This window comes from Excalfactoria chinensis, chromosome 3 (genome assembly GCF_039878825.1).
Source record: "Excalfactoria chinensis isolate bCotChi1 chromosome 3, bCotChi1.hap2, whole genome shotgun sequence".
NCBI classification, from domain to species: domain Eukaryota; kingdom Metazoa; phylum Chordata; class Aves; order Galliformes; family Phasianidae; genus Excalfactoria; species Excalfactoria chinensis.
Genome location: NC_092827.1, coordinates 98450293 through 98594471, shown reverse-complemented (window position 1 = coordinate 98594471; position 144179 = coordinate 98450293). Strand labels below are relative to the sequence as shown.

The window sequence follows — 144179 nt, the reverse complement described above, 5'->3', positions numbered from 1 at the left end:
TGCATCCTTCGCTGTGTGTTCGCTAATTGAACTTGGAGCCTGTAAGTAATCTCACCTTAGGCCTACTCCGAAAGGGTATATAAGTCACAAAGTGTTGTAGGGTTGGATATGGAGAAGCATTTCAAGGTTTGTTTTGGACGTGCTGGTGCAAAGGCTATTTCAGTACGGTGGTGAAGCACAGCTAACTGTATCATTCGGCTTTTGCATAATTCATGGCTTCTCTTCAGAAACTGACTGTCCATGAAGGCCAGCTTTTCAAGGCTAGTGGCTTAAGAAGGATCTTTCTTATGAGCATTGTCTGAAGTTCTCTGCCACTCAGGGCAATGGGAGTATTTTCCTAAACCTCAAGAAAATTAAAAACCATGGGATTATACGGGGCGGGGGGAGGAATTTCTGTCTTCACAGTCTTGGATTTTCAGTTTGGTTTTGGATTTTATAACGTTTTTCTAGGTTAGGTAGATGAGGCAAAAGCATGTTCATGTCACAAGGAATGACAATTCAGATGTTCCAGTGAGAAATGTATAAGTAAAGCCTGTCACAGAAAGGATGCAGTGGGAATGGCGTGCTGCACGGATGTGGTGTAGAAACACCACATCTTTCTTTATTTAAAAGAAAACCAAACCTAACAAATAAAACACAGGAAATGTGGGCTTCATCCGTAGCATCTTTACACTCAGCCTGGAGGTTGCCCTGCCTGAGTTAAGCTGGCTGGGTTGGATCCTGCTGGTCATAAGCAGGCAAAAGCAGTAAGAGGCACAGCATCAGAGCAAGGTGGGCATTTGCATGGTAGGTCTGCTCTGCTCCTTTAGGGATTAGCTAGTGTGTAGGTGTCCACACCATGGGAACTGCCTGGCCCATGGCAGGGGAAGGAGCTCTGTGGAATCAACCAAAATAGTTGCAATTGGTTTTCAGCTGTAGAGCTAAAGGAGCTCGGTAGCAGCAGCACAGTTTGCTGCAGTGCAGGGTAGTTGGGTACTGTGAGAATTTGGGTGTCTAATGAGACGGCGCAATGGATCCTACAGTGCTTCCATAGCTTAGCGTGTTTCTTATCCACATGTCAAGAGTTTGTTCAAACTCCTTCCTTTGCCTGTGTCTGAATTTCTGTTGCATTCATGGAAAGAAACTGCAAATCGATCAGTCTGTATTGCTAGAGACCTCTGCCTCTTTTATTATTGAAAAAAATAACTTAAAAACAAAGAAGTCAAGTTTTACAGTGTTTCATGCATGTCTTGAAACTCTACCAATAATACAGGCTTGAGATACCTTTTAACTGCTTGCACTGTCAAGTCTGCTAAATGTTGGAGGGGCGATCAAGTTCCTTTTCTTTGTTCAAAGCTTTGGGGCAGGAATTCCAGTTAATATAAATGTTCCTTATGAGCAAGGTTGGGTTGGCGACCCTGCACATAGCAGGGGGTTGAAACCAGAGGAGCATTGAGGTTATTTTCAACCCGGACCATTCTGTGATTATGTGATTATTTTCACCTTAATGAAGATTTTGATATTGACAAATGAAATATTCTTATGTTAGTACAAGTAAGGTAGGAATTAGACTTGTGAAGCTTTACTTTGGAAAATTAAAAACTATTGTTTAGATGGGCGATTTTTTTCCCCCAAAGCTACATGTTGTGATGTAAATCTGTCTATATTTCATATGCTAGTTTAGTCCAGAACGTATACAATGCCAATGCAGCAATACAGTGCCGGCTTCTGTCACTTGCTGAAGGCTTCTCACCCTACTTGAGATGTGCCCCTGTTGGTGTCAAGGATAAAGCTTTATCAGTTGAACGCATTTTGGCCATTCCTTTAGTGGCTAAATCAAGAATCCCAAACTGTCAGGAATACAGTAAGTCACACCAAGTGATGCCTTGTTGAAAATGAAATTCAGACTACGAGTGCCTCTTGATTTGAGTGCTGAGATGGGACTGACTGAAACGAACCATTCAGTGACTAGTTCATCCCAGCAGAGCGAGGCCAAGGTTTAGGATGTGTCAACATTCCCCTTAAAATCTGGTTCATTCATTCCTGACTTTGTTTTATAGTGGTACAAACCTACTTATTTTTTTCCAGTTGCTGGTGTATCAAACTCCATATAACTGGGAGAAGACTGTGTCTTTCCTTGTGGATCATCTATGCACCAGTGCCTGTGTGGATGTGCCTTTTCTGTTTTGGCATTACCAAATTAAGTGTCAGTTTGTGAAATATTTACTCTATCTGCAGAGCAGATGGAGTGGAAATGCTCATGTGAGTAAATATTTGCCATATATGGACTGTACAATCTGGCTGCATCCTTGCTTATACTCTGTAATTTATGCTTTTTAAACAGCAACGAAGAAACCTCAAAAGATTCAGAGGTTCTTTTGGATTCTTGTAAACACCAAAAGCTTGGATGTTTTCCTCCACCTCTTGAGGCTTTGCAGTCTCAGTGAGAAATCTGGTAGAAGCCCTTTCAGTTACAATGCATTTAATACTATATGTTCTACATCCATCTAAGTGCAGAATATGCAGACAGCTGCATGATAACAAGGGACGTTCACTGCACATTTATAGGCTCTGATACGTAGCTCCATTTAGATTTGGGTTAAGTGTGACGCTAGCCAGACAGTCTCATTTTTACCTAAAGATTTCTGTTCTGTTTGAAAAACACATAATTCTGTTTCAGGTCCTACATTAAGAGAAGTCACATTTGGCCACCACCATTGAATGTGATCTATAAACTCATTTACTGTTTTTTCTCCTCAAAACAAATTCACCGAGTGAACTTGTGGAGCAATAGGAAAGTTTATTTTTAATTATACTTGTAAATTGTTTCATTCTGAAGATTTATCAAAAGGAGAAGAAAACCCCCTAAAGTTCTGAAGGAATATTAACATAACATGCCTGTAACTCAAGCTGTGTTTAATGAGAGGTACTGTTTTTTTTCTGCCATGAGGGCTACAGTCCAATGAGTGATAGCTATGAAAGAGGTCACATACATATTCATCAAATTCGACATGCACATGTAAACTGGTTTTAATAGGCCATGACAGCAGAAGTTGTGTCAGGCAAATAGCTGCACATGTGCTCGTTCCCTCGACTGGCATATTTAGCCATTATCACTCTGGTATCCATGGATGAAATATTAGCTTGTTAACTTAAGACCATCAGTTGTTGCTGATGCTTAGTGGCAACCAAAAAAGCACAGATTCCCTCTGCAACTTTATTATGTTGCAGAGGTAGAATTGAATTATTACAATTTCGCTGTAATATTTCCATTTCCTTCCCTTATTTATTACAGAGCATATTTGCAAGTGATAAATTGGAATGCAGCTACAATATAAATAAAGGATCTATTGATTCAAAAATACTCCAAGGATTGGATCCTGTTATTTCCATGAAAGTCTTGCACTGTGCTTCTGATTGTACATTCAGAAGGGACAACGTTGCTACAGCAGTAATTTTTCCATGAGCGCAGAGCAGCATGTATATTGACACAAAAAAAATAAACCAAGGGAAAATACGGCCCCTCGGAATCCTCAGCGCAGCGAGGGGTAAACGACCAGCCCTCTGCCACGTGTAAATCAGCATACCTACTGGATCATGCTGGTTTGTTTTGCCTAAGGTGTGACAGTTTGGTTAATAGTTAACCTCTTTTTTTATTATTATTTCTTTTTCTTTTCTCCCTCAGCCAGGGAAAGGGAATACTGGACCTTACTTGTTACGTCTTCCAGGGGAATAACGTCTTTTTGCACTAGGAAAAAAGAGGAGAAGGGCAACTTGCGTACAGGAAAACGGGGCTACTTGAACAATAGCTTTGCATTTTCAGAAGGAAGATGTAGTGCACTGCAGTCTCTTCCCCAGAGAGGTTTTTAAAGACTACACATTTTGACTGATGTGTGGGATAGGCCTGTGATGGTCTGTTTGAGGAGGCGATCTGGATTGCCACAGCAGCAAACGTACCTTTGTGTGATCCAAGGTTGATATGCAGGTTTGCAGCTCTGACTTGTTGCTGTATATATGTTAACAAACAGAGAAACCTAAGAAGAAGCTAAAGCCTTCTAGCATTCTAATTATGAATGCCCAGATCTGAGTGCCTTGCTTTTCCAAATTGGTTCTCTTGCATTTGTTGAAGAGCTTTTGCAGACATTGAGAGCTAGTGAAGCAGATGTCAAGGTTGGCCAAATTATGGTGTTCTTGATTATAATGCAGAAGTAGAAGAACAAATCAGCACAGATACAACTCATCTCAGCAAAGAATGAAATAGTTTCCTCTGTAAAGAAGTTCCTCCCTTTCCATATCAGACTGGGAAACCTACCTGCCCACATCACAAAAATCCTTAGGGGCACAAAGAAGGCTTAGAAGGTAGGTTTTGAACTGTATCCTCTCTTGTCCCATTAGATCTTCATGTGGAGGAAAGATTTCAGGAAGCTAGAATTAGTTTTCTTCTACACGATGACAATAACTGTCTCCTGGGGAGCAGCAGTTGCAAACTCCTGATGCAGACTCTTCTTTTGGTCTCGGTCCCTCCTGTTTTTGTCCCTAAAAGGCTCTTTATACCAGGTCCGGCATGAAGTTGGCTGCAGCAGCTTTATCCCATCTGCATTGCTTCCCTGACTGGAGGGAATATTCACATAGCGAACCGCAGCTGCTGCGAATAACACCAAAGAGCCTTCTTAGGAGTTGAGGTTGATGTTTATTTTAACAAAGCACACCTCATCTTTGTAATTTTGGACTCCCACACAGTTGGGAATGCTGCAAGCAGTTGAGAAATCTGTAAAATTAGACTCCCGAGGCAGATGAATTAATCAGTTACCGCTCTCTCCTTTGCACGTACTGCTTGTATTTTGTGTAAGAACGAGCATGGGGAATGGTGGTCTTTTAATCCTGCCAACTGCGAGGAGTGTGCTGTCTCCAAAGAGAAACACTTAAGGATAAGTACTCCGTAGCAGTACTGAGGGACTACATTGAAAGTGATCAGTATTTGCAAAAGGTATTGAGTTTTGAGCAGGTCTTCTCTATCTCCAGACATCGTGCCAATTTGAGTGTATTTGACTTCTGTGTTTGGCACAAAAAAGGACTGATTAGAGAAGCTGAACAGGGAAGAACTTCCACTGTTTGTAGGTTAGTCTTTCTAATCATTTAGACGTGAGGATGGCATTAAAGCCTGAAATAGCAGATGTTATGTCCTGACCAACGTGTTTCCTTGGCCTTGTGTGCTGCTGCTTCAGGTAGTTTTGATATCCAGAGAAGCAGCGATTCTTGCCAGTCTCCTTCATCTCCAGGCTGGAAGACACTCTTTGGATTTTGGTTTGCAGGTCACTGGAAGATCAGTTTGAGTCTGAAGTCTTCCAGAGAGCATCTTCCCATGCAACCTATGGGAAGAGTCTAGTGCATGGTTGTCCCACCTTTTGGCTTGTCTGGGCCACAGTTTGAGAGGAAGAGTTGTTTTGGGCATATATGCATAGATTGCTCTGAAAGAAATGCCTCTTATTTATTTCCATGGAAACAAAAACTGATGCAAAGAGCACAATAACTCTGTTTGATAGAGAAAGTTCTTAGCTGCGAAACACTTTTTTCAGTGTAGTTCACAAGTCTGTGTTTAGCCAATGTATTGCAATGCACTGAACTATTTTACATGACTTGGGTTAGCACTGCACTACACCCTCCTGGTTTCAGTCTAGACAGTGTTAACAGCACCCTGATGTGTGGTTGCTGGGAGTGATGGGGACATGCCTGGGGCACGGCTGGACCTCTCTCAGCTGGGCAGAGCTACCACCATGATGGCATGGGGCAGGGGATGGCTGCAGGCTGGGCCATGGGTTGGATGCATCTGGAACTCTAGTACTCTTGTGAGGAAGGCTCTTAGGTGCTGCTGTGCTATAAATGAGGATAATTTAAGAGCAGAAGTACTAAAATCTGACATGAGTTAAATCTTTTCCTCTATTTCATATTTTTTGATGCAGTAAGGCTGGTTTCAGATGTTTTGAAAACAAAAAGACCTGAGGTTGCCCTGGTACTCACTGTGCAAGGAGAAGTCTGTCCTATGAAAAGGCTTTATCTTTTTGTTTAAAAATGCACTAAGTCGTGGGAAAATATTCAAAATGAGGAATGATCTGATAAAAAAACATTAGAGGCTTGGCATTGGCTCGTATGAACTTCCCTGAAGGAGAAGGGACATGTTTGTATATTTCTTATCAAACAACCCCAGATTTATTTATATCAATCATTCCAGTAACATGACGTGTGAAATTAGCGTCGCTACTTAATTTTGCATTACAGTGACAAGCAACGTCGTTATTTGATCTTGTCTAGATGGAGGAGATGGTTTCCAAAAGCGCTTTGCAAGAAATGGGAAAGCTGGCTGCTCCTTAGTGATGTAGAGCAAAACCTTCAATTCTTTGTGGTTTAAAAGCCAAATCTGTTATAGAATCCAAGAGATTCTATATTCTAGGCCTTGTAGTCATACTAACAAACCTGTCCACTAAGCAGCTCTGTAATATACTACAGTCTCTGTCATGAAGAAGTTACTGAAATTTTTCTTCACTTTTGTGACCTCAGATCAACTTTCTGTCTTCAATATAAGATAAATGCTTCCACCACGTCCATTCCAAAAGACAAGCACATCTGAGCTCACAGTCGAGTCTATTTATTTGACTTCTGTTTTTTGTTGTTGTTTATTTTCTGACAGGCTATTTAACCTCTTTGATTTATTCTCGTGCTGAGTTAATTCGTTGTTTGTATTTGTAGGGGAGCTAGGGATGTGCTGGGGTGGATTTTTCAGCCATTGGGTGACCCCAATATTTGCTCTAATTAGGAGAGGAGGAAGGAGGAGCTGCTTGTATGGACATTTTTATGTGTGTTGTAGTAGAAATAAAAGGATACAACAAGTCAAAGATTGGCATTTAGAAATGTGCATGTAGTTAATCTTAATGTAACTGTTAAACTCTTCCATAAGCTTTTGAGTCCATAATCTGGTGCTCTTTTGTTGATGTCCATGGGGCGCTGCTGACTTCGTTAGTAAGATAAAGGATCAGAAATGAAACAAACACAGAGGGACAGAGCCTGAACTTTAAGTGTTAAATACTACAAGGAGTCAGAATCTGTCAGTTTTGAATGAAGTTCTCTGTTGGCCTTTGTAGAAAGGTTTTTGTGTGGTAGCAGGTGTCAAAAAGAGAGAAATCTCACATTCTATCTCCTTTCCTCTGGATCTCTTCTCCTTTATTTAATCCTAAAGTTGTAGAAAAGTTCTGTTATGTGAGGCTGCCTGTCCACCACCATCTGTGGGATTGTTGGCCACTAAACAGCAGCAAAACTATCCCAGATAAATGCCACTGCATTCCCTAATGAATACGCACAAATGGGGAATTGGAGCCTCAGCTTGCTTGCTTGCTTGTTGTTCTGCCCAGCAGGAAAAGCCTTATATGCCACTTGTGATCACTTTCCTGAGTCAGTAAAATGCTGCTTGGCACATGGGTCCCTAAAGTTTATGGGGAGGATTTTCTGATGACATGAGATGTGAAAGATGGTGTCTTATGCGTGTTTTTCCTTTCTCCCTTTCCCTGCTGACTGCTGGGTCACTGTTGTCTGGTTGAACATACACAGTGTGTGCACTATGTGAATTCACACTTCCTTGGCAAAGGCACTTCATACAGAAAGCTCACTCCATAAATAACTCGGGCCGTGCGTTTATTCTGCTCTGAAATGCTGTAAAAAATAAAAGGCTACCTATCAAAGTTGTTTGTCTAATAGTGGAGGAAGGGGACGATATTGTAAACACTGTCCAAATGAATTGTAGTAACCAGAATAAATGGTGGTTGCTGTTATGGAGCTCTGAGACTGAGGCCTTTCCAAATACATCACATGTGACTTTAATCCATTCCAGAACCCACGTCTATTCCAGGCTTGGAAATTTGATGCTCTGAGGTGCTAAGCCCCCTCTATTGCTATAGGAATCAATAGGGCAGCAGCCTGCTCAGCACCCTGCGAAGGCGATCAATCTGCAGCAGGCCCGGTCCTCCAAGCCTGATCCTGTGCAGCCATCCTGTCCACACTTAATTTTAGATGGGGATATACCACCTTTGGAGAAGGACCACTCAGTTTCTCTGAGTTAGCCTATCTATAGGGTCTGTGGCTTCAGGGTCTGATGCTATGTTTGTATTTTGTTCTGATGTTGAAGCTTGCCAGCTTGCCTGCCCCATAGCAGTCTGCTTTAGTAAGGCCACAGTTCTCTTCTTAATGTAACAAGGATGTGTCTGCTTCTGGTGGACAAGAGTTCATGGTACTGAAGTCATTGATAATAAGCTCTAATAGGACTTAAAGGAATGTATTTACAGTGTGTGAAAGAGATTGTATAGGATGAAGTTAAATTATGTCCAGCAAAACCCGATTTTATGTGAAAATTTAATCCAGCGGGTACTGATGCTCCTGCAGACCCCCCAGCATGCGTAACGTTAATTCCTGAGAGAAACAGCAGGGTGGGGAAGGGGAGGAGGAAACAAGGATAAAAAATGTCCTTAGCCATCAGTATTTGCTGCCTGAGAGGGCATAAACCCTGCTTCAGCAGCCCTTCTGACGCCACTGCCGGGAACTTTGAGGTGACATCCAAGCCCCTAATAAAGGGCAGTCGGTTTTGACAATAATAGTAGGTGAGCTGCTTGCTCACCTATCCACATCAGCCTGGCTGGAGCAGTAACAGAATCCCATTTGGCTTAGGGATGGGGGCCGGGGCCTGCAGGGCTCCCCATCCCATCTGTAATTATACGTCCGGCAGAGGAGTGCCTCAGGTTGCACATTAGGCCCTTGCTGAGATCGGTAATTATAATATCAGTTTTCTCCGAATAAGTCTGACAGAACGGCGTTGGTAGCAGAGGTGACTCAAAGTTTAGCAAGTCTTAGGGAAAGTTTACTGTCTCCTGCTGCTTTCTGTCCCACAAATTTGGCCTGGCTAATAACCAGCGCTGGCCACAAGCAGTAGGAATCCTTTTCAATCACTATTAGCAACACTTCATTTCTGTCATATTTGACCCCTGGCAAGCTGCAGCCCAGCAAAGAGCATTCCCTGCAGAAAGTAACCAGACATCTAGGATTTACTCTGTGACAAATGACATTTTTTAAGGGCCCTTAAAAAAAAAAAAACAAAAAAAACAACATGAAAAACTGAAGCAAATTCACAGCAGGACTCTGGAAAGGCCTTCAGCAACCTCCGAAGGAGATAAGTCAGGGATAGCCCTTACACGGTAGCACTCCATCTTTATATTTGGTGTGACTTCATGCTTGCTGGAACCTGCAGTAGGAAACTCCTTCTCCCTTCAGTTTTTTAAGAGCCTGGCAGTGTTGAAATCGTCAGGAAACTGTTTCTGTTAAAATTCCTTTATGCCCAAACAAGAATGCACAGTGAGGCTCTTTTGCATGTTCAGTTTCTCATAAAGACAACTGTGCATTTGAGTTAACGTTGCAAGCACCAATATCCAGCTAATGCACTGTTGTAAGGGTCTAAAATGAAGGCAGCATGAACCTGGGGAAGCAGAGCTGTTGGGAGATAGAAGCAAAATAAATAGGAGATGCATAGATTCCTCTTCCACAGACATTTCCAGCTCAGCTGTTCTGAGGTAGATCCTTGTTACTCCATGGGAGCTGTGGTCTGTAAAGTGTAATGAATATACTAAAAAGCCAGGAGAAGATGTAGCAAGAGCAAAAAGCATAGGCTTTTGAAACCACAGCTTTTTACATACTCTTACCAGCTGTTTTTTCTCAATTTGTTTCCTCACTTTGTGATTTACAGGGGGTAAAAAAAGGCAAGAAAAAGCCATCTTGGCTGACAGTTTATGGCCATTCAGAAACAGCGGTCATTGAGGTGACCCTGAGTACTCGTACATTTACAATAGCACATAGCGTGTTCTCCTTCCCACCTCCTGTGACCGTGCAGGGAGCAGCCAGCACTGCCCCGACCGGGAGAACTGCATTGTTTGCCCTTTCATGATGTTTTTCTGCAGCGCTCCCAGTTGACATTTGAACATATTTTGGAGGGTGTGTTGCAGCCCCACCTAAGCTTGTGCCTCAGGCCTGTTGCCTCTCTGACCTCTGAGCCTCCTTGGGAGCCAGGCTGAGGGCTGCCCTCTCTATACGTGTCCAGTATGTCCTTATTTTAGGGATTTGCATGGTGTCCGGATTCCCAAGAGCTAGTTGGGGAATGTGTTGGCCACTGAAGGCAGAAGGGAGGGCTGTGAACCCACTTAAAATGTAAATTTCTTTTAGTTCCAGAGCAAAACAATCTGCTTCGAGCAGTCCTGCATGAATTCCATGCACAGTGCCTGCACGTTCATATTTTAGCATGCAAAATGAGAGCTTCTTCGTAGCTTCTAGACTTATGTCTTCTGCTCAGCTTATGTCTTCTTTGGCAAAGCAGCTGTTGACACATACAGCTTTCCAGAGGGCAGCTTCCACAGGTAAAGGAAGAAGGTTGAGTATACTCAGGATTAGCGCTAGCTGCTGTCCTAGCCTGGGTAGTGTTGTCTGCTAGAGAATGGATTTAGGTGAATGAATATCTGTGGGATGCAGGAGTTGTATTTTATGGCCGTCATCGGTATGTATAATGATAAGTGTATATTAAAGGGTATCACAAAATTATTACCATTGTATTTGGGTATTTGCAATAAATAACCAGAAGAGAGAGGGTAGGAAGTAAAAGTGCTATAATGAATTAGTGTACATTTTGCACATTTTGGGTCCTGAAAGTAAACATTCTCCTCAGTCTTTGATCCACAGCTTGATATGTGCTGAAGAAGGTTAAGCTAGTTTGGCCAAAGAAGAACAATGTGGAGGGCATCTAATTTCTCCATGCATTGTGCCATATGCCCACATTGTCTTCTAGGTCTTGATATGCACATGATATACTGAAAATAGCCTGAGAAGTGCTAGCTTTGTTGCTGAGATTGTATATATTGAATTGAAAGTAATTTGTGACTGTCAAAAGCTCCTTTAAGAGTACATTTGTTTCATCTTTTCCATTATGCCCTCTTTCAAGACATATAGAGTGAGAGAACACAACCCAAAGAAGTGAAATCCTAGTAGATGCTAATGGAGTCTGTAGTTCATGCTGGGGTGGATTGATCAAGAGGACTTCAATTAAACAAAGCGTGTTTGTCTTGCTGTTCAACTCAGATTGAAATCAGGCACCTGGGACAAAAGATCTAAGCTGCTACTGCCCTTTATCTTACATTCAGCTCTTCCCATCCCAGATGCTGTAGGGTAATAGACTTATTTGCATTCCAGAAGTCATACTGTTGGTCTGCCATCTTGGCCTAGGCCTCCATCATCCCAGCTCAAGTAATTCATTATTGTGTTTTTCCTGGTTGGTTTTCAGCTGGCTCAGGTTCCTGGGCTATTGTAGCTGTACAGATTTGCTGTCTGGAGCAGAGGAGGGGAGACCCATGTGTGAACAGGTGTGAACCCACCTCTTGGAGGACACTCATACCTCTAGGTGGAACCACAAGGGGACCCCAGATGCACTCAGTATGATCACCAAGGCTAAGCCCAGGAGAATCCTGCTCTTTCAGGGCAAATGAAGTCCCCTTTTAGGAAAGACAGGTTTTACTTAATACCTTCTGATTTTTGCCTTCTATGTGACTTAATTGATTTCCTTTCCCTGTGTCTAGAGGCCTGGATTACCAAGTTTCCTTGAAGTCTGAAAATACAGGGTACATCTGAATTCTTGAGGCAATGTAATTAATCAAATGTGTGGAGAGATGGAATCAAGTTAAACCATCAGCCACTACCGGCAATCTGCAGTGAAACCATGCTGATCCTGCAATATTTGAGGCAGAATTCCCCGAATGAGCCATTAAAAGAAGTCAGAACCTGCTGAGGAGTAGAGATAGATCTTGTGCTTGATGCACTGAACAGGGATCCAGGAGGCAGAAGCCGAATTCCTGCTTCCCTGCCTCGGTCTGGCTGCCTGCCCTTAGGGCTGCCACTTACTATCTGTGCCTTAATTGCAAAGTTTCTGCCTGTTTGTGTTGCTGTACGAAGCTGATTTTTCTTAGTCAAGATGTCTGACACCACAGAGCCGTCCTCCTGCATTCAATGTGAAGTATCGGAGTCAAAATGAGTAGTTGGATATTTGCAGGAGTAAAGGCTTTGTTTCTTGAGCTAACCCCCAGTGCAGAAGTGTTTTTGGCCTTATTGACTCGCTGTTGTGCTAATGCTCATTCCCACGGTTCATTTCTTTTTTGTGTCGCTCAGTTTGTGTGAAAATCTGTCATTACATTTCCAGTGAAAGTCAGGTTCGGGCTGCGTTAACATAAAGCTCAGTGGAGAAACAAGAGGACAGACTAGTGTTAAAAGGGAGGGAAGGAGAGGTGACTCAAAGTTTAGAGAGCCTTAGAGAAGTTTACTGTCTCCTGTTGCTCTCTATTCGACAGAGTTGGCCCATCTAAAACCAACACTGGCCAGCAGCAATGGGAATCCTTTTCAATCACCATTAGCAACACTTTTATTTCCATCATACTTGACCACAGCAGGCTGCATCTCAGCGAAGAGCATTCCTTTCAGAAAGCCAGCAGACATTCAAGTGCAGCGGATTTACTGTGTGAAAACGACATTTTTAGGGGCTTCTGAAAATGTTGAAATGAATGCTCTTTTTTAGCTGTTTCTCACAGCTTGGTTCTCAGCATAGAAAGCCCTTCTCGCTTAGCAATTTCAGTCTCCTACAAGAATTTGAAAGTTAATGTTTGAAATATAAAGGTCCAGTTGCTACTGTAAAATTACACATTTCTTAAGGCTTGTATGTTGGTGAAAGTAATGTTTGCAGCTACTTTGTTCAGGGTGGATGAAGTGGGGTTACTGACGCGTATTCTGGAGTTAAGAAAAGAATCCTGCACAGTCTATAAGTTTTTATGTAGCTCTGCAATAATGCTTTCCTGCTCAGACTAGCATTACAGCGTTCCATAATACATCCCTGTTCAAGATGATCAGAGCCAAGAAGAGAAATTTCCCCCACTTTGGCTTTATTCCTAACACTTTCCCTATCTCCTTAATCAGCAGACAGATTTCAGGTCAGAGAGGGGGAAACGGTGAGTGGACTCAGAATGAAAGTTTATTTGTTGGAGAGAACAAATAGAAATAAAGCCAGTGTCCGTTGCAAATCATAGTTAAAGCACAATTACAAGGAGCTGGTTAAATCCAAGTCACATCGTAATGGAGTGGTAGGACTTTCTTTCGCTCCCTAGACCAGATTAAAGTGCCCTTGGGTTTGGTTCTCTCCCTGTCCTGAAACACCTGGGCATTTGATTCTGACTGGAATCAAAGGGAATCTCTTTTCTGTGGTGTATTATGTGACGAGCAATTACATGTTAATAACCATAAGAGTATGGGTTTTGTCAAGTTTCCTTTAAGCCCCTGTTTATATTAACAAACTTTTACTGTCTTCTTCCCTGAGGCTGGAGATTTCAGGAGCAGCTTGTGAACTCTGTTCCCCTTGTTTTATATATGGTCCCTGTTGTGGGGTTATCACTGACCCAATGGTGGCACTCGCAAGGGAATTTCCACATGTTGATTCTACATGCCTCTCTTAATACAACCTATAATTGCACCCGGGGTTGATCCCACCTCTCTACATTAACAGTCAATAAAGACAGTCTCTTACAGTTTACAGAGAGAAAAAAACACACACATTTAGGCAGTGTTTGGGTTATCCATGGGTTAAATCATCTGCTGAAGAGCTTGTAGCCCACTGTTAATTCTGGAGTGTTGATGCTTGAACCCATAAGTGAGATACCTCTGGTAAGAGCCACAGGTGAGATCAGATGGCTCCAGGCCTGCAGTGCTCCTTCTTGAAGCCCCGAGCATGAAAAACGGTGAGCACAAATTAGTTTGGGATCCGTGTGAAAACATAATGCAAAATGCAATGCAAAAGCCGTGTGCAGGAAGACAGTTTGACATATGCCTGTTGTTTTCAGAAAATTAGTGCAGCATGACTTTGGGAGTCGAGCACATAGTTTAAATGTTGGGCCTTCTAATTGATCCCAGCCCTGACAAAAACAAGTCTTGACGTTACATACTATGTGATCCTGGCACAGCAGGAGCAATTAGAGGGGATTGAGTGGTGTGATCATGAGAGGAAATCAAAGTTAAAGTGTTGCCTTCTAGAAATTATGCTGCCCTACACATGTGGTCTGTTCTTTTTTATGCCATGAATACAGGGAATATTTGATGATCTGGATCTTAAGTGAGTTTCCCCACTGCAACTATGTGGTCTCCATTAAATGCAACTCTGTATTTTTGATGGGCAAGCAAATTGGTTTCTTTTTTTGTTTTGTTTAGTTTGTTTTGCTGACATTCGCCAGGAGCTTACATTTTCAATTTCCTACAGCAAATTGTGCTTGTCCAGTTTTGAAGAGTACAGAAGAAAGGTGTATAAATGTTTGTGCCAAGGGTGGCAGCGTAGAAGATGGAGTTCAATAGTGCAGTTCCTGTTGGTTTCCGTCTGGGTTGGAGTGAATATTTACCTGTCAGAAACTTGATTTCCAGAAATCACTGACCTACTAACAATTCTCCTACCCGTGTGCACTCTTTAATTATGCTAATATTTGGAATAATTGTATACGGATTGCAACACTGCACTGAAATGGCTGACTCATTTGGGTGCTTTTCAGGCCCTAAGTTGGAGTTTCATCACGTGTTGACCAGACTTAAAGGGGGATGATGTCTATGAACATAGGCTTTTGTCAAGTGGAAACCATTCTTGTTTTGAAGGTATTAAACAGAGTAATCTATGTGGTTAGAATTAAGACGGAAAAGTGCTACTGTGACTGTTTGTGTCAACTATTTTGGCTACAAAACCACTAGTCGCTGGGTGCTGAGATGATTTGAAAGTGCAGCCAAAGCGATGTTCGCAGTGATCAAACTGGTGCTGCTGTGTCAGCTGCCAAAGATATGTAGTTAGAGTCTTCATTCGGGGCGAATGAGGAAAATTCATAGTCCCATGACATTAAATAAGGGGAACATCCAAACCCCTTATTATTTTCCTTTTTCCATTTCTTTGTATATGATATTCTATTCCTTTACGTCTCTCTGTGTCAGGTTCTTGTTTAAAAGATTTTGTCAGCGTTGGGAACAAAAGCAACTGATCCATCCAGCCAGCCATTCCTGCCATATACAGCTGTTCTTTCCTTTCCAACCCTCCAAAACCACTCTGAGCTAAATGTTTCACTTAAAAAAATACGAGTCATCAATCACAGCTCTTCTAGTAAGGAGGAGGTGGATACTCCAAAACAGATACAAAATCTCCTTGTATTCCTTTTGACACAGTGTGTCTGTTGCTCTTCCTGTAATAACTTCTCTCTCTGCACCTACCAGTTCTCTTTTCTGCTTCTTCCTTCTTCTCCATCCTCTCCCAAAACACGCTGGCTGCTCTGTCTTCCCAGCATTACGTTCCCTGACTTTTGGCCTTTCCATCTTGTTTTCACGGGCCTAGTCTGGTACCACTGAAATTAATGGATATTTTGGCAGTTTCTCTGTCTACGGCAAAGCCAGATGCTCTCTAAATGCTGCTTCACTTGGACCAGTAGTAAACGTATCAGATTCCTTAAGAAACTCAATCACGCTGGTGGCTCTACAGGAAAACCAGCAGTGTTTTTGTCAGGCTAACCAGGAAGCACATCATTTCTAAAGAAGTAATCGTGCTGTATAGGAGAATAAATCCAACTCTAAGATCCCAAGATGAACTGGAGGTTGGCTTCCTCCCAGTTCTGTTCCTCAGGCTGAGATCTTTAGCAGACATATGCTGGAGGAGGGATGAGGGAGGAGGGAAAAGATGGAGAAAAGGAGATTTTAAATGCCCTGAGGCAAGAGCTTAGCTGTCCTGTTCAGCAGTTTCAAGCTCTGAAAACCATATTGCTGGGAGTGGATGAATGCTCGCTGTTTCAATTTCAGCATTATTTTTTTCCTTCTGTACATAAAAACATAAATGCCAGTCTGTACTAATGGTGCAATCTGACCTTTGGAACAGACAAGGGTTACAAAGTTGTTGGGGAGACTTTACAATAATGTATTAAGAGTGTGTGTCAAGTGCCGTCTCTCCACAGTTGAAACAGCAAGAGAAAGCAACTTGGGTCTTGCAGAAGGCAAGAGAGGTTGAGAAAGAATCAGAAATCAGTCATTAGAAAGATGTCTATGCTTTGTCCTGTAAGCACGTTAGTGACGCATTACAAAGCTGGTAACTGTAAGCTTCCTCTTGTGGGTGGGAACCAGGAGGTATCTCCAAAACGTGATGCTGCTCAGCTCAAACCTGAGGCAGTCTGTCAGCATACTGTCTTTCTTTATAGATACTAAGGGGAAAAAAATATAGCAACTTTCTATTTTTGGTATCTCAAGCAATTTGAAAAGGATGAAATTGGTCTTTTATGCATTTAGAAGGGATACATTGTATACAAATCTGCAGGGATACTGGAGAGAAAAAGGGACATTCTATAACTAGGGATACAAAGCAAGGACCGGAGTATGAAAGAGTTTGTGCATGTGGGGAAAGAGAAAAGTAAGTAATGGTAATAGTAAGTAAGTAATAGGAGTAGATGGCAACAAATGATGGGTGCCTGGCCTGTCAGTGGTGACAGAGATGGAGGAAATGTGGTTCCAGTGTTTGTGGCCATGGTTGATACATGGTAGTGACAAGACAGTCATGAGATGTTGGAATCTGAGAGATGCAGCTGTGTAGAAGGAAGCATCTCTACCTGTACTTGAGACTGGTGCATAGATTACACGGCAGAACAGTGTTTCTGCTAAGATAATTCATCATTTTATGCCTACAGGGCCTTGTTGACTGCCATTAACAATTTGCAGCAAAAGCAGACAAAGATTAAAGTCAGCTTTTGATGTTACAGAAGCCACCCCAAACAATGATGTAATGCTTCTCAGTTGTGAGTCAGGCCAACAGAGTCACAGCAATCCTTTAAACGTTAGAGGATTTGCTTGCAAAGAGACCATTGCTCTCCCACTTGTTGGTTTTTTTTTTGCTTCATTTGACACCTTATGCACATTCCATGTTGCTGTGAGTTGTCTGTAAATGTTGCACCTTGTACCAAACCAAGGAGACCATCTGTTGTAGAAAGCCTACATAAGGGGATTTCTTGGAACACATCATTGGATGAAACTGCACCTATGCAGTCGTTTTTTAGCCCTGCTTTCCCTTCAGAGAAGGGGGCAGGATTGTTTTTCTATTGAGCAACACACAGCCCCAGTGAATCTGTAATTTCCAAATCCCCTTTGATTGGATTTATGTATTAATGGTTATAAGGATCTCCTCCTTAAGCTATAAATCACGTTTTATGGTATTAATTCATAGGAAATGATTAAAGCATCCTAAATAGGTAAAGATTTACAGGTTTAATATTAGCTGCTTGACTGGCATCTCCCCCGATGTTGTAGTGTAAGAAAACTGATTGGAGTGACTTCATTTTTATGGAGTTATTCTTCATTAATAACTTGCTTCTGACTCCATCAAACACGTGCAAGGAACGTGGAGACAGTTATTTGTTCTGAATATGAGGGACTGCAGGTTAAACCTCATTTCAGATTAGGTACGGTTCTGTGTTCTCTGCCTTAAGCAGCAACTCAGTGTTAAGAGATGTACAAAATAGGAAAGCAAACTAGTTATGTTCTTCACAGCAGTATCTGAAAGTTCAAGGAGGTCCGTTGTAAAAGGGCTACAAGCTTAGAGCCCTGGTAGATCTATTCAGAAAATGTTTTTTCTAGAAGCAAATAAATGAGAAGTAGGTTGCTAGTATCTGTGCATCAGAATAGGTAGAGAACAATGCAGAGAGAATCAGAAACGTAGTAATTGGGTGTGGGAGGATCTTGAGTGTTCAGGAGAGTATGGTTGACTTCTGAAGGTACAACATGGGAAGGTCTTTGTTGAATGACAGATTGAATTTCAATCTCTTGGTGCCTGCATGTGCATGATCTTTGTACCACTAATGTGCCACATTTCTATAGCAAACAAGTAATTATCACAGCTTAGCCTTCTAAAATGAACACAACTTCAATGTAGTAGTATCTCTATGTTTAATGAAACTGAAAGTACTATCCTCATGTTTAATCAGTGTGAAAGATGCCATACTTTTTTATCTCCTTAAAACGAAACACTCTTTTGATTTAGAAATCATGTGCATCATGCTGCAGTACACACTAAGATCATGGTACTACTTAGCTTTCCCACCATCTAAACCTAGGACATTAGGCAGCTTTGGGATGAGATTGTTAGCCATCAGGATGGAAGATGGATTAAATCAATAGCTTGCAAATTTTGATCCACAGACCTAAAAGCCTGCAGAGATTTAGCTGACCTTGAGAATTCTGCATGCTTTAATTCAGCTATTAAATCCCGTTCTGAGAGTTACACCGATCAAAAACATGCCGTCAGCTAATGACATGGATGGCAAAATTTGACAGGAGTATTCAATGCAGTTGTGTAGCTCTCTTTGCCTCAAGAACTGTTTCCATGGCCAAAACGTTTCACAATTTCTTCCTGTGAAAGCCCACAGCAGTGTTTGTTCCACTGCAACGTTATGTAGTTACCAATGGGAAGGAAAACAGTCTTCATGATTGCCTTTACTTACCACTTGTATTATGGTATAAAAAGTTTGGCTGAAATATAAGGTATAAAAATGCTTTTGGCTTTTACTTCCAGAAAGTTGGAAGGAAAGAATTATTACAACAGAAAAGCAGAAATGTAATAGTGTATGTTTGTATTTTGGAGGTGGATCATGCACAGTGCCCGAAGGATCTTGTGATGAGATGTCACATCAAATAATGTCCAATACTCAAATGCTGTTGTCATAAAAAGAAGGTTTTGCTTTGATTCTATTCTATTACTCTGACTCTGATCTAAAAAGCCAAACCAAACCAAAAGAAAAACAGTGTTATTTTGCCTTGTACACCATTCACATGCAGAAAATGAAAACGAAACCAAACCAACCAACCAAACAAGCAAAAAACAAACAAAAAAACTCCATGCTCTATTTAGAAAAATTAGCTCCAATAACATTTTAATGCTACTTCCTTTTATTTTTGATTTCACGTACCAGAAATGTTGCTTGCTAATAATCACAAGCATCATTGACCTCTCCTTTGCCATGCATATTGAAAACCAGCATCTCAGAATCAATGGAAAAAAATCTTCATTTTCTTAATATTATGGAAAACTTTGGAAAGGAATTAGGGATAAAGGGAAAGAGACATGGATTTGCTTTTGATGTCTTATTTGGTAACGCAGTGAATTCAGTGAAAAGGTGTTCTTCTCACTAGGATGTCTTACAATTAGATGGGTAAGATAACTCAGACTATGACTGATTATGATTCCCTGTTTTCTTGGCACATTCACAGTTGTATGGGAAGCTGTTGATCACAGCCTGAACCTCTGATTAACCATCTGAGGCAAGTGTCCAGTCAGCTGTGGGAGCACAGGTGAGGGTAATTCAGCTGTGCTCCTGGAAGGGGTGAAGCTTGACTCTACCTCTCCTAGACTTCATTTAAGGGCTGACCACCACTAAAGCAGGTTCTCTTTCTGGAGATTGCTCCTTTGTGGAGCTCAGGTGACAAGCCTCAGCATTTTCCATCTGGACTGAAGGCCTCAGAATTGGTGAGTTTTTTCTATAGATAACCTCTGGCTATCTGTTTACCATCATTCTTGTACTATTCCAACTGTATGTTACTATTCTTGCATTATTCCACTGTACAGCAGTGCTTACATGTAATGTCAAAAGTGAATGGAGGGGGGAAACATGCATGTAGGTATGAACTAAGGCTGGCAAGTCCTTAAGAAGCTGTCACGAGTGTGCTAGTTCCAAATTATTCAGGAAGCCTAATGCTGTTGTATGGTTTTCCCTTGTTTTGTTTTTTTTTTCCCATGATAACTTTGATGCAACTTTGATTCTTCCTTTTCCTCACTCCTTTCAAAAACGTATGTCTCTTAGAGCCTGAATATGGTTTGTAAGAGCGTTAGAGTGGTGTTGTGGTTTAACCTGGTAGGCAGCTGAACATCATGGGGTTGTTCACTCACTTTCCCCCAGTGGGAAGAGGGAGAGAACTGGAAACAAAATAGAACTCAATCATGGTATGTGTATACCTGTATCTCCACGACACAACTATTCACCACCCACCCACCAGAACTCATCCAGCAATAAAACTGTGCGCTGACCAATGCCCCGCTAGCAATGTGATGTCTCACTACCTCCAAATACCACCCAGACAATCCCGGAGCCAACTCCACACAGTTTTATAGCCTTATGCATGATATCTCGTGGTATGGAATAACCCCTAGCCTAATTCAGGCATCTCTCCTGGTTCTACCTTGTGGCCTTCCATTGCTCTATCATGGCAGCAGCTCTTCTCTGTTGGGCAACTTAGCCTGTACATGGACATGTGTCTATCACTCAACAACAGCCAAAACATCATTGTGCTATTAACACTGTCTCAGCTGGAACCGGGACAAGTGGCTGACTTTCATGAAGCCACACATTCTCAAGGATTTACCCCAGGACAAGGCTGAGATATGAGTCCTTTTTTTCTTAACAATTGGTTATAGTTTTAATCCATCAAAAGATTTTGTGTTGCATCTTCATGCCTTGAAACCTTACATTTTCTTCTCAAGTTGCTTCCTTCATTCTTCCAAGGGGACACAGCTCCTATGTCAGCAGTGATAGTGATATAGTTCCTTAAGTACATCAGTTCTAACAACAGCTCCTGGGACCTTCCCTGATGATTTCCTTCTGATGTGATCTGCTGGTATTTACTCCAAAGTATCTGAGACTGTTTAAAAAATGGAAGAAATCACAGTACTCCAGTAGCATTTGGATTTCTTCTGTTTCCTGGCCTGTTGTTTTTCATTTTCCTAGGGAGAACCCATCCAGCCTGGCACTGATCTTTTCAGCACTGCTTTTTAGTAGCTGCCACCTATCCAATCAAAGCAGGGCAGAAGCTGCCAAGCTCTAGTGCTTCTTTGCTTTATTCCTTGAAGAGTATCCCTGCCTCCTCTTTCTGGGATGTTTTCTATACAAATATTTGTAATTCTGTCCCTCTGTTCGCCAAGATCGTGTTTACTTGCAATTAGTGGAGCTTTTAAACAGATTTGGGCCACTGCTACACAGTTCAATAATCACCACTTTTCCATTCTTTTCTAGTCATTCTTTTGTAATGGGCAAATATATTTCACAACATAATAATGTCCCTTGGCAGGTTTGATCTCATTCTCATAATGTGAATGTTTATAGACAATGGACTCAATATGCCAGTTAAAACAGATTTTGATTTTTGCTTATCTGCAGCCAAAGTTCTTGGCCCCTGGTGCGCAACCAAACCATGTGTAAAAAGGTATTCAGCTTTGAATGAGATCACTAACATCTGTTGCTGCACATAGCATTTAATAATCTTCAAACACCATCAACAACAACAAAACTCAGGCAGCTTAAAATGAAGAAATGTAGAACCGTGGGCACTCTGAGGCAGTTTCAGTTCCTCTTAGTTACTGCTGTGCCTTGTGCACGTTGAGGTGCTCTCCTCACAGCTATGTAGTCTGTACTCATGGTTTTAAGTGATCAAGAGGGTTTGCTAATATTCCTGTGCCTAAACATGATGGCTGTGCTATAGCTGCTATGTGCCATTCACTAGGACCAGCTAAATTTGTGTGTGTGTATAAGTGGTTAGATGAAGAGCTTCTCTCTCCTGACCTGTTATAGTTCATCTACATAGTTGTTGTCCAAGAGCTTGCGATCTCAAGATACAAACAATCTGCAAGCCATTGAACAACAACTCACCATATTTTTTTCTCCTGCTAGTGTGCCAGCAGCTGCTCCCAAGCTACTGCAGTTGCTTGCAGTGGGGTGGAGAGAGTGCTTTTTCTAATCAGAAAGGACAATAACTGCATTAGAGGAGGATCCAGTTTTGAGGAGTGCAGCAAATGAATGCAGTGTTTATAGATATCATCTGCATGGGCTTTTCTCTGTAGGAGAGTTGGCATATGTCACTCTGTATCTATACCTTACACACTCCAGCCTTTATTCTTGTAAACCAATGCAGACTCTTTGCAGAAAACCGTAGAAGCTCAGGTTATCATCTTCTGCTCGGATAAAGGAGGTGGCTTGCACTCACTTTTTCCATCTGTGGCGATATCATTTGGAAGAAGGCTCAGGTGTATTCTCTGTACTGGTAAAGTCTTCACTGCCTACACTGCCATTTGCCAGGGCGTCCTGGGAAGACAATTTCCTACCCCTATCTACCATGTTATTATATTCCAATACAGGCAGCAATCAGGTTCTCAGATCATCTGCTGTAACTGCCTTTTTGTTGCTATTGTTCAGAGTTTGGGGAGACGATGACAGTTTATCCAGTACCTGAAGACAAAAGTGAAAGAGTACAGAAGATCTTCATCTCATTCAGAGGTACTTAATATTTCCAGTCCTTGATGGTACTAGCTCTTGCTTGAAGGGATCCCACTGAGAAATCTCATCACTATTCAACAAATGACCCCAGGAGTTGATTTGATGGAAAGATGGCCAAGGTTCTCTTTGTTTAAATAGCTGCTTAGCTCCCGTACCTTGCTTCAGTTTCATCTTTACACAGCTTGGCGTTCAGAGGCATTACACATTTTAAATGTAGTTACTGATTTAGATACTTATATTTTCATTTGATTCTTGCCTTTAGCTGTTGTCTGCAACACTGACTAACAGTGCTCTAACTTATGTAATCATAAATCATCTTAATTTTGGGAAGCCTTGATAGGTAGAATCATAGAATCACAAGGTTGGAAAGGACCTACAAGATGTAGTCCAACCGTCCTCCCATTACTGTAGCTACCACAACCCATTAAACCATATCTATCTCGTAGCTCCTCATCCAGATGCCTCTTGAACACTGGCAAGGATGGCGATTCCACCACCTCCCTGGGCAGCCATTCCAGTGCCTGATCACTCAGTTCTGTCTTATGTCCAGTCTAAGCCTCATCTGGTACAACTTGTGGCCATTTCCTCAGGTCCTGTTTGTTGCCTGGGAGAAGAGGCCAAGCCCCTCCTCATCACAACCTCCTTTCAGGAAGTTGTAGAGTGCAATGAGGTCTCCTGTGAGCCTCCTCTTCTCCAGGCTAAACAAACCCAGCTCCCTGAGCTGCTCCTCATAAGACTTGTGCTCCAGACCCCTCACCAGTTTCATCGCCCTTCTCTGGACACGGTCTAGGGCCTTGATGTCTTTCTTGTGGTGAGGAGCCCAAAACTGAACACAAGACTTGAGATGCAGCCTCACCAGTGCTGAGTACAGGGGGATGATCACCTCTCTGCAGCTGCTGGCCACACTATTTCTGATTCTAGATCTATTTTTTTTTTTCTCTTTGTGGATGGTAGATGGTCTTGCCTTACTCACAGGCACTCTCCAATGTACCTGGGTTCTGACAGTGCTTGGTAACCTGACCAATCAGAGCCACACTCATGTGCAGTCATGACTTCTTTATGATTTTGCTGGAATCTCATGTGCTCTCTTTACTGCCTTTTTTTATTCATAAGAATTCTCTAACTTCATTCAATGGGAGTGTTGTACTTCTTTAATATGAGTAGGAATGACATGAGAGATTGATGAAATAAGGTAAATTAAAGTTTAATGCTAGCAATGGAAGTTAGTTATGGCATTTAGTAAGATTTTTCTGTCTACTAGAGCTACAGTTGCGGTTCCTTGAGAAAGGAAAAGTTTATTGAACCTTGTTGTCTAACTTTTTTTAATAAATGTACCTACTGGCCCGGTGCTGTTACGTTCCTTATCTCTTTGATTGCTCTGACTCATAGTTCTCACTGAAAGTTCATCATAGCCTTGCATAGGTGAAATGTCTGTTCCATTAAATGGAAATTTGTGTTTCACATCCTATCCAGGAGCTGCGGTTAACGAACTTGCACCGAGCCTTCCTGTGATTTGCGTACAGGATTGTAGTTATATCCTGATGTTCCTTGCAGTGAAACATGTTTATCGTACAGTTCTAAACATACCAATGGGCTTGGTCTTTCCAAGTGATTCGTATGCCAGAGAATTTGGTTATGACTCTGAATAGGCCACAGTGCTGTGAGGCAGGCTTATTTAACAGATAATTCTGGAGTGTTTGGCACGTTGTGTTTGCCAGGGTGAAATGTAGTCCTGGAAAGAGGACTGTCATTCAGATGACTCACTGCAATCAAACACTTGGAGAAAATATAATCGCTGAATGTTATGTCTACATGTAATTAACTGTATTTATCGCTGGACAGAAACTGTGAAGTTGAGGGAAAATTAAGTTACGTTTTCAAACAGATCTCAAACTACCCACGCTCTTTTTTTTGGAAGAAAACAAACCAAAACAAAACAGCTGTTTCTTTGCCAAGCAAACCGAGATGTTCTAAAACATAAATGTTGATGTATTGCAACAAAGAGATTCAATCGCTGAATGCAAACTTTGTTTTTAAAAACTGCAGTGTTGAAAACATCCAGATTTCAGACTGGAAAGTAGGATCGTATATTCACAATCTTTATTTAATCAGCAGCTCTGACATTTTTATGTTAAAATTTTCTCCAGAAATTGTATTCTTTCCCCACTGCAGTGCTCCCAATTTACACACAATATACTTGCACGCAGATAGACGCACTGACAGTAAAGCTGATAGTTTTGGTTCCACATGTGTCCATATATGTATATACACATGTGCTATGTATAATATACACAGTAAATATTGATACTTTTTTTCTATTTTCATTACTAATGCCTCAAAATTGAACACAGTGTTCGAGTGTACTTGCATAGGAATTGATATCACTAAAGACATGGCAGTATGTGCTATTCATTGGGAGGGCAGGCCAAGGTTCAGTAATCAAACAAACTTCTGAATGAAAATGTCATGATCTTCAGTGCAGTGGATGCACTGTAAACAAAATTGAGCAGTGCCTTACGCTGATGGAATAGGACGGACTTTATTTGTGTAAGGATTTTGACCATTTGTTTACAGCAAAAGGAAAGGACTGGAAGGGAAATGGTTGTGTTCTGTCTTTATAGTGGGAAGGGAACCAGAGGGACAAATCCTTTAGTGGACAGCACAAAGAATGCTTTTCCAAGCAGGTGTTGGGAAACAGTTTCGTTCTGCAAAATCTGCCATTTTTCATACAGAGCAACAGATTGAGTAGTCAGAAGATTGGAGACTTCAGGCAAATGAGCACGGTCACAACTACTTTAAACATCAGGTCTTGGAAACCTGAAAAGCCAGAGATAGATAGACTGGCACTCTTTCTTTCTCATTGGATCAGTGAAACCTTCTGTTGGCAGCACAAAGCTTGCTCTGTAGTCCATGCATCAGGCAGCAAAGAGCCCAGCAAAGCATGGTGCTGCTGGCCGGAATGGCACCACGGGCACAAAGAGCAGATACAGCATTCCTCATCTTGGGCAGGTTGGTGCTAGACAGCACTGAGCCCAAGTGCATGGGGTCCCCCCAAGCACCTTTTAGCTCCATGCTCAAGGAATGGTGTGCAGGAGCCACTCCAGGGAAGCTCAGAGGAAGAGCTGTGGCCAGAATGATAGAAATCACAGCTAGGCCTGAGCAAAGCACTTTACTGACCGAATTTGGATCATCACCAACTGCTTCCATTTAATGAGACCCTCTGGAAAGCAAGGCCATACGCTATAAGCTTCCGAAAGGGGGAGCAGAACGCCTAGCTCGGTGATTAACCAACTAGAATAATCAGTTGTGTGCGAGGCACTTTGGGGAGATAGCTGTTATTCACTCACAGAAAGAGCGAGGTGTCATTTTGTTTTTTTAGGGTTGTAAGTTTCTAACTAATTTTTGTCTCTCCTTGCCAGTGTAACGGTTTGAATGTTAATTTAATTTTGCAGAATATCATTTATGTAAATGTAATTAGAAGGGAAACGTGATCGGGAGATGCACAGCACCAAAGAAAATTTATTACTCCGAGGGGTATTGCTCTAATCATTCAACTGCAATATTGAGTTTCCCCAGATTTAATCTAAAAGCAATAAATTACAAAAGGCTAATGTCCTGCCCAACAAAAAGCTGTCATGAACCCAAGTTTCTGTGGGGAAAAAATTCAACTTCATTTCAGCAACAGGCTCTCCTCGTTTACACATTCCTTTTATGATTCCAGGCAAGTCAAAGTAAAATGAATACAAATGTGAGAGTTCGAACACTTTCCCTGAATATGTATGTGTGTCTGTTGGCGATTGTAATAATCAGTAAGGCAAAACATTGGGACTTCTCTATCTCTGGCAGAATTAGGAACGTGGCCCTACAAAAATACAACTGCAAATTCTTCTCCCCACCTTAGCATGACCCTGTGATTTAAGGGAAGGCAAACTGGAGTCTGATTAATTCCAGTGTCCGTATGAAAGTCTGTTGCTAATGTACTGCAGTTTTTGTTTTCTTGCCGATGAAATGGACGAGTAGAAACTCTCTCTTCTTTTGCCTGAGTGCTTGAGCCTGTAACTTGTGCACTACATGGAAACCCTGGGCTGTGCCGGGTAGTTGCCCTGTTGATGATGTTGGCCTGTACACATTAAAGGAGTGCTTTTGGAAAGTGGAATGAAAAACAAATGGGCAGATATACTGGATGGTGTGATTACTTCTTCTTGAAGCCCCAACGTGAGTTTCTTGGGCAGTTCTGCTGTTCAAGGAGCATCTCTCCTCTTGAAAAACCTGCCCTGAAAATTCATCGGCAAATAAACAACAGCTAGGCAAAATAGGAACTGTGAAATGCCTGCCTAATGTGTATGCTAAAACACTGTGAAGTGTTGAGGTTTTGTGGTGCAATTTAGAATGAAGGCTGATGCCAACATTACACTTCTCTAAGAAGGGGAGTAATTAGTACAGGAAATAGGTTTCTTATGTTCTATTTAGCCAAATTCATCTCTGGTTTAACTCTGCTGTAGCCTGGATTGCATTTGTCCTTATTTCCCAGTGTTCCTCTGCATAATTCTTTCTTACATGACCTTTAATTCACTGTGATTGTCTTTTGTTTTAGGTGAGAACCGTAGTTCCTCTGTCAGTTTGTTAGTATCAATTATGCTGTAAGTAAGCCCGGGTTTCTTGGCTCGCAAGAGGAAACCCATCAGATTTGCAACAAGTTTTTACAAAGTGCAAACTGGCAGGTTTACAGATTCCCACAGCTGTGTGCAGGACAAGGGGAGGAGTGCAGGGTTACGGAGAGGAAGGCAGGGAGAAAGGAGACTGTGGGAGGACTGGGGGATAATGCAAGGAGCAGAGGAGATGTTGGTGTTAGGGAGCGGGGGCTAAGCCTACAGACTACTCGTGTGCCATGAAGAAAGAACAGATTTTACAGGCCTGCTTCCTCATGGCAGCTTTTGATGTGTGGGGTACTACTAGTATAAAGCTTCTGTGGCCATAGTTGTGTACCCATAGGTGTGTAGGGAGGCACAGATGTATGCGGCAGTATGTGAGACAAACTGCCATGGGTACACTTAATTACCGGTGAGCATGTACAGCTCCAGTCACCTTATCCTCAATCAAATAGCTAAGCACAGCTCAGATCATGACGATCTGAGTGTTTCATGGCTTTTTGCAGGCACAAAAAATTATTATTTTCTTTCCTTTTTTTTCTTTGCATAACGCATGAAGGGGAATCTTGCATCACAGAAAACACATCCTGCTCCGGGTGGAGGCCACTGTTGTAAAATTCCTTCAGATGCACACAGGAACACGTGGAGATTTTATTAGTCAAAGAAGTCTTCCAAGGTTGTCACCATTTATTGGAATTCCTGTGTTATTCATTTCAGTGAGGTTTATAATTATAACTGGTAATTACCGAGAATCCACTAAACAATTCCATAGGAATTCCACTGTGATCTGACATTAATTAACAACCAATTATAAATTTTAATATAACTTATAAAAAAAACCACCAGTGTCTGAATTCCTTCTTTCAGCTACGATGAAACGTTAGAAGGAAATCTGCATGTATAAGCTGGGGCCGTGTTACAGATTGATTAGCATTGCTGTGCATTACTACTCTGTTTCTATAATGCAGCTGCAATGTGGATAGGCAGCATCAGTCTACAGAGGATGTGACAGAATTTTTGTCCTCATCTTTGTCGTAAGAGGCATCTGTCTCACAGGGTTTCAACATTCTGTCATGTCGACAAGTGTGCACACTTCAAGCTTAGATTTTATCTGGCTTGTTGTGTAAATAAGTCTGATGTGAAGCATTGCTTGTATGCCCGATGCAAGCTCTCTCTGGCTTGAAAGTATAAGAATAGAGAAGACGTGTTAGCAAGTTAAGTGTATGAACATGGTTCTGGCATTGTTTGGTCACTCACATTAAGGATCTGCTATCATGGAATTTGTATATTCCCCCATCTGCCAGGTGGAATGCTATGTAGAGAGATGTGGGTAATAAAATACCTGGTTCACGTGGATAATCAGTACTAAGTCTCTTTCCTTTTTTCTTCCCTTCTTTTTCCTTTAGTTTCGTTTTGGCCTGTTTGGGCAGCTCAGCTCTGTAATCATCACTAAGATTTTTACAAAGGTGGGGAGAGTGGGATAATACCAAAATGCATTACGTGCAAAGCCACGTAGAGAATAAGAGACATAAAAGAAGACAAGAGATTCTTTTAGTGTGGATGGAATCACGAGGTAAGTTTGCAAAGCCTTGCCCTGCAGATTAATTTCCAGCATCTCCATTAAGCCTAATGAAAATCACATGTGTGTTTCTGATTGTTTCTTAGCATGTTTCTCCCTTGCCTCTTTGCAGTTTCTCCCTGGGATCTTCCACAGCTCCTTTGATCAGACCTCTCCTTGAAATGTGCCAACAGATCTGGTCCAAGTTAGTTAGAGTAAGTAACAGAGTAAAGTGTGGTCCTTTTAGCCACCTCCACACCTGGCTTTCAGTATAAAACATCACTGGTGTGAGTGCAAAGTAATTCAAGAGAATATAAGTGTGATCTGTTTTGTTGCCGATACTAGAGCTACTTGCTACTCTAAACCAAGTATGTCCGCTGTTGGGAGCGACCCTTCTCACATTTTTTATAGACACAGTTGTGTGGCTGATCCGAACTCCAGGGCTCATCGCTGTGTTGCTTTGTAGGGCCAAATGTGGTTTGATTTGTTGTGTTTTTCTTTCAGAAAAGTGCTGTGCTCTTTGTGCTATCTGAGATGGCACTCATCCTTTGTGATGGAAGGTCAGTTTGGGACCTGCTGCTGATTGCTCATGCGAATCTACTGTTCTTGCAGTCTTTACTGTTTCTCTGAGTCGGTGTAGGTGTACCACATTTCTCCTTCTGTTGTAGTTCTGTGGCACTGTTATGGTTTGTGCTGGCACTGATCAGTTGGAGCAGTCCTCTTATGTGAACTCTTACTTTGGAATCCACTGACAGTCTTGACAGATAGTCCCGCATGATGCTTTTTTGTTCCTGTGAGCATACCCTCATATAAAATAGATGCAATTGCAGCTGGGAAATGCCTGTAAAAATCTCATTCTGTAGTGTTGCATCTAATTTGTTATCAGGGCATCTCTGAACAGCTTTGGCAGTTAGCTGGAGATGTGTCACTGACAGCAAACAACGAGAAGTAGCCCTGACATTAGGAAATATTATAAACTTACTAGATAAGATCGGCTTCAACAGTGAATCAATCCAGCCCTATTGGACCCAGAGAGTATACAAGAACTAAACTTGTTGCATTTCCTTGTAAGTACTCCTAAAAGGGATTAAGTTTTTAAGATTTGGCTACATGCATTTCAGATACTAATATGCTTTTTTGGTTCTCTGCCCGAATAAGATTTAGTGGAATTTGGAGAGCAGCTGGACACTAAAGCTTTAGGAGATGGAGCGTCAAAGCAGGGCTTGTAGTAACCAACATCCTGTCAGCGTATCCAAATGTTCTATATTTAACTTACTGTTAAAATGATGTTTTGTTATTTTTGTCTACCTTCAGCAGAAAAGTTTGGGTTCAGTAAGATTAGAGAACAAGGCAAATTCAGTTAAGGCTATAAAATTTATCTCATTGCTTTCTTTTTTTTTTGCTTGCTGTTGATCTTATGGCAGCTGTAAGGGCAAATGGGGAAGATAGGTATTATATTTCAAAGGCAAAGTTATGAAAGTCTAAACTGCATCCGAAGTCTATTTTACTACTAATAATGAGAACTGGATGAAGAGTGTTTAAAAAAATATGAACCTGCCTCAACTACGTTGGTTCAGAAATAACGAATCTAATGCAGTTTTCCAAAGAATAATTGATATTATATAATCATAACTGGCAGTTTATGTCATGAAAGTGACACTTGACACTTTGCTGCCAACCAGTTTAACATCATCAATTAAAACATCACTTGTGTAATGACATTTTAGTAACCGGTTTAATATCATAAATTATGACATCACCTTCTTTTATGGCATCAGGGTTGAATGAAAGGCTTTCTTTAGAAAAAGAGAAAGGGGGAAACAAGGATGAAACCTTAGCATTACCTCTCATTTTGTGCTCGTAAAAGGTGTGCATGTTCTAGATTTCTGGTCACTCATTAGAGAGGATCTGAGAGCTGAAAAGCAGCAATCCAGTGTGAAATAAACATTTTAAAAGAGTGTGCTTTGGGTTAGCACAGACAGCCTCCCAGTAGATAATAGTTTCCTTTGCATAATGCTGATGGAAATCATCCAGGAAGTATGGGTGTACTTGTGGAACCCGATGAACTCAATTACAGTGCAGTAATATTTACTGAGATTTGGTGTGAAAGTTCAAGTTTGCATCATTACCTACAAGTGGGCGTTCTTTTTCTTCGTGGTCAGTGTCTTTTAGATTATCCTTTGTATTTTATTCCTCACCGAATGGTCAAATTTTGGTGCTATATTCTGATATTTTACATCTCAGAGCCTTGTTGGCACTGGATTTTGTTATGACTGCTGGTGATCTGAGCCTTGGGTTGGCAAATGGCTCCATCTATTTGTACCAATTTAGCCTCGTAGAAATAACTACAAGCCGGATGTGAATTGAGTTTGGAGTATTCTCAATTAAAGAAAGAGATCTATGAATGAGTATATTTGTAGGATTAACTGCAGGGACCCAAATATTTTCAACATATGCTTTCAGAGCCAGCTTCCTAAAGGCAGGTAGCAATCAAATTCCTTCTCTTCCTACCAAGGTCATTAAAAACATCAGTGACCACAGGCACAAGCGAAACGTGTCACAATCAAGCATTTGTAAAGTATTTGTGTTTTGTTTTTTTTTCCCTTTTGAAACAGAATCATTGCCATATTAAGCTGTGCTGAACTCCACTGGAACTGCAGCACGGGGTGATGTCTGGTGTAGGTTCTGTGCAGAAAATTAACTTTGTACATGCAGAAAGTCCCTGTGAATTCGTGTGATTCTCCCGTGTCTTGCGTTCATATCAGGTCCTTAAGTTGTGAAGTAGGAAATGGGAGGTAATCCTAGATAGGGAGTCAAATTTGTATTTAAAAACAACTGAGCAACTGTTGCATATTTACCAGGAGACGAGCATTTCCCTGAGTAATGTACAGGCTGATTTTCCTTACTAATTCCCAGTCTGTAAATCAAGGCTATGACAAATGAGTGCCACATGCCATCTGGGCAACTGTTCCATCCTCACTGAAGTGCCCAGTGTTCAAGAGATGCCCTAAATCTGGTGTGCCGATATGTACGATAATACTTTTGTAGACAAAACTTTAAGCAAATCCCTGTAAATTGTCAGTGCGGATCTTAGTGGTCTCTCGAGGATGCTGTGATTTACCTGCTCTCTTTTTCTCAACGTTTTTTTCGGAAGTTTTTTTTTCCTCCATGAATATTTATGTCGATGCCTCATTTGCTGACTGAATTTCCACTCTGCTGGAATTATGCTTCCCCATAGTGCACCCAGGAAAGGTGAGCTGTTAGAGGTGAGGAAAAGAGATTCCATGACCTTTAGGAAATAGCAAGTGGCACTAGATAAAATGTACTTTGTGATGGGTTACTTATGAGTTGGTTGGACATAATTACCAAAAAATTATTATCTCTCTGAAACAATTAATTTTGGGTAGATCAGACTCCAGATCTCCAGAAACTCTGAACTTTCACAAATGGGCTTTGCCCACTGCCACTCTTAGGCAATGAGTAACTCTTAAAATAGGCATAGGTGATAGATAACACGTATTTCTAGTTATGAGTATGGACTTATTTACTGCTGGCACTTCTTTTAAAGTATGGTAATGTAAAGGTGCTAGATTCAGTGCTTAAGAATGTGTTTCCTTGGTGATAAAGCTTTCACTAAGCATGTTATCTGTATATTCTCTCTTACACGCAGACAAGAGATGATTCACACTGTGTGTTATAGGTCTTGTGCCTTAAAATTGAGTCCTCCATTGACTTATGGCTGAGAAACATAGAAATCAAATCCACAGATGGTTCTTCTTAAAAGTGAAGTTTTGGCAAAAGCAATGAAAGCCATAATGCATTACAAAAGTGTGCATTTTTTAAAGTTGTTTCACTTCCTATTTTCTCTCTACAAAACTCCCTGAAGTTAGGAGGGCTCTTGTGTTTCATCCTGCAGTTTCAGCAGAGCACGGCCTTTATTTAGCATGCCCTGCTACTGTCTATTAAATGCAAAGGGGATGTTAGCTCAGAGGGGTAGGCAGATTAAATAAATAAATGCTCAGACTGAAAACTCTCTGGCACAACGTAGCAATTTTTCTAACGATGAAGTAGTTGTGGTCAGAAAACTCTCCAGTAGAGAAATAGAAACAGTTTTGGAAAAGTTTAGGTGGGATAGAAAAATGCATTAAAACCATCCTTGTCCTAACAGAGAATTGCGCTGACACTAGAGTGAGAAGTTGGTACCGTTGAAGCCAAGTTTTACCATTCTTCCCAATTAACCTTCATTGGTAAGTAAAATAAGGCAGAGTTAGCCCGTTGTGTGCCTGTGGGCATCTAACTCGTGTTTATGCTTTCTTCTGGCCTTCTGTAGAGGGATGCTCTTGCTATTCATCAGTTCTAACACTTAGGAGCTAGCAGGTGGTGATAATGCAGAATAGGTAGATGTACCAGATGCAAAGTGAAGGCAGGCCGGCTACCAGTGAGACCATACTGATGACAAAAAGTCATCATGCTAGCCCACGTTACACGTGAGGGTTCAAGAACTATAAATGGCAAAAGGTTATGTGCATTAATTGCATCATAAAGAAGAGGGGCCCCAAAGGAGGTTTGGTCTCAGCTGTGCTGTGTCTGGGACAAACAATTAATGAGAGATCTTACAATCTCATTAGGCAGGGCAGAAGCAGAGAGTATTAATCTCCTGTTCTCCGTGTTTGAGACTTGAGTTCAAATACGCCTACCGTTTGCACAAACAATCCATAGAGCGGAGAGGAATGGGTTTGCCTTTTCCCTAGATCCACTCCCTGTTTCAGGGGCTGGCTTTTCTTCCCCTTCTGTTTCCACCAGCATGAGCTCTGCGACACTCCTCGTTGTGCGGGATTCATCAAAGACTTGTTTAGATTTGCTTTTCATCTCTAAATGTCAATTCTGTTCTTACAGTTTACAGTTTTGAAAGCTGCAGTGTCATATGATAAAATGTGGGCTGTTCTATTCCCAGTGATTTTCTCAATTTTTGAGCATTCCATCACTCCCTGCTCTCCTAGCACGTGCAAAACTGTCCCAAAACTGTGCTTTTTATTTTTTTTAATGGTATTTTTATTATGGAGGGTCTTCAGGATCATGTCAAGTTGTACAGTGTTTCTGAAGCAGAATGGAGAGGGAATTTCTGGCTGTGCAGGTTGCAGAACCTCTTGTTGGCCACTTACTTACTTAAGAGAAATGAGCTGGATGCTGACCTCTGCGCAAGCTGTAGCCCAGATCATAACAACTTGCTTGGAAGAAAAATGAGACTTTGGAGAAACCTTAGAGATGGAGCATAGGGTTGCCTCACCACAGAACAACCCTGTAGAAACCAGAATGGGACTTATCGGGGATACAGGCTGTGAAAATCACTTTCTGCACTCTCTGCCTCATGAATGCAGGTCTTGTAAGGCTCATCTGGAGAAATCTATTTGTTGCTAGGTGAGCATGAATGGCAATACAAGGAGCCTGGATGAATGTGAGCCTCCAAGTGGACTAACGCCATACCGATGGCTCATTATTGAGTCCAGAAGAAAGAAGGTACAGTGCCTTCTACAGCTCACATTACTGCTTTTGGATTTGGTGCCGCTCTTGATTTGGCTTTGTGATGGCTTTTGCTGGAGCGGTTGCCTAGATCTCAGGTTTGGCATTGTTCTGTCTCATACTGTTTTCTTCTAACCTGTCTTTGAAAATGTCAGTAAATGGAAGAGGTGCCATTTTGTTGATAGTGAAGGCAGCAGAAGGATTTTCTCCCCCATCTCTTGGTTGGCTTTGAAATTCTCATTTAATGTTGACATAAGATTCTTACTCCTATCACCCAGTCTGTCTATTCTGCTTAAATATACCACCTCCAAACATAATGGACATGATAAGAAGAGTGTATTTTTCTTTTTAAACCAAGTCAAAAGAAAGCAAAAACAAAACCCCAAACCAGCAGTATAGTTAGCACGGAGCAAATGTTGACCTTACTGCTTCATTTTTTTTTCTTTTCCTTTATTTTTTCTTCCTATTCCCCTTTGTTTTTCTCCACATCTCCAGGATACATAAACTCACTGTCACTTCCAGAGCTCTTCCTAGCTATGCAGCTGCCATTCAATGAATGCACAGTAAAATTCCTATGACTGCCCATTCCTTTATGCTCAGATAAGTATTAGGCCGGGATCCTTAAATGTGATTTGCTCGCCTTGACTTTACCCATTACATAAACAGATTTGCAATTTTACAGGAAAGAATACGAACCAAACCAGCTGCCCTCTAGCCTGGAAAATCCCTATTGAACATCTCCGTTGGAAAATTCCTGCATCAGGACAATTAAATATAAGGAGATTTGAACAACGCTGGTTTTACCAAGGCTTTGGATGGACAGTGCATTTCCTAGACAGCAGTATCCTTAGTAAAACTGACGGAAAATGGAGTGAGGTAAAAATTAGTATTTTTCTTATCCCATCCTTATACATACATATATATAGATACTAAGTACATAATATATATATACTAAGTATATTTCTGAGTGATACTACTAATAAGATATAAAAAGACTTTATGGTTTCCCGTGAGATGTTAAGATGGATCATTCTTGTGAGAGCAAGGAAATGAGTTTGAATGGGGCAGGTTCTACCTCATTTTGCTGACCGTGTTGAAGAAGGGGTAGGAACTAAAGCATACGTTATTGTCTGTACTTACTTTCAGCTTTGCTGGTGTTGCCATATTTATCATCAGGTACAAAACTGACATGTTTATGAGGTAAATAAGTATTTTTTTTTAGGAATATTTATTCCTCTCCATGTTGAAACATTTTAGATGAACAAAATAGTGAGGGGGAAAAAAAAAACACCCAAGATTGTGGGGTGATTTTATTTTAGTTTAGATGTTTTTTTTTTCTTTTTCCCAACCATGTATTTCACAGTCACTGTTGCCAATTCTGGCTTACTGACAGTAGAGCTGTTTAGTAAATGCTTTTAATTTCTTTCCCAGTGAGAGTCAGTCATCTTCCAAACAAAATTCTCCTTACAAACATGGTGTGATAGTTCATAGCTAATATATCTCTTCCTTCGTGCCTGGTTATGAGGCAGGGAGGATGAACTGCTTATGTTGAAGACTATGATATGTTTTTAAGCTTCTTTCTTGTTGTTCTCCATTCTTCAGACCCCACTGCAAGTATCTTATACGAGCACTGGAAATTGCACCGTGCTGCAGAGAACAGGGATAGATATAGATGCACAGGTGATGCAAAAACATAACCATACCCCTGACATGTGGCTTTGTTAGGAGCACTGTGAGCATCAGCCTTGACTTTAAAATATGTAGTTGCTTTGGCACTGGTGGTGTGATAAACAAGAGAACATTTTGTCATTTTCTTTTATAAATACCCACAGGACTTGCATGGCTTCTCATTGGTTGGCATATCAACCCTTCACTAAATACAACAATGATAACCTAATGGGTACATCACTTAAAATAAGTTAAGTGTCCTGGTTAATAAAGCTTTGCATGAATTCTATCTAATTCAAGCAGTTTCAGCAAAAAGCATAACAAGTAGCCAAGCTGGGATAAAAATGTTTTTGTTTCACTACTTTCTTCCTCATAACATCCTTCACACGCTATAACAGTACTTTAGTCTTTAGAAGAATATCTAACAACGCGATTGTCTCAACACCAGGCACGATCCCAGTGGAAATTAAAATTGCATGCATTTTCTCATCACTCTTTATTTAACAACCGGGAGACTTTTAATATTTGAAACTCAGCAAGAAAATTGTCTTGAAACACAGAGATTCCTTTGGGGTAATTTCACTTTTGTTTTCTATGAACTCTAGCTGAGCATATTATTTTTACTGTAATATAGATCCACGAATTGTATAATGATTAACAGGGCTTTCTGTATGTGCTTCTCAGCTAACATATAAGGAAAAATAACAAAGAACATTCCGATAACATCATTTGAGTTAGCTAGCATTACATTAATAAGGATGCCCTGTTTCACTTTCCCTCACAGTTTCTTTTAAACACCTCTTCAGTGGCTGTGTGAGTGAATGTACAAAGTCACTGAAAGGCAATATAGTTGTGGCACTTCTTGAATATTCACAATAGCATCGGGCAAAAGAGGGTGAAAGAATAAACAGAACTCTGCTGTGAGTATTTGATGGCTGGAACAAGTGAAGGCAGGAAAAATACTTCAGATTCTAACATCAACTAAGATTACAGCATCTTATCCAGAGCTTTGTTTGATGGAAAGAGCAAAAGTTGTTTCTAAGAACAGAAGACGTCAGAGAAAAATATACAGACTTCTGCTTTGTTTACATGGAGAATGTTTGAAAAGCTTTTGCACTGTTATTTCCCCAGCTCGCTGTAGGCTAAGACAGCAGAGTATGGCTGACAAGAAATAGGACACTATCCTATTAGGCTATTGCATAGCCGCTTCCTATATTCATTATAGTGTAGACCTGTTCTGCAGATTGAAGACTCAGAGGTCAGTAAGTACCTTTCAGAAAACTCCATTCACATTCAGAGAATGTGGTTATCATACTCCCTTGCTTTGGGCTTTGTTGCTTGTTTTCATGTTTCTAGCAGAGTAACATCAACACTCCTTTCATACTGCATACACTCTTGATGTTTCCATCTTTCAGCATTTCTGAAACCTGCCAGTCCCCACCAGGAATTTGGGGCTCTTCCCTCAAGTGTTTCTACCAAAGTCAATGCGGCAATACCCAAGGTCATTCTTTCTGCACAGCTTTATACTGGGACTGAGATTAGCACGACAGGTTCAAACCCAATCTGCTAATCAGCTATGATTCTATGATTGTACACTGAAATTTATGCTCAGATACATTTATCTTCAATTTTTCGCTCTAATTTTAACCCTTTCCAGTGAATCTGAATGACAAAATCTTTTTCTCTCACTGAATCTCTTGGCTTTTGGTTGTTTGCTTTTTTTAAGCTGATTGCCCAACAAAGGAATGCCTCAGGCCTCCGAGTTGTTTCTGAAATGAGGTGTTAGATCTACCTCTCTGGGATGGAATCACTGAGACCAAACAGAGGGAGAAGGTGCTTCATGTGCTTTTCTTCCTGTTAATACCGTGAAATGCACAGTGTTTGCCATGCTGGAACATTCTCCATCAGACTCCATTTCAGAGGCACAGTGCGTACTTGTGGGTAAGTCTGTAAGAAGTGAGGTTACTGAAGACATCTATTCTCACACAGTTCTGCCAGTTGCACGCAGACCTCAGGAAGCTTCATGGTCCAAATGGACGTGGGATACTTGTGGAATATGTGGGTAGCCAACAGCAATGTGGTGTTAAAGGAAATCCACAGTGCTTTGCAAAAACTCGTCAAAACATCAGTTTGCTATCAGAATTCCTAGAAAGCCAGAAGCCTGTTGCTCCTTAGTTGGGTTTTTGGTTGTTAGTTTTGGTGTAGTTTGTTTTTTTCAATCCTCCTTGTAGTTTCCAGAAACCCCAGAAAGGTTTTACAGCTATCAAGATTAATGTGGGCACTTTTTCCAGTCTAAAATCCAGGATGCGGATCTGAAATACAGATGTCGTTCTTCTCTCTCCTAGAGATTTCACCCCAGAAGCCCTCACCTGCCATCTCTAAAAGGAGCACGTCCTGGGAATGCTGTAGGTTATTTCTGTTAAAAGACCATTTCCAATATGAAACCTTTTGATGTCTTGAAGGGTTTTTGTAGCTTCGTGTAATGCTAATTGCATATGTGCCGGAGAAGAAAATGGATGTCTAGAGAACCTGATAAGAAAGGGCTTAATGAGGAAAAAATACAGGAGATTGATATCTGTTGTCTTCCTTCAGGGCTCTCCAGGTATCTCAGGGAAGTGCTCCCAGCACAGTACTGAGACTTCAGTATCCTGACAGTGGGTGAAAAGACTGTTTCTGAAAAGAGGAGGCTTGCAGGTGGGCTCAGGGCAGGCTCTCACTGCCATTGGGATCCTTTTGCCAAGAGCAGGAGCGTTGAAGATGTTGTCAGAATTACCTGCATGCAAGTCAGGTGCGTCGTGATGGTTTGAATAAGTTATTGTCAAAGGCTTCTGTCAAACCTTGTGCTGTTCAGCCCACATACTCATATGTTCAAGATGAGCCTTTGGAGAAAGTTACTGCTGCAGTTTTTCCAGGCAATGGGCTCTTAGCCAGTAGCTGATTCTGCATTATAAACCTTGGTAACTGAGTTAAATTGGTTGAGGCTAGGGTTGTCTTTGTGCACAGCAGACACTAAGCTATGATCTGGTTATTGTGTGCACTGTGGTGTTGTGGAAGGGCAGATATCTGTACTAGAGTTTAACTTCATTTCCCACTGAAAAGCCTTGTCATCGCCTTGTCCAGGCACCAGAAAGACTTTGGTTTGTGTCAGTCATGGGTAGCTCTTTGAAGCGTACACAGCTCTTGTCAGGTTATTCACTAAAGCTAACAGTCATTTCTCTTTGCAGATCTCCCTAGTCACCCTTTTAAATGTTGCTCCTCACATCATCACAGCCCTATTGGAATCTTTGTGATTATTTCCTGAAGTCTGTTTCTTCTGTATTACCACGACTGATACAAGCATATTACAGGATTTCCCTTTATTCCAGCCAGAGCATCAGTTCTTTAGGAACAAACAGGTAATCTTATTGATAGAAGCTGTTGGTCTGGAGGAGGCAATTTATTTCTTATTGTTTCTGGTATTTTAACAAGGACAGTTAACCCTAATTCCAAATTCTCTTGTGAGATTTTTGTCTTCTGGGCAAGAAAATCCATTGCCTCCCCCTTACCCCTTTTCCCAAACAATCTTCTGCTGTGCTAGGTAGATGGAATGTATAGGTGATATCCCTTTTAGAAATTACATCCATAATATATCATATGTATTGTCATTATGATGTATTAATGTAATGCATCATCAGAGAGCTGTCAGACTGAAGATTTATTACTCCAAAATAAGTTATGGTAAGACACTGGGGAATGAGTTGACAGAATGTTTGTTTACTTTTCTAAATTAAGAACTTTCAGAGTAAGTTTAAAGATCTCTTACCTGTATGAAGTAAGTTAGGGGTGGGAGGGTCACAAAAAGGAGGACCTGAATCAAAATCACAGAATGACCCGGGTTGGAAGGGACCTCAAGGGTCATGAAGCTCCAACCCCACTGCCTGGCAGGGCCACCAAACTTCCACTTTTACTAGATCAGGTTTCCCAGGGCTGCATCCAACCTGGCCTTGAGCACCTCCAGGGCATCCACAACCTCCCTGGGCAGCCTGTTCCAGGGCCTCACCACTCTCCTAGTAAAGAACTTCCCCCTAACATCCAACCTAAATCTACCCTCTTTCAACTTAAATCCATTTCCCCTTGTCCTGATATTATCAGTCCTTTCAAAGAGTTTATTCCCCTCCTGGATATAGGTTCCCTTCAGGTACTGAGAGGCTGCAATGAGTTCACCCTGCAGCCTTCTTTTCTCCAGGCTGAACAAGCCCAGCTCCCTCAGCCTGTCTTCATAGGGGAGGTGCTCCAGCCCACTGATCATCTTCATGCCCCTCCTCTGGACCCCAGAAGGATTCTGGAGGCCTCATAAGAATAAGCATTTAATATTTTCTTCCCCGAGATAGTTTCCAAGAAGTATAGTGTACAGAGCCTAAGTGTACAGCTTAGAAGAGAACTTCATGAGGCAGTCAAATTCATTTAAATCAACCCAAAGAGGACTTTATTGATTTTTCCCTTTAAGGAAAACAGTGTCACCAAAGCATAAATCCTTGGGCTAAAAAAGGCCCTTTGGACTAAAACTGTTCCAAAAATCCTACATTATTCTCTGCACTTTGGCCAGGTGTGTTCAGTGGACTTACAAACCCGCTTCAGATCCGGTGAAGTCAGTGTGAGTTTTTCATTAGATGTGCACAGACTTTGGATCAGGCTCCTTTGCTGCATCATGTGGTGAAGCCATGAAACTTGGCACATTTATAGCATTGTAACATAAAGCCATCTGTGTACAAGCACAAACTTTTCCTTACTGCCAAAGTGCTTAATGTAATTACAATCAGGCTTGTTTCTTCTCCACTCGCTTCATCCATATGCTGAGATGTATGCAAACTTGAACTGGTAAAGAATCCCACAGCATCTGAGTGTGCGTGCTGCTTACAGCAGTATACATTGCTAACCTTGTAAATCTTATGCCCTTCTCTATTTCAAGGAACACACACACAGTTATAGACTGTCTTATGAGGAAACAGTCTGGCAGCAGAAGAATGCCAAACAGTTCAGGCTGGGTTCCTTTTCTTGCTAACTACACAAGACACCTGAATTAGGAGCCCAGTTGCCCTTACTCCTGATGAGTAGTTAGAAGTGTCCCAGGTGGTGGGTGCCCGCAATAGGAGCTGCCTTCAGGAGGTATCTTTCACATATTGCTGGCTAGAGAGTGAGCAAAGCACTGCTGTGTACCTTGTTCTCCATCTGAAGGAGATTACATTAAGTTCTCAGGCTGTCCCAGTCCATAAGCAGCTGCAAAGTAGTTGTTTTATCACGCGGTTCACTCTGTGTTGACTTCAAATAATTCTAATTGCAATAATATCCCGTGGCTTTTACTACTTTGCTTGTGTTTTGTGTATGATGTTATTTGCATGCAATTTCTTCAATTCAAAATATATTCTTGGTCAGTGGAAGTTAAATACCAAAGTTGCTCACAGGTTAATGAGTGCACTGTTCCTGCTGCTGACTGACTGACCCTATGGCCCATAGGCATGTAGTTGACATTATCAGTAGGGATGGTGTATTTGAAATGGATGTTAACAATAAAAAGAAACATATGCAGTGGATGCATTTGAAGGAGCAGGGAATAAGACTGCAGAAGAAAACTGGTAGAAAGCAAAAGGTGGTCATGCCAAGAAAGACCTACATTTTCTCTTTCTGAAGAACAGCGGTGATAAGTATGATCACACAGATACATTGGCTCAAGCCATGTATATATTTTTTTTAAGATATTATCTAAAATGGGTATATGAAGTTGCTTATTAAGCACCTGCACTTCGCAGATGACAGATGACACACAAAGCTTTAGTGGCTATCCCAAAGGCTGAGTAGATACGTGGTCATGGTTTTAAAATGGACTACTGTACATAGGTATTATAGAGCCATCTCAAATAGAGCAGAGATTTGCTTTTCTAAACCAGGATGTATGAAGGGTGTGATTTAAAAAGTTCTTTGTGTGTATTTGTTGTGATCAACTGACGTGTTTGGCAGAAGATGGATCTGGTTTTCTGAAGCATCAGGTAGGTGGGCTTGTAGGATCAGCACATGAAGGATGGGAGTTTAGGGGAGACTTGGGGTTAAGATCTATAGTCTGATGACAGTAACTTATTTCCTAATGGCACGATGCTAAAAGGACTTCTGACCCAGCTGCAAGTGTTAATAGGCAAAGAAGTCTCGGAGTTGAATGTTTCTGTGGGAGGTTGCCACAGGTTCTACAAATTGGAAGTCTGAGCACTTGAGTTATATAGTTATGAGGTCTTTGCCCAAGCTTCTGTCCGCTCTCTATTTCTCAGTAGGGCTTTGCTTAAATTTAGTATCTGTGGTGGTTCAGACAGTCGTAGGTCAGCGAGTCTGAAAGGAGATAAAGTGTCTTGGAAAGACCATATGAAATCTATCATGACAAACCACTGATAACTCCACATCTTATTAGCTTCAATTAAGTATTTCCATGGGAAACCATGGAACTGTTTAAAGTCACGATGACACATAGACACACTTTGTTCCATCCAAAGAAGTAATCTGTTTTCCAGATTTCCAAATTTTGGTGTTGTTTTTTATTATTGTGTTGTTTTTTTTTTTCTTTCTTTTCCTCCTTTTAAAAAGAAATAAATTAGAAGAATTTATCTTGGGCTCGCTACAGATTTAAAAGGAGGAAGAAAAAAAAAAAAGGTTTCTTCTGTCCGACTTCTAAATTATATGCATGACTGGAGATAAATATGTTTTTTATTTATAACTGTGGAGAGGTGCCAACCAAAGCCTTTCATATGACGCACTGCTGCTGCGGCGGAGAAGTACTTAAAACAGTCCCAGTCAAGTTAGGCCCTGAGACTTTTCATGCAACTTCATGCAAAATGGCTAAGGACTTTCATTTATTTCTGCTTCCTTTCCTTTTGAACATCTTCAAAGGTTGCAAGTGCAACGCGCTTCAAGGATGCCAGGCTTCTTCCTGCCGAGGCTGGAAACCACGCTGGAACATGGGAAATTGCAGCTACCACAGATGGCAGATGAGGATTGTTTGCAGGCTCCCCTGGCCCTCCCCTCAAGACTGGTTACAGTTGGATGAAGGTGATGGACAGTGGCTGGCAAAGCAAAGAGTCACTGTGCTGCTGTGAGACTGGGATGAATGGACTTTGACAATACCGCTGAATAGGAGTGCTTGTGGAGCCCGTACAAACAATCTGTAATTGTCAGAGCTGAAAAGTAAAAACATGATTATAAACTGCGCGCAGGATCAGCTTATGTCAGCTTTAAATGATTTAAAAGTCTAGTGTCTGGAGCTGCATCTCGCTTGCCTGTAAAACTCCTTAAAGAGGACTTACATAACCGTACAAGCATGTCTCTCCCTTCTTGTGCATTTATTGTGAAAGCTAACCCTTTGTCTAGCACTCAGGAGATGGTTTTTAAGACAGATAAATCAGGAAACAGGGGTTTTTCTTGATTTAAATGGAAGAGATGCTTGCCTTGTCAGGGCAGCGCTTTTAGAAAGCCCTGGTTATCTCAGCACTGTGCAGGAAGGGCTCTCAGTAACCACGTGTTGATGCGGCCCTGCTCACCTGGCAGCTTTAGAACCTGAATAGATGTGAGACAAGCTTCTAAAAGCAGTAAAGTTCCCTGAGAGGGAGCACAAGAAGGCCTCTTCTGTTACCTAGAGCCCACCATCATTACGCCTGACCCTGGCTCATTACCCCTCCGTATCTGCGGCAGATGGTGACCTTTGGTGGCACTGCACAGCAGTGAGCGAGGAGATGCCTTCCTTGGGATTGTGGCTCCTGAATGCCAAACGCAGCATCTTCTTCCTCACTCTGTGTCCAGCCTTCCTCTGCACCAACACACCCACAGAAACTGAAGCACCACTGTGTACTACTAAGCAGTACTATTTGGGTGGTGGGCTGCACTGCCAACTTTGCCACAAATACCTCTTTCTATCTTCCTATCGCCCCGCAGCAGCATGGAGTAGAATGGAAGCAACTAATTTACCATGTAATAAGATAGGGTCCTGTTGACACAAGTCAAGGGCAAAACTATTAAGTCATTAGGGCTAATGTTGTTACATTCTGATACAAAGGCACTCCCGGCCCTTTCAGATGTACATCTGACCTTTGAGGATTAAGTTTCTTCACAGCTTATTGTTAGTACCGAAAATGTCTTCCCTCCTCCCCCCCCTCTGCTTCACACGCATTGATCTTTGGCCCTGGCTACGTACAGCTTGCAGATCTGCTTCTGCAGTCCTGATTTGCCCCAGTTTCAACAGAAGTAATAATAGCAAAGGCGTCACATCCTTAATCTGGCAATGCTGAGAATACATCACGTTGCTTTTCTTAGCCCTTGGCCCAAGGGGTTGCAGGCAGAAGGGAGAAGAGTAGATAGATGGATGGATGGATGGATAGATAGATAGATAGATAGATAGATAGATAGATGGATAGATAGATGGATAGATAGATGGATAGATAGATGGATAGAAGTGTCTCAGGATTCTTGCACAAAGTAAAAGTGAGGATTGCTCAAGTCAATCAGTCTAGACATCATTTAAAGCTGTGTAACATGAACGCGCCTTGCTATAGCCCTGTGTTATTTTGGTAAAACAACCTTTTTTAATCTGATAGCTAATTAGCCGGTTGACAATTTCAGCCATCCTATCCTCCAGCACAACAGCAAGTCTGCACTCATTCCGCTGCCATCGCACAGGCAAAGGAAATGCAAGTGGACTCCAGAACTTGCCTTATTGTCCTGGTTAATATCTCTGAGGATTCATTTTATTAACGCCAGCTTTGTGGACTTGTTTAGCTCTGAAACTTTTGGCTTAATGCTTTACCTTTTATGAGTCACTCTTTGAAATCAAGAGAGATGTTCTCGCTTGGACTGCGGTTAGATTGTATCTCCGCTGCTCTGAAAGCTGACTGTTCTCCAGGAGAGATCATGGAACGGGTTATCCTGATGGCCTTCGTATGTGGTGAACCTTTTCTCACTTCCAAGATGAACAAAGAAGCCCTATCAATGGACACCCCAAGCTGTCGCCGTATAGTTAATTTGTCTGAAACTTCTGACCAAAATGTCACATATTCACATGCTGTCATTATTTCACGAGGAAGGTTCATTTTATACGATGCTTTTCTCTGAGACTGTGTTAAATTTCATTTGCAAGTTGTTTATTATAAAGTCCATCCCGGGAAAGCTGTGTGATAGCTTTATGGCTCGTTTTTAGGATGTGTAGGTATTATTTGCTCCATGCTGTAATACCATGAAGGCCAGTTTTCAGAAGTGCTCCAAGTACTTTGGAGCTTGTGTCCTTTTCACCTTAAAAATGGGAGTGCAATTAAAACTCCCAGGTCTGGCCCATTAAAAATATGTCATTCGGCCTCTCTGTTGTTGAGAAGGGGGAGGGGAGTGCGTGGCTATTCTGTAGTGCAGCCACTTCTAAAAATACATCTGAACCTATCTCAGCATATCTTGCTTATTTGTGTACCTTGTCCTTTTGAACTACTGGAAGGAGTTCGCTCTCTGAAGGAGGAATTGGCTGTTCTTAAAAGGACAGCTGGGAAGCAAGGCATCCAGCGAGCTTATGGCAAGCTGTGGAATGCTATATTTCATGAATTTCCCTCTTTATTTTGTTGTTGTTCCTTAATTTTAAATACAGTGGTGATGGGAAAGTGCTGCATTTCACGATTTTCTGCTTTATTTTATTTCTATTGTACGTTGAGGCTTTAAATACGGTGTTGACTGGGAAAGGGAAGTTGCGCTGAGAAAGATTTTGCTCTTCAAACTGTACGTGCCAAGGTAGGTCTGGAACGGATGCTCATGGCTGAATTAATAAACTCTGACTGCAGAGGTTTAGAACAAGAATTCTGACAGACCCTTCACATGACAATACTAGTGGGAGTCACAGTAATATCATCTGCTGCTGAACACTGCGAGCATGTGAGTACCGCTGTGCCAAAGGTTAATATGCCAGTTTTATTTCCTTCTCTCTACAGCTATAATTTAAACGGGTTGCACACATAAGTGATGTTATATGCATAGGGGTTTGCATTAAGTTTGCTATGTCAGATTTGTTTATAAAAATCATATTTTGAAACACTTGCCCAGGGGCTCCGTTCTGGGGAGCTGCAAGCTGATTCCTTTTAAAGAGGCAGCTTTCATTTTCCGTGGATTTTCAATAGAGATTTCGGAGCTCTGAGCAGGGAGCTGTGTTTTAAAATTAGCACTTGCCCAGGTTTACAATTGGGTTTAATTATGAAGCAAGAGAGAGTTTAATCTTGTTTTTACGTGTGTGCCGCGTGACCCTTCTCGTGCCTTACAGGGATTGGAAGGGCCCCTGCCTCTCTTGGGGAAAATTGCTTCCCAACATTTTGGAGACCGTTTACAATGTTTTTGTTCCTATGCTGCAATGTTAACATTGCCCATAAACCTAATAGTCACACAGTAGTTAATAAGGGGCAGAAAGTTTTATAGTCTTTTCCGCAGTTGTTAAAAGCCTGCTACTGTAATTTGGTCCTGACCATGCAAAGCACATTGGTTGGTTGTTGTGAAAAATAAGAGGCCCTCTTTTGGTGGATTCTTGGAAACCAATGGGAAAGAGAACCTCTCCTTAGCATCTAGCAGAATGCGATGGATTTGAGGGTTATTGAAATTGCTTGGTTTGTAATATAAACACTGGAGGGCTCGCCAGCAGTGTACCTTCAGGATGTATGCCTATTCTAGAGAAAGAAAATCATTTGTTATTTCTGTTAAGAACCCATTGTAATTAGTGGCACTGTCTGGCAATGGACGGTTTATCAAATTGCCTTTCAGTTACAGGAAATAGGATCCATTAATGATCTTGCAAGCATATTTTTAGTCAGACTCAGCAAGAATCATTTTCCAGCTGTCTTTCTATGTTATGTAAACTAAGAGCATTTCCAGGGTCTCAGCTGCACTGCCCTGTGTGCCATTCAGAGCAGTGCTCACCTTCTCCAGCTAGAAGTGACCGCTCCAGTGGAAACGAGGTCCTTCTCAATGTAAGATTTCTAGAATCAAACCTGCACTGAAGGCATCTCAGATGTAGTTATGATGTTTGGACTCTGGGTACCTGTTGGGTTCACACTTAATACGGTTCCTCAACACATCAGCAGGATGTAAAAGAGTTTGGAGTTTGGACAAGGTGGTGGGTGAAGGGTTGGCACACAAGACCCAATTTGAAAAGGAGCTGCTCTTTACAAGTTTCTTCAAGGGGAGTTTCCACAGCTCAGCCTCTGCTAATAGCTAATCAATTGCTATTAGGATATTTGTCTCAGAAGGTACCTGTTCTAGTTGTAGTGGAAAACTTGTGTAGAGATTATTACACAGCAGTGAGGAGTGGTAGGGGAGGTGAATAAGGAAAAGATCATTTGCTTCTGAATGAGAATATTATGTACATCACAAGCTCTCAAGTGCAGTGACATTGCGTGCTGTCTGAAAGGGCAGGGTTCTAGTTATTTGGCTGGTATAAGTCTACTTCAGTGCTGTGATATCCTTTGGATGCAGTCTTACATCTGTGTTGCCTGGGATTACAGCGATATGTTTTGAGCCATCTGCAATGTTTCTAAAATGCCTTTTTGCCTCAGATTAACAGTGAGTACTTTGAGTACGTGAAGTACGATACAGTGAGTACATAAACCTTTACATTGTCCTCCCTTGCCCTATCTGAGGAGGGGGCTGTGGGCAGCAGTGAATGAGCTTGGTTGGGTTTTGCACCCTCTGAAAGTGGAGTCATTGGCTTAGTGCTGAATTTAATGGAAGGTTTGAATGCAGTGAATGGATAATTAGCAATGACAGAAGTAAAGGGTGTGCTGTGTTTGTGGTGGGTGGCCATTTCAATGGGAAATCTCCATGCACGTAGACAAAGCTCCACAATTATTCTCATATGCATTGGAACCCAAATTCAACACTGTTCCATTGCCACCATGCCATAATAGAAGTCTAAAAAGGAAATGGTATTATTCTCTCAGTAATTTCTGACCCGTTGCATGATTACACTACTGGATTCATCCTGAAACACATATATGGGAGTACCCTCGTAATTAAATGTCTAAAAATACAGCACTGCCATTTCTGGGTTGGTTTCTGAAGAGTGGTTGCATAAAACTTGATCAAGACACTTAATACACTGTGCTGTGCTCTTTTTGGGCTGAACTGTTACTGGGAAAAATGAATTCAGTGTCGCAATGGTTGCAGTGCCTTCCAGCTCCAGCACAGCCTATCAAGAATTCCCATATCTGGCAGGCCTGATGCTGGAAGGGTGGGAAGCAGAAGCAGCTCCCTGTGACTGACCCTTCCCACAGTGCCCGGCTTCCTTGCATCTCAGGGCTCAGCACACCTGGTCTGCTGCCAGATGGTTTTCTGCTTTACTATGAGGGTAAGATAGAAAATCCCCTGTGTCATCCTGAACAAGCTGGGGGGGGGGGGACGGAGAGGGAGCTCCTTCCACAAAATGTTCCTGGGACTCAGTGCAAGCCTTTGGCTTAGGTTTGCCCCCAAGGTACGGTCTGGCTCAGCACACAAGCTCCTGTCAAGGAGTCAAACATTGCTATGGAAAACAAACTTGTCTTCATGCGGTAAGTTTGTTCTGCTAAGCCTTGATCCAAAACCCACTGAAATCAACAGTGTTTTGAAGTCAATTTTCAGTGATTTCCATGGTCTGGAGATTAGATTTCACTGCCATTTGGATTTCAAAAGTTCCTGACCGCCTCACTCTGCTTCTTTATTTCTCTACCACAGGATGAAGATGCTATTTAACACAATGCTGTTTAACTGGGCACTGTGCATGGAAACTGGAGCTCTGTTGTTAGCCCCATTTCACAGACAAGGAATCTGTTTCTAAACGATACCTCAAAACTGTGGCAAAATCAAGAATAGAATCCAAGTTTAATTCTGTAGATACTCAGCTTTCTGAGCCTTAAGCGGAGGTGTCACGCCGCAAGGAAATTCTTCAGCATCCTTTTTATTTGAGGTTGTTTCCAAACATTTTTTTTCCTTATCTTTTGCCTCTCAAAACTATTGTTTCACATTCACGTTCCCGGTGCATCGAGTTGTTTTCCTTTTCTCAGCTGCAGTCATTAACAGCTGGTGAGTGAATTAATTATGGGTAATATATATATATTTATATATATATATAGCTAATTGAGCGTTTCTGTTCTTTTGATTGGGGGAAAATGCTCCAAGAAAAAGATGCAGTGATATTTTCAACCCACGGTGGGGTTGTGTTTGGGGTGCTTTATTCCTGAATACCGAGCTGGCTGATGAGCCTCAGCACTCTTGATTCAGACCAAGGGTTAGGATCCTTAAAAGGTAGACTGAGACCTTCTTAATTTATACTGAGGAAGCACCCTTAGTTCAGGCAGCAGTCAGGGAAGGCTGTTGGCAGAGCTACATTGCAGGTGACACTTTGGAATTGCAGTTCTTAGGCATTTATCAGCCGCGGTATTTTCAGCTTGAAGGTACCAATGTTTTTCTGTGGTGTAGTAAATTACTGAATGTTTACACGCAATTAGGCGTGTTCCTATGGAGGAGAAGACACTGGGAAACAGGATTTTCCTGAGGTAGTTGCTAGTTCAGAGGCTTGGTGCCACTGCAGTAGCTGTTGTCAGGAAGGACTGAGTGGCAGTTCTAATTACCGGTGTCTACACGGGTTTCTCATAGGAAGATACAAGCTGTCACGATCCCTTGCCAATCACATGAGAACTGACCTAGGGAGAACATCAACTGAAGGTGAGTGTACGCGTCCAATAAATTCAGTCCCCGCTGCATTAGCTTATTTTTAGGATTGTCCTGAAAAGACATTCAGCCTGTATCATAAAACCTTCAACCGAGCAGAAAATATACAGAATGATGATGACTTTAAATTTGGGTTCGTGCCCTCTGGGGCATGAATTCATAGTACTTTGAATATGATTTGATAATGTACTGAATGCTGGAGGAATGCAGAGTCTCCAGATTAGAGTTCATAAAGGCAGAGCATTTATACAACGTTGGTGCTCTCCTAATCAAAGAAGGCAAAATGAATGTGATTCTTCAATTTGCTGCAATTATTGTTATTCTTAATTTATAATAAAACCCTGGCTTGTCTGTAAGATATTTCTCAGCAATAGAATGCTTAAAGTTAGCACAGAAATTTATGCGTGCAACTGATAGGCTGTTGTCTGATTTTCACCTTCTTCCATTGAATGTATTAGAGGCTTGTTCTTGAACATAGTTTAGACAATACACGTGTCACAAGCAATGATGAATCAAAGAAAGAAAGCATCCAGAAAGGGAAGCTAACTAGACAGGTAGGCCCTCATCAGCATCACATTCTGTTCCGTAGCTACAATAACAATAATTGAGTCAGACACATGGATTTTAAGTGCCTCTTAAAGAGGAAAGTTAGGGAGAGACACTGTGGAAAGAAAATTATATGCTGAAATGTGGCATCTCAGTTTTGCAGCTGCCAACCTTGTTCTGTCAGTAGCCACAGCTGTTGCCTTTTCTTCTAAACTTAGCAGGAGATGGGTGAAACTAAAGAGAATCAGGGCAGGAGCTGCAGCTGATAAAGAGCTGTGGGACTGAGTCCCTCTGTGGAACCCAAGGAAACCTTCAGTTCGTTTGAGCTCTTTTCAAATAGGTGTTTTGTTTGAGTGGGGAGAAGATTGCATCTGGGAAGATGCATGCCTGCCCCATGGATGGCTGCATCCTGGGTATGCCCAACAGCAGCAGTTGAGCACCAGTTCAGTTTTTTTTCCTGATTCTGCTGTATTTCCCCTTGCATTTTGTCTATTGTGGGCAGCAAGCTTACTCAGTGTTAGCTTTCCCAGTGGCTGAAAGAGGACAGTTGTCCAGAATGGGAGGAAATCTACTCTCTGTTTCTGCTGCTGACTGAATATGGTCTGTGAGCAGTGCTCCTCAAAGGCAAAACTCATGCATTTCACATCTGGAGTGATGCAAAGCACTTGTTATGGCAGGGCTCGGTATCACTTAGAACAATTCTCAGTGACGTATTGCAGTTTGTGTGTGTTCAAGTGTCATTTTTGGGCAACATGAGACTGAGTACGAGTATCAACTTCCATTTTTCTTCCTGCCTTTGGAGTTGCAGAAAAGATATTTGAAGACATGACCTGACGTTCAAAATAAAATCCAAAGACAGAAACAAAGCACCCACCATTTCTGGTTGTCTCCTTCAGTGCTGCTTTTTAAATGCAGTCGTATGCTTAGAAGCAGCTTCTCTGCTTTTTGATGCACTGGCTTGGGATTTGTGAGTGCTTCCTCATTTCTATCTGCCAATCATCTGCCACTTACACAGATGATGTCGGGGAGCTGAATAAAACACAGACATTGGCAATGGAAAATGTCTATACCCCCAGAGCCACACGCTCTATGGCAATCTGGGTGAAGCAATGAGGGGTGCTTAGGGTTCAAGGACTGCTGATGTAGCACTGGAGGACTCTGTAAGGCAACCAAACCTGGTGCATTTTTGTTCTGTAAGAAAGAAGTCTCGGGGCAGTGTTATCAGCTGGATTTCTTTCAGCTTGGTGGCTCCTTCCAGCAGAGAAGGTGGGAGAGATTTAACTTGAGATGTGGATAATCAGAAGAGAAATGGAATTATAAGCTAGCTGAGAGTAGAGATACGTACTTACATTAAGGCTCGACCTCATCAGGGGATAAAATATTCTCAGCACCAACCAGAGTAAGGCTTAGTGATGCTGACCTGTTGGCCGAGCCACTGACTGCAAAGGAAAGTCCCGAGGAAGCAGAGGGAATGTGAATGTTTGTGTCATACACAGAAAATTCAGCCTGCGTGCCAGATGGTACACTTCCATCTGGTGAAGCTGAAGATGCTGAGAACAGTGATAGGAGGAAGGGGACTGTACCCCCTTAGTTAGGTTTAGGCACAATATGTAGTTGAATGAAATGAAATATTTCTTAAGGAATGATTGATGGAGCCTCGAGCTAATAACTTCTGGGGTAATTTTGTCACTTTTATCTTCAGGGCGGAGATCGCTACATGCCAAGCTGCATTCCTTCATAGCATCTGAATCATTCTTATTGTCTCCACAAGCTGAAAATGAGAAACAGACTGGCAGGAAAGTTAAAATTTTCAAGGTGGAAAGAGTAGGGAATAGTTTGGTTTTATTTGTATTTTGTTTTTTTGTTTGTTTTTTTTTTCCTAATATTAAAAGTTCCTGCTGCATTTTTGCAGGCAGTGATAGGCTGGGTTTTATGATTCTTCTGTTTGAAACAAAAGTAAAGTTTCCTATATTTTGAAGTAAGAGCACCTGAAAAGAAAAAAAGGCGGCTTGCTGCAATGCTGTCTATAGCCAGCCAGGCTTTCTGTGAGCTGCATGGGGAAGAAATATTTCCAAGGCACCAGTGATTGCCATATCCTGTATGCAAAAAGATTCCATAAATGTCTGCAAACAGATGGAATGCAACTTTGGAGGAATAAATGGGTTTTTAATTTTCTGAACATTTTGGATTCCATCTGGTTGAAGTAACTAAGTGACCTAGTAGAATACTTTCACCTTTCCGGTATAATAGACAGAATCACAGCTTGCATCGCTATTGACTGGTGCATTCTTCCCCAGTAATACATGGCTTTTACTTGCTCTCACCTTTGCTTACTTTTAACTCTTTTGACTACATATTGAGATGCATCTCTCTAAGTGTCAGATCTACGTGGTGAGCCACCCTTAGTTCACCATTCGGTTTTGCTGGTAGGAAGGAGGAGCTCTGAAGCACCTGGCTAAGCCCACCTGACAATAGCAGGAGCCTGATGAGATACACATTGTAGACATATGTCCTTTCTTATTTTGCTGCAAGCGCTGATGCATGTCAAAAAGAAAAGTTCCTAATTTTCTGTCATGTTTAAAGGCAAAGAATGAGCAGAGGCTTTGCGTGCAGATACAAACAGAGTGCAACATTCCTGTTTACTGGTCTTTTTTGTTACGCCTTTTAGAATGTTGTTCAACAAATAAGAATGAGTGCCATGTGTTTTTAGACAGGAAATGAGCATTCCTGAATGAATAGGAAGTGAAGGCAACTTGAACTCACCAGGAAGACGTCATAAAGTGAACTACTCTCTATAAAAAGGGGAAGACTTGTGGAAAAGACCCCATCTTTGTGCCTGGCTCAGTGAAAGCTAGGAAGCAAATCTCTTCACACTCCTGGAGAGAGAAGGTGGGTCTTTTGTATCGCTAATATTAAGCCCGTATTTACTAGCTGCACTGTTAATGAAACTGATTATTTCCAATTGCTGTTCAGAAGGTTCTACTGAGTGTATTTCCATGCTAATAAGTCCATAAGCAATAGTCAGTAGGATATCGGCAATGTGTTTGGAATTATTTTCATGCTTCTTGGCACTTTGGAACATTTCTGAACATTCTTGCTATGGATGTGGATGAAATTTGGAAAGGAGTGGGGAATAACAGCTCTCTTTATTTGTTTTAAGGGACAGTAGCGAGGCTGTTTTCCAATTGCAGCAAGTCTATTTGCCTTCCATTAGAAACCCTTGCATTTTAAGATCCCAAGTTTCAGTCTAGCCCAAAGTCTGAAATCACTGTGAGATTTCACTTCTGCCTGACACATTAATGCTCAGTAAAAAAAAAAATGTGTTTGCTCTGTCCTTAATAGGGCAAAATATAGCATTTGCACTACAAATAACTTTTATATAAATCTCTGGTCACTGTAACCTCGTAATTCAAACGAAGCTTGTTTCTTCTCCCTCAAATTAGTGATTCTGAACTTCTAACAGCTGGCAGGAACACACACTGATGCTGCCAGGGAAACTCTGGACCCAGTGCAGTTGTGCTTTATGCATCTTTTGCTAGGATCCTATAATAACCTCGCCTTGTATGGCATCGAGACAATTGAATTCTCTTTTGCTTTATACACTTAGATAATTGCATTACGTTCTCCGAAGCCTTTTTGCCCCCATAAACGATTAAAACTGTTGTTGCACAAATTTGGGCTTGGGAGACATATTTAAACCTCCGTACACTGAATGGGGGACACTGAGAGGCTGATAGCCGCAGTTGCAGAGGGTTTGTTGCTTTGTGATTTTCTGGCAGTTCAGAGTTTTGTGAAAGAGAAGCCTGTGCCCTGCTAATAGTGCTGGTCACGTGTTCTCTCATTTGTGTAATTGAGAGAATTAGCACTATAATGAAAACGGTTCCATCTAAATAAGTTCTGTACCCGCAGTTAATAAAAGAGTATCTACCCTCAGAGACCTGGGATTCCTCTGCAAACTCTTTTAGTTAAACAAAGCATTCTGTGTACCTGCGGTTAATGTGATATTTATTTTTTCATTATTCATGAAACAATTTTAATGTCACTGCTGATTTTTCCTGGTAGGATGTTCAGCTCCAGCACGCTGGAGCTCATGCTGAGTTGTAGCTGAAGATGTCATTCACAATAAACATGAGCTGCTGTGACAATACGATGGCAGAAGGTGAAGAATCTCTTTTCTTGTGCAAGGACGTGTGTGTGTCTCTCTCTGTGTGTGAGAGGGAGAGAGAGGTTTGATTGTGTTTACAAGATTCATTCGAGGCACAGCGGGCAGTAGTCACATTGTAATATTCACCTTAACAGAGATAATTTGATTTTCAGCCTGGTTATCATGCATTTAGACATAACGATACATGAAAATATATGCTTTAGCGGTGCATTTTAAACAAGGTTGCGCACTTTAAGTCAGAATATATTAAAGGTGAGTGTTGATTTTAACAGTTGCAGAAGTCCTGGAAATCACAGTTCAGCATTCAGCGTAAGTTACAACATTATCAAAAGGACACCACATCCTGATGGGTTTTTCTCTGGGTAACCATTTCTGGGCTGAACTCAAAAGGATGGATTTCCTCAGGTTTGAAGTCTCACAAGGTGTGTGTCTTTATCCCACTTGGGTGCCTTCGGTACTAATGGAGTTTCTTTTTTGAGTCCCAGGTTGTGTCCAGACATGAAAATGAAGAGTTAGAAAGTCCCACAGCCTGTCTGAGCTTTACACTGGGAGGACAATGAGCTGCCTGAGCAGAGGATGAATGTTGTCTTGGGTCACCATCAAGATCTTGACCTGCCTAACTGATGTGACTCAGGGAAAGAGGTATGTCGATGCTCATCAGGAGCACATCCTCATTTACTGCTTCCTGGAGCAGTGTGAGAGATAAGGGGATTTATCAGCAATGTAATTATAGTTGTAACACACTGTAGTTGTAACATTCTTCATGCAAGAGAAAAAAGAGTTTTCTGTTTGCACTGCAAGATTTCAAGCTCAACTGAAATCTAAAGAGTGTGGACGAGGTTGGGCTTGATCTTGTGAATAACCTGAAGCACGTTTGCAACAAAGAAAGCCATCGTAATTCTCCTGAAGTCAACAAAGGTGAGCGTGTTTATACAAAGGGGGCATTTGGCCCAAATGCAGCTGAAGCCTTCACAGTATCACACCTCTGAATCTTCTGAGGTTTTCTCAAAGTCATTAATATTGAGGTTGTATGGTACCCATTACTGCTTGGGCCCAGCCCAGGAATTATTCCACAACGTGTTGCCTCATTAGTGTCGTATAATGGAAAAACAGAAACAAACTAGAAACTAGGAGTATAAGGGTGGTAAGGGGAAAGAATGTGAAGAATACAAGGTGTGCTCCTCTGTCTGGTGGTGTGAATCGGTGCTGTGCTGTCACCTCCAGTGAGGCTCTGCCAGCTTATGCCTTGCGATGCTCTGGCCCATGATTATTAGAAAAGTATGTTGTTGATATGCTCTATAATGGCTCCCATTACCAGCCCATGCTAAAAGAAGCAGCTGGTGAAAGTTATGTTTATGTTCCACAGATGGATCGGCAATGGCAGATATGTAGCTCCATGTCTGGTAAACAGGTGTTTGACTTTATACTTCCTAGCTAGCCAGAAAAAGTCAGAACCTTGGTGAGGGGTGTAGACAAAGGAGAATGATTCAGCTGTTGAAAAGGAAGAAACAATTATTTTTGTTGCACTTTATCTCCTTTCTGAATGGTGAGCAGCAACCTGGAATGATTCCTGCCTTTTGTCAGTTGAACCCTCCTGATCTGACTGTTTGGGAAGGAAAATTTGCATTCTTGCAAATGGGGCAATTCAAATGATACTCCTGAACCTCCTTCCTTTCCTGTCTGCGTTCAGAGGGAGAGGGAAGTGCTTTGGCTTCAGACAAAGTAAAATGGGCCGATAATGCAGTGAAAACTTTCTGTGCCAGAGGAACAACTTCCCCAGTTGCTGCTGTGCAGAATAAGACTCGTTGAAATTACAGCTGAGTTTAGCCAAGCTGGGAGGTGGGAAATAGAACCCTTTTCTTAAGAAGAAACGTGTTGCAAACTGTTTCCAACACCTGTAAATTTAATACTTACGGGTGCACAGTCAAGGAGAACAATTGCTATTCAGCTCACTCAAAATAGAGCGTTTATTTTGACCGTGTTTATTCATTTCTGATTGCTCAGAAAACAGAAAAACAGCTGGGATTTTTTTTTTTTTCTGGCCTCTGGGTGACAAGTATTTCTAGATGGAAGAATGACAACATGTAAATTTCCGGGTGAATTTCATTGAGCCTGAAATTCCTTAAACTAAGGATTTGGGAGCATTTTCACAGATACCCAGTGGTGGGCTGAGTACTCATTAATAACTAATATTATGATTCCCTGAATCATAGTGATCCAGATTCAACACTTCTGGTTGCAAATCAGGTTATTATTTTACACTTTGACCAGCTCTGGGGAAAGCTCCTTAATATGTAATGCAAAGAAGTAGCCTAAGGGAATAGAGCAGCCTGGCAGCGTGCGCCTAAAACTCTCCCACTTTGCTATCTCATGTTCATCCCATTGGCAGAAGGCTGAATGCGTGCTGCTGACTCTTTGCAACCAGTGGGCATGAGTGGTTCTTCAAGGCAAGAGCTGACCCAGCATGCAGGAAGAGCAGCTGGGACAGCCGAGGAGCCCTGGGTAGGTCTGAAGAAAAGTTCAACTTCGGTGTTGTTAACTCATTATCACGCCTGTTTTATTGAAACCAAAACCCTCCAAGAGGCAGTGTTAGAATCAGCGCCTTACGTTGGGAAGGTGCCTGTTCAGATGAAGTGTGAGCAGCGCGTTTCCATGCTTCTGTTGTAGATGTAATATACGAGGGAATAGCGAGAGCAGCAGGTGTTGTCAGAATTTATGGAGGAGCAGCGAGCCCAGGCGGCAGCCCCACAGGAAGAGCAGTGACAGATACCACAGTGAGTGATCTTGAGAATTAGGAAAGCAGGGCAGAGCCCCAGCTACCCTGTAGCCTGGCCTTTGGGCAGGAGCAAACAGGAGACTGACTCTAGGCTTGCATGGCCAACTCAAGCAGTAAGACTGGCAGTGATCAGGGCAACTTGCCACCTGAGACTTGTGCTGAACGAGCATGGCCCATGCTGTGCACGCTGATCTATGAGCGACGGTACCGCTGCTGACTAGGAGAGGTACATCTTGAACCAGTTGGGAATCCCAGAATAGAAGTACTGATAAAGGCTCGTGGAGGAATTTAACTACTCAGACATCTGTTGAGTAACAAATACAGCTGAACATGCATCATCGCAGAGGTTCCTAAATTACAGCGAAGACAACTTTATGATCCAGAAAGTAGAGACTCCTGAGGAGAAGCCATCCTGGATCTACAGGAATATATTAATGAAATTTGCAGATGAAACTTTGCAAGTGAATTAAAAATATAGCAGCTCTGTGACTTTAGCACGGCATCGTATGTAAGTAGAAGGAACTGTTGTCCGCATCCATTTGTTATTTTTTATTATTTCATAAGTAAATGAAAGCTCAAACCCACCTTCTGCTGTCTTTAAAACTGTTTGCATCCCCCATTCATGTCAGATATTTGAAATCTACAGACTCTTAATTAATATACTCTGCAAACATTTCTGTTGGATGATGTACAGCTCATGACGGAGAATTGGAAGAACTGACAGATAACAACACTATGCAGTTCAGTTCAAAAATGCAAAAGCATGGCTTCTGCAGAAGAAGAATCGTTAGAAACAAATGTTGTATAATACAAGGAACCTTAAGATGTAGAAATATGGAAAAGATAATCAACAGCAAATAAGGCATGAGTTTTCAATAAGGCACAATAGCAAGGGAGGCCTATAAAGTTTTGGAGTACAAAGAGATGTGATGTCACAGGGTAAAGTTCAAATAGGGCTTTTTCCCCTCCTTGTTGGTATCAAGCAATGCAAAATAGGCTAGTGTGGTAAAATGAGCAACAGAAAAGGTTGTACTGATTGTCGAGATGAACTTCTGGCAGCAGAATGTGGGAGTTTATGGAAAATCTTCTGGAAGTTTTGTCTTACAATGACACTAAGGAGGAAAAGGAAAGGAAACCCCAAAGCCTGCAGCGTTTGATTTCTATCCTAGAACAAGGGACTCGATGAAGTCCTTGGGGAAAGATTTCTCTTAAAATTTCTCACATAAATCAGCTAGTTTTTTCCATCCTCAAAGAAAAACAGCCCTGAATGAATCCTGCTTCGTTCCTCAGATTCAATACATGGATAATGCAGGTTTACTCTCTAATGATTCATTTCCTTACATCTGGAGAATGTGTCTTTTGAATTTGGTGGGGATGGGGGAAGGAGGTGAACATCGTTTTTTTCCTCTTTTGCCAAGTTTTAATTTGATCCATTCATTTCTCCACTTCCATTCTGTCCCAGCTTTTATTGTCTCAAACACTACAACAAAAATCTTTTCCACATCTCTTCGGGAAGGTAACGTTTCAATTTACATTTGTAACAGCAAGGTACCATCTCAGTGGGATGGTAACCTTTGTGATCTTCCCTAATACACTGTTTGTTAGCTTTGTGATGAAATATGCCCATATTATAAATATTTCTAGGAAAGAATAGAACTTTTCACTTGTCTACATTAGCCCCGAGAGCCGCCATAGGGCATACAGAGAAGGAAATCTACTTCCAAAGGTTATTCCAGTTCAGTATTGTGTGAAGGCTGTTATGAAATAATTGCACTCCACTTGATCAAAGACTTTCTCAGCATCTAATGTTAATAGTGTTCATGGCCTTGAGCCTCTGCTTCTTCTAAGATTTTAAAGTCCCCAAAGCATCCCCTAAAAGGTCACTGAGAGGTCTGGGAGTGTTCAGTTCTTCGATCAGAAAAAGGCAAGATCTCCTTTTAATCTTAATATTCAGTTTTCTGTGCAGACACACACACATACCAAAAATAAGAATAAGTAATCTCAGGAAGATGGAATTCAGTACAACAAAATCAATAGTGGAAGATTTTTTATCATAGGTGCAATCTAAGAACTACCTGTACAAGCAAGGAATTGGAAGGAGATGATAATATGAATGAGAATCCCTCTCTGGTTAATATTTCTGTCTGAATTTTAGTTAGAATTGGAGTCAGACAAAAACAGATTGGACACAAACATGTTATCAGCAAGATAGCAGCAGTGATATACAAACCAGCTCTAATGAACTGTCTTTACATATCCAGGGAGGCCTTCTAAAGAAAGCCTACCAAGACCCGCCTGAAGGCTCTTCTTGCTTCAGGCTGGATGGATTTCCTTGCTGTTCTCAATCAAAGTTAATTTGTAATCTACAAAAACAGTCTGCTGTTAAGAGGCAGAAGCAAAACGTAAGGGTGAAAAAGCAACAGAATTTCTGTCAGCCTGAAGCTTCAGTTTTTCTGTCTGCTGCACCTGAACGGACAGACTGAGTCGCTCCAGCTCTGCAATGGAAGGACAGGACAGAAAGAGAAGTCACTTATGCATCACCTTTCTATAACAGAAAGCATACAAAGCTCTGCGTTGGCCCTGAGCGAGGTAACTGACTTGGAAAGTACTTAGCTGAAACTCTTTCCTGGAGCATTGACTCATGCCCTCTGCTTCAACAAAGCCAGATTACAACGATTTGCCAGCGATTTTGTGGCTGCAAAATGCAGAAAGGTATTTTAATTACGTTTTCCCCTGTGATCAGTTCTGTTGCCATATTCTGTGGTTGAAATCTTATTGGAATGCTTTAAATAGAACAAAGGCTTCTATGGCAATTCTGCCCCATCGTCCTTCCTCTCCCCTACCCAAACTGGTTCAGGTTGTTTGGATGGAAATGCTGCTTTTGTCTAAAAAGGCTTTTGCCTAGGAAGTTACTGCAGATGAACAGCGCCAACAGGAGCTCTTCACCATCACCGATTGGGCTTCTCTCAGTCAACGTGCATTTCCCAAAGGAAGTGAAATGAAAAATTAGAATCAAGTTTTGAAGTGAAGCAGTGTGAATGGCCTTAGAGCAGTCGATGCGCTAATTTACCCCAGCTGAGGTTTCTGAACTTACGTTATTTGTGAATCAGCTGTTTACTAATCAGAGGGATCCAAATTCTCGTGGTTTTACTTCTGCAAAAGGCAGGCTAAAGGTTTTTTGCACATTTTACCTCGTGATCAGCTCTGAAGCCGTACCAGCAGGCAAAATTTCAACTTGGTCTGCACAAGATGGTTCTTCATCCGCATATACTCACCCTGAATGTGAGTGACATCTACAACTTACCTCACTGACCTTAATGGCCCATCTGGTGGAGGTGATGGTCCCTGATCAGATGTTCTTTTCTTTAGGTCTCCTGAGTTGCTTAGTGCAGAGCTTTACCTCTTTCTGTCAAGCAGCACAAGCCTTTGTGTTACCTTCTGGAGGCTGACACCAGAAGGTAACATAAGTCAGAAAGAAGTGTTTAATATCAGATGCCAATTTCCATGAAAAGTTGTATGGAAGCAGGACGTGGACATTTGTTCTGAGGAGGAGGAGTGGGGGAGGAAGGACGGGTTGATTAGGTCCCCTTGGTTAGATTGGATCTAGTTCCTATCTTGTGCTAATCCACCCCAGACTCCTGGCGGAGAGATCCAAAGCAGCGTAAAGCAGATAACAGGAGAAGGCTGAGGGGGCTGGTCAGGGTGTTTGTAAATAAATCTGGAACCTGGGATCCGCAGCCTGCTTGGTTATGGTTTTGTGAAAACACAATTACAGCATAAAATGAAAGCAGGCTGTGCAATGAAAACAGGAGGAATGCCATCACCCAGGTTAGCTTGTACTGCAAACCACCCTGGTCAATCATCCGAGATGAATGGAGGTATCCGCTGAATAACCTCACTTTGCAACTTTTATGTGAAGGCTTGATAAATGAAGTCAGGGAGAGGTACAAGAAAGTGATTAAAACCAGCCTGCGCAAAAGGCAATGATAACCTCCCTGAGCTTGGAACTTTTTTTCCCCCTTCTGCCTGAGTTTCTTGAATAATTAACCCTTTCGTCCTTCAGTCTCGGTACACAAACATTCATATTGCGGTCCAAAACAGCTGCCTCCTGACAGAGCATTTGTCACTAGTAATAAATTGGATTCATTGGCAAGGTCAGCCACTTCCAACAGGGATGCTTCCATCCGGGTACCATGAGCTGGAGATTCATAGTGGCCTAGATGTGGCAGAAGACCTTTTCCAAAGTTTAGCTCCTTTGTTTCTGGTCCCTGGGCTCTCTAAGCTGCCCAGAGGCTCACTTAGGCACCTGCTTTTAGATACCCTCCTAGGAGAATGTGTCACACCGTAGTGATGCCATTCTGTTGCTGTAGTGGGCTTGGATGGGATATTATTGTCACTGGAGGAAAAAAATAATAAAGACAGTCCTTGCATCATTGTCAGGTAGGGGTCAGAATTGCTTTTTGGGAACCTGAAACCATCATCTGCCACCTTTTTCTGTAAAATTGGTTACACACTGGCGGGATGACTTATTTGGGCATGCAGAAAAACATCTTTCCCACACGCAACATAAGAGATCAATAGATTTTCCATTCTTATAGTCCATTGTGTTCCTGGGTGCTTGCAGGGGACCAGCAAAGGAGTGTAACAAGCAAGCTCCTGACTACACATGATCAGAGGCTGCTTGTAGTTTGACTGCTTCAGTTTTATCTGCCCAGTCACATTAGGGTACTGAATCTGTCACTTCCAAAAACACCAGCTGTCTGAGATGTGGTCTCAGGTGAAGATCTAGAAATGAGCATTAACAAAAAAATACACAAAAGCTTTCTTGCATGTCAAGAAAGAAATACGATAATAGGCATTAGGCTTTTCTTTGGGGAAAAATCTCTAGACTTAACGAATGGCACCGGTACCACTGCCTGTATTGAACAAAGCTGTTTAAACCCTGGCCAAGAAGCAAAATCTCAGCTGAGAATTGTCAACAGAGCTTTTACGACAGCCCGAAAATTAATTGTCTTCTCAAATGGCAGCCTTCAATTTAGGCGTAATCTCTCCTGCATTACTCAGGTAGCTATTGTGAAGTATCACCCCGCTCGCTGCTCTTGCTGACAGTTCCTATATCCCTTCACCACGCCCACTGGAAGGAAAACAATCACATAAATCCCTCTTTCGGGGCATGCTCCAACTCGTTTCTTATTGTGGGGCAAATTTATGGTCGCGTTTACTATGTAATCTTTAAAGGGGACTGACTGGTGGTTGAAGGTCTAAAATTACAGATGACCTGGGTGTAAGCAAAAGTGGATTTGTTGAAAAAATCTGTGTTTAAGGGAGGAGAGAAGGGGGGCGAGAGAGGAGAGCTTGATGTTCCCTGTGTAGTTTATGACCTTTCCTTAAAAATAAAGAAAAAAAAGAGAGAAAAAGCCCTGTGAGAAAGGTAGAAAAGCCATTTTCAGTCTGTGTCTCTAAATATCTGTTTATCCCGCTGCCATGCTGTGAGCATGCCCAGTTGGAATGATTTAGCGCTCCGCTGATGACTACCAACGGAAGGACTCCATGTGAAAAGGTAGTCTGCCTCGGCTAATGGGCTCTTGTTTCAAAGGGATGCTGTGTGTACATTACTAGTGTATGGAGAAGGTGCAGAAAGGCCTCAGCAGACATTAGGAATGGAGTGTTGTTGATGATGAAAAGGCACTTTGCTGTTGAGGGAATGGTGGGAGAGAAAAGGCGTATCTGTCTTTTTGATTAGAAATGCATGCTTTCTTTCATCATCTGAGCTGAAAAATTGGCTTCTGCTCTTGGTTTATGAAACCATTTTTCTTTTCCCTTCTTTCCCAGGTTTGCAAACTCTTTAATAAATTAGTTACTGTGAGGTGCATGGGTGCAACAATCACCTTAGAGGCTTTTCCCAAATGCATCTTTAATATTTTATAAGTATTTAAATGGATTTATTCAATGTGAACAGCCTGATTTATTAACACTGGCACTCTGGCAAGGAAAGGGGGTTCAATACAAATTATGTTGTGTCAGAAATTTTTAGCAGCTAGATCTCAATTTACCAATGGATTCTCGGAAGCCAGGAAATAATAGGACCCACCCCACATTAATATTTAATCAGGCTTTGGTGCCAGGTAGGAGAAGCTGAGATGCAACTAGGGAAGCCCTGTATTACATTAAAACATACATCGTGTGTGTGCACTTCTTAGTTGAGGGCTGGTGGGAAGTGAATCTGTCTTTATGACAGGTAAGGGGTTCTGACCTAGAGCTGAATAAAGATGCTTTATCAGGCACTGAGAAATGGCCAGAAGTCAAAGGCTTCCTGCGGGCATGTGCAGGATACCGTAGTGATCAGGTATGGAACTTGTTTCCCTCTTGATGTCACAGGACCAAGAGGCATCTTTCCTTGTGACTTTTCAGAACATCATGGGTGATGACAGAAGCGCTGACCTTGACTCAATAGCAGAGTTGCTTTGCAGAGCAGTTTGTAATGAAGCAATGAGAAAAGTGCAACCAAACCCAGTACTGTCCTATATAACTAGCACACCAAGGGCTGGGGGAAGAGTAGGCTTACTGGTCCTCTATAGGTCAGCACACTGCTTTGAATTACCCAAAATTCATTTTCACCCCAAAGTGCAGCATAGGGTTATTTTTATTTAGCCTGGTACATTACCCTCATAGAAACAAATGTTCTATATCTGTCTGGAAACAGCAAACCCCTTTCTCAGTGCAGATTTTGAATGGAAATTCAAAACACTAGGAAGCTCAGAAGTAAAGTTTTTCACAGTAGCGTTCATTCACTTAAATGAAATAGATGAACGTAAGGGCATGATTGCAAAATAGCTCTGCGCATCGGCAGGGCTTTCCTAAATCACCACACCCAGTGTGGAGCAATTCAGATATGTTAGGAGTCTGCATGAAAACAGGCAACGTCTCATTTCTGCTGAGGATCGCTGCCTTCCAAATCCATCCCCCAAAGGCAGGGGAATATAGGTGCATGCAGGGCAAAGAAAGCTTCAGTCAGCCAGAGAGTGACTGGTGTTGGATAAAGAGGAAAATAAAGGACATCTCCAGTGCCACAGATCTTCTCCTGCAGTGCTTCAGGATGACTCAGCAATACAGAAACCCTGCGACGGTCAGAACTGCCTAGCCATAATTGTATGCTCATGTGCTAGAGTTGGGTTTTTGGGGAGGGTGTGAACTAGAACAGTATCATTGAAGTGGCTGAAATAATGCTGGTGGGCACTGGCTGGAATTTTGGCCTGTAGATGAAGTCTACAGTGATGATGAGGTAGTCTTCCGGTGGGAACTTCATTCATTTTCTTTTCTCACTTAAGAATGTTTATTTCCGTCGCTTTAATCACGTAGTGTTTTCCATTTCCCTGCGTGCCTGCTTTATTTGAAGAAAAAAAAGGAAGAGTTGAATTGCTGGTGCTTTGCAATGTTATTATTAAGAAAATTGGACTATGCTGCGGTAAGATGGCTGGGTCAAGAAAATAGGCTGGTTCACACATCTGGCTCTGCTAAATTTGATTGGAATGGTTTATTGTAAGGTTAGATTCCCAGGGCAAGAACCCACTCGTTTATGCGTGAGAGCTGCCTCTTCCTGCTGGCATAAGAATGACAGCTCTTAAAGCTGAGTACTTTATGGGTGGAAGATAACTGGAAGAGTGGGAGCAGAATACTATCTGAGATTTCTTCATACTGTTGATGGCGAAGTTGAATTGGTGTGGAGTGCATACCTGAGAGTGTTTTCATGATGTGATGGTAAATACAGAGCTAGTTCAGCTCCGCCTATGCCAGTCCTTACAGATCCCTGTGGAATCTTGCAGCTGTACAAGGGGAGATTGTGAGTCTCTGGTGGTAGTTTTAGCTATTACTGGCATAGACTCATACAGCTCCTTAAGAGTGAACAGGAATATTTGGGTTTGAATGGGGGATATATGGGAGAAAATGTCAGAGGAAATAGAGGAAATTTCACAATTCATGTACGCTAATCTTAGCTGTACTGATATTAGGGAAGTATTAAAAATTATTGCTGTAAGATGATCAGAGGGCTGGAGCACCTCTCCTATGAAGAAAGGCTGAGGGAACTGGGCTTGCTTAGCTAAGAGAAGAGAAGGCTCTGGGGAGACCTCACTGTGGCCTTCTGATACTGAAAGGAGCCTGTAGACAGGAGGGAGAACAGCTGTTTACAAGGGTGGACAGTGACAGAACAAGGGGGAATGGTTGTAAACTGAGACAAGGAAGGTTTAGGTTAGATATTAGGAGGAAGTTTTTCACTCAGAAGGTGGTGATGCACTGGAACAGGTTGCCCAAGGAGGTTGTGGATGCCCCATCCCTGGAGGCATTCAAGGCCAGGCTGGATGTGGCTCTGGGCAGCCTGGTCTGGTGGTTGGTGACCCTGCACATAGCAGGAGGGTTGAAACTGGATGATCATTGTGGTCTTTTTCAACCCAGGCCATTCTGTGGTTGTATGATTCTATGAAGAACATCATAGAAAGCTGAAGAAATTGGCATAGATTTTTAGCTAGGTCTCATAGTTCAAAAGCTCATGTGGACTTCCTGCCGATAAAGAGTTTGAGCAGTGGGAATTATGCCCAACAGCACCAAAATTTCAATGAATTTCTTCATTGTTACTAAAAGGAACAGCAGAAGTGATCCTGCAGTCTTCTGCTGATCAAGGGCTTTCTTGGAGAAGCAGCCTCCCTCTGGTCCCTGGGATGGTTAGAAGACTGCTTGCTGTGTGAGCTGGGCTGAAGTGGTTATCTTGGAAATCTGAATGTGATTTTAATTAGAGCTTTTATTATTGGAACAGCTGTAACCAAGGTTGTAACAGTCAATTATATATGGACCTTTATTGGCAAAGGGTGTTTAATATTAAACAATAATTGCTAACCGTGAACATACTTGATATAATAATGAACTTTATTTGAAAGATCAGCATAAGATAAAGGAGTTAAATTTAGCTGTATGGTCCGTAACAATAACACGGGGGGATATTGTGAATTCCTTTTATTTGGAAACAGAAAACGCCGAATGTTGTTACATTATCTTTTTGAGAGCATAAAGTAAATGTTTGGTAACCAGAGATTTGTATTGCTAGAGAGAATCACTTTCACTAAGGCTGCAGTAACCGAATGTTTAAATGTGCAGAGTTGAACTGTCAAAGCACGTAACAACATCTTTAAATAAAATGGAAGTGGCTGGAGCTGCCTTTATCTGCGCCATCCTCTGACAACTGCTTAAGGTTCAGTTCTGTTCCCACTGAAGTCAATGGAGATTCTGCCATTAACTTGAGATGATTCACGTATCAGCGTTTCTAACTGGGACTCAGACCCCTTGCAACATGCAACATGAGCTTTATTCCCCACTCTTCTTTTCTTAAGTATCCCAGTTCTAAGTCACTGTCCATTTCTGGCAGTTCCCATACCTGGGTTTTCAGATTGACTGAAGGCTCAGAAAAACCCTTCTGCTACTTATAGTTGATTTTAATTAATACCATCATTCTCTGATAAGCAGCGTAGGCTCAAATCAGAAAGACGTTGCCCTGATTTTACTGTAAGGCCTTGAGAAAGTGAGTGTTGGCTGGGCTGTATTTCCAGCACAACCGGGTTTGGGTTTCTTTTGTTTTAAGTTGGTATTTCTGTCATTGGCTATGTGGGCTGTTTGGCCTGGAGTGTGAGGCCCCATGCCAGTGTGGAGGCAGGTTGTCAAGCTACCCTGAGTGCCACCAGGATCCATACGGTGCATTTTACCCATGTCTGTCGCTCTTTCACTCTGACAAGGGGACAAGCCACATATCAGCCTCCTTTTTCAGTTCCCAGAGGCTAAACTATGAGCCAGCACTTTGGTCTGACATCTGGGCTTAGGTCTGTCTCTTCAGACCCACTCTCCTTCTGCTGGCACTCATTGGACTAAGGTTCTGCAAACAGACAGTGCCTTTATCAGAGCTGAAACAGCCCAGCCAGACCTCCCTCCGGCTTCTCAGTTTCCAAAATGCAGCTCAAGTTCTTAATTGGGTAACCTGAACTTCTCTGTAATCTAGGTATCAGTATGCATGGGTGTAATGGACATGTCAGTGCTGTGTACGCTAACACTTTAAGTCATATAATGGGCTTGTTCACTGGAAGAGTAAACACTCCGTGCCATTTAACTGCAAACCAGAGGGTGACACAAAGGAGAATTTTTTTTAGCTGAAAGTTTATCTCTGATCTGAAAGCAGCCATTTTGCTTTTGCAGATTTTTGGGGTTATCTACAGCAGTGGGACTCTCCTGAATTCTGAGACTTGAATGTCTAATCAAGACATTTGAGTGAGGTTGGGGGGGGGTGGAGAGAGGAAAGGCAAAGGAGAGGATTGCTTTTTGCAAGCACTTCTCAGCTCGTAAGAAGCTTTTGTGTGGCTTGTGCAAGCCTACAATTGGATATTGCAGAGTATAGTACTTCTATGCAGGGGAAGGGATTAGGAGAAAAACCTGAAGGTGTGAACTACAACAAAAGGCAGTATTTGGAATTGCACTGTTAGGAGACTGTTGCTCTGTTGAAGTCAATGGGAGTTTGATCCATGAAAGCCCAGCAGGACCGAGCCATATATAGGAAAGCACAATCTGTCAAAATTAAGTGTGTAGTTTATGGTATACTTTTTGTTTGAAATAACATATTACCTCCTATTTATAGTAAAGCAGACTAAACAGTTCTATATGTCTGCATTTGAAATTTTCAGACAGAGAATAAGGATACCTTTTACCTGGGAATGGTAGAGTTGGAGCTCAAAATTGTTAGCAGCGATATAAATGAATACCTGTGATTTTACAGGCATATAAATCTCAAGCTTCTGCTTACATAGCCCTTCTCTGTCTGAAGCATTGGCTGGATCTGCAGATTGCTGCTGGAGGACTACTAGGAAACAAATGAACTTGCAATGCATAGTATCTTAAAGGAAACTATAAATGGGATAGGTCAAGGACTAGGCATGTAAGCGACAGGAAAAAATCTTCCTTTTAGTTTATACAACTCCCGCTTCCATGTCTGTGCAGATTCCTAATAAGGAATAGTAACTTTTCAAGGCACAAGGCCTGTACATATTTCCTGACCTTATAATTCTCACAGTTCTAGACATTCCAAGGTAGGGGGTCATTCAGACAGAGTTGTAATTTCTTGTGCATATTTATTTCCAAAGTATCTTTTGCATAGTTTCCCAGTGAAATCATGTGCTGGAACTGGGGAATGCTAAATAGGTTATTTTTCAAGCTTGCATATAAAGGGCCTGTCAGACTGGGCTGTTTTGGACTTATCAAGCGAAAGTGCCAGAGCCAAAGCGCGATGTTTGGGGCTCGTCCTTCCCAACCTGCTGCTAGCTGGGCTCCCAGTGCTTGAACTGGGGGTGGCATGAGGAGGCTGAGGAGCTCAGGTTCTGTTATCAGTGAGGATTTTAATGACGTTAAAAGGTTTGAATGCCTAAGTTGTCTCCATAGGAGCGTGACCTGAGCCTTCCCCCCAAAAAAACATTTTGTTAACCCTTTGGGGTTACGTTTGTTCTCCTTTTCCTTTACATTCTGTAAATGAACACTGCAGATTTGGGGGGGAAAGATTAGAGGGGCCTGTCCTTTCCGTAAATAACTTTAACTGGTTGTGAAAGCACATTTTGATTTCATTTTCTTGATCCTTCAAGACATGTACTTCTTTTTTTCTTTTTTCTTTTTTCTTTTTTTTTTTCTATTTTTTAAGCAATAGCATTTATCTGATCAAAGAATTTCAATGCACCGGGGACCAGAGAACACATCACGGATTACAAATTACTCATTTCTCAATATGCGTCGGCCAAGCAGCGGCTCGAAGTTATCTGCTGTCTGAAGGAAGTTTATACAAAGTATTTGTCTGGCCACTTTCAAAGACAACAAAAAAATATGTGCTAAAAAATCCCGCAGATAATGTATTCGTGAAGGGAGAAGCTGAACTTGAGAGGAAATGGTTTGACTTTAACGTAGCCCATGGCCCACTCAAAGCAGCAGTGAGGAGCCGTAGTCAGACCTCAGCTTTTATCAAGATGGGCCTAACTAATCTGAACTGAAGTGTGGGCACTTTCTTTCTGAACTCCAAAGGCATGAAATGCAACTGGGACTGAGGTTTTCAGGCTCTTGCTGGAAAGCAAATGTAGACTTTCTGCTTGCAGAAAAGCCCTCTTCAAATCTAACCTTTTTCAAAGCATTTGAAAAGAATGTCAAGGGGAAGATCCCAGGGAAATTGGGAGTGTTTTTGCAGATTGCTGGTGACAGTAAGTATCATTTTATAAAACACCAGTTAGGCTGCGTATGACATATGGAGGCAATTTCTGCCTCGGCTATATTTACCTTTGCCTTTGATCTAATGAGAGCAGCTCGTGTGTATTGAGTCAGAGCTTGGGCTACGGTATCCTGTTTGGTTTGTCTATTGGAAGAAGTTTGGAATAGCTAAGTTGACACGTGCCATTGTAAACAGGAGGACAAGATTGCAAAACGAGCCTGATTTAGTCATGTGAAGGGACAGTTATGAGGTGATATGAGTGAAATGCATTAAGTGCTGCCTTTTTCCTTTATCATTAGAGAATCATTGAAATGTAAGACTGGGAGGAAACTCCATAGGCCATCTATTCTGTTCTGCTGCTCTAAGGCAGGATCAATTATACAGCCATCTCTGGCAGCCATTTAAGTAAAATATTACTGGAATGAAGAGATATTTTTTATATTTGGAAAGGGGAATACTGCCAGCACAGTTAGTTACTTACCTTCTGGAAAAGGAAGAGGAAAAAAAAAAAAGGAAGGAAGAAAAAGAAACACATAAAAGAGAGGTTATTCCAGCTCTCTAAGAGTTATCATTCAAATTAGCTTGACGATTTGCTTGGGATCATTGGAGAAGCCTGGCTAGAAGATATAAATGGGACATAAGACAGGATATATGGAAGTGAAAAATAAGGAGATGCAATCAGGGAAAGGCAAGGGAACGGGTTGAGCAGGCTTTCAATTGAGGCAGTGATCTCTAAAGGCAGTCGTATGTTTAGGCAACAAATGAATGAGCTTGTGGAATTCAAAAATACAAAGGGCTGTGGGTTGTATTTTGAGCTTTGAATTACCCGATGGCTCTTCCGAAAGTTAGAAAAGAGGATTTGTGTGGTTTGGCCCCTCTCAATTAGTATCAGAAATCCATGTGAGTATACGTGTTTACACAGCACTGCTTTTACTCCTTCTGAACAAACATACGTAATGTTTGTAAGATGCTTTCAAAAAATGATCTTTAATCTTTCTCGTAGTAATCCAAATGAGAGAGGTGGAGGAACAGTACTGCTCTGCACATTCAAATACTTGCCTCTGCTGTAGCGGTATCATTGTGGGGATCTCTGCTGGATTGTTGCACGTTCTTCTTTTTATAACCAGAACACTTCATTCGACTTTTGTCAGTGCTGCAGTTTTCCTCTGCTCTGCTTTAAAGTGTAAACACGACTGTTATTTGCGGAGTGTTACTGGTCATTTATTTTATCAATCTAATATTCTTATATTACGCATCTTAATACTGCTATTAACTGTTTTGGGTCATTTCTTGTTTGTATACCAGAAAACTGCTTCCAGTGTTATTACTTATTGGTCATAATCAATTAGGGAAGATTTTGACTATGGCAGTCTTATATAAATACACTGGCAAAGTTCACCTCCTATGATTTCTGACAATTAAATTGTTCTGTCACTTTGGGACCTTCATTAATCTCAACTTGTCATCCTTGTTTATGCAGGTTATAATGGCCTGTGTGTGTAAGTGAAATGAGATGCTAAAAGCCCTTGGCTGTTTAAGTCTTTGATGAAAGTCAAGCAGGAATATGTTGCTGAAGGAGAAAGTTAGGTTTTTTTCATCCCCCAAAATAGCACCATGGAAATTACTGCATGGTGAAATGGCTCGCTACGGAATAAGCGAAGTTTATAGATCAGTGAAACAAGCTGACTTTCTGGTACTGTTATCACAGTCCTTTGTGTGTCTGCCTGAGTGTAGACAGAAATAAAGATGTGGCAACATAGACTACTTTCTCTTCCATGAAAGCGATGTGGAGGCATCGTGCTCAAACATAGGAATCTAGAAGCTGGAGATTTTCAGACAACACTGCAGTGTCAGTGTAACTCATATGGAGGACACGGCTCAACATCTCCTGAATCTCTGCAGTGTGAGGGTATCAGTAAAGCTTTCAATTTGGGAAATTCTGGCAGATGGATTGCTTAGGACCGGTGCAGATGTAATTCTGAGAACTTTGGGAAGTGAAAGTCCACTAATAGAAGTGAATTTAATACTTACATTCCTGTGGGAGTTTACAAATTTATTCTCTCTTAAATTATCTCCTACAATTCAAAGCCCCACTTTCTGATATCTCCAAATGCAGATGGTAATTTATCTTCTGCCTTCTGCATTTTTTAGGTCTTAAAAGGCTTTTCAGAGTGGTCACTGCATAGCACCAATGCTTGTATCAGCCTCCTCACTGATCCTTCCTCCTGGAGTGATCTCCTACTTTACAGTCCTCTGAACCATCCCGACCCTCACTCTGAGCCTCCATCCACTTGGCCAAGTGGTCTCCTGGCTGGCCAAGGTTAAGAGATAGGAATAGTCTCGGAGTTACCCATCTCAAATCTAAAAGGAGTGTAATGATATGCTATTCTCTTCACCCAGAGAAACATATGAATGACATCCTCTCTCTGAGCACTAATTATTATGATTCTTAGACCAGGGAGAGATCCAGAACACTGCACAAATTATCACCCAATATCTTTAATAAATGTGGATGGTAAGTTACTTGCAAAGGTGCTGGTTAATAATCTGGAACACATATTCCCAGATCTAATTCATTTCAGTCAAGTGGGATTTATTAGGAGTTGAACTGTCATGCAGTCCTATGAAGCAACTCTTCAGAACAGTAAGTTCACACAGAAGCAATGTATGAAGTTGGTACGTCCCCTGGTGAAGTAAATGACCGTACAGATGACTTTCTGACTTTTCCAAGTGCTCAGCTATGGATAACTCTTTGTTGCTGTGGGTTAAAAGCTGGCATTATCCATTCATCTATTGTAAGGAAACTGATGCCATTGGTTTAATGGACAGGCTTCCAAAGTTAGAAAAAGGAGAAATAACAGAGCTCCTCTCCCATTTCTACTTCATCTGGAGTTCACATCACGACTGCTTTTCTTTTATGAGATTAATTTATAAAGAAAACCAAATCCATTGTGCCTTGGGGTTGCCCATTTTGGATATGGCTGTCCTTGTTGCCTGGAGAGGAAACAAAGTGATGGGCTCCCACCAAAGATGCCTCAGCGTGTGAGCCTAAAGTTCAATAGGATAAATGCAAGTTGTGGAGGCAAAGTGCCAGATGTTATTTGTCGAGGCTGCCTCTAGGCTGCTCTGAAGCATACCAACACATGTGTCAGGGCAGAATGAGAGTCAGGGCAACCTTCCAATTTCTCTTGCTCCCAGAGGCTCTCCCAGGGAAGCTGAGGAACAGAGAAACAGAGACCACGAAAATGGCATATTAATGTGATTTAGGTTCTAATACAGAAGCAGCTATAAAGCCCTATGTATGGAGTTTCACCTTGAATTTGAAACATCAAACAATATACATCTTTCTAGATACTTCAGAGTGTGATGAGATGCATAAATTGGTTGCAAAGGCTTATGCTTGTTCCTGAAGCTGTGGGGACAGCATTGCTGTTGCTGCCTTGAGAATGCCAACTGATCGTATGCTTTGGGAATGAGGTAAAGATTATACAGCCCTTTTGAAACAAAGTTTTAAAAAGCCACACTGGATTTTACTCAAGATCACGCTAAGAAAATCTTGAGTTTTGCCAACTCATTTCCACCCACTGCTTTAATGCATACATATAAAATAAACAGACCGAAACATTTGAGCTCAATGTACCATTGGTTGCAAAGTAAGTGATTCATCCTGCAAAGGAGAAAGACGCTTGCCTAAGTAAACATAACATAGTGGTGAAGCACTGTTCTTGAACTAACCATCTCACAAAGATGCTATTGCTCATATTCTTCTTACATTAGCATCTTTGTATGCACAGGCAATCTACTCAGACTGATATCTATGAGGAAAGTCTATTTTTACCGCGTGTTTGTATGTTAGCCAGTGCAGCCAGATCTTGGAGTCTAATCCTTGTCTATTAAAAGGGAAAAGGCAGAACAGAGTGCACTTTAAGATGGGAACTCTCAAAAAAGTTTACTATAAAATGCATAGGGTGGATATTTTATTCTTAACTTCCATTTCTTTACAATAAGAATAGCACTAGAAGGTAAAATTGATATATCTGTTATATTGCCTGGTAGATAGCTTTTCATTCTCACCACCACCACCTCTTGCAGCTTTACCTTATTGACATTTTCCATCTTAATGTTTGCATCAAACAATTTTGGAACTACGTAAATTATTCCTAATACATTATTATGCACGGCCACTAGGTTGCATAAATAAATTCTCATCAGTTATGCATGTGAACCCTGAAATGACTACACCTGTACTCCAGCTCAGAGCCTGAAAACCAATTAATTGCACACTGAGTAGACTCTGTTTGGGTAGAATTCTGCATGGAGCTATTCCACTTCTGAGATCTGGTCTCTACTGCCTGCAGGGTATTGCATTATCTTAGGGGTGTATATGGAGATGTATCAGAAAACAGGTATCACACCTCTGAAAGTGGGTGCTGAGAAGGGAGCACGGTGATGGCGCTCTGCAGACAAGAAGGGAAGGCAGTTGAAGATGGGCAGCCGAGACTCATACAATTCACAGTTCTTGAAGGTAGCCAGAAATGCACTTGATCAGGTGATAAAAACCTTGTTAAACACGGAGTTCAGAGTTAAACTTGTATGAGAATTGGCTTTGACCAAAAAAAGTTCATTAATAGGAAGAAACTGGCACTTTTGTGTTAAAATTGCCTCATTTTTAATGAATTTCTGGGTTGTTCTGGAGACTGACTTGGAGAGAAGGAGAATAGAATGCAGCTGACAAGTCATTTATTTCTCTATTACAGCCATCTGATATCCTCAGTGTGTATAAATCAGTTCTGTTTAGCAATATCAATTAAAGAAAATGTGGCCTTAAAATGTCACAGTGTATTTAAATGAAATGAAATATTTAAAAAATTTAAATGAGCAATCTCACGTAATTAATTAGTTATAAGTTTCCCATAATCACTAAACTAAAGGGGCCATGCAGAGGCTCACTAATAAGGACCTAAAAATGAGTTCCTCTGCGTGCGGGTACTCACAGAGCCATGTATACACACACACACATTTTTGTGTACCCGCATACAAAAACACGTGCACATATATATGCATGCATAAAAGCACTGATGAAACTACTAGTGACTACATCTCCAGGCAAATAAGGCTCATAAATTGACACATTTTGCTTAATCTGTATGTAAAGCATGTTACACTTCACTGTTGTAATGCAGACATCTTAACTTTAAATGAGACGAAAACAAACATAAAATTAGCACTTTAGGGAACCCCCTGCCACTCAATTTGTGTTGGGTTTAACACCTTCTTATTTTATATATCCTACATAAACAGTTTTATATCAGCCCTTGATATGGTGCCTTCAAAGAATTAAATGTTGAGCTGTTTAAAAGCACTAATTAGCAGTTCTAATACAAAGGGGAGCCTAGTTATTAGCAAAATCTTGTAAATCTGGAATACCCTTCGGGCTCAGTCATTTGTGTCTGAAATAACTCAATAAAATTATTATATTGTTAATCACAAAAGCCTTCAAGGGAAATGCTAAATCCGGGAAGAAATATAAACTCTACCTTTTCCAAACAAAGGAGGGAAAGTGACCGTCCACATTAAAGCAAAGCCATAAAAGCCTGAGAAGAATATATTCATTGATAAAACGCAGCTTGTTTCCTAGCGAGGGGTTTTGCGATCCATAACTTTGTGCCCATACAGCAACAAACGTATCTGATTGCTGTTTAGTTTGAAGGCAGCTAGCAGCATATTTATTAAATTAGCACTTCTTTCAGTAATGTGCAACAGCACCAAGGCTTTGGCAAAAGGTATCTCTTAGTAGTGGTATGATCATATTTAAATCTATACGTTGTTGTGGTTTTTTTTTTCTTTGTATGATGCAAATTATGTATGTATCATTAGAGGTGTTTATAAAGACTTTGGGATCTGTCCTACTTGGATTTTCTTCTTAGACAGCTACATATGTACGCATAATGTTGTTTGATAGATTTAGATTTATACCTGACAGCTCTGAGGTCTGCTTCTTTCAGCACAGCACACATGTTTTATGTTAATATTTCTAATAATTGTATTCTTAAATGTTTAAAAATTACACTAATTCCAACATTATTAAGGAGGCTGTGTTTCTAATTAATACAACGTGGTATCAGAGAGTGTCGCTAGATAACAAAAGAAACATGTATCAGCAAGAAGAAAATCTTTTGGCTGACAACTAATGCTTAAAATAATAAAATACTGAGAACATCAGAGTTTGTAGCTGCTGAAAGAAAAAGCCATCATTATTGTACTTGGTGAGTTCTTTCATGAAGACTTTCCATTCAGTGAATGACTCAGTGAAAGGTATTTGGGCCGTACTTTTATACTTCACCTCTGTAATTAATATTATTCACGTTGTCATTGTTATGATTATTCCACTTTTGTGTGCCATCATGCAGAGTCATTACTCTCCTGTGGCACTCTTGTTTTCCATACCTCTCCTGGGGAAAAGACTGGGAAAAAAAAATGCTGGGCATGCACGTTTTGACCGTGGTCATCGTAATGATAATTGGCTGGTCTTGGTGGAAGCTGGATTCTTTATTTCACATAAATAAAAAGTACATAAGAATAGCTTCTAATATTTGAAGACAAATGTAAGTAGAAGTTTCTCCATAATGAGCAATATCTCTTCCAGCTATAGGCTGCTATTAGAAACAGATTTATTCAAAGCCTCGGTATATTTGCTATGAATATATTTTTAATGTATTTCTCTAACATGAAAGAGCTGGCCAGAACTTAAACATTTTTTTGTATGTCATGCTTTGCTTTTTATGGTGTTTTATGTTACAACCTAATTAGTATCTTACAGTGCCCTTACATGTACTTAGGGTGTAGGGTTTCACTAAATACACTGAGCATTTTATTTTGGGGGACCTCCACGACACACTCTAAGCAGTTTTAAGCAGGCTGAGAATATGTTTCCAGTCAATCAAGCCTCTAGAGATAGGTTATCCACCTCTGGCTAATGCACTGCTATAAAACCTTCACCATTTCTGACTGCACGATACAGTCTGTTATTAAACCCCTAACCGTGCGCGGCCGCGGGATTCAGGAGGGAGGAGGGAGACGATTATTTCCAGTACTTCATAAAGCCTGCTTTAACAAATTACATGAAGATTAACTAATAGCAGCCTCGGCGCTGGATGGTTGGCCAAATTCGGTATGACTTAGCAGAGCAGTGTTTCATCGTCCTCTCCTTCCCAGAGCAGGCCTTCTCCAGCAGCTGCTTCTTTAGGCAGTGAGCAGGCCCGCAGTGGTACAGAAATGAAGCGTGCTGTGCTGTCAGCTCATCTAAAAACAGGTTGAGAAGCCCAGGGAGATCTCCAGCATCGCTGGTTTTCCCACCAAGGATTAAATATGCCTGCGTAAAGCCTGCGTATCCCACAAATCAAAAGCAGCATGCGTGGAAAAGGAGCAAGCAGTGACAAGCACAACCTGGAGTGCCGTGATGGATTAGGGAGAGGGCCCTGTGAATGCTCCCTTTTCTGAAGGGAAGGCAATCCGTCAATCCCAACAGGGCAGTCCTGCCGGAGTTTGGTTTGTTTTCTGTCCTGTGGAGGGCACCGCACTCAGTGCCAGGCCGAGCTCTTGGTGGGAAGCTGAGAGGTGTGGGGAGCCAGCCAACGTTTGTCCTCTCTGTAAAATGGCTGTACCATCTTCTAGCTCTGGAGAGCTGGAGAGAAGACAGCTCAAGCTCTTTGGAAAAGCCAAAACCTCTCAGTGTTAAAATGCAAGGTAGATTGATCGTGACTCCCATGTGATAAGATTTAAATGGGTCGAGCTTGGTCCAGTGACATCTGAAAAGCCATTCAGAAAGGGTACTTGCTGGAGCAGGAGAGCTTCCCTGCTGATTGCAATGGAGGAAAACCCAGGAAAAAATCTATGGCTTAAGGAGAGTTTGTCTTTAACCAAGAAGGGATCATCCTGCTCTCCCTACAAAGTCCTTTCATTTCCATCTGGAATGAGTATACGATAACCTAGCCAGACCAGCCTCTCAGTCACCAATGAAAACACTGACTCTTGACATTTGCCTAATTATCTTTTCTCATCATCAGTCATCTCTTGAAGTCTTTGCTTCATTCAGATGCCAGGTATTTCCGAAATTAATCATGTCATTGAAAGCGGCATCTTTTCATGTAAATGGACTTTATTATCTGGATCGAAAAGCTCCCCCCCCCAATTCCTCCTTTGAGCTGCAAAAGTCCATTTGTAGGGAAAGTGTCTGAAATCTGACATGCTGCCTTCTCAAGAGAGATTCGTAGTGGTGACCTCCCAGCAAGAGCTAAGCATCCGTCACCGGGAGTGTGTGTGTGTGCTGCTTGCACCCTTGGGCTGGATGCATGCTAATTTGCCCCATTGTTTCGGGGTGAGTGGTTTTCCAGCACTTCCAAACAAAGCCTTTTTGCATGAGCTTCTGTGTGTACAATTATTTTATGTTCACATCATTCCATCATTCTATCTCTATTCCTGATGTGAGAGGGGATGGAAATGTCTTTGTTTTCTTGTTATACTGGGGATTACAAACTGGATTTAGCATGTTAGCAAGGACACTCCTCTTTCATTAAATCCCATTTGATGAATGTTCGGCACCGTAGGATTGATCAGCTCATTGCAATGCTCACCTTATCTTTAACTTTCAAAGGGGCACCACCACCAAACCTTGTTGATTCAACAAGAAACCAATCTGCTGTAATTGACAGTGCATGCACAGTGTTGCAGGGAAGAAGTAAAAAAGAGCAGTTTACTTAGAAATGTAATCTAAACTGTGGTAGAAGAATGCATTCATTTTGCTCATTAGGCTCACTTCTTAATGAATTACACAATGAGCAGGGCTACAAATCTGAGATCAGCTCTGATAATGCAACTGCATTTTGGGGAGCTTGCGGTGGTGCATTTACAGACTAATTGCAAAAGCACCCTGTTATTTTATACCTGCTGAGCTTCCCTCTGGTACCATTTGAAGACAGCAATATTAATTACTGGCAAGATCTACACTCAAATTAAAAGAGAAAGTTGGGCGTAATCTGACTGGAAGGGGAAAGTGAAATGAGTCACTGTCCTGTCCTTGCACTGTGTAGGACTAACAAATTAAGATAATTCTTTTTAGCACTGTCAGACCAGGATTGATCTGATAAGAAGCAGTAACTCCTAGAAAGTTTTCAGTATCATTGGTATATTATGTAAAAGTCATGTTCTCTGTTCCCTGGTAACAATTTAAGAGTATGAACAGACCAAAAGTGGCTTTTTGAATAACAGGCACGCTGTTATACAACAGATAGCCGTGTATGTTTAGACAAAGAGCATAGATTATAAATTGCTGGATGCTAAAGACCAAGTGACGCCATTATGCAATGTGCCTTTCTGCCTATTGAAAGACACAGGGCTCCCTTAAGGTCTTCCTATGTATGTAATGCCATTCAGGAGGCCTTCCAAAACCGACGTTAAGATATATCATGAGGCAGAAGTCACTGCAATATTCAGCATACTGTTCCCAGTGCCAAGCGCTCTCATGGTTAAAAATTTCCTGTTAATTTGTAGCTTGAATTCGTCTGGCTTCAATGTCCAGATGTTAGATCATGTTTTATGTACGTCTTTGTTAAACTGAAAAGCCCTCTGTTTCCTGTGAAGCTTCTTGTATATTGTGGGCAAGTCACTCCTTAACCTTTCTCTATTAAGCTAAACAGTCTGAGCTGCTTGAGCCTCTCACAATTGTTTTCTAATCCTCCCAGTGTTTTCTAGTCCTTTAGCCATCCTCATGACTCTTCGAATTTATCAACAACCTCTTGAAACATAGGCACCAGAACTGGATTCACTATTCCATTAGTGGTCACACCAGTGCCACAGACAAAGATGATATTACCTCAGGCCTCTAGCCTATATCCCCCTGTTTACATATCCTAAGGACTGAAGTTACACTTCCAGCTACAGAGCTAATGTGCAGCTGAGCATCCACCCCTCTGCCATGTTCTTTCTGGAGCCATTTCTTTCCAGGAGAGAAGGTCCTTCCCTTCTGTAAGTATTCCCTTCACTCTGTTCATCTAATGTTATCATTTAACATGTTGTTGTTTCCTTTGTGCATCAATGCCGTGCCTTTGCTATTTTACTGCCTTCACAGTCCGTGTCAGCAGTGACTTTGTGTTTTCTAACAAGCGTTGAAAAGATTAAACAGCAGCCATCCACCCAAGAAAAAGTGCTCTGTTACCAATCCTTGATAAGGAATCCTCATACACAGTGAAAAATCACTAGCTGCCCTCCTTCTCCCTCCTTGCTAAGAAAACCGTGCCCTATAAACCACAGAGAAGATGCTGTACCCTTAACTCTGCCCGACAGTTCACATTTGTCCTGCTCACCTCACCAGATTTCTCATCCTCTCGTTTCCTTTCCTCACTGTCCTGAGAAAGTACATATGCCTCAGTCCAGGAGAGAGACAGCAGGAAACGATCATTTCAACCCAGAGAGAACTGAAACTATTTTCTGCCTGATAAACCGACGTGCTGAGGTGTATTTCACCAGCTGAAGGCTATTTCTGGAGGAGCAACTCTTATTTCTCCCCATTGTGATTTGTATATCATTGATGCAGCATTCTGGGATTGACGGGTTGTTATCTTAATTATCTACCATTTATTATCGCTGTCATTATTGTTTTGGTGCTACTTTGATGCTAAAGCGAGGGACTCCATCAGTATCTACAAGTAAGTGTGTAGAGTTGTCCCGAGGAACTGTGGGAAGGGTTTTGGTTTGTTTGTTTGTTTTTGCTATTTTTAAAGAAGTGGTTTAAAAAACCAAGAATCCCCTCATTGGTTTTATTTTATTTATCACCATGAACCCATTTAAATGGATTTCCCTGCAGTAGCCATAACATTTATCTTTCTCGATAGTTTCCAGTAGTTCTGGGAACTGTTTTTCACAGAAATGTCTAATTATTATCACTAGCAATTACATTTATTTATTATGTTTTGCTGTTGCTGAAGGAGCCTCTCATGCCATTGACGTTCTCTCTGGTACGCTATCACCAAAAGACAAATTGAGTTATAATTAAATTGCAGAATAAAATTGTCAATGTTGACATTGTTTCTCTTCCGTGGGGCGATTTGTAACCATTTACTCCTCTTTCCAGTTTGAAGTCATTCTGTTTGTTTTCCATCTGTAGTTCTCAGAAACATCTTTTTTGCCACCCTTCTCAGCCCTTTCAGTTCACATCTTTTTTACCACTCTTCTCAGCCCTTTCTCTTTCAATTCCTTTCCTTACTCAAAATCTTTCCTTACCCCCCTCTTTCATAAAGAAAGCTCCCAGAGCATCAGCTATGGACTTGATTAGCCAGAATTTATCTTTGCCACGTGCTCATATTGAAGAACTGGTGCAGTGAAAAAAGAGAAAGGAAAAGGAAGAAGTGGAAAATAACTTTTTCACCCGAAGAAAACATTAAACTTCATCCCTTTCATGAATTTCAGTAGCAAAGCGCAAAGAGGTTTTCAAAAACAGCAGAAAGTGGGAATTTCAAAAAATAAAATAAAATAACAATAAAAAGCAAAAGCACCATTTTCTTTGAAGGAAAATGAAGAAGCTTTAAATGGAAATTCGGTATTTTCTTTCCTGGCACTTGCTTTCTGCCCTTCTTTCCTAGAGTGTTAGGACACACAATGGGTTAAAGGTCCAGGAAGAGAGCTAGGGAAGAAAAATCCCTCTGTTAATTGATCTGCCTGTCTGGTGACGAGGGCCAGCTGAAGCTTGTCAAAAACTGTATGAGCTGAATCAAGCTTGGGGCCCTAAGTAAAATACAGACACCTGGAGTGAGGAGGGGCCGCTCTCCCTATGTGCAACTATTTAGTTGTTCTTTTAATGTAGGCAGAGAAGAGAAAGGGTCAAGCAGTGCTGAGTCTGGGCTTGAAGGATGTCCAATAGTTTTTCCACTGAAAAGAAACAAGGCTAAATCTTGTTAATGGTGTCTAATGCTATTATTGGGCTGGTTTGTGTGTACTTCTGGGCTTGCTGGTATATGTTGGAGGCACGTTTTGGTGTTGTTTGACCGTCTTACCCATAGGTATGTTGCTGGGCAAGAGGCAGTGGAAGCCTTTAGTGAAATGTGCACAACTCAATTTCTATTTGTTTGGGGCAATGTTCTCAGATGGAATCCTTAACTTTCTGCCTTCCCCTTGCAGAAGGATGAAGTGATCCAGAGTATGCCCTAAAAAGCATTTATTTTTGTCTCCTTACTCTTTGGCTCTGCCTCCAGACCCCTCCACCGATGCAATCTGGCTAGGATTCTGCATGCCACTTTGTTTGACCTTGATGACATAAGTTGACGCATGTACTTTTGAACCTTCCCAAGAATGAATAATATCCCTGCAATAAAATGAAATCCTAGCATTTTTAACCCGCCAAGCCCCTGTGATTGTTGGGGCCGGGCATGTCAAATGGTGGCTCAGCCGATGGACGCCTGAAATGGAGGTGGATAGATTTCAGCACAAAACAAACAAGCCATTGAGATCTAGCACTGGTCCGCTTTTCTCATGATACCTGTGATGAGTACGTCTGAAACACTGAAAGCTTTTTTCATGGGTAGCGGGAGGAGGGAGAGAAGACTGAACAAGGTGCAGAAGAATAGAGATTTGCAGGGGCAGGCAGGATTGCTCGCTGGCTCTGAGGCTGGCAGCTTTCAGGGTTATTGTGTGAACCTTGTGGCTCAGGTATAATTTGAAATAGTCCTTTTTGTCCTGAGCTCCCAAAATGCTACACTTTAAATAAAGATTGGCCTTTGAGTTTACACCAAGTTCAAACATCCACCAAATTCAGAGCACTCAGAACTTGAGTATTTATCTGTCTTTTGAAGAGTTCCATATAAGTAGGGACAAAGACACAAATGGACACATCATTGCTAATATCAGGTATGGAGGCTCAGCAACACAATGCCCAGCCGTGCCAGGACCTGTGATGTGAGTGGAGGACTCTCTTCTCCTGGTGCCAAACTGCCCCCTAAAGCTCACTCAGAGGCATCCTGACAAGACCCCGTGAAACACTGCAGCTACCTGTGCTGCAATCGAGGTGCAGAAGTTGATGTTTGGTTTAATTAGTGAGATGTCTCTGCGCTGCTGAAATAAAGGCTTCCAGAAGTTACTTTGTGTGTATTATTTTTTGGATGCCAGGTTTTTTCCTGAGCTTTTAAGTGCTTTGTCACATGTGCTGATGGATGTAGCAGGTTTGTCTAACCACGAAGAAATTACATCTCTATAGATATTTTGTATTTAAAGTGAAAGCAACAAATAAATACATGTATGGGAAAAAAACATGATATGTCTGTTTGCTTAGGCCATTGTCTTAATATAAAAATGCCAGGTCTCACGTCACTCATTCATTCATTTAAGGCTAAAGAATAAGGCCACCTTGAATCTATCTTATATACTTCAGCTTTGTTTTGTTTCTTCACAGAGGCTTTGAGGAGAACTGATTTCACCAGCGTTTTCAATGACCATCCTTTTTCTCTTGGGAATGGTGCCCGGATGTACCATTAGAAAGTGGCTCAGCTAAAAATAAGGGTGCTGTGAACTTCACTTGTACAGTTTTTACCTCCCACCCCAACTGATTTAGTGGGAAAGAGCTTGCCACACTCATCAAAATTCAGCAGGGGAAGAAGAAGAAGAGGACAGATGGACAACAGTAGAGGTCAGTGGCCTGGGCAGGAGGTGGGACTGCATCGCTGGAGGAAAGCAGGAGTTGTTCAGGGAGGTTTACAGGTAATAAAAGGAAAGCACGGCAAGCAGATAGCTCAATAGAATATTTTAGCTGAATATTAAAAATAACTCCATGGACAGCCCCCTCCTCCCCGTATGAGGCTGAAGGAATTTATAAGAGAGAGGGAGACGTAACGAAAGAAATTGTTTATTTGTTTGTTTGCCTTTATAAAACCCATCTGGGAGGAACATCAACGGATACGCCGTACATCAGTTATCTGCCTCGTACCAGTTACACTGATGCCGGAGACATCCTTTGTTAGAAATTAATGCATGTAATAAAGTTTTACATTTTTCATATGTTTTGAAGTATGTGGGCCATAATTCTTTTGACTACATAATTACCTTTTGTACACAAGAAAAATGAGGTGCTTAGTCCTAAGTAAATAACCTCAAAACAAAACCAAGAAAAAACAGTTGCATCTTTTTTATCTTCTGGGTCTTGCACAATAAATATTTTGTTAGAAACTTAAAAAAAAAAAAAAAAAAAAACAACAACAAAGTTATATATCCTTAATATAATTTTGCTTTAGAAAGAAAGCAAAAAAAAAGAGCCCCTCTAGGAGCACATTGAAAAAGATGCTGAAGTTAGCTAGGAAAAGAAGTGTATTATTTTGTGACATCTTTAGGTACAGGAAAAAAAGTAGTTTCTGGAAGTGCTCGCCTGGTTAATCGTGTTAGGTGAGTTTTTGCTTCCTTCACCCCCTGGATCGCTGTGTTCATCTGAAAGCTCCAGTAAATTAATTTCAGAAGAGCCCGGATCATTTAGTGCTCTCCCTTTTCTGTCACCCGTCCCACTAAATGAGCGTGAAGCCGGGGCTGAGGAGCCGGGGTGACGCGGGGCTGTGTGGGAAGGGCAGTCTGGTCGAAGCAGGCGGTGATGGAGAAGCTCTTGCTGCAAATCAAGCAGGCTTTATTTTGATTGCTAATGGCAGGCGTTTGAAAATCGTCAGATAACCTCCCCAAAGTCAGATGGATGGCTTACATATCATGCCAGAAAAATAGAAGAGTTTGTGCTATGGGGTTGGTTCTTTTTCTTTCATTCTTCTGGGACTCTCTTTGTTTCTGCCCCAAACTTTCTGGGTGATGTTAATTTGGGTTTCTGAAGCTCTTTTCTTCCTGAGGACCAGAATTACAGGATTTTGTTTTAAAGAAAAGAAAGTAGCATTGGCAGAGATGACAAAGGTACTGTATGCTACTTAACATGTAGGCAGCTACAATTAGGTGTCACAAGTGGCTGAGCTGGCCGGGACATGACTAGTGCCCTCATTTACTCCCTCAAGGAAGGAGCCTCGAACAAGGTTGCAGCCGTTTTACCTCTTCTAATCTTCAGGAACTAAACTGATGTCAACCCAGGGTCACGTAAATGCAGAAACAGTAAAAAGGGGGAGGAACGAATGCTTTTGGGGAGAAAAAAAAGAAAAAATAAATGAAATAAAATGAAATAAAGCACTCTCCAGCAGAATTTGGGGAGTCACACCGGGTTGGGCACTGGCTTAAATAAATCAATTAAAGTACTGATTTAAGTTAAACCAATACGCTAGCGAGGCCTTAGGTTTTCATCTTTTCAAGACTTATGTGCATGCTTGGCTGAACAGTGGGAGTGATTATCTGTGTTATTCATGGTAGGAATACAGCCTTATTATTTAAGGATTCCGTTGTACAATATATGCTCTATTTGCAGATCGTTGCCTCTGTGCAGGTTTCTGTGGAGCTGGAACCACTTGCTCTGAGTGAAACATGTTCCCAGCTCCTCCACTCACCCACCCACCCACCCCAAGCACTCCCACCCGTGCTCCCTCCTCACCCCATAGAGCAGTGCTGGTGGGACCTGCCGCTCCTATGGAGCTGGGCCATTTATTATCAATATGTAAATAAAATTTATCTCCTCTCGCTGACCCCTCAAAGGGCCATTTTTGGCCTGCAGCAAATATTTATGTGTGAGCTGTAAACCCCTGAAACTGAGGGGTTATAGTGGAAATGCTGACAGAGTATTAAGAGACCTTTAACCCTTGGTTTAGTTGGCCCTGCTATAATTACAGGTCTGTATGTTATTTTCAATAGCACTCGTCGTGACCTTGCCTCTATTTTTTAATTACAGTAGAACCTGTGAAGGGAATTGTTACTAAGGTGGGGTTCCCCTCCCTCTAAATTCAGTCTTTATTAAGAATGTAAACAGCTGAAGAGGCAGGATTGGGATAATAAATAGCCTTGCCTTCTGCCTTTCCCATCCTATCCCTCCCTTCACTTCAGACTGTGGTTCAAGTTGTGCCTAAGCCCTGAGTGATACAAATGCCCTGATTTGATCCTCCTGAGTCCCCCACGAGTGCAGAGACTGGCTGTACAATAAGCACGAAAGGTTAATGAAGGAGGGGAAAAAGGCTGACAATTTGTTTGATGGTTGAAATCCAAATGGAAAAGGTAAGATTCAATAGGACCTCTCCTTTTTCTTTTTTGTTTTTCTTTTGTCTCCTTATTTTCTTTTTTTATTATTATTATTTTTTATTTTTTTTTAATATCTGCATCTGGTGGTAGGTCCTACCGGACCCTAGAAATGCCTCTTTAATAATGTTTGTGAATGCAGAGCACTGGGCTGTAGCTTGCAGTTTAAGGAGAGCAGCTGGAATACATTTTTCAAGGCTCGCTGTCATTCCCTGCGCTGCCTTCTTTGTGCTCTCCCTGCGCTGGGGAGGGAGCAAGCTCGTAGAGCAATGAGGTCCGTCCTCTTTTGCTGCTGACCCATAGCAGTTGGGTGACCTGCCTGCACTCAAAGTGGAAAAAAGCCCCATTCTCATTAGCCGGGAAGTGTCTTCTTGGGCTTTCCCATCTGTCCCCTGAAGAGGCTCCTTCGGCCTTGGTTGCCCAAATGAAATGACTCTCAAGTGGCTGACTGAGCCTGCAGCAAACAGGCAGTTCCCGAGGTATAGGGTTATTTTACATCTTGGTGTGCAATTGCTGAAGGGGCAGCACAGCGACATGCATTTCTCCAGCTAGTGAGCTTCTTTTGCAGCCCAGTACTGACCTTGGTATCTCTGTCTATTGCTGGGGGAGAGGGCAGTGCACAGCTCCAGCATACCCACGGCTCTCTGCAGAAGGCTTGCACTAAGGTTTAGTGGTGAAGGGGCAACATGTAGCCTAGAGAAGTTCAATTCTTAAATTATAGGCTAAGGGAGTGCATTCTGAGCTGACCATGACTTCTATCATGAGATCGAAATGCTGGGTGTTGCCAGCATGGGCCTCCCAGAGCAGAAAGAATCATAGAATCATCGAATTACCCAGGTTGGAAAAGACCTTGAAGATCATCAACTCCAACCGCAGCCTAACCAGTGCCCTATCTCTAAAAAAAGGCAGCATAGAGCAGCTCCTGGTGTGGTAGAGCACAGTGGCTGCTTGCCCTGCAGCACTTGCTGAGCGTTTTAAAAGAGAAGAAGGAAAAGGGATGTGCTTTGTGTCTAGAGTTCCCCTGGAATACTCTGGCTTTCTGCTCAGGGCCTTAGAAGGAGCCCCAGGAAGGGTGCGGGCTCCATGCTGGCTCTCCTCCCCTCAGGGAGCGGCAACTTTGCTGTTCTTTCCGTATCTCCCAAACCGATCCACAAATTGAACCTTTGGAACGGTTTGGGTATTTTCTTTTTTAATGGGAGTGATAGATTGGCCTTCAGTGGCTGAATGACCTTTCTGTTCCAGTCTAGACAGCTGTGGAGGGTTTGAGAAGCATGACTGGATCAGGCCCTTAGGAAATGCTTTCACTAAAGCACTTTATGTACATTCGGAGAGCTCATGAATCACCGGGCTTTGCAGATAACTTTACCCTTAAAATATAGTGGATTACGTTCATTTTAATATTTACCTAGGTAGAATGCAGAGCGTGTGGCCACGAGGCGTAGCGCGGTGCTGAGCGATGGCTTGTCTGCATTGTTTATAGGTGAATAATTAGAGCTGCTGCACCGAAGCTGTGGGATGGGGATATTTATTTACATGGCTTGGAGAATGAAGCTGGGTTTCAACCATAACTTACAGGTGTTATTCTTTTTCTCCCCTCCATCCCTTTCCATGAAAAAGCAATTTCAGTGTATCCATAGCTTCTTTATGCTGTATCTGGACACTGCTTGTTTTGAACATCACCTTCCTCTGGATGAGGCTTAAGGAAAATAAATTAGCACAAGGTGGTGCAGGTAATTAATACTGTGTGGGCAAGAGAGGGAGAAGGCTTTATAAATGGCTTGCAGTACAGTTGTAAGTCTGTCCTACAGTGTTCACTACTCGTACTTAAGTCTCAGAATGCTCTGCTACCCTCCTTGTACCACCTTGTAGAACTGACTGCTGTTTCCCACTTGATGACATCATCAGCGTGAGGTGTTTTTCCTGCTGTAAATGATTTTAGAACTTATGTTGTGCTTTTACGTGTAAATATTGCTGATATGTAGCTATAAATAAGATAGCATGTTAATGAAATGTATGTGCTTTTGTCCAAGAGCACTGAATATTTTGGCAGGCAGCTTTTTACATCTGTAAATTGTGCTAATATTATCAGTTCTTTCCCCAGAATATTTGTGCCTGTTTTAAAATGCACGTTATTATACGAAGGCAGGACTGTAAGTAAGGTAAAGCATTTATTCTGCAGGCATCTAAATTTTAAGCTGGTGCAAAATGTGTAAAACATACAAAAAAAGTAAACCCTCTGAAATGTTCCGAAATGGAATTAGCATTTCTGTGCCCTGTTTGATTATGAAAGTGGATTTTCACTTCTCCACCTACTCCAATTAAATTGATTAACTAGCCTGTACACAATCATTTTAGCTTATAAAGTGGAAAGCATTTTAAGGGAGGTGTGGCATGGAAAGATTAAGCCACTTGCACAAGGTGACACACAGGGAAAAGGCCAGACAGGACCCAGAGTCTTACCAAGCATCAGGTCGTCTTGACTTGTGTTATGCTATGTACATAGCTCTGCCTCTGAGGAGCTAAAATGCTGATTAGCAACTTGCTGTTCTAATATATCTATCCAAAACACACAGAACAGTGCGCTTTTTATATGCCTATGCCATATTTCAGCATCTTTTCCCTCTGTAAAGGAATCTTCTTTTTTTTGTATAGGTAGACTCCACTGATGCTATGTGTGATAGTCAATATTTCTTGTACACCCTTATTTCTGAGTGGTCTGTTGGCTTTCTTTCAAGGATCTTCACAAGACTGGATGACAGAGCAGGGAAGTGTGAGTCAGCCAGGAGCCGTGTGTTCCATAGGTGACTGTTCCTGCAGTGGGGTGAGCAATGCTGGGCCCCACCAGCTCACTCTCTTGCCACACCCCACTCTTTTTTTTTCATCTAAGGGATTCTTTTGCCTTCTTCCAGCTTCCATAACATGCCAAGATGAATTTTGACTGTCATTTGTATGGGTGTAAAAGTAATAACTAACTCCAGTACGCTTTCTTGCTCTGTAAAGTCTACCAAAACACAAATCAAGACCAGTAGTACCAGTTGCAAAAACATGACACACGTAGGGTCTGACTTTCCTTCTTTCTTTCTTGTGGTATCTGTTGTTATTTTTGTACATACATTTATAAGTATAGTAGTTATAGTAGTTATATGGCACTTGATGTTGTTGAAGGCAGCATTTTTTCTTTATAGAATGCTCAGAAGCAGTTATTTCCTTTCTGGGGGCGGTTATTTGCTCTTCTGTAATAATTTGTATGATCCCCTAAATGCCAAAGGGATATTCTTCTTGCTAACTCTGGGTAAAATAAAACGTACTAGAGGAAACCACGGGCTGTATGTTAGGGCAGGTCAGGCAAGGGGCAGGCTGATTTATGCTTCCTGATGACCCGGTGCCATGTAGCATTCAGCAGCATGCAAGCCAGCCCCCGCTTGCCATCCCACTTATGGCCATGCTGCAGCCCCCACATGCCCAGAAAGGGGATGATGGTGGTCCAACTTGGCCCTGTGCAAAAACCAGTGGACTGGGATTAAGTTGTGCTCTCCAGTCTCCTAGATGCATCCTGAAATGCTAGCCGAAGCGACCAAAGAAAGAGCCAAAGTAAATGAACAGATCAGGTTTTTTGATGGAGCGCTCGTTTTGTTTGAGGGATTGCCAAGTGAGACATTTCCGTGGGTCTGCATGTCGCTCAGGTGAAGGGGTGGAATTCTGCTGTGTTTTTCATGTGAGAAAAATGCTGACCTCTGGAGGTTTCAGGAGCCTTTATTCAGAGTTTGAACTTTAACACTCCTCCAGCCTCGGATTCTTAATCTTCAAAAGAAGAGTTGTTTCATGGCGTGTTATGAAACATGAATTATTTATTCCTCCAGTAAATATGTAATTAGGCATATTTTGAAAATCCGTAATTAATCCCTCACCCCTTAAACCCATAAGAAATGCTAATATGCCTCTGAGGTAAGGCAGGTTTCTATAAAGGGCATTATGTAAGCTGTTCTGATCTGTTGTGTAATTATGTTTGCTGTCTGTAGTGAAAAAGATTCTAGTGAGAATATGTTGTTGGGGATAGGAAAGGAAGGAAAAAGCTTTGCTACTCGCTGAGCAGCAGGCAGCTGCTAAATGGTAAGCTTTTCATTTCTCTGTATTCAGTTTCAGAGTGCATGCATTGCACACGTAAAGCTGCCGTTTTAATTCCTGCTTGATGCAGCAAGCTATCAAGTCTCCTTGGTCTGGGGCCCAACTCCAGAGCTCATCATAGTCAACTGAAGGACACTCAATTGGATTTCAATCGAGGAAAAGTATCCAACTTCTGTATTGACTTCCAGTCTGCTTTAAAAGCACCTCACTTCTGTACTGGAGGGTCTGGAAATGCATCCTGTTGAGATGTATAGGATGATCCTTCCTTCAGATGGTCACAGCTCTACAACCCAGGCACTGCTTTGGATAAAATGGACAAAGTTCAACAACCTTTCCATGGCAACTTGGGCACACGATAAGTCGTCAGACTTTCTACAGAGACCAAGAGGAGTGGCAACAGCAGGGATCAACATGAAAGGCAGGTGATGGAAACTATCTGCTCTGCACTGCCCAAGGCTCACCTCCATAAACATCAGCCTTGCCTCCATAACCCCATAGCCAAGAGCCTATTTTGGCCTGGCTTGTACACCTTTAGCTCTGCAGGACTGTTCCTTTGTTTTGCTAAAGCAGCTTCACCATGGGAAAGGAAGATTTTCCCTGATAAAACAGAGAAATATTCTGTTCTGAGAAGCACCTTTTGAACCTCTTCACATCCACTTTTTCATCCTACTTTGTGATAACACAGTATAAATAAGTATGAGCGATATATATGTATATATACACACACAAAAACAGAAATGAAAACTTTCCAGCTTGGCTTTGGAGCAAACAAATCAGTTGAAAATTGAAGTATATTTGATCTGACTAATTTCACCATTGTAGCAAGCCCAAGGGCAGATTGCTAAGATCTAATGTGGTTTTAGTTTGGAACTGCTGGATATATTTTAAGAGCCTTTCACTAACAGCAACTGCCAGAGCCGTGTCACTTCAACTGTGAGAGTCTCTTGTCTTTTTGACTTCATTAAGAGGACAAGTACACCTCACTACTTGAGCCGATAAAAGGAAGTGGAGGTTTAAAGGTCACTGAATGCCGTTTTGAAGGAAAATGGGCATATTGGCACTTAGCAAAGAAGTTAATAGGCCCTTTCCCATGACACTATTCCTCCACAGTACCATGGTTCATGGTAGCAATGCTGGCCCCATTGGAAAATGTGATATAAGTTGACTCAAAAATCAAGCAGACAAGATCATTCAGACATGTTCATTGGTGATTACTAAATACAGTCATTAGACTGTAACATCAGAGCCACTAAACTTGTGTTTTCCAAAGCTGAATACCAAGGGAAAGATTTTTCTGTGTGTGCACTGTGTCCTTTACTTGATCTTTGTCAGACAGGGAAAAAGGACCTTCTGGATAGATCTCACCTGGACACATCAGAGTCTTCTACTGATGGACCTTATTTCCTCAGTTCCCATCAGTGGCATTGGAAACATATCCCTTCTCTCCATCCATCTATCCCCTGGCTGTTTTTTGCCTTTTCCCCAAGGCAAGGGCCATGGGTTAAACCCGTGGTCTGAAAACTATCAGGACTTCTTTGTGAAGAGGGGAGACATTTCCAAACTCCTTTGTGCCACTTCAAATATCTGTGTTGGCTTTTCCACCCCCATTAGCCCAAAGGAGATGGACAGGATGTCCAGTTTTCTCATGCGTGAGTAGGTGGTTGAGTTAGAAACCCAATTCAGGGCTCTATCCCTGATAGCAATTGTGAAGAGCTTCATGTGCTTCACTGGAATCATTGTTGTTGTTTTTAAACTGCTGATAATTTCTGGGGGCCTAAATGATGGGTCTTCAGCACTGGCATTAGGCAAAGCTACGTCCCCTTATTTTTATTTTAATTACATATTAGTCGAAAATAGTCTTGTTTGTATTTTAAAGGATGGCAAAAAGGGAACATAAATTCCCTTGATATGTGATTTTCAGTGAGGTTTCATTTCAGTTACAGCCAAAAGCATGCTGGTTTCAGCAATGGGGAGATAAACCTCTTCTGGGACTGCTTTCAGTACCAAGAATCATCTGTATCAACTGTCTTCAAATATGTGAAGTAATGCAGGAAACAGAAGAAGAGTAATCAGTTCTCCACACCTCTTGCAGATACGGTAAGAATTAATGAGCTTTAACTGCAGTGAGAACGATACAGGGTAAAGTCTTGCTGTGATAAGGTCAGTGATGCACTGCACGACACCGCCTGGGGAGATGGTAGCATCCCCAGCAATTATGGCCTTACAACCCTAAGATGACATCTGTCAGGTGTGACACAGGCAGAGTGACCCTACCCATGGGCCAAGGAAGGGAATTTTCAGGTGATGATACAGGGAAGACGTGACGTGGAGCAACTGGAGGTGTTGATAAACTTTTAGATGTTGTACTAAGGAATGTGGTTTAGTGGGGAAATACTGGAGGATGTTTGGATGATCTCAGAGGTCTTCTCCAACCTTAGTGATTCTGTATTTCTGATTCTATGTTGTGTCTGGGGAGCAGCAGTAGCACGGCTGGAGCCCATCATGCAGCTGGACTCACTCTGAAGGTGTACAAATGAGTCAGGAGGAAATGTAAATATCACAAACATGAACTAGAAATGGAACAAACAAACTAAAAGGTAACTGGACCCAAACCTTTCAACAAAACCTCTCTTTTATTCTTTTGGTGAAGTCTTGGAGTACATTTCCATGCTGCTTTCTGCTTGGCCCTGGATATCCCTGAGTGAAAAATGTGAGAGTTTGAAGTGTTGTCTTTGCACTGTTCATCTGAACAGTATGACAGCCAAAACCTAGAGGAGAGAGAAGCAGGATGGGCAGGGGAAGAAGTGCTGCGGTGGGATGAAGGGCACTGCAGTGTGAGGAGCCTTTAGAGGGCAGTAAGTGTCCTTGGAGGGGAAAAAGGAAAACCAGAGAGTGTGGTGGATAAGGGATGGGGCAGAGTGTGACAAGAGGAACCGCAGGGAAATGGCACCACATTCTGACCAGGGAGGTGGACAAACCTCCAGACTGTGCTGAACTTCTCGGGCTTGTTTTTACCTGAGTGGTTTCTAATAATCTCCATGTGGCCTGGGATTGTTTGCCTATAAGTATAGGTGAATAGGAGGTGTACAATAAATAGGTTTTGCTTGGCCCCTGCCCAGTAGCTAATGGGAATTTGGTGTTATCTGCATTTTAAACTCAGGATGGCGTGTTCTATGGTTTGGTATAAAAGTAAGGAATCAATAAAACAAACAAAACCTGAAAACCTTGAAACACTACCGTGCACTTTCATGCGCCATTAAATGGCCCCTCCCCTGGGAAAGGGACAGACTCTTGGTCCCAGTATTTCTCTGCTGTGTGTCTCTGCTGTGTGTGTGTTGTGTAAGCACAGTGCCCAGAGAGCTGGGACACGGACCAAGAACCTGGCTTGCAGGTGCTGCTCAACAATAGGGCAGTGTGGTCTGGGTTTCCATAGACTGGATTGGCTGGAAGGCTGGAGGCAGGAGGTGGGGAAGGGGCAAAGCATGGCTGTGCTCCCCTCCAAACTCACTAAGGGTGAGGGACCCCTTAGGGTCCTCTGCTTTGTGCAGACAGACCTATGATCTGCCAGGGATTTTGCATAATACTGAATAATGGGTTAAGATATTCCCTCCCCTATCCAAAGGTACTTTGATGCCATCACTCATTAAACATTTATTGTACTGTAACTATAATGCTTTCCGGTTCTCTTTTGAGCTTTAGCTTCTTGTGGTAAGATTGCCCTTACTACTATGACCCAACAACACAGACTGAGTGACGTGGTGTTGCACATAAAGGTTTGCCTTGCTGACAGGTCTTTGTTAGTTGGTTTGAGCTAAAAACCATGGGAGAAATGGGAAGTGAGAGAGAGTACAAACCTAAATGCAGGATCTAACATGCTGTAGCTTTTTTTGCTAGCTTATCCTTGGGTCTCTGCTTCCCAAGTCTGTTTCATATAATTACTGCGTTGCATTTTTAATTATGTTTGTTTTCTTCCTTGCAGTGCCCATTTCTTACGTTTCTTCTTCAATGTATATCGTACCCCAGCAACAGCCACATTTATAATTACAGAAGATAAAGTTATAATATTCCCGAGGCAAAACTGCATTTTAACAACTGTGCTAATGTGGAAAACAACTTGTGCAGAATAAATATGCCCTACAATTAGTGGTACGCCGACATTTTTCATGGTTACCTTACATATAAATAAACTCAAGCCACTGACATTTTTTCCTGAGGGCTTTTATCTCTGCAGCCCCAAAAACTGCAGACAGATTTGTTGTAAGTAACACTGTCACCATCGTAAGTTTGAAAACCCATTATTTTTGTTTTTTTTTTTGCATTTTTTTCCAATTCATCTGCTCTCACATCTGCATAGCTCCGGGCTGAGCCCGCGGTCCTCATATTGTCGGGATGATTAACAGCGGGCGAGTCACGGCCACAGTGTGGGCTGCCCAGAGCCTGTCATTTGGCTGAGGCTAAACAGGAGGTGACTGGGCAAAGCTAATGCACCTGAGAGTGGGCTGGGTCTCAGGTCACTGGGAATGGCTCCTGTAGGTAGTGGAGGCTGTTGGTGCATGTCTACACACGTCTATGGGGGCAGAGGGTCTTGGTAGAGCCTAAGTGCACCTTATCAGAGACGCCGCCTAAAAGAGAAGGTGGGTCTTGCTGCTCGCATTGAAATTGCAGTAGGATTTTGGTTTTTATTTATTTCAAGGGGGAAAATGAGACAGGCAATCAGCACAGTGCAGCAAGGAAGGTGATCCCAACCCGAAGTAAACTGGGCTCACCCAGCACCGTAGAGGAAAGCATACGGGTGGGGATTGTTTATTGGAGCATTCGGCTGTAGGTAGAGGATTTAAAACTGACCAGCTTGCTACAAACATGATATATTAGTCTTGTATTTATTTATTGCGTGGCCCTTTAGTTTTATTTATTGACTGTCATTCCCTGCTGTACTGCAGGCAATGCTGTCACTGTATTTCCTTAAAACTTTCACAATAAATTTGTACGCATAAAATATTCCAGCTGTCACGTATTTTTCTCTTGTGTTTTCCAGACACTTTGGCTTTTGTAGAAGTAATGTTGGTTGTTTACTCGATTCTGACAAAAAACAAGAACAACAACAACAAAAAACTAGGTACTTTCTAGTTTCAGATGTTTTGTGTGATTGTAAAACAGAAAGAAACCAGTTTGGACTTGGAGAGCGAGCTACTGCGAACAATCTGTTGCTAATATAGTCTAATTGCTAGTGATATTTTGAGAAAACAATTAAATTGGAAGTGGGGTTACTTTGGTGTTTATTGTCTGTGACAGCTTCTTTTGGAAACAGGCTCTGAGAGCTGCCGAGCTGAGGCTGTGATGATGTGCAAATAATGCTTATCATAAATACAGAGCCAGCCAGCAAGGGGGAAGTTGGAGACCCAGACAAAGTCACCCGTTAGAAATGTCAAGGCAGGCAACAAGATGTTACCTCGGCAGAGGTGGGCATTGCCCTGTGTTTGTGCCCTGGGATGTCACTGCTGTCCTTCCTCTGTGCTAAGACCATGAGGATGCTGGACTGCCTGCTGGCTGTGAGCTGGAATCTGTTCGGATGCGTGAATTTCACCAGAGGAAGGAGAAGTACCACATCTGAGAAGGAGCGCATTTGAGCCACGTGAGTTCTTCATCGAGTATGACAGCTCAAGGGAAAAGTCTGGGCAGAATTCCCATGGATTTCCCCACATCCAGGTTTTCACTGCTGGTTGTCACTGTGATTAGTTCAAGGTGTAAACAGACATGCCCTCTGCAAACAGCTGTGCTGAAAGAAGAGGTTGCCACCTAACCCCAGACCTCCCACTTGCTCTTTTACGGCCTCTGTTGCAAAAGGCAGCCTCTGTGTGGTGGGCTCAGCTGAAGGGAGCTGAGCGGTGAGGTAAAGGTTGGCTCCCAAAATGCTGTGAAGCCTTAGGATAAGCTGGTCATATAGTTGGGTCAGGAGCATGTCACTGAGTTGTGGTTACCGCATGATGTACAAGCTGCAGCACTGGAGAGAAGAAGAGGCTGTGCTGGTGACAGAGATGCTAATTTTTGGTATGAAGAGGGCAGATCTTTGTAAGTATGTGATATGCTACACCCAAACTAGCTCTGGAAGCTGGTATAAGAGAGTGGGTGCAGACCTGATTCCAGTTACTGGGACTACTGGGAGAGCTCAGCACCAGCCCTGGCCCAAACCATCTGGTCCTTCAGCAGATGCTGAGCAACGATGTTTGTCCTTGCTGTGAAGGAGCATGAGTGTGGTAGAGTAGACTTTGGAAGGCTACAGACATCCCTTCTGTATTTGGGTTGTTAAGCTGGAGGACTCGCATTCACCAGCTTTTCTCTTATCCCAGAGACATCTAGGTCACTTCCTTTTACATCTCCTACATCAGCTCTGATCCTCGCCATATCTTCTGGCTTCAGAAGCTGGAGCTTTATTAAAACATCAACTGTTTTCTGAGTAGGAGCAAATCAGGTCAAGTTTTGTCGGAGAGGCCGTGTCTTATGAGCTGTCTCTTTTTTACCCTCTACGCAGAACTGCTTGCATCAAGACCTCTGTAAAAGCTGTTTGTGTGCGAGCAGATGGTATTTCATTGTCTTTTGCTACTGATCTTGAATTATCAGCCTTCATAATGAAAACACCAATTCAGCCTTGACTGCTCCGCTGCAACTCTACCAGGACCACTATAATGCGCACACCATATATACTGAATATTTATTGTGGTACTGTGCATCTTATTTATTGTACACGCGATGTATTTGGTAGGTGAAAAATGATACCTTATCTAAGTCAATGAGCATAACCAAGAAAAATATGGCAGAGTAATCATGTGATTCATAATTGACATCTGCTCTCCAAAGGCTTGGATGGAATCTGAATTTCCAGCATAAGCTTGAAATGCTTTTCTGTTTCCTGGCCTGGGCAGCAGTGTGCCACCACTTGCACTGGCAGCTTCATCAGTCTTTGGTCTTTCCATAATTCCCTGTGTGCACAGGAGAGCTGCCGCAGCACATGCTGAAAATATTGCAAGAAGTTGCAAAAAAAAGCTGCTGTGATTCAGAAAACGCAGGAGGAAATGTTTTGTTTTTTCTATGTGAATGCTAATGAAGAGCAGCCCGTGTGCATCCTTAGGGTTTTCAGTGGGGTTTTTTATACGTGCATATGTATTTATGTATACATCTGTAAGTGTGTTTGTGAATATATGTGTGTCATTTTGGGGTAGCATTTCTGTATCCCTTTCCTGCTCTGGTTGCACGTCTGTTGATATCCACCATAAAGTCTGGACTTCTGCAGGCTGATGGGACCCCTGCAGCATCGCTCCCTCTGATGTTTATTCTTTGTTTCATTTCTCTCCTGAAACCCCACTTTATAAAAGTGCCTCTTTCTGAAACAGTGGTGGGTCAAGTTCAATGAGCAATGGGACTTGTGAAGTTTTCCTCTTGGCAACCATACTGCTCTTGTTTTTATGGCTTGATCAGTGTCTGCTCCTGTAGCCAGGCTCATGGTGCAGCCTCTCCTTTATCAGTGACACTGATTTGGATGTGTCTGCCTCAGGTCAGCACCTATTTTACTGAGATTTTAGGGACTTGATACTCAGGTTGGCTGAAACAGAGCAGCAGTTCAATACTGTTGAAGGGTGACAGGGCTGATGAATGGGCAAGGAGACAAACAAACAAGACTCAGTTCCCTGCTTTTCAAGAAGCTGCATCTTTTTTTCTGGATGCCTGGTTTTGCTGGCAGGAATCACTGGGTGCAGTCAATGTGATGCCTCCAATCCCACTCATGGAGGGATGCTATGGAGGGCTGGTTTTGGGACAGGGAAGTGTGCGTGGGGGGATCTTATTTTCCTCAGGATTCCTCATGGCACACAGTGTGGGATCATTTCAGCTCATCACGCTCAGTCTGCAATGTGGGAGGCGGGTGAGGCTGAAGCAAAAGGGATGCTGAAGGTTTTATTACTGTAAATAGCAGCAGGGACCTGTGGTGTATTCCTGGAATTCTGTGGATCATGTTATTGACAGCATCTTGAGGACAGCCCCTGTTTCTGTTGGCACCACCTTCCCAAACAGAACATGGCCAGGTTTGTCTCTATACCTGGGCTGCAGTGTTTGTTCTGGATAGATAAGGCTCTGTTTGTAGCACACTTAAAGGAGAGCAGAGGCTTCAACGTTCTGATATGAGAAAGACTATAAAGATTATGTAGATATGGGTGTGGGGACACTAATCCTGCTCTCATTGAAGCCCTTTGGAAGACTCCCAGTGACTTTACAGAGACTTGGAATTACAAAGCTGCCACTTTATCTTTTCCACTCTCACACAGTGCCAAGTATAAATATTTTCCTTCTGAATGTCCTCTTTCCCCTCTGTAGATCTTCGCTATATGCCAGCTCAGTGCAAGGACTGCATCAGTTATCAGCACTTTGTGCCAAATAACCAAACCTGGTTTACAGTCATCACTCATGGTCCACAAAACCAGAGCAAAATCCATCCCGAATGCCATATCTTTCCACACTGAGATGTTCCACTTGGAGTCAGGTGTGCAGATTTAACACGAGGGTATCATCACAAGCTCCCTCTGCTCACACTGGAGGCTGCCCTTCCCCAGGAGCACGGGGAGAGCATCCAGGCAGAGGGGAGGATCAAGGGCTTGAAGCAGGGTCTGCAGGAAAACACCTAAAGGAAGGGCTGAATTGTTATGAAAGTAGCTTATAGTTCACGGTAGTGACAATATGCTGCTCTGCTCAAGTGGACAGGCTGATGTGTCCAGCCTGGGAGCAGAGCCAGCCTTGAGTTAAGTGTTGTGAGGCTCACAGTGCGTCAAGCATTGCTCTGGTTCTTGGGCTCCTTTATACAGCCCTGTGTGTTCAGACAGATGGATATACATGCAGCATAGGCAGATGGATTTATGTACGTATATGTGTGTGGGTGTATAAATATGGATATGCACAGATGCATGTGTTTTATATATCTGAATATATATTTATAGACGCACAGCTTATGTATTCATATACATAATACAAGTCTATATGAATATACATTATATATGTGTGCATATATATGCATATTAACACATGTGAATGCATATATGCATACACAGAGAAGCACATATATACACTATATATGTACATATGTATACATATATATACATATGCATGCCTAAGCCTGTGTATGCATGCATATGTTTATATATGCATAGACTTGCGTAAATTTTTATAAGCTAAACAAGACATAAAAAGAAGGAGAAATCTATAATGGAAATGCATAACAAAATAAAATAAATGTGTGCATTTAACTGCCTTTCCCATTAGTGTTTCTGCAGTGGTGCCATCTTCATGTGCTTAGCAATGTCCTTGACATGATGGTCTCCAGATATAGAGCCATGGAATCACCGTGATTCCAACCTTGCAACCCAACATCACCAGCACACACCTGACTGCTGCGGTAGGCTGGGACTCTTAGCTTTGTAGGGGTCCTCCTCATTTGCCAAGCCTGCTGAAGGAGGAAGGTACAGCACCAGGAGAACTGTGTGGGATAGCAGAGCCAAGTAGAGCAAGGGTCAGCTGCCCTCACCAAACAGAGGAGAAAACAAACTGGGGGTGTCTCAAGTGCCTCTCTGAGAACAAGCAGAAAGAAGGACGATGTGCAGCCTGCATGGGCAAGGATGGACCAGGTGGATTCTGGTATCGTGGGTCTGGAATATATCCCTTGTCCCTCTTAACAATCCTTGCTGATGCCGGGAACCTGCTGTCTGTGTTGAGACAGAGCTCCCTGGGCACTTTTTCTAGTTGTTATTATTACCATTATCAGTGTAGCTGGGCCTTATGTTTCTCCGTAGACTAAGAGGAAAACAAAACTCTTGGTTGCTTTTTTGTTGCTTTTTTGTTGCTTTTTTGTTGCTTTTTTGTTGCTTTTTTTTTTTTTTTTTTTTTTTCCTTGAGCTGATTTCTGTATAGGTGTCGTTGATACAAAGCCAAAGAGAGATTTGGAGGTTAAGATGTCAAACAGCGTTAAAATGTTTCAGTTTCATTCTCTCATTCCCAGGTTCCTCTGTCTAGCTCTGTGTAGAACTTAGATCACCCAACTCAGACCCCATCTCCTTGGGGAGCTGCGGGGTACTGCATTGCGCTTGCTCTTCTGCTCACCCCATTTGCTTTTAACACGTGGTCTGGGGATGGAACAGCTTTGCAGGGGATGTGCAGCCAGACGATGCTCATTTTGCAGGTGATGCTCAGTCAGATTGTCCTCAAAGGACAGACGATCTCAAGGGCCAGGTGAGGCTGGGGGCTTCCTAGAGCCTGATTCTGTCTCCCAGGGTGGCATTGCCTGAATTTAGGCAAATTCCTAACATTGCATTTTGCTTTTCTTTGTGTTGTTCTTTCATCATAGGCTGCTGGCATCTCTGGTGCTATTCCCTTTTCCCATTCTGAGCGTGCACGGAGCCATTCCCAGCCAGTTGGAGCTTTTCCACAAGATGGTACCGAGCCCCGTTGCTCACAAGTGGTGCGTAATTGAAACATGGCACACATCCTCCTGGGGAAGGATGAGGTAAGCCAAGAAAACAGGCCACGATAGTCAGAGATGTTTAATATACAAATAAGAAGTTGTTTCATAAATATCTTATAAAAAACTCCAATTTACTTCCCAGTATTTCAGCAGATTATCTCAACGCAAACAGCAGATGTATTTTGGAGCGCCGAGACAAATGTTTAGCGAAATTAAAGTTATTCATGTGCAGTCACACAGGGAATATTTGCATGATATTTTACTAATTGCTCCAAAATCTGACTTGTAGCAAATAAACAAACAGAGGGAAAAAAAAATAAGCCAGTGGAAAGATTAGCCCCAGGCTTCTCTGCCTCTCTTGTAAGTCCTCACAGCCTTTCTTCAACCGCTCAACTTCTTTTTCTCTGGAAGCACGACGTTATTTCCTAGGGCCCAAACACTCTTCTCAGGCTCTCCTGGTTTTCCCCTGCTAATGTAATCTCCTCCCAAATAGTTCTATTTTCACCTTCTCTTTGAGCCCAAATTTCCAGTCCAGTTTCTGAGTGAAAGGCATCCACTGCTGGGCTGGCATGAGGGAGAATTCTCTTAAGTGTGGCAAGGAAAACACTTTGCTATTTCAGCTAACGCATTCATGTAGGATTAGCAATGCAAAAAGAACCCTAATGCCAAAGCAGTGGAGCTCTCGTTGCAGCCAGGAGCTCAGACTGGAGTTGCTTCAACCTTCTGTGAAGAGTTTCAAGTTACAGCAGCAAAAATCAAGTTGTCATTGCTGATTGTTATGACATTATTTTATGTCAGGTCTGTTTATTTGCCCTCCTGGAAAAAGAGAATGTATTTCAAGACGTCAAAATATTTTGTTTGCCTTCATTCAGTTGCAAGAGAAGCCTTAGGTGAGGTAGGAAAATGTGTGTTTATCACATTTTGATGTGGTGTATACAACTGTGTATTTGTATATGTTCCATACTCCCAAACTGAAGGAGTGCTGAGGGTGCCAGACAACAAGGTCTGGAAAATTAGCAAAGGTTGGGATTAAAATTGACACGTCTTATATGGAATCCTCATTGGACTTCAGGAGCATGTGAGTTGCTCACTGGGGGTGTCGAGCTCTCGGTTTCAGAGAAGCTTTTTGCCCAAGGCATGGAGGGTCTAGCAACAGTGGGTGCCTGTTGGCTTCTCCCTGTCAGTCACTGTATGCGGATATGAGATCTTGTTTTATGTGACTTCTAGAGGCACAGCTCAAGAGTTGTTGTCTGTAGTGGAGTAGGGGCTCCAAGCTGCCGTTCCTTACAATCAGTGCATCCTGGTTTGGCTGATGATCCCATCAGGTCCTGGTGAGCAGCCTGACCTGTGCTGTGCACCTCCTGGCTCATTCCACATGGGTATGCAGAAGCCTTCTTCTCACATCCTGCTCTTGCTGGCCATCAAGTGCAGGTGAATGGAGAGTGTTGAGCTTTAGACATGTTTTAGTGCCAAGGAGTCTGTAAATCATCAGATCAGCCACGTATCCAAATGGTTCTTCAAGTACAGTCATTCCACAGGATCAGTTTCCTTCTAACCCGATCTTTTAAGTTACTAAGTTGTGGTAACACAAAAGGTGCCTACTGCATGTTCCAAACAAATAGGTAAAACCAAAGAGGAAAGCAGCTGTCATTGTCATGGTTGTTTTTTCTTTAAAGAGGGGTTTTCCATTTCTGAAGGTTACATGTTGAACTGGCTTTATTTGGCCCCTCCCATTTTCAGGTCACCACAGGAATATGTGAAAAGGAAATGTTTTATTTTAACAGAGTTGAACAAAGTACACAAAACACGCCCTTCCCATTGCCTAACATTCCTCATGTTAAATTGCAGAGCCCAGCATAACTTTTCCTCTTGGTCTTTCATTTCATTGAAAAGGGCCCAAAATGTAATATTCATGCAGAAAGCATAAATTGTATTGCTGGAAGCAATAGCAACCTCGAAGCAAAATCCCTCCGGAACGCCGTGCTCAGAAGCGTGCAGACTGCCCCTGGCCCAACAAGTTTCCTCACTGCTTGTGGCTTTGCAGGGCCTAAGCTATAGGATTTCTTTGCAGCATGGTTTCCCTGACATTTTGGCCCTAATGGACAGTCCTTGGTCTCAGGAGTAGCTGCTAGCCTCTTGCCCAACCATCCCACTCTGGGCCACTCTTCTTCCCTTTCAGTATGCATTGAGTAAGTCCCACAAATGTAAATAAAAGTTATGTGCACGCATCAAGGGGAAATGGATCCATTTGTCATGGCTCCAGACAAGCAGCATCTCCCTGAGGAGCTACTTACGAGGCTATTGAGAAGCCAGCAGCAACGCGTGATAGGCTGCACCTTCTTCCATGTGCGTTGCAGAAATTATTGGCATGTTGCTGATGTTTACGGCGAACAAATAGTTTATTTCTGGGCTAAGGAAGATTCCAGTGTAAATACTCAACTGGCAGCTAGCTGGAAGCTTGCCACTTGAAGTTAAAAGGCCCATGACCAATGGTGTCAGATTAACATTTCCAAGTTGGACAACGTACAAATGGTGTTCTTGGACTGGAATAGAAATAGATGAAAGTGGTCTGCTGCAGTGCAAATAACAAACTGGCAACCAGCTGGTCATTGGAAAGAGAACATACTATGGGAATACGCTTTCTGCAGAAATACTTTATTTTGGAGATAAGCATTAACAATAGGAAGATGAGGCTCATTTAACAAGAACCATATGGTCCCATCCTGCTTTTATTTCACTCGGTAGCAAAGCTCTGATGATCTTCTGTGTGTGCAGGGTAGGAATTGCTATTCATAAATAAGCAAAGCAGATTCAAGGTAGTTGTTTGAAATTAAAGGGAAGCAGTAATGCCTGGTCTACTGTTGCCTTTTAAAAGGTATGAAAGGGATAGTTTTAATCCACACAACACTATTTCAGGAGACAGAAACTGAAAGGAAGAGGAATTAAAGGTGTTTGGTGGAAAACAACTGATCAAATAAGACTAAGATCCACTCAAGACTGAGTTACCAACCAGCATGAAACCAACACACAGATTTCTCCAAGCTGATTTGTGGCTGGGTTCGTTCCATAAAAAAGTTTGTGTTTTCATGACGAGAAAACAACGCCCCTTTTTTAAAGCAGTTTTAACTACGTGGTTTATTCTATTAGCAGCTTCATCAGAGATAAAAGCACTTCGCATTCTCATTTCAGCATAACAGCAAAATGGAACTGACGCAAAAAGAAAAAGCAACCTGTGGGAACTGCTATGGAAAATCCTGCTTTGAGAACTTTTCAAGGGTGTAAAATGTTGTCTGGAGTTTTTAATTTACTTTTATGGGTAGGAAGTAAAAGAAGAAGTGAGGAGGGGATATCTCATCTGTACCACAGTTGGAAAGATGTGGTAAAAATGATAAAACTGGAAACTAATTATTATTATTATTTTTATTTTTACAGTGGCTAAACTTAGTTATTTTGGTTGCAAGACGACACCAAAACAGAAGCGTTTACAGTAAAAAAGAGAATTAAGATTTGAACGTGGAAAAAAAATATGCAGATCTTGTACTCAGCGGCTCGCTTTTGCCCTTGGAGATAATCCCATTGGTTTCCCTATGCCTGAAGACAGCTCAGCAGTATCAAAGTTGCAGTATATTACATGATTAGATATGTAGCAGAAATGCTGAGTCGTGGCCTGAAGCAGTGATGGAGCAGCTGGTGGGAAGGCAGGGCCAACCCAGGGGAGCTCAGGTGTGTGCAATGTACCTGAGGGACCAGAAGGTGTGGAGTCAGGGTCCACCCATTCCTAGCTCTCATTTAAGGGTTGGCAGTGAAGGTGGGAGGGTTTTGTTGGAGATCCCTGTGTACTGAGGTCTTATAAAGGTGAGCAGATTCTTTCATTTATTTCTGTATCCACTGCTCTCGCATTTGAGCATTTCCTTACTTGCTGCACCCAAAGACTTCACTACTATGCTGCTACTGTCCTTGTTTCCCTTTCCATTGCATTGCAGCATTATGAGATATGTTGCATTTCTATCTGGTTTTGCTGCCAAAGGCTGTGAGTTTTTCTTCCCTCTTTGTATTAAAATATAGCAAATAGTAAAAGCTGAGGGAAATGATGGACGATCACAAGGGTTCACTTGTGGAGTTCAACTGTCTCAGTCTCCTCTTTCCACCTCGAATACTCCCTTTCCTTCCTCGGTTCTTCTCTTGCCATGGTGGCAAGGCAGCCTTTCAGCCCCCATCTGAAAAAAAGCAGGTTTCCCGGCCTGTATTCCTCCACACTGGGAGTTGTTTCAGAGTGGACCAATGGTGAAGATAATCCCAAATATGCCCTACTGGTTGATTGTTTTCATGAGGGATGTGTTTATGAAACATGGCCCTCCTCCAAAGCCCTACAAATACTGGGAGGTTCCTCCTGCACAGCTGAGGGCAGGCTGCACACAGGTAAATCCAAATTATATTTCAGTTTTTCCAAGTTTTCAGCAGTTCTCTAATGAAAGTGAATGAGAGATGACTCCTGCTTGCTGTCCATTTATAGGGGTAGTGCTGATTTGGTAATGTTATTGGTAGGCAGCCATGCTCCCCATGAAGTGAGACCATGCTGCTTTGCCACCAGCTCCCCAAAAGTGAGGGAGAATGCTTAGCCCTCTCCATTTATCCTGCTAACTCCCTCACTTTTCTCCTCCACGAGCAGCAGGGATAGCTGAAGGAGCCTGTCATCCATTTATTGCTGTTTCTAATAAACACATATGGTGATGCATATAACAATAACAACAGCAAGTTGCTATTGTTCCACACACAGCCATATGTGGGCTGTCCAGCGGCTCAGTGCGGAGCTGCCACGAGCAGCTGTGCTGTGAGCACTCAGGAATGTCGATAGCCCAAAGAGAAAGGAATGGCTGTCAGGACTCTGAGCCTCACAAATAGCGCCTCTGCTTCACATGCTGCTGTTGCTAAAACAACTTCTTGAGCGTCGTGTGCCAAAAGTGTAGGCATGGTGTTAGTCACCACATAAGTTTATAAGGTGATTAAATTGGTTACGATTGAGATGTGGAGGCTTACAGGTTAGCTGGGACCCTGCTGAAGCAGGCTTTGCAAACCGAAATGAATATATATTTAGTACATATATATGCTCATATTTATGTGTATATAAGTGTGTGTGAGTTGCGTATAATTATACTGTTAGTACTTCCTTTTTACATCAGAAACACAGGAATGCGCACATCTGGTACCTCACATAATCCAAACTCAGAGCCTGGCACCAGTTCTTATTTTATCCTATTGTACTGGGTATACAGTTTACCAATGCTTCACTGCCAATCAGTTCCCTTTCCATGCAGCCTCTCGCAGCTCTGCCCTGGCTGATGCTCCCTTGTGCCATGCAGGGGCAGCCCAGATGTGATGGTCGCAATGCTTTGTGTACATTAGTGTTTCTCAACACTCTTTCAGGTGTTTCTTTTCCCAGTGCTGTATTCTGCAGTGACCTGACTGAAAAACAAACAGCCCATATGCACGTCTTCATCCTTCTGTGAACATACTTGTAGTAGAGAGAGTCTGAGAGTGAGATAAGAGAGAAATAAAGCTTAAAAGCAGGCAGCCTTCTTCAAATTTGGACAAACACCATCAGGCAAACATCTTTAATTAAGCACTTGAATAATTTAACCATCTTTAAAATGCATTTGAATGAGATGCTGAGTACCTGCTGTAAATAAGAGGACAGAGAGAAAATCGCAAAGGACCCAAAAGATGAACTACTTGCACGTGTCTCTGAGCATGGAGTTTGGAAGCTGTATTTGAATATCAAAGTGTGAGTGGTTTCGCTCCGTGTTTCCGATGCAGGGCAGGAAGCCCTCAGCACTGCACTCCTTTTGCTCTTTGTATGTGTGAGTTACCTGTATGACTGGGGTGATTTCAGAGCCATGGGCTTACCGGGAGCAGTGGCATCTGCAGTCATAGAGCTGCGCACCAGGTCCAGCCACTGGGAACCACAAATGTTTCTGCCAAGTCTGTATAAAGCCACAAACGTGTGCATGCTCAAACATCCCAACAAAACGCATAACTTTTTAGCATCTGCATGACATACTTTTCAATGTTGGTACACAGTAGCCTGATAAAGCAAAAGGATAACTTGAGTTATATTTACTCCTGTGTAGGCAGTTCTCTCCAATGGATAAAGCCAAAATGCCTGTGCCGATCTTCCCTGGAGTAGCAAAGGGGATGGATTTCACTCTCTGTTAGATGTGTATGGCTCTCATTTCTTTCAGGGAGTGGTGGCAGGACCTCAGAAACAGTCCATGCTGAGGCCTGGTTCTCAGAGTTCCTGCACATCCCTGGTTCCTGCACATCCCTGGTTACAGGCCTGGTTGGCCTGTAAGTGATGTGCAGCCTGAGGTTTTGCTCATTGCTCAGATGTAGCTTTCAAAACTCGTGATGTCTCAGTATGAGTCAGTGTTTTATGTAACCCCAGCCTGCATTCCTCCAAACCCCTCCTGAGCTCAGAGTGCTCCAACAGCCAGCCTCAGATTCTTCTTCCTCACAGCTGACAGCATTGTTCCCTGACTGGCAGCAAGTGAGGCTCCTCAAACCCTTCCAAAGGTTTTTCTGGAGCTCTGGCACAGCTCTCCCAGACACTGGGGGCCTGGATCACTGCAAGGAGCAAGGCTGGGGAAAAGCTGGGCTGGAGGAGGGAGCTCCTGGTGGACCATCTCAATGGGAAGACAGTGACCTTCCTATACTCACGACAGAAACAGTCATCTTTGTATTTGTTTATGTTTTTGTTCTCTTCCTTGCAATGAGATTAATTTTTTTTTCACGTTTCTGGAGGAGAAACAAAGCAAAACAAAAGCCCTCATGTTTTTAATAGAAACATAATAGGAGGGGAAGACAAGTGAGTCCCACTCGCTTTTGGTGAAGCATCTTAAGTGTCAGCTTGCTTTCTTGACCCAGCTCACCATGCTAAAGGTGGGCACCCAAACAAGCTTCAGAAGTTGCTTAGTATACCCTGATTATTTTTCACCATTCTATGTGAACCCATTGAGATATATGAACTGCAAACGAGCAGATAAAACAGCAAGAGAAAGCAGGAAGCCAAACCCCTCCCTTTCTTCCATCCTGGTTGATTTGCGGTTGAAGAGTGGGATATCTTGACCTGAGACTGATTTTTGTATTAGTCATGGTGTGTTATAACCTAAAGCCTAAAAGAGTGGTCAGGTGCTGGAACAGGTTGCTGAGAGAGGTAGTGGGAATCCTGTCCTTGGAAACACTCAAGGTAATCCTGGACAGGGCTCTGAGCACCTGATCAAGCTGCAGATTTACCTGTTCACTGCAGGGGGGTTGGATCAGATGACCTTTAAGGATCCCTTCCAACGAATGATTCTACATTTCTATGAGATTGACTCTTTCTCCCTCCAGAGATAGAACACAAGTTGACTGGAGCAATGGCTTTTGGGTGTTGAGTTGGAGGCGTTGCTGTACTGGAAATTTTTAACATGGGACAGCAGAGCATGAGGAAGCATTCCTTGTTGGATGCGGTCTGTGAGACATGGCTGGGAAGGATACTGAGGCCAGGGGAATGGTCAAGGCACCTTCTCTGAGCAACTGCAGTATTTCATGGGCAGCTCCTGCTTCCTGTGTTCGAAGAGAGTCCACACATCCGAGGTGACAAGAGAAATAGTTTAGAAGCACATTTTGGGATGATTTTCAGGTGGTGTTGTCTTTTTTCTTCGTTCAGATAGGCAATCACTTGCCATGTGGATGCATGTGTGAGATCACTACCTCACATTCACACCAGCCCACACGAATGCAACCCTGTGACACCAGACCAAATTGCTACTGGATGCTCTGGGTGCTGCAAGTGCTGGCCCTGCTCACATCTGGATTCTGGCAGCAGTGAAGTAGTTCTTGCTCTCATTAGAAGTCACCTTCCTGAGATCTCAAGATCTCTCTTGGCTGCAAAGCCAGTTTTGGGAGTCAGGAGGAGCCAGTGGGCTCTGCAGTTCAGATGTAGCTCTTTCTTTGAGTGGAAGCGTAGTCGTTAGTCGTTTCCAAGTACGTACAGATTTAAATATGTATGGTCGCAGCCAAGTTTCTTAACTGTGATCATTGTAGAAAGCAAAGCGAGTGAACCATACCACTGGAATTCCACTGCTGCTCAATGACCACCAAAAGATCCTGCACCAACCTGGAGGTGTGAGCTCCTCCACTCCACTGTGAAGGGGCTGCCTCCATGCTTTCTTCACTACTCTATCAGCTGGCCCTAATAAAAGCTGTAACCTCTCCATAGATGCATCACCCGGTCTGTGTGATACATGCATTGCAGCCTGCCTCCTGCCTAGACGGTAAGCCAATGGGTTTGCCTTGTTTTCTTCCTGGGGACTTTAAGCAACCCTCTTGCAGTTTGCTTTGCCTGTGGTCTGCTTTGGCATTTTTTTCATCTACAAACATTAAATGCAACCCCTCTGCCCTCTTCAATGCATGTGAAAGCAAACAAAATAGATGATAACATAATGGGGCTCTTCCTTCATGTTTACACCTTGAAACTTTCTATTGAGACCTTCCAGCAGCGTTTGTGAGTGCCCTCTAGGGCTCTGAATGGATTTATTGATGGTAGCTAGAAGAAAAAATGGAGAACTGAATGAAATCCCTGGAGATACGAGATATGTCACCAGCTTCCCAAAGTTATTTGCAAACGATTTCTGCCAGTATCAATAAATCCCTCTAATTTCAGGATAGGCTACATTAATTATAGGTTGGCATCAGGCATGTAAAGGTTGCTGAAAGTTATATCTGCAATCTGTCATGTTCAAATTGTACGTTCGTGTGGGATATTTGTTATTTTAATACGTGGGCATACGTACGAGCAGCAAGAGAGTCCATGATGTTTTAATAGGCTTTTATTAGTCGTACTCTCCTTGTAATCTTGTTTTACAGTATGTGCGCTCAATGTGTTTGTGTCTATGCTCTTCATGCACACATTGCAGGATGCCAAAACATCATTCTGCTTCCTTGTTTCCAACCACTTAGTCAGGCATTTGAATGCTTTCCAAACCTTGTTAAAAACCAGAAATAGCACTATCACTTCTTGTTCTTGCTGGGATGCACAGAAGGGGGCAGATGGAGTGGGGCTAGGGGGAGCAGCAAGGGGGTCCAGGGGAGGTATGGAACCCAAGGTGAGCAGCAGAGGTAGGATGAGCCTTGGTGCTGTGAGGCCCAGACCTGTTTTGGAGATCTGTACTGGGGAAGTGAGGCCTGGGTTTGTTGCAATGATGCTTCATGTGCTTTGCCTCCAGCTTATAGGGCTTGCGAACTAACACTTCCCTGCCCAGAGATGGCAGGGCACTCATCTGAGTTGAAGAGGAGTTGGCTGTGTTTAGATTTTATGTTACATCCTGTTTTCTTTGCTCTTCTTCTTCTCAGTTATTTGTTTTCTCTATTGTTATGTTTTGGGTGTTTGTTTTTTTTTTCCCCCCCAGGAAAATGTGAGGTAATTAATTTATTTTTTTAAATTCATTTTATTTTTTCCCAGCTTTCTTTTTCTGATACTAAACTAATCAGACAGACTCAATCTAGATTCAGTAGATGCTGTGAATGTCCCTTTCTGGTGAGGAAAGAATTGCTCTTGAGAGTATTCCAAGTGTTTCAGTCAGGTGCATCCCTCCTAGGATGGTGTAATGGGCTGATCCTTGCTTCTACAGAACATGTTCTCACTGCTTTGATATCTCTTTTTTGTACTTAAAGTAGATGCTTTCTGGCATGTATCTCTTATGTAGGAAAGCATCACTGTTGGTTGGGGCTTGAAGATAGTGCTCTGATTTACCAAGCGCAATATCCACGAGTATTAATTAGTTGGATGTTCACTGCCAGCAAAGGGACACTGATTCCCATGGGCTTCTCTTGCAGATTTGGAGTCTCCAGTGTCTGCTGAGGCCACACCACAACCACCTACATCACAGGAAACCACCGAGGCCTTGCCTTGCTTCCCTTTCTCCGTGGGATGAGAACGCATTTCCAGATCATTCCAATGGACCAATGGCTTTTAAAGGCTTCTATGGGCACAGCTAGCCCCTGTAGCCCTAAGAAACACAGATAAAAGTAACATTGCCATCCAGAATAATTTATTTTCCAGCTGGTTTTCCCCTCCTAGCCACTTGCCCAGATGGCAGGCTAGATTCAGGGTCTTCTTGGTGCTCAAAAAGCAAAGCGCGCTGGTGAACCACCCCATTTTTATCCTGTGATTGGTGCATCTAGGGTGGAGGACATGCCACGTGGACACGTTTTAAATTGCAATTGTAAAATGCAGTAGTATGTACATATTTATATGTTTGTTTATTTTATTTAAGTGGAAAAGCAATGGCCTTGCTTAGCTCAAGAATGACGCACTGTTGGAAAGTGAAATATGTTGGGTAATAATGATGGTGGGGGAAAATACCTCTTTCCTAAGAAAACTTGATATGTAAACACACAATGCAGCTTAGGGCACATCTTCGTTTCACACATGAGAAGTTGATGCAAGTGAAGAAAATTCTGAGGTTGGTTTTTTGTTTTTTTTTTTCCTACCCCCAAAGAAACATAATCCAGAGTTTATATCAGATGGTTTATGGGAGTTTATTGGAATATCCAACAGGGTTCATGTAGTGTGTCATAAGGTAAAGCCTGTTCATTGGTGATTTACAAGCAGTGTGTGCCGGTGTTACTGTAATTTATAGACCACAGATGGTCAGGGGGTGCCCCTGCTGACTTGGAGCTGAATAAGAAGCTGAGCCCTGCGTGTCATCTGCTGCGGGTACCTCCGGCTCACTTCCCCAAATTAGCCTTGGTGGGGATCTGCCTCCCGACTTGGAGGGTCCCAAGCCTTCCGTGATGCAAACTGAGGTTGCTTTGGGAGGGGAGGGACAGCAAATGTTTAAGAGTGGGGGGGGGAAAGAGCAAAAAACAAACTGAGAACATTGGAACAGCGCTGGAGGAAAAGTGCTTTTTACGATAACAGCCTCCCTTCTCAAGGCTGGTATTTCTTGATGGGCTTTTGTCACTTGTTATATGGAGAAGGGGGAGAATGTCAGAATGTCAATCCCCCTTTCTTAATCTGTTCTAAGACAAACATCTCCTCCACCAAAATTTATATATATACGTAAATCTCCCTTGTAACGACCTCTGAGATAGATCCTATCTTTGTTCCGTCACTTTACCCTTTTAGGTAACTGCTTGTTAATGGCATCCTGCATTTTGCTAAGACTTACTCATGCCAAGTTTACCCAAGCCTTTACTTCTTTAGACCTCATTAAATAATTGCCTCGTTACCACAGCACCTCATGCTGCTTGCATGGGGACCCACTGCTCGCAGAGGATCGTATTCTGTCAAAGCAGCTCTGAGCTGGGAGGATACTTTGGGGTTCTTTCCATGCTTGACACCTGTTGCCAAATGCAGTGAGAAATGCCTCCATGTAAACACACACCCCAGCTCACAACCAAGTGGGTGATTTCTTTCTTCTCTCTCAGAGATCAAAGGTGTGGGGAAATTTTGTGGCTTCTCTAGTTAATAAAAAGGGGGGAAAAAAAGCATTTTATTTTCCTTATCCAGAGGTTTAAAAAAAATATGCACCCTATAGACAAAAGGACCAGAAGGAGAGCTGTAATGGAAATAAAATTGACAGCCTCTCAAAACTCAGGTGGCATTTTCCTTTTCCAGTTAATTACGGTTTTAATTACACGGCTTCTTGTGACTCCTTGATACCTAATAAAGTAGACTCTGTGGGGCGGCAAAGTTGAGTTTTGCTTGAACTGCAGGTGTAAGGCTCAGCATGAAGCATAAATCAACTTCTTAAACATGTTCCCAGGGTGTGTTCAGGCTTTTTTTTTTCCTATTTGCTTGTAAAAAATCAGATCTTTTCACCATAGTTGGTTTTAAAAAAAGTAATGATTGGAGCTACAGTACCGCAAGTATAAGCTTTGTGTGGTGGGTCGTAGAAATCCCCTTCTAGTAGGGAAAAAAAGGATTGAGTTTTTTGGACTTCAGCCTGATGGTTTTTAAAGGAGTGGTACATTACCTACATTGCTTCTCTCATCATCCTTTCTTTCGTATTTAAGATAGAAAAGGGGAAATATGCTAAAAACATAAAAGCAAGGGGAGATTGGGGTGTGGAAAATAAGGGTTGTTCAGCCCACAGGCACCACAGGCTGGGTTTGCCCTTTGTGTGCTGCCCTGTGGGTTGCTACAGCCAAAGTGATGGTCCTCACGCTCCACAGGACTCAGTTCTGGTGGTGCTGAAGGCAGAGGTACTGGAGATGTTGCCCTGTAGTGTCACCTGCCCCGTGCTGATGTCACTGCCACATGGACTGCTCTGCCAGCCCTAGTCCTTGGGAGCCCAGAACCACAGAGCACTGAGGCTTTGCAGCCCAAAGCATGAAGCCAGAGCAGGCACGTCCCGGCCAGGCAGCCCAGCCTGCCTAAATACCAGCCTCAGCAATCAGAGCTAAATGGGGATGCCACAAAGGCCCAAACCCTGCTACCAATCCAGAGGGGAAAAAGAAGAAATCTTCCTCCCTCCCAACCAACTAAAACGTCTCACCATCTTTTTCAATTAGTCTTGGTTATATTTTTGTAAGCACTCCGAGAGGCAATTACAGAGTTTGGTTTTTTCCAGAGTGGGAAAGGCAGGACAGAGCTGAAGGAGTAAGGGAAGGGAGGGGGAGCAGGAGTGAAACAAAGAGACGAAAGCCCCAGACATGAGTGAGTTTCATTCTAGCACTGCAAGAGGCATGGAGAGCATGAACAAAGTAAAAAAGCAAATCAAATATCTAAAGTATTTTGGTCCGCAACTATGAAATGAAGCAGAACTTCCCTTCCAGCTGAATTGGAGCACGCGTTCTGTGTGCTCTGCAATGTTTTTCTGTGAAAGCTTCCAGGCCAGGAGACTAAAAGCAGTGTGGGCATCAGGGTGAGGGCTCTGGTTTCTCTATGAGTTGAGCTGCCTGCCCCTTGCACCAAAACCCTGTGCTGCTCAGGCACTGGCAGCGTGGCCTGAAGACTTGCAATGCAGCTCCAGTGTGGAACTGGAAGGCTGCATTTAGTAGTGGCAGAACAGAGTGCATGAAGGAGCGTTCACCACAGAGCAAACCTGCTGGGAAGGTGGCCTGGAAGAGGTTTCCCTTCCAAACTAATCACCAGTGCTGGGAACCCCATACGTATCTGTACAGGTCTGTGCAGTGCACAGCGTGGAGAAGCAACAGTAGTGTGCAACAAAGACTCAGGAGATCCAAGAGGCTCAGGGAATCCAAAGGCATCAAATAAAATGGCTGAGGGGAAAATATAAGTTATCCCAGGGTTTGGGGGAGACTCAGCAATTCGTGAAGATGCCACCTCAGAGACACGTGAGAGCAATGGCAAAGGCTCTGAAAGATGAATGTGTACCCAGCCAAGGAGCACAACAGGAAGATCTGTTGCCTCTGGGGATCTGTTACGTCCTGGTTCAGCCAGTCCATCTAACCAGCTTGGCTTGTTTTTAAACTAGACCCTCTCAAACTCAGCCTGAGCTCACCTGAGCAATCCTAGTTTTCTAACTTTTAGGGGGAATGTGAGTTATGATTTACTGAATCGCTGTGGCAAGAGCAACATGATAAAAACCCGACCTGTCTGATGTGTATGGGCTACTGTATGATAAATATTTAATAAGTCGTATGGAAAGAAAAGAACTATAGGGCTTACAGGAATCATATTAAAGCAACTAAGTAAATACAAAGAAGGTTAAAGTGTCTAACTCTATACGCTTGAAAGGCTAAAGCAAACCAGATCTCTTTCTAGATTCTTTTTCCATGTACAGAAGTAACTGGGCTGCATAAAAATAAGGCGAGTATTTAAAGATGGGGGGAAAAAAAAACAAGAAGCAAAAGATCTAAGGCGTTTGTTTGGCATTGATAGCAATTGCAAGAAAGCCCTGGAACATTTAAAGAGAATTAGAAAGGAATCAGAGGGAGAGCACTTTCCATGGCCGGGTGCGTATTTAGGTATCTACAAACTGCCTACATCTGAATGAGCAGAACAGCCTTGATCATCCAGGGCTTTAAAACCAAAAGAAGAGTTTTCCTGTGTGGGCTCTTTTATTCTCATTCACACATAAGCAGATTTTCATTCTTCTGCTTGCTCGATGGTGAAGTAACATTTATTTTGGCATGGAGCTTGTGGGGCACCTGGAAGGGCCCAGCGAGGCAAGCAGATATGGTGCACCCACTGGAGCAAACCTGCTCTACCTTGGGAATCACTCCAAGGGGATTTTTGTTTGGTTGGGGTTTTATTCCATCCTATGTTGTTTCCATGGGGTGGATGTACAGTGAGTCTGAAGCAGAAAGGCAAAAAACGAGCAGGCATGGCTTGCATGTCCTTCTTCCTGCTACGTCTTTGGGGAAGTAGCCTACAGGAGCTTTTCCTTGCCATTTGATGGGTGCTTGAGGAAATCCTGAGCTGGTTTCAGACCAGAGAGTGCATTTCCTTGCAGTTACTTCTAGTGATGGTTATGATTGTGGGACCCACAAGAGCTTTCTGCACACCCCTATGCTGGCCATCTGCAACCAATGCAAAGAGGGCCGGATTCACCTATCCAAACACATACCTATTTCACCGATGACCTTTTTTTCCCCCTTTTTGCAGTATTTTCTCTGCTGCAGCTATCATCCTAAATAACATCAGCCCACCAGTGGCGGAGGCTTTACAGTGCAACAGAGAACTATTTTGAAGGTACAAATCACTTGACCTAAAGAATCTCCCTGGAGTGTCGGTGCTACGCGCTACATTTTTGCTCTGCTGAAGCCTTTATTTAGCACATGCTAAAGAACATTTAACATTTAAAGATCCCCTCTGCACATCCTCCAAATGTCTCCATCCTTTGCTCCCAGATTAATATGTCTTCTGTGAAAATGAGATAATTGATTGCAGAGCCATATTATTTACAAATGAAGTGTTGTTCTTGTATTGACCTTTCATTTCTATAGCTCAATACTAGTTCTTGTACAGCATTTATAATTACTGAGATAGTAACAGAATTAGAAGAATCAGAGGGAGGAAAAGGAGCTCCGGTGGATGCTTTTAATGAAAGGAAACTTGAGGATGAGTTACCCTTTTAAAGCTGCAAAACTTCACATAACCAGAACTGATAAAGTCAGTGTCTTGAATAGGCACAGAACAGTCAAGCTTCCCATAGCAGCGCAGATGCAGCATGGGTGCTGCCATCAGTCGTGCTCTCTCATGAGAGCCTCTCCCAGGCTTGGAAAAAAGGTGAGATTTGGAAAATAAACTGAAGCTTATCCTTCTGTGGGTCTACTACTATTCCCATGTAAATGTCAGGGTCTGCTCTCAGTGGCAAAGATGTTATTAGCCTTATGGCTACTAAGGAACTACTGCAACTGCAGAAGTGGTTTTCTTACATCTACTAAAGCAACACGAATTTCTGAGAAAGTCTGAAGAAAAATATTACGCTTGAACGTGGTCACAAAGGCAATAATAGAAATAAATATTAGAAGGAAAGCTGTAGGGGTTCTTTCAGCATCCTATGGATGCAGACAGAAAGGATGTGTCACTCTTCAGAGGATCACTTGCAGGGATGGCTCTTGTCCCAGTGACATGGCCTCGCATGCGATGCCCACTGAACCTACAAAGAAAAACAATAATAACCTTCAGTACTCTTTAGGGAATGCAAACACGCTGCTTTGCTGGCTTCGTTGTTTGCTGCACCTACTGCAACCACATTATCTCCATTTCCATTTCCTTGCCAGAGGGGCAGTCCCATTCCCCTCTATGCATCTTCTGGCCTTACAGAAATGCAAGCAGTGATGCTCCACTCCTACTGAGCACTTGTTCCCATTAAATGGCATTGCAAGGAACAGAAGTTCAGTATGGCTGAAGGAGTTGGCAGCAAGCTCCACGATCCCAATGCCCTCATCTCACAGCATGGAAAAGCCCCCAAATGCCCTCGGCAACCTTAGAGGACCAGGTTGTATCCTTCTGCACGCATTCATTCCAACCAGAGCCAGGATCCCAGGGGCAGCTGCTCCTGTACAGTGTCCCCATACACGTTCCCCAGCATCCTGGGGCGCGTGGACCCTCAGCAGTGGGACTGGGAGCACGCTGCCTACCTGGGATCTTATAAATCTTTCAGCTATCAGTCTCTCAGAGCTCCAAATGCAAAATCCAGCAGCCCGGGATATCATGTGGATTTATGAGCTGGGATTTATGAACCGGTCTGGATAAAATAAGAACTGACTTGGCTTTTTTTTTTTTTTTAAGGTTTGAGGAGAAGAAATAATAAAAAAATGAAGACACCATTCCCCCCCCCACCTTTTCAAAGCCTGTTTATAGAAATCTGCATGCATGTGGATGTAACATTCAATTATTTTGACTGTTCTTACCTTCATGTTTCCTGCTCCTGGCTGAGGTCGATCTCCCAGGGCTGCCTGCCTGGTGGGACAACAGGAATCTGCACAAATTGCCCCAAAATCACAGTCTCGAGCTGTTCCCTGCCTGCTTTGGGGCTGGGAAAGGTGCTGGTAAGTGCTCAGTGATTTCTTAATGCTTGTAAGCAGTGGGATGGCTCCCTAAAGTGACGCCGCTGCAGCTCTTACCCTGACACTTCCTTTCATCATCTTATTCCTGAGATAATTTTGCAGTCCTTGTTCTTTTTCATTGGTGGCAAGCTGTGTGTTCTGGGGTGGAACCTACAGTTGTGTGTGTGGTTTTACTTACACATCTGTGCATATTAATACGTGCGCTTATTCATCCACCAGTAAGCATCGTTGTGTATATAAGCATGTGTGTATGTGCACAGTATGTGTGTATGTATATGTATGTACATTCACATCTATGTATCTAAGCTGCCTGCCCGTTTACAGTGCACGCAGACATTTATGAGCATTATGAATGGTTGGTGCATTAAGCCTTTGATTAGAAACCAATACAAACTATCACTTTTTATTACTGCTCCCCAACTGTATGTACTTTGCGTGAGCTTTTACAAGCCCATCCCGAAGGACTTTCTCTCCTTATCTGTATTTCATGGCCTTCATTTCGATTTGCCTTATCTTAAAAACAACAACAACAAAGAAAATATGGTATTTACCTCAGTCAAGAGGAAAACTGCCAGACAGATTTTTATTGTCTCCTGCTCGACCCTTTTGTACCTCTGCCCACAATTTCTGGCTGATTATTTTTCAGCAGTTCTTGAGTTCACTCTCCATGTTACAGATCAGGGTTACTTCTTAGGGGAAAAAAAGAAAACAAAGAAAAGAAAAAAAAACAACAACACATTTACATGTATATATATATATAGATATATGTAGATATATAGCTCAGGTTTTCAGTCTACCACCTTCTCCATCCCCTTGGGTGCAGACTTGTCCATGAACCAGCAGAGCCGCACTGTGCCCGCACCTTCACCCAGCACTGCAGGAACCTTTGTGTGCACCCATCGACCCATCTAGAAGCCACGGGATGCTGTTTGCCCTGTGCACATAACCTCTTTGTGCCAATAGTTGCTCCCTAAGGCTCCTGCCAGCCACTTCAAAGGGAAAGGGCTGGGGAGAAATGCCCAGGGAGAGCTCCTGGTGTTGCCCCTGTTGCACAGAGGATGTGACACAACCACAAAGACACCGAGATGATGCTCTGGAGCAGCTGCATATTGCTCTGCACAAGAAAATCCATCTTTACACCATCTCTGATATCTGGGTGAGCTCAGGTGAAGCCACTTGCCCAAGCCAAAGAGCTCAAGCCAAGCAATCAAGTAGCCAAACAACAAAATGACCGTAGCCATTGGAGCATAGCCTGGAATTGCAGCGGTCTCAGCTGAGAACATGTCACCATGATGCAAGGAGCCAGGAAGGGCTTGGCAGCCAACATGAGCAGAGCAAAGCAGGTTTTCGGTGGCCCATTGTTGGTGGCAGTCTGGCTTGCTTTGCTGGAGCAGCCACTGCAGGGTGAAGCAAGAAGTTGCTCTTTGCTTTTAATTACCAGACATTTAGAGTGTTTTTCAGCATGACTCACGTCCCAGGAATAACTGAATTTGGAGTTTTTGTTTTCAGTGCAATCGAAGAGTCCACACCGCATCCGAGAAATAGATAAAACTGTTGCTTAAACTATCTATACATTATTTGCCAGGTATGTGTGGGCAGGGCAGCCACCTCCCCTGGTACCCAACTGCAGGTCTGAGCTCCTCTCCCCATCAGAGGGTGAAGGAGAGGATCCGTGCAAGGCACCGTGCCTGGAGCCCCCTCGGTTCAAAGGCGCCCAAGGAGATGGAGCTGGCCCAGGGATGGCTGGAGGCCACACAGACGGGAAGGTATGTAGCAATCCATTTATCACTTTGCAAATATTAGTGCTGCTTGCATTTGCTGCGGCAATATTTCTTCTTGGAAATTGGTGAAGTGAGTAATAACAATGTTATTTATTCTAAGACCTTGGAGCTGAGAAGCAATAACAGGGGGACTGTTCCCTTGAAAGCTTCGGAGGTGCTGGAAATAAAATGGGAGGGGGGGAAGGAATCAACCAACAAAGGGCTGGGGGAGAGAAAGGCACGTCAGAAAGCCATGGAGATCCGGGGTTTCATTTCATTGCCTAAAGAGAACCAAATGCATTTCATGACAATCTGTGCACAGAGGGCAGCGATGGGTATCCCACGTGCTCTGTTGGCACGGTCGTGGAGCTGCCGCCTTGCCTTTGCCTTACTTTAATTCCTTACTTGCCTTGCTTTTATTCCTCATTTCTACCCACCCCCCCACCCACCCCCCACCTCTTTTTTTTTTTTTTTTTTTTTTTTTAATTCTCCCCTTCTCTGCGTGGCTTATCTGAATATATAGGGTTGCCCTTTGCTCAGATTTATGGGTCGGGGCAGTGCTGTGTGTATTTACAGTCTCCCGACCTGAAGACCTACAGCTGAACAAGAGAAGGAGGAAACCAGGGCCCGTTCCATAAACAGAGACAGATACGGGGGGGAGGCAGGAGGAACTGCCAGCACTTAACATTTTTAACTATTTGGCCAAGCGAAGGAATTAGCGATTAGATTAGAGCCCAGGAAAAATGAGAAGCGGGGCAAAAGATTTCGGGGGGGAGAGAGCTGGGTCTGGCCAGGGTTTGAGGAGCACAGAGTTGGGGGAGTGCAAAGGGTTTTCCATTAAAAGACAGAGGGTTTACAGGAGGCTGTGCAGGGTGAAAGTGAGCTCCAGGCGCTTCAGTGGGAGCTATGCTTCCTTGGGCAGAGCTGAGGAACTCCTCTAAAGTGCAATTATGCTGTGAAGAGGTGGATTGCTTGGTCTGTGTTTATTCAGGTACTAATTGCCTCAGATTAAGGAAAAGGAAAGCCTTGCTCGGCCATAATAAATATTTCTTACGTCTATGGTTTGCAGGCAGAAGTTTGGTTCAGATGAGACGTATTTCAAAGGGCCCCGCGTTATCCAGCTTCTCTGATGTGAAAAGCAGCAAAAGTGGCAACAACCTGGAAAATAAACAAATGAAACGCAACGTACATAGGGGTCACAACACAGCGTAAGTATATCAACATGATGAACAGCTTTGATGAAAGTGGTAAACAAAACCACCCTCTCTTCCTGTGGCTTGTTTTACATTGCAATAAACCACCGACTCTATAACCTATCAGAACATGCTGAGATTTTATGCATCATTTCCAACTACTATTTGAACATTTGGTTTAGAGTAGTCATGAACTATAATTAATGGGATTTTTTTTTTTTCTCCCTGATAAAAAGCGTACTTTATTGGGGTTTATTACCTGTTGGTCCGAAGCTCCGTAGGTGATGTGAATTCATTGTGGGGCTGAGGACGAGAAGAAGGGAGGGGGCCTCATGGCAATGAGTTCACATCCACAGGAGTTTCACCTGGCCGCTGCCACCCGCAACGCCCATCCTACGTGCACATAGTGCTGCTCATTCCAAAGCCCGAGGAAAAGCAGCAGCAGAGCAGCGGATGCAATAGGAACGTGACCACGCTGCTATTGCCATTGTCCGTCCGCACGTTTCCATCGCTACTTTTTGAGCTGTACCACGTGCCAGAGAATAGCTGAGCTTGGAGCAAGGGCATCGTGCATCAACATCCCTGCTTGTGCAGAATGAGACCCAATTGAAATGTGAGGATGCTACCCGCTCCAGGTGCCAGCCCAGCTCAGTGCTGCCGTGAGTGAGCCGGTAGCGCCGAGCCGCCGGGCTCAGCCTGCCGGGGGTTGTGGGGGGGAGAAGGAAAAAAAAGAAACAACAGGCACCACAAAGAACATTGAGATGAATGGCTCTATTTTATGAGCCATAAAAGTTTTATTCATCTTGACACCGAAACAGGTTTAGGCAGCGAGTTGACACGCCTTAAATAAATAAGTGGAATTAATTCCCCGGCTCTTGAAACAATAGCGGCGTGCATGTCACGCCGAGTGCTGCCCCATTGTTTCCCGTGGCTGCGCGATATTGATATTATTTGTGTTTTTCCGTGCGGCTTCCTCTGGGGCCTGGTTGATCCACTTCAGATTCTTCCCCTGTTTTATTAGAGGTTGAAAAAGGTTCAGGACCTGGTTGTACCGCGGCTCCCACCGACAGCTCAGGAACCAGTTTGGCGTCTGGTTTGTCTGTTGTTTTACTGCTGACCTTCAGCTCAACTTTCCCCCCTGACCCCAGGAGGCATCTATCATGACAAGAGGCTGTTTAACACAAATGGTGCCCATTTATAGGGGAAGAAAGTCAGAAGATTTCCTTTTTATGAAGAATTTGGTTTTTCACCCCTCTTTTCTCAGTCACCACAGGTGAAATCCCTCCCAGCAGCTGGCTTATGAAATAATGCGAGGGGAGGCCGTAATGAGCTGAAAGCACCCTCAGCTGGAGATAAATATATGCAAATGAGATGCACAAACAAAGGAGCCTGGACAGAGAAATATCTGCAATTCCAGCAAAATGCTGCCTGCAGCTAGAAGATGAACAGCTTTGATAAAATGGTAACAAAAAGCACCTTTTTATCCTCCAGCTTGTTTTACATTGCAATAGCCCATTGTTATTGTAACCCAGCGGAGCATGCAGAGGCTTTTCTGCGCCGGTTCAAAAAAAAAAAAAAGAAAAACCTGTTTAAACATTTGTTTTTAAGGCATTCAGGGGCGATGATCAATGCGCTGTTTTGTTTTGCTGCCGGCTGGGGGTATCGCTGCTCGGTGCGGTTGGCTGGAGGCTCCCGGTGCCGTTCCCGGTACCTGTTGGGCTCTGCGCGGGGCTTGGGTGCGCCGACACTGCGGAGCTTATGGATGGAGCTGGGGGGCCATTGGTTTGGGGGGGGAAGATGGGGGAGGTGACCGGGGGATAACCAGGCGTGAGGCTTCCCAAAGCAGCACCCGAGCAGGCGGTGTTAATGAGCGCAATCAAGCCTCGGAGCGAATGCGGAGGCAGCCATCGAGCATGCTGATTTTAATAAGCTTTTTCCAAAGGCAATCGCTAACTTTTAAAACAAGGTCTTCTCGTTGTTCAATGTAATTGTTTGGGGTTCGTGCGTTGCCAAAACAAGCTAAAATATGCTTTCAATATGCAGAAGTAGCGTATCTAGACCGTGTTTTAAATTAGCCCTGCATTGGGTGGCGGGGGGCGGAGAGCAGGGGGCTGCCTTCAGATGACTTTAAGGCATTTTCCAAGCAGGGTCGGTCGCTCCCAAATAACACCTTTGTATTCTCACCTCTGCCCTTACGGCTCCCCACGTGTGTCCATACGGATGACTACAGAAAGCAAGCCCCGTCCTTTGCCATTAGTTGAAACACGGAGAGAAAGGCAGAGCAAGGCAGCACAGCAATGCCCCGCAGCCCCTACCTTCCCGGCACTATTACATAGGTTGTTATACGTTTATAAAGGGAGCAGGACACCATCAAGTTTGGGTAGCCCTTTCCTTGGGGTACCAAGCACAATTTTTAGAAGAAAAATTGACTTACCTTTTAGGGAAAAAAATAAATTATATATATATATATATATGCATGTAAAAAATCCGCCTCTTACAACGCTACACGGCTTTGGTACTTAGAGATGTTAGAGCAGACAAGGGTCGGGTTCCCCGATGCCAAGCAGATCTCCTAATTTCTCACAGCCTCCTCCTGTGGTGCTTTTGGGGCCGGATGGGAGAGGAAACGTTTGTGAGCGCAGCCCTGACCCCTGGGAGCCGGCTTGCCGCAGCCGGGCGCCCCGGCGCGGGGCTTCAGGAGTTAATGGAAGTTGGTAGGGCCGGGAGCCGTGCTTTTTGCAGCCCAGGTTTGCGGCGGTATAATTATGTTCAACCGCTGTTGTTTGAAAAGGGCAAGCGGCATCTTAGGCGCAGAACAATGAAATTACAGCCGAGATTTAGGTTAGCAAAAGCCGTCTTCTGCGAGGCTTTTATGATTCATTATTTCCCATTAAATACAGTATTAGAAGTGTACACCAGATAGCTCATGGTTGCTGCGCTCAGAGCACATTATCTATATTACACAGGTCTGGGGAGCAGAATTAGAAAACTTTGGGGGAATGAGCAATATGTGTTTGCTGATAGAAGTACCATATGGCTCATCTTCCTCAATTGCTTTCATTGCGACTCCGATGCTGGAGAAATTAAAGTTTTATTTGATGTGGCACAGCTTAATGAACTGTCTTCTGTTAGGAAAATTGAATATGTTTCCTGTTATTTGAGCACAGAGCCCTCATGGTTTTGGCTGATGAGGGATGCATTATGTATTGTTTATTTAGCATTTTGAAAACAAAAGCAGATATTGGAGGTAAAATTGATTACCGCAGGATGCGTTATATCATCCCATTTTTCTTTCTCTCTTTCTTTAATTTACGACACCGCCTATTATTTTTACGACAGCCTTTTTCAGTTCTCCCCCCACCCCCCCACTCTGAAATAAAGGGGGTTTGGAGGCACAGTGCATCTCTCGGCTTTGTTTAAAAGCAGCATTACAGTTTTTAGGGCTGCGGTCCTTACGTGCTCCCTGTGCACCGACCCAGCTGCGCTTTGTTAAAGGCAGCCCCGCTGCTGCTCTTCTGCCTCGGCAGGAACACAGAAAGGGGAGCAGCCCCCGATCCCCCCACTTCCCGAGGTGGCAGGAAGGGTTAATAACTGCAGGACGGCGGTGGCCTAAGGGAAGAGGTGGGTGTAGGGGAGCATGGGGTGGAGTGGGCAACACGACCTGCTGCTTTTGCATTGTTTGTCGGCAGCAGGAGATAAGTTAGTGATGGAAAGGTGGCTTGGATAAAAGGAAATAGTATATATTTTGTGGTGTTGAATTGTTTTGTAATGTAGGCACGCACTATGGTGTGCGTGCTCTAGCAATACCATGGGGGTACTTGTTCTCTCATAGCAGCCCTGCAGCAGGAAGAGTCGTATATGCTCTTCAGGTTTGTGAGAAGACAATTGTATTGAAATATACTCCGAAACTTCAAGAGAAAATGATCATCTTTGGGGTATGTTATTCATATCAACCCCTCTTCTTGTTGCTGATATCGATCTCCCAGCGGAAGCAAGGAGCAGGGAGCCCAGAGGCAGACCCAGGCAGGCTCTCGCCCTCTGCTCTGGAGACAGAGATTTGTCCTGGGTGCCCCGGAGGACGCTGGCACCACGCAGAACCCAAACCCCATCCATTATCAGACAACGTCCCAACATGTTTACAGCGGTAGGCACAACTTCCATTGACGTCAGCAGGGCTCGTGCTCCAGATGGGAGGGCAGGAGCCTGCCCCACACCTTCCTAAATGCGGGGGAAAAGAGAGGAAAAAAATAGGAGAAAAAAAAAAAAGAAGTTGCTGGTATTAGAGAGAGCGCCTTGCTGTTGAAAATGTCTCGGAGTGAAGTGGTTCAGCAGCAAAAGCAGGGCAAACAGGGACTAGAAATATTTTCCATTCTGCAGGGCTCTTCAAACAGCGCCCTGCCATGATTTCAGATGGGCTCAGAAATAAATAAATTACAGAAGGAGCCAGGGGGAGAGAGGGAAAAATGGAGGGGGGGGGGGGAGAATAAAGGATTACACTGCAGCCAATGCCGGAACCGCAAAAACTTCATTGTCAGACAGATATATTTCCTGGGGAAGAAAATGGTACATTTTTATGAAAGGCTGCTCCGTGACAGGAGCCTCCTTTGAGGAAGACCATTATGCGTTGTTATCAGCGTGGCGTAATTTGACTGTTGACAAAGTATCTGTGGCAGTGAGAATGAAAGCAGTTAGAAGTGTGTCGGGTTGTAATCAAGAAGATGCTTAGCTGTGCAACGCTGCATCTTGAGCAGATTTGAATCAACATTGCCTTGAGGGGACACACACCCACACACGCGCGCGCACACACACACACACACACACACACACACAAAAGTCCATTAATTTTTTAGTGGGAAAATTAGAGTGGCACTTGATGAAGTGAAATTTGACATGCGTTAATTGCTCCGCAGCTCTCCTAATTAGAGATTCTTCAAATTCTTTTAGTGCTGTCAGGCTGATGCTGCATTGTCTTGGCTGGACAAGTGGCAAACCTGCAAAGTGGGCCGAGCAAGGCACTGAAGCTGGGCATATCGTCCTGTGTGTTCCATGGCAGGCCTGGGCAGGGCACTGGGGGACAGGGCGAGGATGGGGAAATCCTTCTTCCTGATCAATAAGGATCAGCGCTTTAACAGAGCTGGCTGAAAAAGATGAAGCTGAAGGGAACCGCGGAGCGTGCCCTCAGTGGTGGAGCTTTAAACAAACCTTTCCCCTCTGTTAAACCTGCACCGTGCAGGATGTGTCACCCCGGGCTCTGTTTATAGTGCAGAGATCAGAGCAGTGCAGTGCTGTTCTGCCCTCGGTGCAGGCAGTGCCACGCGTGGGGCTGGGCCTGGACACGGCTTTTGCTTTTGTTTTCCCCTCCCCACTCACTCCTACCCTCCCTTAGCCTCTGACCCCCTCTTAATTCATTAACATATTGAATTTTTTCAATTTTCCATCTTCTTGCAATAACAATATTAATGCCGGGGCCGAGGCTTGATTGGAGCTAAATTACTTGTTACCTGCTGGCATTTATTTATATGGCATTGAATTATAAAGCTTTGCTATTGTCATGCCTTGGGCGAATTGTTTATGACACCAGTAATAGGAGTAATTGTTATTGTTGAAATTACCTGTCAGCTACCCATAGCAGTGGCCCTTGTCCCACTGACAAATAGTGACAGGGGAGAGGGATCCTCCGCACGTCCTCCTGATGACTTCTCCTCTGATAATAAGGAGTGCAGGGCCTCTGATAATTTGCCTGTCACTGCCGAGCGCAGCTCAGAGAGAGTTGGCCAAATTGTTGTCATTCACTTTGACAAAGACAGCAAAACGCTCTGGAGCAGGAGGAGGATTATCAAAATAAATGAAAGCGCTTACACGTCCTTTGTTTGGTGTTTTTTGTGCCTCTGTGTTTTTCCCCTCCTTCTCCACTTGCCCGCCTTTATGCTGGGCTGTAAAGAGGGGACCTGCATCGTGCCCGTATGCTTTCCCTGCAGCGTGGGGGACGGCAGGGCTCGTGCCATTCGCTTTCTGCTGCCCTCAAATACCTGGCTTCCCTAATGTAAAACTATTCTTTTTTTCTGTTTTTCCCCTCGAAGGCTGCCCTCGTCTCAGGAACTGCAAGATAAATGTTTGGGTGTTGTTTCTACAGGGTGGATATTTTTGCTGTTTCTATTATTATTATTATTATTATTATTATTATTATTATTATTATTTTGGCTTGGTTTCTCTCCCACGCCAGGCAGTGGCACTGCTATCAGCTTTCATGCCCTCGTGCCATCATCTCCCACAGTCTCTGCCCCAACCCAGCGTCTCCTCCTGCAGAGGAGGTGCTGCAGCAATAACGAGGTGAGGTGTGGCAGAGCTGGGCTGCCCACCCAACCTGGAGCGCCCACACCACATCTCCCCCGCTTGCCTCGTGGCAGCACTGAGCACTGCAGCTGAGTTTCATGCCCAGGGAATGACCACTTGGGGATGCTTTTAGCAATGGGCAAACCCTGATGGCAAGGCATTGCTGATCCACACCGACATCCGTGGGCCCAAGCCTTGCTGTGCTTGCTCACACGAGGAGCCAGGAATTTCAGCAGTGCCAAACCAAACTGCAGACTTTGACTTCGCGTGGGTGCAGAAAGCGTTTGTTCCATTCGTAACAATTGGGCTCAAGCACATAATTTAGCCAAATTATCAGCTGCCTCCATCTTTCCAGGGAATGAGCGCAAACAATGTTTTAGGAACAGACATCTAAATTTAGTAGGTTTTGAATAATTGATAGGATCGGGTGTCAGAAGATAGAAACTTATGTTTCTCATCATCCCAAAGCGTTTTCTCGTTCCTCCCACCCCTAAATGAAGCCACTTTGTTTGCAGTTAAATACAAGGAAGATGTCCACTTAACAAGTCTAAAATTGTGATACCATTAAGGGGTTTTCCACAGTAATAAAACGCGGGGACATGCCTGGGAACGCGATCTGTAAGGCTGATAATTTTCAAGAATGCGGCTTGTCCTTGCTTTGTCTGGGGAGAGACACACCAGCAGTCCCGGGAGGGGGAAAAAAAAACAAGGCACGCTTCAAAATGAAGATATTGAGGATGTGCGATACATTTCAGGGTGGTGCTGGAAGCTCCTATTTGATGCTTTACCTATAAAGCCTAAATTGAGCCTCCGAGGGATGGCGGTGCGTCTCCTGCTCCTAGTTCCACCAAAAACCAAAATAGGCTTTAAATGGCAACGCTATGAACAACCCGAGTGCGCTGCTGTACGCAGCGATCGTCGTCCTCCTTCATTCCCCCCCTACATTCCCAAACACGGAGCCAGCATCGGGATAATGCAGCTTTACATCCAAAGCTCATCGGAAATGTAAACTTTGAGCGAATAGCGATGGCTCGTGTGGCTGCATTGCTGAGGTGGCTGGCAGCAAATTCCTTTCTCTTCCTCCCTCCCTTCCACGCGGCGTTTTGAAATACCCGTCAGTGTCAAAGGAAACTGCGCAGAGCGCTGCTGCTGCTGCTGCTCTAAATAAGGCAGAGCAATGTTGGGAGAAACGTCAAAAAAAAAAAAAAAAAAAAAAAAAAAACCAACACAAAAAACCCCTCCACGGATTAAAGTGACATTTCTGTACCACGTCAAGGCGAGTGACAAAGCTTCGTGTTTTGCATAATTTCAAAGAGAGATCCTTCATAAAACATCCAGTGTATAAACAGGCAGCGGGCTTTTGTTTTAAACATTTAAGATCAAAAGTTCTGGTAAGGACGATTAATATTGCCTATTAAAAGCCTGTGTTATTCTTAGAGGTACATTTTGTGGTCACTGACTGTAAATAAAAGCAAAGGATCCGAGTCCTGGTTTCTCACTAGCGCACCATCTAGAAACACGAAAAGGCGATTTCCAGCATTTTTTTCCCCCCTTAAGTTGCTCTTAGATGTGTTTGCCGAATAAACCGGATTAACTGTATTTAAAACAAGAGATAAAGAACAGATTTTGATTACTCTGCACAGGCTGCAGGGTTTCCACTCTCCTCTCAACATGCTCCTCTCAACACGCTCCACACCCGGGACAAAATATTTACATTTTACCTTTTTTTTTTTTTTTTTTTTTTTTTTGACACTTTCTACAATAAGCCAAAAATCCCGGCAATGCTACAAGGATGGGGTCAATGGGGAGCACTGGAAACAGCACGTTCCCCCCCACCCCCCTTTCTGTTCCTGTCCAAAGGCCGGCACGTTCCTCCTGCGACTTTTGTTTGCGGTTCGGCAGCAGGATTATGGAGCGGGGAGGGACGCACTCACTCAGCTGAAGGAGCTCGCATCGCATCTGCCTGCCTGCAAAACTCCACGGCTGCTGATAATCCAAAACTAATGGCCGGAGCGTGGCCGTAAGAGCGAGGCTGCTCGCAGCTGAATTTCAATGGGTGCTCGCTCAAAAAACTAGGTACAAAGAAAAGAATTTAGACAAATTTGCCTCTTAACCTTTAAAGATTTCCTGCCTATTCCAGTATGTCCTTTATTGCATTAATTTTTTATTTAAATTACGCCATTAACTGGATATGAATTTATCAAGAATACATATATTGATTTATAAAACAGTATCATTAATTATTATAATAGCTAGATGTAGCTGATATTACAAAGCCATTTAAAGGTTTTTAATATAACTTGGACATACGTAGATAGATAGACATTATGGACAAGACTACAATTTAAACTGGCTACCAGCAGTTAATGAAATCCTTGATTTATCTTCTCGTTTAGAGATTGATTATATTGTTGCTTTGCAAAACTATTTATTTTGTGCCATTTTTCAAAGGACGCCTCAATAAAAGAAGAAGGAAAAAAAAAAAAGATAAATAAAATATTCAGTCAATTCTCAAAGCATATTTGGTTTTATATTTTCTTTCCTAATGCTGCCCTTGATAATTTATCACAAGTTTGGAACCTCGTCACCTTCACAAAGAATCAGCTTCCATGAGAGCAGCTCTGTGTTTACAAATGCACAATTTCACATATTTGGAGAAAAATAAATAATAATAATAATAATAATAAAAGGAAAGGCTGTTTGTTTTTTTTTTTCCCAACAACACTGTGCATTATTTCATAAAACAAAAAGCAACAAAACGCCTTCCTGGCATAGATTCCTTAGGCGTATTTTTGTTCAAGCTGTGGAAAAATGGCACTTACCCTAGTGCTGCAAAGCAGGCAGTCATGGAGAGCATTTTGATTTAAAATGCAATCTGAAGAGAAGAGAGAAAAAAAATAAAAGGAATGATATAAACAAACAATACACCGCTTTCAAGTTACTCCTAAAATGTTCCTAGATTAACTAATACATTGAAAGTTTAAATCTTTACACATTGTTCTTGAGGGGCTATGTCTCTTGACTCTTTATTTATATCACTTATTCTTGTCTGGCAACATATGTTCCCGATTTATTATAGTATTTTTACTGTTAGCCAGACAAATGTAAGGGCTAGCTGAGAAGAGTAGTTTCATCTGATGAGTTTAACAATTGCAGGGCATCCTTGAGGGTTAGCCAATGGGCTCTTTTGAAGCTATAATACTCACCATTAACCGTTTGGATGCTGAAATATTTGCATTGTCCAAGTTGGGGCTTCCCCTTGCGAGCCTCTTTGTTTCAAGCAGGCTCTCAGGCACACATACCGTGATGGGTGAGAGCTGCCCTCCAGCAAGCACTCCCATACATGCCTGCACCGTGCTGCTAGAGGCAGTGTGCCACCAGCCTGCAGTGTGTGTGTGTGCCACCCCTCCTGAAGTGTGTGTGCCCCCCTCCCGTGGGGTAAAGGAAAAAGAGTGCAGCAAATAATTCTTACAAAGTCTAAATGTAGAGTGTGTGGCACAAACATCAGCTGTGGGTGCGCAGTTCCCCAGCGTCATTACTTTTCCACCTTTTTGATGGAGAAGAAGGCATTTTCCATCAAAGCACATCCCCAAAAACCATGTATTGGAAATGGACGCCGTGACACCTGGAGGAAAATGTGGCAAGGAGCTGGGTGCTGCATTTTACACATCTCATGTTCAAGCATTTCATTCCAGAGTAGGAACCCGTTCCTTTCCCTCTGTTTCCTCTCTCATATCTCTCTCTATTCAATGCCTAGAGGCTCCCACATCTCCCCTGGAAACCAGCATGTTTGCCACCACCAGCACTCTTTGCTTGAGTACTCAAGCAGGTTCCCACATCCATCTAGACCTGGGGATGTCTTGCAGGGGGTTCCTAATGTCATCCCACATCCACAATTCACAGCCTTCAGCCACACAGTCCAACCACAACACCCAGCAGCACAACCCACCATGGATGGCATCTATCCCAGGATGCTCAGAGAACACAGGGGCAAATCCAGAGCAGGCTGTGGGGCACACACAGTACTTCTTGCCCTTGGGAAATAAGTCAGATATTGGTGATAGAAGACAGCTCTGAAAAGTTTCAGTCTCCTTGCATCCTTGGGAAGCATGACTATGTAAAGCTTGCACAAGGCCACATTTTCAGGGTGGCGATCTGCTGGGGAACAAGACGCAGCAAGAAAAATGCACCATTTCAGGGAGAATGAGTATTTATAAATGAGTAGTAAATGTAGTGATTTAAATACTCTGGAGTTCTTGGAAAGGAGAATACGACTTGGTGGACCGGGGCACGTCTCCTGCTGTCACTGGTGGAGCCTTGGCCAACACCGTGCAACACAGTTGTTACTGGGAGAAGTACTCCCATGTTATTTCACTTTGACTAAACAGAAGTTGAGTTGTCCCGGGCTCAGCTGTTTGTTTTTACCCTTTAAAAATGTTCCCTATGCTTATTGCAGGGGGGGGGTTGATAAGAAGCTGAACGTCCTAAAAAAGGTTTGGATTCTGACACACGAAAAGTACTGCATGGAGGTGGAGTTTTTTCTTCCCACTCAGTTTTCTATAGCCCAATTTCTACTTAATTTTTTTTCCCCTCTAAATTAAATTTTAATTGCATCTGTCTGACCTCCTGCTGCAATTTTCAGCCCAGAACAACCCATTGGGGGCAAGGCTGAAGTATGCAGTGGCACCGGCCATGGAGGGTGTGGGCACAGCAGGACAAATGCTGCCAGGACTGGGGGGCTTTACCCCCATTGCTCCAAAGGCTGCTTTTAGGCAGGTGCCTCTGGGTGTCCTGGACAAGCATCAAAGTTGTTGTTACCGGGGCTTTGAGCGTGTGGCTTAACACCCATTTAGCGTTCCATTTTAAGGAGGTTTCTGGCAACTTCATAATTAAGCTAATAACCCCTCCTGATCTCGTGTCACCCTCCCCCCAGCACTTTTGTTGTGGGGTGGGGAGGGAGGGTGGGAGAGCAGCGCAGTCCCTCAATCACTCTCTCTGTTTTGTCCATCACCTTGGTTTCTTTCCCCTGTTTTTGACCTGCACTTTTTCTGGATCAGACACTGGCAGGTTGAGAGGTAATAAGAACCAGATGGACAGAGTCAGAAATTGCCCAAATGGGTACGAGAATGTGGGGAGCTGTCAGGCATGGAGAGAAGCTGGAATTTTTCAGCAATAAAATGGGATTTATCGCCACTCTACCACAGTCATTGCCGACAACCGTTTACCTTGACAGAAACCCCATTCCACCAGGCCACGCCGATGCAGATTTCTTCTTTTTTTTTTCCCAAAGAGTGATGATTGGTATTTGTTCTAAGGCTCAAATGGCCTGCACTAAAGGTGAAGCATTAGGCCAAAGTCCTGTATTCCCTACTGAGGCAAATGAACCTGCTAAAATAAGTTCCTTCCACAATAGCTGTGTAATTGAAACCAGAAAGTGAGAGAATTTGATAAATTGCTTGACCCTGAAGGAATGTTAAGGTCATAAATTTTCATTGCATTTTTTTTTTTTTTGCCTCTTTTTTAGGGGAAAAAAAAAAAGAAAAAAAAAAGAAAAAAAAGAAAATAATTCTCCTTTTCTATATATTGATTATGTTTAGCGTTTGACTCCCAATTCCAGCTCCCAGATCATTAGCCGTCACTCGGCCATCCTCTCCCAACCAATGACACTTATGAGGTTTCCAGCATCCCCACACCTACCTATGCCTTCCAGGGGAGGTAAAGGGCACAAAATACTCGCAAGCAGCAGCTCTTATGTCCAGCGGGGAAGGAAGGAGTACGCCGTGTGTAGCACTAAACCCTAAATGGGGAGCTTAGCAAGTGCAATCCGTTCAGAAGGATGGAGGATAAAACCGGGCTGTGCTTGGAGAATGATGGAGCAAAAAAAAGGAAAAACAAATGTCAGCAAATCATTTACGGGGAAATCAAACATTTATTGCCCTTCTTTTCTGTTCTCTTCCTTTTTTTGCTTGTTGTTTTTTTTTTCCCTGTCTTCTAGTTGAAAAGAATGTTTGCTGTGTTATTGAATAATATGTGCAGATGTCCCTTAGAGCTCGAAAGACCCCAACAAGCCCCAAACAACACAGTATCTCATCATGGGAAGACACGTGTCGATAGGAAATAAATGGAATAACACAGTGGCCAAAAAAGAAAAAAAGAAAAAAAGAAAAAAAAAAAGAAAGAAAGAAAGAAAAGAAAGGTCGAGAAGAATTAGAATAACCAGCAGCAAGATAAACATCCAGCGGTGCTCCCCTCCCCGTACTTGCAACCATCAATAAATACAGCGAGGCTAAAATCATAGGCCAAGGAAGACTGGGGGCACAGGGAACTGTTTCAGTTCCCTTCTTTAGTTTTTGTTCTTCTCCTGCTGTAGCAGAATTCATCTCTTTAACTGGACCAGCTCCTGCCTCCTGATTGAAATCTGCTATTGCGGAGCAATTGCCTTTTATAATCGAGCTGCTTTTCCCCCCTGCCTGGAATATAACATCTGAGAGGCAAAAATCTCCCTGTAGCACTTCAGCAAGGCGTTCCGCTTTCCGCAGCTATATGCACTTAACCCAACGTGAAGTGAGTTAAATAATCATTAGCACAGTAACCCATTGCTATCAAAAACTTATTGGTCCTCTAAATTTTAGATTAATGGCCTGTCTTCCCGTTCCTTTTGTGCCTGTGTGTGTACGTCTGCTTTTAGGTCACTTCAGTGTGTAGTCATGGATGTTTTATCAACACGTATCAGACGGTTTGCATTATTGACGTTTCAACCTCTAAAACTAAAAAGCAGAAGAAGAAGGACCACAAAGCACAGCAAACAAGGACAACAAGCACAGAGGATAGTTCCTGCTGAGTTGTTTCATCTGTAGATCTCCAGTTCCTAACTAAGCTGTCCTAGTGTTAATTAGGAGCCAGTATTTGACAAACCAACTAAGAAATGCTCTCTGTTCCTCTGCAGCCAGGTTGCTATCGCTCAGAGAAATTTCCTTCAGAAAAAGCATAAAAAGAAGAGATAAAGCAACAAGAGTCTACACAACGCCTCGATAAAATTCTAGCAAAAGAGAGCTCGATAATTTATACTCACTTTATTTTCCTGAGAAGTTAAATAAAACTGTGCTGGGGTCATATTTTATATTCTTCCTTTTTTTTTTTTTTTTTGCTTTTGAAGAATCTTTTTTTTTATGCATAAACCGTCAGATTTCTGGACCAAATCCCTTCCTTCTTTTTTATTTTCTTGAGTCCTGAAGTAATTTCCAGTCATTTTAAGGCAGTTACTTATCCGGAGAATGAAGGAGTATCAGCTGTGTTTCAATTAGAGAAGGGAAAAAAAAAGATAAAGACTTGGAACGTAACCTAAAAAACGTGAAGTGACAGATTAGGATGAGAAATTTCATCTGTTGCTGTATAAATATTTTAATAAAAGTCTAAAATAATGTGTCTGCCTCCTGCTTTATAAAAGAGAGGGGATTATGAAGTGCAAATGATGCAGCTTAGATGTATATATCTGACGGGGAATTTTCACCATTAAGGAGTTTCTCCTCTGGAATTCGGTTTGAGAGCTACTTCAGATTCCCCCCCTACCCTCTCCCCCCCAATATATATTTGTTTATATATATATATATATATGTATGTATGTATATATATATATATATGTACATGTATATATATATATACATACATACATACATATATATACATACATATATATATATATATAATGCAACCAGCGAGTGGCTTCAATCACTGATATTTTTGCAAACTAACGTTGGGCTGATGCGACTTGATTTTGTTTTGCATGGTGTGAGTGTCAGGGTGGCAATGACTGGCCTTTATTCGCCGAGCGTTTGAGTCAGCACTTGGAGCCATTTTTCAGATTAGGTCATACTGCAGATCTGTAGCTGATACAAAGGTTGATTAAGAGAGCTCCGCAATTTTAAAGGGATGTCGTGCGAGGAGAATTAAGGTCTGCCTGATAGTTCCAGGAAATGTGAGGCCCCATAAGTAGGTGGGAATAATGTATGGGCTATATGGGGAAAGAGCGTATTTCCTCAGAGTGCTTGAAGTTAGACTCATTTACAATTTAACAAAGTCCTCCCTCTTGTTGCGGAAGAATTGTGTCCCAGGACTCAAAAACAAGCTGCCAATAACAGCAGGGATGCGGCAACGTGAGACCCTTCCTCATTGCTCCTCTTATGTGGTGGGTGCAGACTTCCTGCCCTGCCCTGGAAAAGCCAGCCCCGTCCCACAGCTATAACTGGAGAAACCAAACCCAGGGATTAACTGAGCAGTCACCTGGAGGGAACTCCAGCCATGGCCACAGATCCAACATGGACGCAACATCCTGGTGGGAAGCAAGATGAGATGTCTCACTGAAGGACTGAGTTTCTCAGGAGAGAAAACCCCAAACCTAACAGATCTGTAGTGCTGTGGGAATCCTGTTTTTCAGTCTTTCATGGTGGGAAACAAAAACCCCTTAGGATCAGGGAGCTCCTCTTAATGGAACATAAGTGGATAAGAGCTGCCTGCCAGCCCCGTTTTGGTTTAACTCCCCGGCCCACTTGACGGGGTACAAGGCTGCTATTAACATTGAATTTGCCTAGCGCAACAGTTCTCAGAATGGGATACAAACAAGGAGGATTATGGCTGCTGGAAGCAGCTTTTAACCTTCCTGCCACCAAAACTCAAGTCCCCCAAGTTACCTTTCCTACGCTCAAGACTCTTATCGTGGTTTAAAGTTCTAACAGGAGGGAAATAAAACATCAGTCATCAAGGACCGGAGCCTGAAGAGAGATCTCTCTTGGCATGAACAGTCATGAAAGCTGGAGGAATGTTTCACGTTCTCCTTTTGTATATTCTCCCATTCCTTTGTAGCTGGGTCTCCACACTTGTGCTTTGAACATGGACAGCCGGCTGCGTCTCATGTATTTGATCTCTCCATTCTCCATATGTTTCTGGATACAGTCACTTCCCCACAGCCCTCTCTGACAGTACAGCACCTCGAACCCCTCAGAGTGGCAGAGCCTATTTTATTCCACGTCACTTTCAATTTGCCTGCGGTGTTTCTCTGAAGGTTGGAGCTGAATGTGACTTCCAGGACCAAGCAAGGAAGGAGCAAGCAGCAGGACACAAACAAGAGGCTGCTGGAGGTGGTGGATCACAGGAGGACTGAAATGGGAGCAGGAACTGCTTGCAGCCACTGCTGAAATACGTCAGTATTTCAAGATGCTTCAGTTCTCTTAACTCCGTTCTATTGGGAGAGGGGAAGATTGTCATTAAATCCGGAAACTAACAGTAGTAAATGAGATTTAAAGGCATGAACAACAGCAGCCCAAGGTGGATGTCTGTTACAGCAGCCCAAATAACCCCTGCAGATAGCAGCCACCCTGCAAGAACCCAGCGGGAACAGCATAGAGGCAACCACTGCTACTCCTGGAGCATTGGAGATGGGCAGTGGCTCCAGGAGCTGGGCATCAGGCAAAGGGAAGAAACGAACTCCTTCCAGAGTGACTCAAACCAATCGTGGGAAAACGAACAGGGGGTGCCTTAAAAAAAAATAAAAGCAAAAAGCAAAAAATAAAATAAAATAAAATAAAAAATTCCTACTGCTTTTTGAGCCTTTGTGGGGACACTGAGAACATGATTCCAAGCTCTTTTGTTCTTCCCTAAGGGATGGAAAAGCTGCTCTTAATACAAAAGAACAAAGCCCTCCACTGCCACTACCAACAAAACAAGCCGAAATGCTCATGAGCACTTTGCTCCAGGCACTGTGGCAGTTAGGAAAAATCATTGCAACCATCACAAGACTTGGCAGCACCAGGGCTGTGCCAGCAGAGTGCTCTTCCCCATTACTGTAAATCACAGGCCGAGCCCTGCTTCTTGCAAAACATCCAATTGTGGCTCCTTGAACGTGATACATAAAAACACCGTCCCTCGGTGCACTTGACCAGCATTTGTGGAAGCGAGAGGAAAATTCATACTTCTGCACAGAGAGAATGATTCACACAGAGGAGCTTCCAGCAGACACGTGTCTCTTTCTGTGCCTCCACCTCCATCCACACAACTGCTGTGTTGAGACAACCACCTCTAGGCAACGCAGCATTTGGACACATGGAGCTTGGGGTGATCCTGGCTCAGATTGGGTTGCTGTGCTTTGATTTCTGCTAGCAACATTCTCACTTGCACCAAAACCTGATGCGTGAAGGCAAAGCAAAGCTGAAGTTGTCCTTGTGCTGGGGGGACAATGGGGCTGGTTGCGGAGGGCAATGTTCGTCTCTTTACATTCCTGCTTGGCCAGAAATTGCCCACAGATGATCAGCCCAAATCCCTCCCCTTGCTTAGAGACACCCTCCTTCAAGCACACAGGATCAGCTGAATATTTATGGGGGAGTTTGAGGCCAGGCTGCCTCACCCACCTCCCCGGCTCCACTGGAGGCCAGCTGGCACTCCCTACCGCGGAGGCTGCGTGACTCCTCATGCACCAGCTGGCTATCAGGGACACCAGCAGCAAGGAGCCCACAGCCAACCCAGCCAGCCTGACCCCCCGGGTCACCCAATGGAAATTACAGCATGCCCTCACACACTGATATGGGGGAGAAGTTCGTCATTTCTCTCCTTTCCTTCTTCCCCACCTTTTACCACCACTGCCTTCACTACCCAAAGCCCTTTCAATGTCACGACTCCTGCCACGCCACGTGAACCGTAGCCTCACATACCAACCCATCCACTGAGCAGCTGTACAGTAAGCCCTCCATCTTCACTGCTACATCACGTTTACTAGTGAGCTCAAGCTTCAGAAAGACAGGGGAAGAGCCAGGTGGTGAGGGGCAACCAGTTAGCCACACCAGCTTCACTGAGCAGGTGAGAAAAAGCACCTAATTAGCTAAATTTATTAATATGCTGCTTGCTTGCTTTTTTTTTTTTTTTTTTTAGAGAGAGAGGATACAGATACATTATAGAGGTGAAACATGACTTTTGATGATCAAGCAAGCAGTGATTAAATAAGGTTAATCCTCATTTTATATGCTAATAGGATATTTATAATCTCAACTGCATATCCAATTTAGCTACTTTATTTTCTGTTGTTAAGAAAGTATTTCTTATTAGCGAAAGAGAATACCCCTACGTTCTCTGCAGATGCTATTTTAATTGGGCTCAAGTGCATTGTGTGTAATTAGTCCACTTCCCTAATATTTCATCTCTAATTACACGACGAACAATGTACTTAAATTTCAGAAGGGCTGCCAGATTAATTTCTTCCTTAAAAAAAAATAAAGAGAGAGAGAGAGAAATCCACACTAATTAATTGGTGACCCTTCCCATGGACAAACAGTTCATACTGTAGCCCAGCCCTGGGGCTCTCAGAAGACTTTCTCTTCAGAAGCCTGAACACCTAGTTTTGCCACACCACCTCCTATAAGACATACATGAAAGTGCCCACGCCACCCAGCTGGCTCCACCAGGACCACCATTAGCAATCTCCTCCCAAGTCAGGATGGGACTCCAGAAGCCAATTTAGCCAATGCCAGCCATCAAGGGGGAACAAGTGGATGTGGTTTTATCCCCCTCGCCTATCTAATTGCATCAGTGGCTTTAGAGGGGGCAGGGGTGAGGCGGATGGGGGAGCGCTCCCATTCTCCATCACAGTGGCCCAGACAAAAGAAAAAGAAATAGCACTGAACACGGAGCCAGTGCATTTGTTGTGATCCTATCAGCAGGACTCAAAGGTCAGGTCTTGCGCCCTCCTGGAAATGTCAGGACAAGGTGCTCTTTGGAGGCTGGAGAGCGAGCTGAGCTTTCTCAGAGGAAAGAAGTGTAATGTAAAAGGCAAGACATGGGGGGAATGTTTCCCTCTAAGATACCTGCACTGATTTCACTGCCTGCGTGCTGTGCTATCAAGCTTACTGGCTTTCATGGAAAAGAGAGGAGAGAAGCAGGAAGGGCAGCTCCTCCTCAGATCCAGCCCAGATCCAGCACAAAGTTAGTAGGGAAACTGCAGCCACCTTAAGGTTAGCTGTGCTACTGTTGCCCCAGCAAGCAACCCACCCTCTGTTATACCATTGCAGGGCTCACATTGAAGGAGCCGCGTTACTGCCAGAATCCAATGATTTATAAGCATGTAGAAAGGGGGATCCTCAAAAGAAATAGAGAACATGCAGGATTAATCTCCCTCCCATCACGTGTCTAAAAACAACAACAGTTCAGAGAGAAGAAGTATTAACACCCAGAGAATACTTCTGCCTGGGAGGACAGAACCTGGTTTGTCTTTCTGATTGATCTCATCCCTGAAGTTAGACCTTCCCATGGGGCGTGAAACTGGCAACCCAATGTTGGCACGATAGCCAGCAACGAGGCAGTGCCTTTAGCACTCTGAGTGTCTTCTGACAGGTGAATGAAGGCGGTGGGCCACACATAGCCTGCAGAAGACTGTGAGGAAGACATCAAGCCCCACTCCCCAGCACTGGAGACAAGTGTGAGGCCATAGAGATTTATATAAACCAGAGTTTGAGGAGTACTCTGGGTTAAAGCATTTATCTCACAGTGATGCTCTCCAACCACCTTCTCCCCCTGAGGTCTCCCAGGACCATGTTGTCCCTTTCCAAAGCAACCCTGCCAGGAGCCAGCACTTTGATTGCGGGCTTTTCTTCTTCCCGGGCCGTGTGAAAACCAAGCAACTATTTGGGTAAGGGTGGCTTTTATTTCCCCTCCCAAAAACCAGCCTGACCTCTTTCCATCTGCAGGGAAAAGCCAAATCGCTACCAATCTGGCTCCGACTCGAACGAGCTCCTTCTGCCCAGAAGTTTATTTTTCAAAACAAGCGTGCCTGCAACACAGTGTTTATTTAAAACACAGTGCAAATGCCAGCAACCCAACATGCGCAGAGAACGGCACCCGGAGGTCTCCCGCTTAGCGCTTTAGAGCTATTAAGTAAATCAGGGGAAAATTCCTCAGGAAATGATGGGGTTAGGCCTGATGGGCATCCCAGGGTGATTAAATGCAACTTAATGAGGTCACGGGTGACAGATTTGGGTGCAGAACTGTTTAAATAGCGTGCAAAAAAATAGATGTTCATAGCGCACAGGGGACTGGAATCGAGGCTGGTTGCATTATCCCGTGGCACAAAAACACCAGAAAATGTGGTCTTTTGTTCTGCTGAGTGCCAATTCGGACAGCAAGTGGAGATGGGGAACTGCAAAAATAATGGTAGGCCTGAAGGAGAGACAAGCCTGACTTGGCCAACATAAACTCATAGACAAAAGGTGAAAAAAAACAACAGTGTGTGCTGGAATTATTTATTATTTTGTGTTTTAATTCAGAAGTCAGAAAAAATGAGAGAAAAAAAAAAGAAAAAAAGTGATGATAAGGTTTCAGAGCCCAGCAGGCATGGAAAAAATGGGAAATTCCAGCACACTTGAGGGGTTTTTTTACATTCGTCCTTAAAAACTTACGCCACTGAACAAACATGAGAGGGGCTCTCGGCTAGGAGAGGTCTGGACAGTGTCATGAGTCGAGGATGGCCCAGCAGCACTTTGATTTCTTAGAGGTTAGAGAGGAGGATTTAAGCCACAAAGCCTTATTCCTAACCCCCCCCCCCCCCCCCCCACACACACACACACCATGTATCTAATAGAAAATGGTTCCCTTGATCGAAGGAGCTAAATTCTGCTGTCATTCTGCAGGACTGCGGGATAATTACATTGACTTCATCTCAGCACTTCGTTTCTGCTGATACGTCTGTCAAGGACAGGAGGGAATGCGTGGTCTCTCACTTTCTCAAGTAACCCTTCAACACCCACCCAAGAGGGGCTTCTTACACCCCACCGTCACCAAATTGCCATGGAAAGAGGATCCTGCCTGTGGTCCTGCCACCAGTAGGCCATTCTGTGGGGAGGGAAAAGGGATTTTTTGCCTTTGTTGTCCTAAGTTTGTGGCCCAGAAGGCTTTTCCATTGGGCTAGGTTGGCCAAGAATGACCCTCTGTTCCTCCCCAAACAGTAAGTCGATGCCTATAGAGTATTGTGTGTGGTCAACAATGATGCAATATATCCTCCCAGCTGGCAGCAGCCCCCCTTCTCTGTTTATTGTGCTATGTTATTAGTCATACAATTCACCTGGTAGAGAGTGACTTGCATTCACTGTGAAGAATGAAGATTTTACCAGTTGACTACTTAAAAAAAACACACACACAAAAAAGCTAGAACCCATATTAGTTGGAAAGGGAAAGGCCAAAGGGAAATTATTGCTATTTTAGACAGCAGCATAAATTTTCTTCCTATTTTTAACCTAGCTTTTAATTTAATAAGTTTTATGACCCTTATATTAAGTACATATGTTTTACAAGACATTGTGTCCCTTGAGTCACCCTGAATTTGCTCTACTATAGCAGAGTTAAATGAATGAATACTGTGTTTCTGATTTCAGCTCACCCCTTATTTGATCCTTATATAGTCAATAAACCCTCATAGAAGCATGGAGCAACTGAATTAAGCAGCGTGCCAACACCGTGTTTGTGAACTCTCTGTTAGTCTTTAAAAGGGAATTAGTAAATTGCTATTCTCTTATTCAGACCCTGCTGCAGCACTGCCAGCTTTCACGTGCTGTTTACAAGGAGTAAATGGGGATATGACCAATGCTTTTGAAAGTATAACTCACCAGTAATGTTTTCCATGTGATGATTCAAAAGGAGGGTCACGTTCTTCTTTGCACCCACATATCTCACCCCCAAAACCTACCTTTTTTTTACTGTCCCTCTTTGGAAACTTGGAAAAATAAGCGAGAAGATGGAATCAGTGCCATGCAGGTTACGGGCTGTTGCCAAACAAATGCTGTTTCAGGAGGATGATGGGATATCTTTTCAGAAAACAAACCCTTAAACAAAGGTCAGCCCTGCTTTCCCAACGTAAGTAATCCTGTCACCAGAAGGGAGGAGCATGGATGACTGCAGAATCATGCCAAAAAATATGTAATGCCTGCTACAAGCAAAATAGGAGCAAATGGGAAGATCAATCAAATTACCTGGAGTAGATCCCTTTAAAAAGCTAAGAAACCCCTCTGCCCCCTTACATTCAGTGTGTGCAGAGAAAATAAGCATGCAGCAAGATGATCATTTTGGGTGCATTTACCCCATTTGTTTAATTAATGCACCAGGGCAGCTTTTCACTGCAGGTTTGCGATGGTGGCAAAACACAAAGGTTAGAAAGGACTGGTTGATGTTTGCTCCTCGGTGGGAAGCGTGAGTTGTTGATTGGCTCTGTATCAGCCCCGTGTTCTTTTTGAGCTTAATAAGATCAGTTTCGGAGGGTGTTTTATAAATCGGGTGGTTCTAATTTGATTTGAGTACTGGCTCTTAGTGACTTGCCAAAGTTCAGTAAATATGCAGAGTATAGTGTATGCACTTTATCTCTGTGTATTAGTTCTGACATAAACACAGAGGGGAAAAGTCAAATTTTATACATCACAAAATGGGTTTGTTGCCAGACATTATAACATTGCCTATTTAATTTAACTGATATATGTTAAAACGGGAAACCAAATTCAATGAGCTGTTTGTTTCTTTCTACAAATACACTTACATCAGTGACCTCCGAGGACACGACCTTAAAATGTAACTAGATGTTTAAAAGAACCTCAAAGATCTATATAAGACATTAATGTTTGTGTCAGAGGGCAGCATACAAGCATGTGTATATTCAGTTGTCTATATGTGGACTGCTATATTTTTTATTGTCGCAGGAAGCCAGCCAAAGTCCCAAACAGGAAAATTATCAGCTCTTTTTTATTATTATTTATATATTTTTTTGGCATGGTCCTGTTTGAGACTAGAGGCAAGACCTTAAGTTAGAACATATTTTAGCCCTATTCAGTAACCATTTTGGCACCTCGTGCATAATAATTCTTGCTAAGAGAGGAAGGCCCTCACAGAGATCTATGTGGTGGAGAGGTAGAGCATGCACTCTTCTTTGAGATGGGGATGGGGTTCCTAAGACCTACAATAGAAGGAACAACCCTCTCAGGCAGTCACAGGGAACTCCTGGTCACCTCTCCAGGGACAAACCCGAGTCAAGTTCTGCTGTCTGTCAGGATTAAGTGCCTGTTTGTTTTTTCACTACCATGTGGCTTGAGAACAAAGCTGCTCAAATCTCCTCCATTCTTAACAAAGCATCTCAAATTGCTGAGTAAAATTCCTTAATCCCTCCTCTTAATCTGAAAACACCAACACCACATGGTGACATGGAGGTCTTTCTTTGTCCACCATAGAGCACCACTGACACAGACCTTTGATTTGGAGTGAACTTTTCCTTCAGCAAGCTGTTATCAGAGGGAAGCTCCAGGTGCTTTGTTCCCAGAGCATCACTGCCCAAGTCATTTCTCTTCCTCATCTTTTCATTCCCAATGAGGCACTAAAATCAAAACTAGAAGGGAACAAACCTACGTGGTTTTTCACCTCAGTAAGCATGAGTGGTAAAACACAAGGTGAGCTTCTCCATCCTGCTCCAGGGGATAGGCCAGAAGACCCAGCAACTCTAAGACAACTAGAATGTGCCTTTCCACCAGTACGAGGAATCAGACTGGGAGTAGAAAGCAAGAAAGATAAACACCTGATCTGGAACGGATCGCACCCTTGTGACTGGTCACAACAGTGAAGTCTAAACACCAGGTGGTTAGACCGTCATTCCTGCATAAAACTCAGCTCTTACATGGACACGTATTTCTGCAATCATTTAAAAATGTATACATATATACATATATATAGAGAATAATAATAATAATTAAACAAACAATAAACAAGGCAACCAGGTCCCAGTTTTTGTTAGGAAAGTTACAGAAGTTGCAGTCACTCCTCCTCACATGAGTCCTTTTCTCCTAGTACTTTTCTTTCCTACTGTATTGCCACTGTTGGTTTTATTCGCCTTGTCTGAGCACCTACACTGTATGAAGTGGGTAAGATCAGAGGTCTGCCTGGCCAGTGGCAATCAGAAATGGTTAACCAGGGAAAAGCAGAACTGTAGGACAGCAGCAACACTTTCCCCACACACTCTCCCAATCCATCCTGTCAGTGGGAAGTGAGATGAGATGGGCAAAGTTCTCCACTAGACACGGGTCAATCAAATAGACAGAAATTTTCCATGTAAAACCTGGGCAAGGAGAGGAAAAGAGATGGTTTTTACTCCAGTCACCTTTATTCCTCTCCCTTTTGCTGATCTCATTCACTTCCTTTGAGGTTTAGCAGCAGAGGCTGATGAACAGAACTGTATGCACCATTAGTTACCTTGTCCCACTTTGATCTATACTTGCCAAATAATTAGTGCTCTGTGCTCTCCTCTGGTTCTGACCTTGGCAATGCATTTTCCTGCCTTCCTGGAAGAGCTCTAAGGACCCAGAGTAGACCCTCTAACCAAGGCCAGGTCAGTCATGGAGTCAGGACTTCTATCCCAAAAACCAAAAGGGCTCCAGAAGGAGAAGCAACTGACTCCATGAGGAAACTTGTAGCAAGTTTTCATAGAGCTGCAGGATGGCCTGGGTTGAAAAAGACCTCAGAGAACACCTAATTTCAACCCCCTGCTATATGCATGGTCACCAACCACCATACCAGGCTGCCCAGAGCCACATCTAGCTTGGTCTTGAATGCCTCCAGGGATGGGGCATCCACAGCCTCCTTGGGCAACCTGTTCCAATGCATCACCACCCTCTGTGTGAAAAACTTCTTCCTTTCTTGTTCTTGTCATCAAATAAGAGACCAAGAAGAGCTTTGGAGGATCTGCTCATGAAAAACTCAGCATTTCTAACCAGCAGTAGTCAGCTGGAAAACATAACTCACTGCTCAGTACTTACAGGCAGCTGGAGAAAAGTGATGTGAAACTGTGCAGGGCAGGTGGGCATGAGGATGCACAACAGGCATGGGAGCGCACAGATTTCTACAGTGCCTTTCTGCAGACACTATTGGGTTCATATCCTTCAAGATGCCAAGGCCAGATGTTGCAATTAACAGAAAGACAACTACTATCTGGGCTACAGTGTTTGTGTAGAATATCACATCCCCATGTTGCAAAGCTTGGTCATATAGGAGGTTTTTGAAGGCTTAGGGGTGGTTTGTGAGGCTGAAGAAACAATGGCTACCAAATATCTACTCATTTCTCACTCCACTAAGAAATATGGCTAAAAAGCAACCCTAAGAGGATCTCTGGAGACAGCAAGTTAAAGAAATCCTTATAGCTATTGAAGGAAAAATCGTGAGTAGCGATATTGTCTGAGGAATTCTCTCTTAACGATAAATCTTGGGAATCTAA

General features: G+C 42.9%; 4 long non-coding RNA genes across 7 annotated transcripts; 3 read left to right on the top strand and 1 right to left on the bottom strand.

The window, feature by feature from the left end:
• Positions 1–28497: 28497 nt before the first annotated feature.
• Positions 28498–34120, top strand: LOC140250678 (uncharacterized). The gene is made up of 3 exons (XR_011903234.1): positions 28498–28628; positions 28747–28828; positions 34032–34120. It is a non-coding gene; the product is annotated as an uncharacterized lncRNA (long non-coding RNA).
• Positions 34121–34824: 704 nt separating this feature from the next.
• On the top strand, positions 34825–38188 carry LOC140250679 (uncharacterized). The gene is made up of 3 exons (XR_011903235.1): positions 34825–35009; positions 37528–37742; positions 38147–38188. It is a non-coding gene; the product is annotated as an uncharacterized lncRNA (long non-coding RNA).
• Positions 38189–45391: 7203 nt separating this feature from the next.
• LOC140250511 (uncharacterized) lies at positions 45392–89709 on the top strand. 4 transcript variants are annotated; one of them, XR_011903192.1, is made up of 7 exons: positions 45392–45719; positions 48537–48884; positions 49458–49526; positions 52789–52967; positions 54729–54885; positions 82732–82965; positions 89613–89709. It is a non-coding gene; the product is annotated as an uncharacterized lncRNA (long non-coding RNA). The 4 variants fall into 4 exon arrangements; XR_011903193.1 differs by lacking the exon at positions 89613–89709 and having other exon boundaries at positions 45392–45578; positions 82732–83213; XR_011903191.1 differs by lacking the exon at positions 89613–89709 and having other exon boundaries at positions 82732–83213.
• A 25845-nt stretch (positions 89710–115554) lies between these two features.
• Positions 115555–128834, bottom strand: LOC140250724 (uncharacterized). Its single transcript, XR_011903247.1, has 5 exons — positions 128731–128834; positions 119437–119540; positions 117174–117311; positions 116467–116515; positions 115555–115709 (listed from the first exon to the last, which is right to left on the bottom strand). It is a non-coding gene; the product is annotated as an uncharacterized lncRNA (long non-coding RNA).
• Positions 128835–144179: the final 15345 nt, after the last annotated feature.